Here is a 128,647-nt window from a genome sequence, read left to right as displayed (position 1 = left end):
CAACAATTATCAAAATCGTGGGAAAAACAAACTGCAAAATTAGTATAAATTCAAATGAAGAAGATGAATTAACCGAGAGAATGTAGGTACAAAAATGGAAATTGATCAATTGAGGAGAGAGAAAATATAGGGTTTAAAATCATTTATATACATAGCTTGAATAATAAGAAACAAGTAATTAAAAAATAAAATTTATATAAAAAAAAAGGATAGATTTGAAGCATGAGGTAGCTCGTGAGTACTCCCCGCAAGCTACAAAACGACGTAGCATCAGGGGGTGTAGGTAGACCATCCTACACTAGGGTGTAGGGTATAATTTTCAATGGTGGTTTAGGAAAGTTGGAGTCTGGGCTTAACTTACTATTTTCACGCAACTTTTCCTCCCTTTTGTTCTTATCTTTTTTTTTTTTTTGTTTGTTTTTTTTGTTTGTTTCTTTCTTCTTTTTCTTGCTGTCTTTGTACTTGATGGCACGTGATACTTGGAGTAGTACATCAAGTAACATGGGCTTCATTCTTCCAAGTCCAATTAATACTCCACTTATTTTCCTTCCAAAAACACACAACATAATTTTAAGTACCAATTATTCATAAAAAAGTTATAAAATAAAGGACATTTTGTAAAAAACTACCTTATAAAGAACTTTTTTTGCGAGAAACTACCTAATAAAAAAAATGTTGTAAGAAACTACCTTATAAAAGGACTTTTATTTTCGAGCATTGATCATGTCACGTGCTAATTAAGAAAAAAAGGAGGGAAAGGGTGAATTATTAGTCATGTGATTGGAACGTGATGTAGTCAACGTCGGAAAATGAAAGTTAATGGTGACTTTCCAACCAATGGTAGTCTCTTACAACATTTACCCTTTTAAAAAGTAGTTTTTTACAACATATTTTTTATTAGGTAGTTTCTCGCAAAAAAAAATGTTTTATAAAGTAGTTTTTCACAAAATGTCCTAAAATAAAATACTAACATAAAATAAGAACTATAAATATTAAATTGACTAAATTCATAAAATAAATAATAGAAAACGATTATAAGACTAATATTAGAGACTAAAAATATGGTATATTATGCACTTATCACCTATCATTCGAATTTTTACGGTGAATTGTAATATGAACGTCATTATATTGTTGTGAAAGTAGTGATGGCAAATCATTTGACCAATTAGGATCAATACTTGTTCTGTATAGTGGATTGTATTTTGATTGACTCGAGATTCCACGAAATTTTTTGTACAACTGGTAAAATGCATATGAAAAATCTCTCATTTGATCATATTCCCAAAATAAGGGAGTATGACTCACAAAATAAGACAAGTTCCTGTAAATCAGTACATATAAAACTACACTCATTTTTTATCTTTATGAATTTAATATCAAAAGAAATAGTACGTAGTAAGGATTATCATTGTTAAAAGTGAATAAGAAAAAAACTTACTGTGATTATTTCAAGTAGTTAACTGATTGACTTGGCTTTCTTCACATAAGTCTTGTGTCAATCTCACCAGACACATATCATTATCATCGGGTTTCTTACTAATCTGAGTGTTAATTAGGGTTTTGAGGATTTTGCTGCGATCTTGGACGACAATTAGGATATTGATCATAATAAGATATGAAAAATTAAATTGATAGATAATGCTAAAAAATTATGTATTAACAAATTTTGTAAATTTATATATAAATTAACAAATTACATATATATATATATATATATCTATACAAATTTTATATTGCACAAAGTTAATACATATAATTATGTGCATTCATTGATTACTCATTTACACATTACTAGTTTTGTACTCGTTCGATCCCTGGGTTATTTATTAAATTGTAAGATAAATTTTTTTATATGTCAAATTTTTAATATATCATTGATATAAAATTAATTAGAAATTGGAGTGCTTTAGTTTGTGACAATTTAAGTTATGTAGTAGACATGTAATAAGTAATAATAATATTGGTGAGAATCTTTGATTAAGAAATTATAAACCTTGAATTATAATTTTGTAAAAATTAGTAAAAAATATATAAAATAAAACAAAATTTTGTTTTAAGCCTGCTGGGTTAACCAGATACTAAAACTATGAAATAAGATTGAACATATCTTGACTCGTAATCTGATGTGACCCGACCTAAAATTACCTGTAAACCAACCCAATTGACGGGGCTACATACAATAATAAATTCATATTAGGTTGTGGGAGTATTTTATTTTCGATTAGAATATATTATAAATAAATGGTGTACGATTTGAACTATTTCTTTTACTTCAAAAAAATTAGGAAAATTTGTCAGAAAAAACCTTTTAAATGGCTCATTTTGCAAGAAAAAACCTTTTAAAGCATTCTTTGTTAAAAAAACACCACCACAACGACTTTTTTGTACAATGAAACCCGAGCCCTCTTTTCCGGCATTGACTCCCAATTTTAGGCGTTGACCCTTTATTTTTCCTAGTTGCAGCCCACATTTGGGTAATTAGGGCAAATCATCTCCCAAACCAGATTAATTGTAAGGTGAATTAGGGTTTTTGTTCCATTTCTTCAACAATTGTAGTGATGAATTCACCATTGAAGGGGTTCATTGTTTTTCTTTCTTCTTGAATTCACCATTGAAAGGGTTCATTGTTCTTCTTTCTTCTTGAATTCATCACCTGACAAACACAACAAACAAAAAAATTCGAACATTTTCAACAACTTAGCTAGGGCAACAATTCAACAATTCTATTCAACAAATTCAAGAATTTATCAAAGTTTTTGGGTGTTATTCATGCATCAAAGTTCAAATTCAACAACAACATGCAACAATTAGGTGAATTAGTTTTTTTTTTTTTTTTTTTTTTTTTTTTTTCCCGACTTAATTTGTTGAACCCTAAAAAAAATTATGCAATTGAACACGAAATTGAAGAACATACCTAGGTTTAGCGTCCAAGCGACCCCTTTCTTCTTCCTTTAGCCATTAACAACATATATAAATAAGTGAGTTTTGCTTTACTCTTAAAAAAGCCCCAATTTTTAACTATTTCCAGATAAAAAATGATGATTATAAACTTACCTTACTTAATGCTTGAGGAATTAATTAAAAGCAGCAAAGGTGAGAGAGATTGAAACCCAAATTGATTTGATGGCTTTAATTTGCAGAGTATTCATGGAGGAATGGGAGAGAGAGAGATTAAAGGGGATTAGTTTGGAGGGAAAATAAGAGGAAAAAGTAAGGGAGAGTGCAAATATCCAAATAATTGGCAGCAAGTAGGAAAAGTAAAGGGTCAACGCCTGAAATTGGAGTCAATGCCGGAAAAGAGGACCCATGTTTCATTATACAAAAAAAGTCGTCGTGGTGGTTTTTTTTGTACAAAGAATGGTTTAAAAGGTTTTTTCTTGCAAAATGAGCTATTAAAAAGGTTTTTTCTGACAAATTAAATTATGATATAAAAAATAAATTTATATGAAAATTATTGAGAGTTATATTTTTTTAAAATAATATTTTAATTTAATTTGTACATATGAAATAGTAGTATTTTATAGAAAATAAAACTCTAAAAGTTTTTTTTAAAAAAAAGTTCTAAACCAATAATTTTAATCTGAAATTCTATCCAATTTTTATTGATAATAAAATTACTAACTAACATTTATATCCTATAATATCTACCTAATTCTATCTAACTATTTTATTCAAAAATATATATTCAAATAAATCCAATTAATGGTTTGTGGAGGCGGATGTACCATACGCATGGTGCATCCGTTTAAAAAAAAAAGCGAAAAGAATATTGTATAGAGATGTAAAGAACATTTAGCTGAAATAAAAAGAACATTTAATTAAAGTGAAAAGAACATGTTATAGAATTGTAAAGATTAAAGAAATGAACATAACACTATCTTATAAAGAACATCATCTTCAACCTTTGTCACATTATTATCAAATTCAACATATATCCAAATTCATCAAATTTCAAAAAGGAAAATAAACAATGAATTTTATGATTACAAAATATTCTAATTCAAATCTAAAATAACACAATTAAAGAAAAATAAATACAAAATTTCATTCAAAATTACCTTCAATGTTTGATTAACAAATCCACATGTTCACCTTCATTAAAAATCACTCCATTAACAAAATAATGATCAGGAAAAATTGTCAGGAACTACATGCTTAATAGGGGTATTTGGAAACAACTACCCATTAAAAAATTTTATCAAAAAAACTACCCCCTAAATTTAAAAAGTTAGAGTAGCACTACCCAATTGCATTTTTCGGTGAGAAATTCCGGCGCGTGGGCCCACTTTTTCAATTTTACTTTGAAAAGACACGACGCGAATTTGTGTAGGGCATGGACAAAGTATCAAGCCCGCATAAAAGGGTTCGGGTTTGCTACATAAAGCCCGTTGGTAGGCCCGGTCTGCTACCCGTCCAAGCCCGCTAATGATCACCTCCATCCTCCATCGACCCCCAATCTGCCCTGTAGTTAATGTTATTCTTCAAATCATTCAGTTCAGAAGCTAGCCTACTCTTTTCATGCTCATTAGTCATTACATGCCAATCTTGCCTTCAGGATACTCAGATCAGTGGAAAGCCTATGCTTTTCTAGCTATACGTACATTGGCAACATTCCTCTGCCAATCGAGTATATCCTCATTAACCCATTCAAATGTATTACATCCTCTTTGCCCATTTTCGTGGTTGAAGAACTTGCATGCAACGAATCTTTTGCTTTGATTATCATAGGTCCACAACGTTCTTCTAGTAGCTGGAAACCCACATACACCCACTTCTCTTGTCTTCAAATTGATCCATATTTGGCAAGCAATTTAAATCAACCCCAAATCAATTCTAAAAATCGAAACCCTAATTTACAATTTGACATAATTCGAACAATTGGGGAGAAATTACCGACCTTAATTGCAAAGAAGATCGATCCCACAAATTCTGAGTTGACAAATACCCTTATTAAACCCTAAATTGGGGAGAATTTTTGGTTTTGGATTCAATTGAAGAAGAAAAGGGGTTTTTATGTGAAGAATTTGGAGAGAAAAGGGGTACAATTAGGAGAAGTAAGGAGCATGTGCAAGTCACGTGTGAGTCAACACCGGATTCCGGTGGTCAATGGCCTGAAAGTGGGGGTTGGTCGTTCATAACAAAATTTTTTTGTAAGGAGGTCTGACTTTGCCAAAAAAAATTTTAAAAGGTTTTTCCAGACAAAAAAAATGTGTTATAAAATGTTGTCTTAGACAAATTTTCCTTAATTTTGGGTAAATTTATACCTAGCATTTACTATATCACTTGCTTTATCATTTTTCTTTTTTCTTCTTAATATGTATTTAAAAAAAGAAAAAAATTTACAAAAAACCACCTTTTAAATCATTTTTTTGCATATAATTACCTTTCAAAAAAAATGTTGCAAAAGACCACCAATTTTAAAATTTTTGTTTCAAAATACCACTTTTTAATGGTAGTAATTTGCAACAAAAATTTTAAAATTGGTGTAAAAAAAAATGATCCATTCTTGAGGTGTAGATTAAAAAAGAAAAAGGAAAAAAAAATATATGGATTCAAATTTCATTAATAAAAAAGCCCAATTAATCGCAGAAAGTGGCAAAAAAAAAAAAAAACCTATAATACAATCTGCTCTCTCCAAGTTATCAGATTTGGGGCAAAAAGAAACCCTAAAAATACAATGGAGGTTAATAGGAAGAGGAAAAGATCGGAATCACCAGCGCCATCGGTTGGTGTAGTCCATAAAGATGTCTGCATCGGCGTTCGTCTGCTTTACGTTGCCGGTTTCGGAGAGCCAGGACCCACTCTTGTTAAATGGTTGAAGATGAAGATTCCTGGCTTACTCCTTGATAAATTCCAAAATTCTTCGTCTTCTCGTGTTTACGATGCCATCTCCATGTCTCCTTCTAGTACTCGTGCTGATATGTTTGTGAATGGTAGATCTTATCAAGTGGAAGGTCCGTTTGATTTCAAATGTCATGTTACGGCCGATGATTCATACCCTACCTCCATTCGTTGTGCTCCTATTGGATCTGTCATGTTTGCTATGGGTGGTAATCAATCTCACATTCAAGGTTATTATGATTATTTGGGTGAAGCTGAGGGAAGGCTTGCTGCCGACTATGATCTTCCTCTACCCTTAAGCACCATCACTGGTGGCAAACCTAACTTAAGGTTATGGGCGGATCTAAGTTCAAGGAAAAGGAATGCTGATAACGAGTTATCGAATTCCTTTGATTTCTGTGATTTCAGCGACCCAGCCCCGGAATGGAAGCTGGGTTCGCAACCCCTTATATGTGCTCGATACCGACCTAGGCTGGTATCGATGTTTGGGAAGCTGTTTGCTTTTGGTGGGAATCGTCGTGATTCAGATACTCCTTTTGCTGAGGTGTTTGACCCGGCTGTGGGATACTGGCAGCCACTTCCAGAACCACCATTTGAATGGGTTTCCGATTTTGAACTCGTTGTATTACCCCTTCTTAGAGTCAAAAGGATTTTACTGGTGGCTACTGAGTCGGACTTTCAGTACACCTTTGATCCATTCACATGGCATTGGCACCGCTTTGATACCTGCCCCGACCTCTCTGGGCTCCTTATATGTGCCCTCACATATGAAGATAAAGCGCGCGCTTTGGCTGTGTATAATGAGACCATCTATTGGGTTGATTCCAGTGGGATACTCTCAATGTACAATTTGCGTGAGCAGAGGTATCAGAAAGTGTACGTGACTGGTATATGCAGTCCCTGGTTTGGATATGGCAATGGCCGGTTTCACAACAGACGAGAAATGGTTTTGTATCCCTTTTCTGAAGACTTATTGGGCATCTTATGGTGTAAATACAATCCACTGGGTCAGTCCCCTCCATTCACTCAAACAGATACTAACTTGGACCTGGTTTTTTTCCGTCTTTCGCCTTTGGATGCTGCTACTTTATCATCATACTACTTAGAAGATGAAGAACTTAAAGACTATTTCGATGATAAAACTACTACAATGACTGCTTCTGTGGTGGATTTTCTCTCTGTTCCGGTTCATCACCATGTAGCTCATATATTCGATGCACACCCATTGTGAGTTTCTTTATTTAGACCGCAATGATGATAGTATTGATGATGAGTTGATTGCATTCAGTCTTTGCATTTCGTGTTATAAGAGATGATAAAGTTCGTTCATATATGATTATGATTTGCGGCACCTCTTACCTTACTGTAATTAGTTCATCCCTAACGTGTCTTTGATTTCTCTATATATGACAAAGTGATGATGAGTTGATGGATCCTGTCTTTGCATTTCGTGTTTTAACAGAATAATAGCAGCGCAATGCTCCTTAGTAATACGGCCCTAACATGTTTAGGGCCGTATTACTAGCATTCTGTGTCTAACTCTCTACCAACCTACATGAAATATACTCGAAAACTTTGTAAAACAGGATAAATAGCAAGTGTAGCATTGTGCTCTAAAATTTTCGTGTAAGATTTCCCATGAAGTAAATTTCTCGCAGAATTTAATTCCTATGTGAACCAAACTCGTACATAGTTTTTGTGTTATTTATTAAATAGTTAATCACTCAACCTTCTACTAATATTCTGAGCTCTAGCTAAAATCTAATTTTTAGCAGTCCCGCACCAAGTGTTCGAATTGATGCTCTGGAGTCAAATGAACACCATAATTTAATTTACTGACTTACTTTCTAACTGATGAATGACGCTCTTCTTGTAATGCAAAATTCGAACAACACGTTGCTGGAATTCCCAATGGTGTTTTCTGTAATAGATGTATGATACTTAAAACATGGATAAATTTTTCGAAATTGAGTGACCTGGTTCACTTCCAATGCTAAACAAAAGTGCAATTTACATTTTACTTTCTGGATTACATTTCAGGGATCATGATGAGACGAATAGCTAATACTAGTATATTATGATATGGTTAGTTAATTATATATGTAACGTGTGGTCAAAATAACCATATTAGAGAGAATAGTACTACGTACTCGTATTAGATTTTATAATGTGGGGTATCATGGAATGCTAAGTGCTGCATAATGGTGTGGTTAGTAAACTATAAACAGCTTAGTTGGTGTGATGCATGCTTTGACAGCTAGTTAAGTAGCCTACAAATCGAGTTTTTTTATTTTTATTTTTATTTTTATTTTTTTTAATCACAAAAAGCCATGTTTTGTGCAGAAAATTTTGAGAAGGATTGGTAAGGGTTACCCTTTAATATAATTTACAGATACAATAAGTTTTAATAAGATCACATAAGAGATGCTTTTTATTATTTAGTACTTATATATACGGAGTATATATATATATATATATATATATATATATATATATATATATATATATATATATATATATATATATATATATATATATATATATATATATATATATATATATATATATATATATATATATATATATATATATGGGAAGGCTCTCGTGAGAATATTTCTTATGCAGTACTATTCTCTATTACACCCAAAAATTGTCACGATTTTGATAATAACACCAAAAAAAAAAAAAAAAAAAAAAAAAAAAACTTTGATTATAACACCACATAAAAAACCAAAAAGTTGGTTTCACCACCACTTAATTTTTCCATCCAAAAAACCGTTAGTGGGTCCCACATTGTACACATGTTAATTATGCATTGGACATATTGGCCATCTTCTGGTCTAAACCCAATCAAGTCAATAAATATGTTACTAACTTGGACCTAGTAATTTTCCGTCTTTCTCCTATTACTGATGCAGATGCCTCTCCTTTATCATCACACCAAGATGTTGGAATGAAATTATTAATTATTCCACAAGGTTATTATTTATTTAATTATTACTCAATCATGACTTATAAGTATGTTGAGTAAAGATGGATTAAGCCGAATGGCTAGGTGAGTTGACTATGTTTAACAATTTTGGATAATTTAGAATTTTAATGGAATTAAAGGTCAATTTGTGATGTGATCACCATTGTCTTTAATAAGATTAAAAATGAATTGATGTATGATTGTTATGTATGGTCTTCTTGATTGAGTCGGCTATCAATTAAAATTGTAATTACGTAAAGTGAAACATGGATGATGAGTAATAAAACTCTGGAAAGCGTGCACTTCTAGAGTATTGACAATTATGGGTTGGGGTACACGGTGGTAGCCCGTGGCTTTTCGAGGCTTGTTTGATCAACATGTCCTCTTCTCTTTTGGTATTTACATTTTATTTTATAATGAAAGTTAGATGGGATCCTAGACTAACTTTATGAGAATGGAGTCGCGCCCATTCTTGCATCGCGCTAAACTTTTATTTCAAATGGTCATTTGGGACCAAAATGATTTGGTGGATTGGACAACCTCGTCTATTGCTTACTCCAAACTAAATTAATTAAATTAAATATAGAGTCAAGTGTTTGGAATTAATTAGTAAGTATGTTTGAGTCAATTGAATTGTCTAAGTGTGGAGTCTTGATTAATGAATTCGTGTTGTATGTTTATTTATTATAATTAATTGAGCATGCTAGGTTTTGTACGTTGTAGCTTGTATGTACTCAGCTTTGCTGATTGCGTGCTTTTGTGTGTGTTTTCTTTTGGTCATGGCTTTCGCCTTTCAATGACCCTGTGATGATCCAATTATTACACTTGTATTATTGGGGAGCAGTATTGCACAGGTGAGCTTGATGATGTGAAGTTCAGGGATTTCACAAACGCATTGTCAAGGGATTGGTGTGATTGAGAGTGTTCAATTCTTGTGTTGAACTTATTTATGCTTTGTTATTTCGTTTATGTTTTGGATTTTGATTATTGGTTTGGTTTTAAATAAGGGCCTTTATGCCTCCAATTTGTAAGCTTTGGCTTATTCGTTTTCTGAACTGTGTTATTTTAAAGATTTATGTTTGGTTCTCCGCTGCAATACTTTGATAAAGCCTTAACGTTTTAACACGTGGCGGTAACATGTCGATGGTTCTCCCCTATTTTATATAAAGTAAGTGGTTTAGAAAAGGGGAAATTATTGGGGTGTTACAATCCTCCCTCGAAAAACCTCCCTAACCCTAAGGGAGGTTTTTCGAGGTTGGGGAGGGCTTTTTGGGCGGCGAGGGGAAAGGAGTGTTTATCGGTGGGCGGCGAGGGGCAGCGAAGGTCGTGGAAGGGTGGTGGTGGTCGGTGGAGCTGTGGAGGTGCGACTGGGTGGTACGTGGAGGCTAGTGTGGATGTGGTGGTGGATGGGTGGCTATGGAAATGGAATGGAAAAGTCCAAGTGGGGTGGGGAATGAAATATGAAGGATTTAGGGTAATGGAGAGGATAAGGGAATGCAAAAAAGTGCTTAAGTAACAACAACAAAGGGAATCGGGACAGTTGATTCCCATTTCCCTTCCTGAATGCCAACAAACAAACGATCCTTAAAACTAAAAGGATTCAAAGTCCATTAACAAGGCCCAATTAATCCGCCTAATGATTAATAAAGAAAAAAGGGGTTATTTCTAAGGAAAATTTGTAAATTACCACCCAAAAATAGGTGCATTTTCTAAATAACCACCCACTAAAAATTTTATTTTAAAATACCACCCCTTAAATTAATTATTTACTCAGATTACCACCCTTTTTTAAATTTCCGATGGAAAAAAGGGAAGTGGGACCCACCTAACGACTATTAACGGCTAGTTGATGGTTCTAAAAAGAAAACCCCCTCGATTTTGTCTTATAAAACATAATCCCAAACCATTTGTTGCGATTTTTGCTCCAAAATCTCCCCAAATTTGACGAATTTCACTGATTGCAGAAGCTTGGCAAGAAATTTCAAAGGCTAATTCGCATCAGGAAATGTATTTAAATCTGTAAATGTATGGTTTAATTAGGGTTCTTATTGCACTTACATTGGGGAAAACTGATTGAACTGTTCATTAGGGTTTAATTATTCGCAAATTAGGGTTGTTATTGTATTTGAATTGGGGGAAATTGGGTCTTTATTTAATTAGGGTTCATGATCTACACTCAATTGTGCTTTTCTGTTTGAATTGGGGGTTCTAATTGTGGCAGAAATGGGGGTTATTTGTTTCTGACATTATGTCATTGAGTTGGTGCTAATTTTGTATATACGATGTTTGCAATTTGTCATGCTAGTGTTGATTGAAGCATGTGTTAAGCCTTTATGTTTATTTGCTGTTGTAATTATTGTGGCAGAAATGGAAGAGAATAAGAAGGTTCTCAGATTTAAGTATATGAGTATTGTAATTGACCTTGAGTATGAGATTGGGAAAAATAATTTACAAGATACGGCAATAGCATTCGAAGATCAACTTCGTGTTATGGATGACCCTATAGAAGGATCAATTGAGTATGTGTACCCCATATTCCAATACATATATAAAGGAAAGTATAGGACTTTAGAAGATGATGGAGATTTGTTCAAGATGTTTAGGAGGTTGCCTAATGAGGAATTTTACACCATACATGTTGGAAGCACAAATGACCCTGGCTTCTTGGCTGACTGTATCATTGAGTACAGGATGAAGCAAAATGGCACTTGGCCACCACCTGGTTATCCTGACTATGGTGGTCAACCACCATAATGAATAGGTGTGATTAAGTAGTTGTTGTGTACTTGGTTGTTTGTTGTTGTTGTTGTTTTATCTGACTTATTTTTTGCTCATTTCAGGTGTAATCATGTCTTGGAATAACATATCTCCCACAAACCAGAAGAAATGCAACTGTGGCTTGCCATTTGCAAAGTTGACATCTTGGACTACTACTAATCGTGGCAGGAAATTCAAGGCTTGCAAGTTCTATGACCCTAACACTGAAACAAGGGGCTGTAAGTGTTTTGAATGGGTGGACAGTGAGGGGACTGATTGGCAGAAAGATGTGATTAACCAATTGTTGCTTGACAAAAAACTGATGAAGGGTGAAGTGAACACTCTCAAAGTTCAGGTAGATGATTTAACTGCCCAAAGAAGATGCTTGCTTAATGAGGTTGATACTCTGAGGTTGAAATGCAAGGCTCTGAATGGTGACAGGAAGAAGATGATCAACAGTAATGGTGGTTCTGACAGCAGGCTCCTGGTTGTTGTAGTTGTTATGTGTCTAGTCTTTTTAGTTCTAGGTTGTGTTGTAATTAATAAGCTGGTTTAAGTGGGAGATGTAGTGATTTCCTCTGACATTTGTAGTGGATATTTTATGTAGTAATGAATGAAACTTGTTATTTTGGTATGCAACTTATTTTGGTTTCAATATTATACTTGCCATGAGTTGTGCTTGGATCATGACTTAAATGATATATACAACAAAAAAAGTGAGACATAAAATACTTAATATCTTGCCAATGCATTCCACAAGTATTCATTGAGTATTGCAAAACATTGAAACAAAGGCATTCATCATTGTTGGAGTTCAAAAAAAAAAAAAAAACTTAACATTGTTCAACTACTTAAAAGAAGTCTTCACATTTTTCAACTAGGTTTCTGTTCAAACATATCTAATCTCTAGTCATCCTAATAACATGCAACTTGCTTCTTGGTGGCTCAAATTCCCTTGAATAGGCTGTGGCAGCAGTTGTAGTTGAAGCCTGGGTCTGCTGAGTTTGCTGCTGACTCTACTGCTGAGGCTGCTGCTGACTCTGCTGCTGACTGTGCTGACTGAGCTGCTCACTCTGTTGACTTTGCTGTTGCTTCTTCCTTTGCTCTTCCTGGGGAAATTTTTTTCTCCCTATATTATGTGGTCCAGGTGTGCCTCCAAGAGCAGTCTGCAGGACATGATCAGAAATTAGGGATAGGGTTTAACTCAATGAAAATAACCAAAAATTTCAGGAATTTGTGTACTTTACCTTCCTTAAGGCCCTTTCTGCTTTCTTCTTTCTTTGGTCATTGACCCAGTCAGTGTTCAAATGAGGCCTGCCACCTTCTTTCTTGGGGGATGAAACAGCAACTGGTGTGACACTTGGGTTCTTGCAAGTCTTGGCATAGTGTTCTAGTTGGCCACAATTCTTACATGTTGCCCTTCTCTTCAATGGTTTTTCTTGTTGCTGGCTCTACCCCACCACTTCTCCCTGTTCTAACTTCCTTTTTTTGCTCTTAGGCCTCCCAGGTTGCACTCTGATGGCTGGTGATAGTGGCTCCCTTAGCTTGACTTTATCCCAATGCTTTGGACCAGGCAGAGGGGCAACCTCATACCTATATGCTAACATGTATGTGGACACAAAGTAAGCACTGTCCACATACTCTTCTGGGTTTGCCCTTTTGTCCATGATGCATGGACACAAGGGATGCCAGTTAGCTCCCAATGGTAGCAAGTGCATGTTCCTTGACTAAGGTCCACTTTCACTATGTCAGAATTCAACTCAACTTCATATGTGTCACCTCTAGAAACTTGGACAATGCAATGCCTAGCTGCTGGTTCAATTCTTTTGAATGCCTTTTTCACATATGGAACTACTTTTCCCTCCATTTTTTGATAACTTTCCCATTTTTCATTGTTTCTTTTCATCATATATCTCCTAAGCCATTCCATCTGAGTCAAAATGGGCTTATCTCTAGCTTCTTTGAAGCATTAAAAGTCTCACAAACATTGTTGAGCAACATGTTTGACTTTGGAAAAGAACTAAAAGCATGTCTAGACCAATGCTCAACAGGGATATCAGCTAAGTATTCAAATGCATCCTCAGACAAGAACCTTATTGACTCCATTGCCACTTCAAAATCGAACTAAAAAAAAAGACAGGAACACATACAGACAGATTCAGCAACATATACACAACCTATTTTAACTACTTGAGCAGCACAGAACAGTGACAGCTTCAGCACATAACAGTCACACACACTCACTCACAGCTACATACAGTCACACACACTCACTGAAATCAACTCAGACTCAGTCAATGAAATAAACTCAGGCAGACTCACATACAGCCACACATAGTCACTTAAATACACTCACACACACTGACATACAGTCACACACACCCACTCACATACACTAGCACATACAGTCACACAGTCACAGACTGTCACATACAGTCACATACATAATAACACAATCCCAAACAATGAAACCATGCACCATACAGTCACATACATAAAACACACACTCATACACGGTGAATAAGAAACTGATTCACACAGGAAAAAAAAATTCATTTGTGAGAAAGGAAAGAAAAACAAAATTAGCATACCTGTGTTGTAGCTCTTGCTGCTGCCCAGAACAGCTCTTTGAATGTTGCTCCAGAAAATTGCAGCTTGAAGTTAGCCCAAATGTGTCTGACACAGTATCTTGTGTCAGCATTTGGGACAACTTGCTTGAAAGCTTCTAACAACCCCTGTTACCAAAGAAAAATTAAATCATTTGTGAGAAAGAAAGAAAAAAAAAATTACTTAGCAAATCTGTCAAGGAAAAAGGAAATGAAAATGAAAATGAAAATAATGCTTCACCTTCTGCCTATCTGACATAAAGGTAAATCCAAGGCCTTCATTTTCATCTTTCAAAGACTTCATCAAGCTATCTAGGAACCACACCCATGTCTCAGTGTTCTCTACTTCACAGGTTGCCCATGCAATTGGAAAAATGTTGTTGTTGCCATCCTTCCCTACTGCAACAAGTATCTGCCCAGGGTATGGACCCTTAAGATGGCAACCATCTACCCCTATTAATGGTCTACAGCCAGACAAGAACCCCTTTGCCATAGGAGCTAGGCATACAAACATCCTAAGGAACAATGGGGGCTCAGGTTGCTCAACCCCATCCACTACAACATTGCATTGTGTCCCAGGGTTGTACTTTATGAGAGCCTTGCCATAGTCCCAAACTCTGGCATATTGTTGTGATGCTGAGCCATAAATCAGTAGCTTAGCTCTTGCCCTAGCCATCCAAGCCTTGCTGTAAGTGATCTCTATGCCAAGATCAACTAACACCCTCCTAATGAAACCCTTAAGCTTCCAACCTGGGTCAGTTCTTCAATCCTCAAGATACTTGTCTGCTAGGAACTCAGCAGTTAGGTTGAGGTTGCTTCTAACCCTCACACACCTATGCTTCAGATTTACACTCTTAATTTGCCAGTAATCTTGGTTGACAGATCTTCTTGCAACCACCTTAAAATGACATCTCCTCCCACCAACACAAGTACACTGTGGAAGCCTACACTTCTTAGCATTCCATTTGCACTGACATCTTCTCCTACACTGGATGGTTATCTTGTTGCTGTCATTGTGCAAATACCAATACTCATATCTGTTCTCCACTGCATGGATCCTCAATGCTCTCCTAAGCAGTTTACTGTTGATAAACTTCTGTCCTTTCAGCAAGTCAATAGGTTTCTTGAAGTCTGTTGAGGCATGAAACCATGGATGCTTGTCTTCTTCATCATCAGAACACTTAGGGCTGTCCAACTCCTCAGAATCAGAACTAAACTCCCTCTGCAAATTCACTTCTTTGGTCAGCAAGTCACTCTCAATGAAGTGCTCATTGTTCTGCCCATCATCCTCTCTCTGATCTTGAACTCCCTCCAAATCAGCATTCACTTCATTAATTATGTTCTGGACAGTGTTGTCCAGATCTTCTGCAAGGTCAGCATCCTCATCTAACCCCTTGTCTTCCCCTATATCCCAATCAGGATCAGTGTCATAGCTATCAGAGCTGGAGGAGCCAGATCCAGCTTCTTCTTCCAACTCAACCTCCCTCCCTGTCTTCTTCTTTCTACCACCCTTTGCTGCACACTTTCCCTTTCCTTTGATTGTGTTTATCCCAGAAATACCTTCCTCTTCCCCTTGCCTTTTCTTCCCTTTGTCACTCTCAGAGAACAATCTCTTCCTTGTTGATTTCTTCCCTTTCACACTCACACTCTGAGATGCACCTCCCTCTTCAGTCTGCCCTACAACCTTATCTGCATTTTCCACAATCAACTTAAACCTAGGGCTTCTTCTGAGTTCAGTGGGCTTCTCAGGTTTGGTTTTTCTATTTTGGGTGGGTTGAACATTGCTGGGTACTTGGGCAGTACAGTAAAGTACAACAAACTCACTCCTTGCTTTTGTCTCCAAAAAGCCCTTTACATCATCTACACCAAGAATTTCTTTTTTGCCATTTGACCAAGTCTTGCCCTTTTCTTTGTACCAAATTTTCCATGAGTTTGGCACATGCAGATCTAGCTTCACAAACCCCCATATACAAGATTCCCTAAGCAAATCCACTGACATGTCCTTCACTTTGCACTTATACCTCCAATATTCCCAGCCACCCTCATAGCCACACAAAGTCTTCCCCCTTATTTTTTTATTCACAAACTGTCCCCCCTAACCTAACCTTAACATCAACTAATTGAGCAGCAATCTGTGCATGTAATACCATATTTAAGACAACTAATCAAAAATGAATTCTTTACAGCAACCAATACACACAGCAGCAATAAACACATTCCCTAATTCACATCTATTCTTAAACAATTACCCAACAATTAAACAATAATTGACTTCAATTAAAGAATTCAACAAAAATTACAGAACAATTCAACCCTAAATTTCAACAAAATTGCAATTCTACCATCACCAACCAACAACATACAACATTTATGAAAAGGATCTAAATTGCTTACCTCTGATGTCGCCATTGACAGCTACCAATGTCAGGTGATGAACTCAGCACGTGGTCCCCAACAAAACGCCCTAAAGATGGCGAATTTCGCAAACAAGCTCCTCGCAAAACCCCAATTAAAATGGTGGGTTTCAAATGAACTATAACAGATTTAGGGTTTAATCTCTATTTCTCAATCCTAATCTCAATGGTGGGTGAGAATTTATGGAGCTGGGTGATTTTGCAGAAGAAAATTGAATGAGAGAATGAGAGAATTGAAAGAGGGAAGTAACTACTGTAGCTTACAATAGTGAAGTCGAGGAAAAAGAAAAAAATTGAGGGAAGTAACGACTGTGGGCCCCACTTCCCTTTTTTCCACCGGATATTTAAAAAGGGTGGTAATCTGAGTAAATAATTAATTTAAGGGGTGGTATTTTAAAATAAAATTTTTAGTGGGTGGTTATTTAGAAAATGCACCTATTTTTGGGTGGTAATTTACAAATTTTCCTATTTCTAAGGTGCAAATCGATTTGGGGGCGAAAAAGAAACCCTAAAATACAATCGTAAGTTATGAATTCAGTATTGGAGGCTGAAAGGGGTATGAAGCGTAAAAGATCGGCATCACCTCCGGATAGCGGTGGTAAAGCGCAGAAAGATGTCTGGATCGGTGTTCGTTTGGTTTACGTTGGCGATCCTGGTTTCGCTGGATGGTTGAAGATGAAGATTCCGGTTGATAAACTCCGAAATTGTTCTTCTTCTTCTTGTGTATATGATGGCATCGCTGATACTCCCGTTGGTAGTTTGTTTGTGAAAGATAAATCTTATGTAATCGAAGGTCCGTTTGAGTTCAAATGCCATGTTACGGGCGACCCTGTATACCCTTGCACGGCTCGTTGTGCGGCTATTGGATCCGTCATGTATGCCATAGGTGGTGAACAGTCTCACGTTAAAGCTTTCGATGATTATATATCTGAATCCGAGGGATATATTCCTCCCACTGATGCTCCTGCTCCCCAAAGCAATATCACTGACTCACGGCTAGTTACTGGTGGCAAGCCTACGTTTACTTATACAGGTGCGAATCCAAGAACGAATGTTGATTTTGAGATGTCTAATTCCTTTGATTATTGTGACTTTAGCGATCCCACTCCTCAATGGAAGCTGGGTTTGGAACCCCTTTTATGTCCTCGTTACCATCCTCATTTGGTTTCCTTGAATGGGAAGCTGTTTGCTTTCGGTGGGAATCGTCGTGATTCAGATACTCCTTTTGCTGAGGTGTTTGACCCGGCTGTGGGATACTGGCAGCCACTTCCAGAACCACCATTTGAATGGGTTTCCGATTATGACCTCGTTGTATTCCCCCTTGTTAGAATCAACAGGATTTTACTAGTTGCTACTTACTCTGCTTTTCAGTACACCTTTGATCCATCTACTTGGATTTGGCACCGCTTTGATTCTTGCCCTGAACTCACTCGACACCTCTATTCCTCTCGTAAAACCGGGGAACATGGTCCCGTTGTGTCTGTCTATCATGAGACCATCTATTGGGTCAACGGTGCTGGGATGCTCTCAATGTACAACTTGTCTGACCAGAGGTATCAGACAGTATATGTCACTGGTATCTGTAATCCCCACTTTGGTGGACATGGCCGCCTTTGTCGCAGAAACTATATGGTGCTGCATCCCTTATCTGAGAACTTATTGGCCTTCTTCTGGTCTAAACCCAATCCAGTCAATAAAAATGTTACTAACTTGGACCTAGTAATTTTCCGTCTTTCTCCTATTACTGATGCAGATGCCTCTCCTTTATCATCACACCAAGATGTTGGAAGTAGATTCTATTTCGATGATAAAACTACTACAATGACTGCTTGTGTGGTGGATTTTCTCTCTGTTCCGGTTCATGAGAATATAGCTCAAATAGTCGATGCACACCCAATATAATGTGAGTTTTTAGAATTTCTCTACGTATTGTTTACAATTGATCGAAATGATGATAGTATTGATGATGAGTTGATTGCATTCAGTCTTTGTATTTCGTGTTCTAAGAGATTAACACTACAAAAATGACGAGGCACAATGTTTTTGCATTCAGTCTTTGCATTTCGTGTTTTAAGAGATTAATAGCAATGCAATATTCATTTTGTTTTGTGTACGAGAAGACAGGTACAAGTACAACAAACATGTTTAAGCTAGACATACACTGGGGTAGTACTCTCTACGAAAAGTCTCATGAAATATAAACTTTAGTAAAACATGATTTAACTTATTAGTGCCATGATTAATAGCAATTGTAGCTTAGTCCATAGTTTTTGCGTATGTTATTAATCAAATAATGAAATAATCACCCAACCTCCTAGTATATTAACTCTGTAGAGTTTTAGCTTAAATCTAATATTTAACAGTCCTCATCACCAAGTGTTCGAATCGAAGGTATCATGATCTTACTCTGGAGTCAATGAACACCATAATTTACTGATTTACATTCTAAATGATGAATGATGCTAATATTGTAAGGAATGCAAAATTCGAACAATACTTTACTAGAATTTTTATTAGTTGCTTTTGTATTAATTGCAATTGCACCCTATGATTTTCGCGCTTCTTTTGCTCTTTGTAATCAACTGGTGTAGTCAGCTAGGAAGAACTGAAGAAGCTAGATGATCACTGATCAGATATGATTGATATTTATTTAATAAATGTATGATTCTTAAAATCATGGATAAATTTATCAAAACTGAGTAGCCTGGTTCATACACAATTGCTAAACAAATTGCAATTTAATTACATTTTAATTTCTGACAGTATAGATCTTTTCATTTCATGGATGGATAATATCATAATAATGAGACGAATAGCTATGAATCACAATACAATGAGATGAAGGGAATAATATGATATGGTTGGTTAATTAAATGTAACGTGTGCTCAAATTAACCATATAAGAGAATAATCTTATTAGGATTCTATAATATGGGGAATGCTAAGTTTTGCACAATGGTGTGATGATCAGGGGCGGAACAAGGAATTCTAACTAGGGGTAGCATAGAATAATAAGGAAAAAAAAAAAAAAATCTATATTATATATTAGTATTATCGTTTTATAATTAGCCTTTAAATTTTAAAAATTCATTTTGGTACATAGATTCTACTACTTTATAATTTTTATAAATGAGAGTCCTTCAAAAACGAAAAATTATGTACAAATATAAGTATAAGTAATTTGTTTCAATAAAAAAATTAAATAAGTGAGAAAATAAATTAGAAGATAAGAGACCTGTTTAATGTATAACTGGTCTCTTTTGTTTGTATGTTCAATAAAAAAGGCAGAATCTAAGAGACCTGTTTATATATAACAGGTTCTTTTGTTTTAGTATGGAAAAAAGGCGGGTTTGTTTCTACTTTTTAATACAGCCTCAAAGAGACCAGTTATTTAAGATAACAGGTCTCTTTGAACTACCTTTTTCTATTTTTTCCCCCCCAAATTTTTAGGGGTAGCACCTTGTGCCTTAGTGGATCCGCTACTGGTGATATGATGATTTGATAGCTAGTTAATTAGCTACAAACCGAGTTTTATAATCACATAAATGTTTATTTTGTCCGCCTTTTCATTTGATTCAGACTAGTTTTAAGAAGGATTAGTAAGGATTAAGCTTTAATATAATTTACAGCTACAGTAAGTTCTAATAAGATCACATAAATCAAAGATGCATTTTATTTAGTATCGATAAGATAGCAAGAGCATCATCAAACACATACATGAAACTATATATTCCATGCATAAGTACTAATTATAATATATACAATACTTAGATATGAAGAACCACCATATTTAAGTATTTAACGAGCTACTTGCTAGTTACTTGCTCCCTTTCTCACCAGCATGAAATCCAGTAAAGTAAACTCCTGGGTTACTCTCAAATGCATCCCTAGATATGTAAGCAGCTCCACCACTTCCGGGGGCCACCATGTAGCCCGAACCACCACCTCCTCCTTTCGACCCACCACCGCCTCCTTTTCCTCCTCCACTACCACCTCTCCCACCTCCACCACCACCACCACCACCACCTTTTCCTCCACCACCACCACCACCACCTCCTCCTCCACCTTTCCCTCCGCCACCACCGCCTTTGCCACCCATGTTATATAGCTAATAGAATATTTTTAATTAAAGGTAGTGCTAAATTATGTAGTAAGTTGAAATGAAAGTATTATTGGATGTGTTTTGTGAGACAAAGGGATAATTGTGTTGGGGTATTTATAGATGGAAGTGGTCAAATGGTCATACTTTGTTGTTCACAAAGATTAATTAGTGAAGGATTAACTCTGATTAAAATGCATGAATCCAGTCCATAAACTTGGTTTAATTTCATGTATACATATATACTTGTATTCTTGTACTATGTTTATGCAAAGTCATATATATTGGAAATGGCCATCTCGTAAGAGAATTAGTGTCTAATACGTAGTAAGTAATAAGGGTTTGTTGACGGTTGAAATTATTATGATATGAATTTTGACTAAAGTTATGGAAAAGGGGTATAAAATTATGAAGTTTTTATTTCCAACGATGTGCATGACCAGTGTGAAATGACTAGCAGGCCTGGTCAAGTGGTCAGCAGTCTCAGCACTTGTTAGATGTTACTTTGTTCGTTAAACACAAAGAATGAAATGCAAATTTTACCGAGTAACTTACCTACAAAATGATACATACGATTATACGAACCCTTAGAATTGCATATATGCATTTACACCATAATACGGAGTATAATTTGTATTCCGTAAGGTAGTTGATACTCCATATGTTTTTTAAATGCTCAATAAACTAATGAGTCAAAATTTTGATTTTTTTATATGACATGTTCAAATCTTTAAAGTTGTTTTTCATTTTTTTCTAAAGCACGATTTTAATTTTACCCACGTATCTTAAATAATTTTATAACAACCCTCTCAAAATAAAATAAAATTATAACTCTTTAAAAAAAAAGTTTATAAATAAGTTCTTACGTGTATGTCATTGACAATAAGATATTCTTAGCAATGTCAAGGATTTTTTATGCCAAAAACTTTGAACATTTTAATCTCAAAAATAAAAATTTCTAAGAACTCCATCTGTTGCCCTTTTTTCGCTTTCAACATGTCAATTCTCCCTAAAAAGTTCTTATACTTCATATTTGCGGCATTGAATTGTTCACTTGGCACTAAGCATCATCAAACAAACAAGCATCTACAACTCACACTTTTATTCTCATTCCCAAACAAAAACCATATTTCATTTCTCCTTCCTTAATTCTCTTCCTCAATTCAAGTCCATCTCATGGCAACCCATATCACCACCCCAACAAGGGCAGAGGTATTTTCTCTCTTCCGTGCACTCCTCCGCACAGCCCGGAAATTCCCTGACTACAACATTAGAGAATACACTAAGCGTCGCACCCTACATGGTTTTCGACAGAACAGCTCTCTTTCTGACCCGGCTCATATCACCAACGCTTATGCAGATGGTGTCTCTCAGCTGGAGGTTGCTCAACGACAATCCGTTATCTACTCTTTGTTCCACCCTAAAGTTAAGTCTATCCTTGAAATGAAGCAACAGCAGACAACGGATGGTCTTCAAGTGAAGATGAATACAGAGTATTAATGATGGTTTGAGAGTTAGAAGTCTTGCTTATCAGGTTTATCACAACCTGAAATTATAGTCAAACTATCCAAGTTTATCAGGTTATCAAATTATTATGTGAAACTATATATTCGAGGTTTTTCTTTTCTTTTGGAAGAAATACCATTGTAAAAGATCATTTGATCTATGATGATATGAAATGTTATAGGGAATCAACCAGTAATATTTGCTAGTATCAATCCAAAGTTAACCAAAATTTTCATTCATCCCAAAATGAGCATCAAGCTAACCAAACGCTACTTGTGGTTACTGTAAACACGATTCAATCCCAGGTGAAAATTGAAAAAAGTAATGATAATGCATTATGTGACCGAAAAATTGAAAATTTATTGTTTATATAATTCGCAAGCTAATGCAACATCGAATACTGATACAGTGAATATAAACAAATATCAAGGTAGTTAAAATCTCCTGTTTCTCTTCCCTAGTTTCCCAAACTCTTGACTATCACTTGCCCGAGTACCCTAAAGTCCCAACCAACAATTATAGAAGTTATAACATGTTTCTAATAATGAAGTTTAAGTAACAGTGCCATTCTTGGGTTGGGATTACCATGCTGCAGGTAGACACTCAAGATCATCATTTTCCTAGTAATCGGCGGCCACGTTGGGTCGCACCTCTAACTCTATCGTTCAAGATTTCCACATCATAATCAAGGCCATTCAATGAGGAGTTGTGCCTGAAATGGTTACAACATATCTGAGTTAGAAAGGTTTTGACAAAACAATAGGCAGCAAAAGCAACAAATGGTGCTAAACCCAAGTATTTAGTGAAGGTTGTAGCATTAGCAAGTGTCTCAAGTTCGGAAACAGGCAAGGGTTAATAAAAACAACACTAACCGCTCAATCTCAGACCCCATGTCCTGTGCCATAACCTTCAGCTCCCCTAGAAGATCGCTTAAGTCTGACAGACCGTCATCTTGTTTCATCTTTTCCACCTGTTATAGCAAAGATAGCAGAAGAGGATTAGCACAATAAGTAATGACAGGCATAAATTTTTTTAAAATTATTACGTTATCCCAATTTGCCAATATATAATTAAGAATACAAGTTTTTTAGGAAATGAAAGATAATAGTAAGACCAAATTTATCATCTCTCCATCACTTGATTAAGTGACAGGGGCGACGACTTGTATGAGATGTGGATATTGAATCTGGTTGAATAGAGCATATACGCCACAGAAACAGATACATGTTGATATAATATTAAAACAAAGTTCCTTGGTGACACTAAAAGCATTTGATAAAGCTCCCACCAAATTCAAAGAGTAATAATTTCTTACACACCTCAACTTTTTGTAACGCATTTGTGGGTTCAGGAGGTGGAGTCCGCGACTTTGAACGCCCATTAGACGCAGATGTCAATCCCAGCCTTTCCCTCTGTTCCAAGTGACTACCCTTGCTCCAAACAGGATCATCTGTTAAAAAAAAGAGATATAAGAGATTAAGAGACAAAGCTATGTCTGCAACTTCAAATACAGAGCAAGAGAAAAGGGACACAAACCTCTCAAAACGACAGGGCCTTTTACAGGAGCAGTCTTCTTTGGCTTCCAAGTCCTAGAAAATAGCCCCCCAAGACTTCCTAAAAGCTTTTCCCCCTGCAATCATTGAACAAATATTTAACCACGGGTCCTTAAACTAAAGTGAATGATATAATCCAAGATTTCAGAAAGAATAAATGACTAGAATCCTAATACATGAATATAACAACAGAAGATATTATGCAGAATTATCAAAGATACCAATCCATAGTGAAACATACATCTTGGGAAACAACACATTAATTTTACTCGTAAATTGTTATGTTATATCTTTGAAAGAGAAGGGAAGTGGTCTAACATAATGACTAATAATCACTAGCATGTGATGTGTTAGGTTCATAGGTCATAGAAAAAGAACTGTATTCATATAACAAATTTTCAATGCTTTATAACAACTCATACCCAAGCACAAAAAAGTGGCATGAATTGAGCTAGTCCTGTGTCACTCTCACTCATCCATTAACTATTACACAAAACAGAGCAGTTCATGTGACACAACTCTTGCACACATGTTCTCTATCTGTGTGCTTCAGTGAGTTGCACATATTCTCTGTCTTGTGTGTTTTAGTATGTGGAGGGAAGGCGTTTGTGAGCAAGTGCTTGTGCATTATATGTGTGTGTGTGTGTGTGTGTGTAGAGGGTGGGAGGGGAAGGGGATGAAAAACTGTTGCCTTAGCAGTTTTACGGTTTTACCTTACTCTTTCAGTTCAAAACTCCAATGAACATGTAGTTTAGATAAAGGGCATCAAAAATAATTCATGGTAAAAAGTAAATAGCAGCAAGCTTATCACAGATCTTTTATAATAAGGTTAATATTTAGATAGGAAAGAAAAAAAAATTAATTAAAAAAAAAAAAGGAAAACGACATAAAGATCAAAAGGCATATATTTCTGATTCATCCATGACAGTTCTTCAAGCTTCTAATAAAAAACAGATAGACATTATATGTTCAATGGCCTAACGAACAGGTAACAAAGATATAATGGCGTGTGAAGCATGGTAATTAGATCCAAGAGCTACAATTTAGGTGGTCATGCTAATTTAGATTGAAGGTATCTTACACACACACACACACACACACACACACACACACACACACACACACAACACACACAACACACACAATATCATTGGTAATGAACAAAAGTAAGAAAATCATACCCGACTTAAATCATAGTCAATATGTACAGCCTCGTCATGAGTTCTTCTAATTTGTTCACCTTGCTGATGGAGAGTTACTAATGTCTTAGTAGCATCATCTCTTATACCCTCAGCAATCTTCAAACAATTGTCAACAGTCTTGGTTGTCTCCTCAGATTTGTACACGGAATAATTTTCTAGTTCTTCTATATTTTGATTGTCCACACCTCCTGAGTCATAGAAATCGTTCTTGTATTTGTTCCTCTGTGCATAGGTGAAGGAGAATTTAGAGGTGGACGAACTCACTTCTTTCTCTCGATCATCAATGTCGTCATCAAAAGGGTTGGTCATTGAAGAATTTGGCAAGTTCTTCGATGCTCCAGAATTTTTCTTTGTAGAGGATCCTTGAGTCGGTGGCTTCTTATCAGACTCATCATCAGAATCAAAAGGGTTATAGCTTGCATCACTAGGAACTTTCCGACCAGCAGAGCTAGGCTTAGCAAACCTATGTAATGGCGAGTTCTTAATACCATTCATTGTCGAAAATGTATGATGCCTCAAAAAACTGCTAAATGGCACAAATCTGGTTACACAACTCCTGTACAAAATTTCTGCAAATCATCCCAATACCCCAATGAATCAGCAGCAGAAAACTTCATATGATGGAATAGCCATACAATAAACATAGCAAATCAATCACTCAACCCGAAATACAATCACAAACATCATATAACGGAATCTAGTATATTAATACTCCGTATTGCAATTTCGAAAAGGAGAATCAGTAAACCCATAAACTTGGTCAAGCAAGATCTCAATTGGGACAGAATATGAAAATATTCAAGAAAGGTAGACATAAAAGTGATCCCTTTTAACTTTAATTTGAAAATTCTCTAGATTCCATTGACTAATAAAGACCCAAGCTAACAACTTAAAACACAAGAAAAAACACAAAAAAAGAAACTTACAATTCAATTAAGGGCAAAAATCAATTCATAACATCAACAATTTCGACAATTTTCCTTATACACCCGGGTGTACTATACATCCAACGCTATATAAATTAAGAAATATTGTATAACATGTCATATACTTCCAAATCATAATTAAAATACATCCAAGAAATACCCACAAAATTGAAATGAGTTCAATTCAAATTTGAATCATGAAAACAAATCAATCCAATCAACAGCACACACTTAATCATACGATCAAACTTTCAATTAAACTTTGAATTTGAATCCGAAAATTTCAATCAATAGTTGAAAAACCATAGCAGCAAACTTCAATTACTTCCAGTATAACATCATGCTGCTTATTTACAAGTTAAGGAATCATCAACAGCAGAAAAACCCAGAAATAAAGATGAAAAATTGCAAATACCCAGAAAAAATTAAGACTTACAAAGTAAATTACATCACTTTAGGAACTCATTCAATCAACATAATCAAGAAAATATTAAATAAAATAAAAAATAATTCGTATAAAAGTACCTGAAAACTTGCAAGAAATAAAATGGGTAAGTGGAAAATTGGAGGAAAATTGATTTGGGGTTAAGAAACTAGAAAGAAGGGATTAAGGGAAGGCTTAATAATGAAGAAAAATTGGGAGGAAAGAGAAATATAGTGTGTGAAAAATGCAGGAAGTAAGGAAGAAATTGCCCGTTATTTTAAGAACACGGCTTCTTTCTTCCAAACTTACTGTGGAAATTTGGGGTTGTTTGAATTTTTGATTAAATAGTTTGGTTGAACAAATCAAATATTTGAAGATTGGGTGTTCCTTTTTTGGGCGGACTAAACTAAACTTAATCCATTTATTTTTGTTGGACAATGTCAAATTGGAGCGTGTCCATATTTATTTATCTATTATTAATTAATTAATTTATTTATTTTTTACATGTTGGTTTTAAAAATTTGGAAAATAGGCTAAAAGAAATGAAAAATGGATGGTGTGCTACAAAGAATTCACTTTTATTATGTGTTCATTTTGTTTAATGTGTAACTGTAGAAGTGTCAACAGCTAATTCGACCTGAATCGAAAGTGATGTGATCCAAATTTTGACTTAATGAATTAGTATAGCTCATATTGAAATTAAACCCAATTCAGTCACTCGAATTGACTCCTTTAGCAAATTAAATATAGTAAAAGATTAATTAAGCAAAAAAGTGTTGATAGTTTAATAGGTGGCCTTAGTATCAATTAATGATCCAATTTTCAAATTGAAAAAAAAAAAAAAAAAAAAGAAGAAAAAAAGAAGAAGAAGAAGAATTTGACACTATTTTAAGAAAAACTTAAAGGTGTTTATGTTAGAGAAAGAATTTTTCTCCTATATTCTATCCAATGTATACATTTCTTACTCGATTCTCTCCCAATCATCTTATGTCAAGATATTATTGACAAAGAATGCAAAATATTTAATGTGAACATCCTCGTCAAGGTTTGGATGTGCATGTAACATGATGTTATGAGTTTTGACTTACTACTCCGTATTTAATAACATCATTAACAAGAAAAAGTAATTATAAAGTGACCTCAATTATCTCCCAACTATTAACATATACTTGTATATACTAAGCAATTAAAAAAAAAAATTAAAAAAAAAATCCTAACATCCTTAGGTATGAATGAATGAATCCTTCATCCTTCCAAACCCAAGTTGCATGCTTATCTTTTTTTTCTTTTGTTTTTTTCCCTTGACTTTGATCATTACCAAGTCAAGCAGGATTATATTGACTTGATAAAGGTCAACGATGGCTAAGCTTCCATCTACTAGAATACAATGATTTTTTGTATTAACAGATATCATATATGATTACAAGTCACAAACTTGAAACTTCCCAGGCATCTTATTTATCCTTCCAGATAATCAACCTCGTTCCTTTTCTGCAGTGAACACAGCAAGCCATATTACTATTTTTCTGACAGTGGACTATAAGCTGCTGAGGTCAAAGGCTCGAATCATCCTGCATCTGACAAATAAAACTGCACTCATCACCCTTTCCTTCTCTGCAATGAGATCATGATGTAATATGCAGGACATAATTCACTGCAAGGCTTAATCGTATTATTCTTCAAAACGCTTGAACCAATTGGTTATGGTTTGGGCGAGAACTTTGGTGTCACTCAATGAAGCAGTTTTCAGACCTTGAGCAATAGCATCTACAGGTGTGTAGAGGTCACCCACTTGCCATTTTGGATCCTGAGAACATCAATCCAAATAAGTAGTTGAAATTCAAACCCCCAAGGAGCCTTATTGTCAGATTCAATAATCAGTAGCCAGTAACTTCAGCAAAGGTTACAGGCTTACATATAGTTATCTTTGATATCATTCCATGTTTAACTTCATCAATCTTTGCCCTTCTTAACAAGAAATTTTCAGGAAAATATTTTTAAAAGGGAATTATCCATGGTAACACTGTACTCTGGCATAGGCCATTTTCCAAAATAACCGAATTATTTGACATTCTCCAAAGTGATTCTCAACTCAAAAATTAAAGTCGGCAAAACTTTGATTTTTCGAATTCAAATGTATTCTGGAGAATGCAAACAAATTAGGGTTGATTTGGAATTTGGCCATAGTTCAGGGTCACCACTCACCATGGAAATTTCCTGAGAAGGAAATAGATGTTTATGTGCTCTTCCTGAAGTCTTTTAAATTATGAAAAAACTTGAATACTTCAATGAATATTACCTGAATGCATGGTGTAAGGTGATTACCACTTAGTTGGAGCTTCTGAAGTGTCCCACCAATGGAGTTAACACGGGGCTTCAGTGTCTCTTCGAGGAGATCAGTCTCATCAATAGTATCAAAACTAAACTTCACCTGAGATGGTCACTCTTCTGGAATGTAAAATTGTAAATGTGAAATTTGTGTGTTATAAAGAGACAAGGGAACCTTAACCTACCAGTAATGTGTGTGGGACGTTGTATGAACTTTTGCAGCGTTCACGATTTTCTGCAGGTGTTGGCTTGAACTCTGACACTCCTTGTCTAACCTGATCAGATCATGCAAATTAGGAAGCAAAATCTTAGATCTGGAATACCAAAATTTGTAATGAAATAGTATTCTGCTTTTCTGAAACCAATTTATATACATGTGAAATGGAATGGAACCTGCAAATGATTAATGATTTAAACAAAATGCATACTCCGATCATGGTGTATACCTCATTTAGCACCGAGGGCAATTGATCCACAAATTGAGTAACTGAAGAAAACAACTCGGCATCAGTTTGAGCTACTACTGCTCCAGCTCCATCTAGTAACGCTTTCCATGCGTCTCCTATATCAATAAAAAAAATAAAAAAATAAAATAAAATAAAGGAACATAAATAACAATCCTCAATAAGAAACCTCAGACTCTTGATTGACTTGTGCTAAGTGCTAACTAATTCAAAGAAACAGAATAACAGCAAAGAGCAAAAAGGATTATGGGATCAAGAGAAAAGATAGTCGTTATGGCCTGAAATACTTGTGAGAAATGTTATGAGGACGGGGCACCAAATATCTAAAACATGACTAGTACCTTAAGTGGAGAAAATCAGTCCCACAACAAAGATAATCCTAGCAGTCATGAACATACTGATAATTTTTTCAAGTGGTACTCAGTGTACTTGTACTCAATGAGGCTGATATAATGGACCAAAGATAGCTCAAAAGTTCCATGTAAAGGCTGAATCCATGACCAGGATAGTCCTTCAATCATAGTCCAAGTGGTTAAAATACTCGTTAAGGCTGATCCATAGACCATAAATACCTTAAATATTTCATGGCATAAAGGTGGCAGCAAAACACATGAAGTTAGTTAGGTCTGAGAACGATCATATTAATTAGCAACTTCTCTGACAAACATTATCAGAAAGTGCTACAGGAGCACCCCATGCAATAAGTTTTTTAATGCTTTTCCCAGCTTTACAGTATTTCTACAATTCTACATACAAGCCAAATCGAATTGTGATTATGCCTACAGTGTCACATTTCTAGTATCCAACTAGTCAAATTGAGGGTTGATCACTATGTTCAGTAGTCTGAACTGTCCTGCTCAAAGTTGATTAGGCATGAAATTCCAAGACAAATTGGACAAGATATAAGTACACTTTTGTTTTGCCAAAAGCAGGCAAACTTTGTAACACCCTAAATCATAAAGGTGTTCATGTAAGCTGTCACGTTACAACTGAAATATTGACCTAGTTCCAATCCTGTTTCATAATTTAAACCGCCAGTATTAAATTGAACCTATCACGATAACATACAGACAGTAGTAGTAAACAAAATATACAGATTATTTAGCTAAACGGAAATTCCTATATACCATATTATTTAAATCTTGTTAATGTACTAAGAAGTACAGTCCATAAGGTGCAAATGCAAGATCAAATCCTAGTTTGCTGTCATATATAGATGATCAGAGACAGAGCCTGGGAGGATATCGCTATCACTTACAGAATACAAAAGTTGAACTAGCATGTTTACAAATCTACAAAAATATTGCAAATGAAGTCCAGATGCAATTATTAATACTACCTGATACACTAGTAGCCATTGAATACATTGGACTTGTTTCCACCATTGGCATAACCTGACTCATCAAAGGGCCCAACTGCAAAATAATTACCACAATTACCATCAAGAGAGCATATTAATTACCTACGGTGGAAAGCTCGTGTTATTCCCCACTATGTCATGCATGCAAGTATGCAACACTACACCAGATTGTGAGACATACAAGGACAATCAGGTACAGTTCCATGAAAGTAAAAAAAAAATAAATAAATAAATAAATAAAGGCAGAAATCTGCATGTCCACAATATACAACATCTGAGGTCAAATAGAGCAGACTTCCAGTCATGAGCTTGATATTGGTCATCAATAATCACTGAATTCCATAACATGAGTAATTTTCCATTGACATAGAAGGCCAAATGCTAATTCTTTATTTCAAATGCTGCTGCATCGTCAGAAGTCACAAATAATAATTCACTAGATTCTAAGTCATAATGATCATCATTGGAATAATATGGTAACGACAAGAAAAACAAAATGAAAGGGAAAAATCGAGTGTAAACCACCAACACATCAAACAATAGTAACCGAGTACCCAATAGGCTTAACATCCATGGTTTTGCACTATAACAGAATCCCATTTGGTTTTAGATCTGCAGTTTAGTGATGTGACCAGTAGCATAAGCTCAGTTTAGTGAGGATCACTTAGCCAAATGACCCTGGAAGCAACGAAGAAGCCTAATCCAAAGACCTAGAGTCCGGTTACAAATATAGAAAGCATTCAAGCACAAGAGATTGCATAGCAGATTTTGACTTGATTATTATTAGCATAGATAATACTATAGGAAAACCAGAGTGCTTTACGTAAGTACATGGTGCCCCTAAGAGCAGCTGACACTCTAGCTAGACAAAAGCAATTGGAAACTAAGAATATTCAGGTGTATTATGAATTTTAAATGATACTGAGATACGAAGTACAGAATATGAGTAAGCAAAACTATTACCTGTTCAAAGTATGGCACTGCCTCTGTTGCTGACCGGTTGTTGAACGAAACTATGGCATTAGCCTTCCACAAGAGATACACTCTTCGTCACATTGTGCAAAATGCTAAAGTTAATACAGATTATAATTTACAATTTTCTTTTCCCTACAAGCTACAAGTTCGTGAAATCAAAATTCCTGCTTAACCTGCAGAAAATAAGAAGGTAAGAAAGGAAGTAACCTTTGGTAGTTTGTCAAAAAAGTAGCTTCCTGTCAGAACTTGGAGAAGTGCTCCATTGCTGCAGGGCATTCAAAGAAAATAAGTGATCAGTGGAGAAGAAAATGGTTTTTTCTTACCGGCAGCAAGTCAAGCAGCCACCAATTCAACTATGGTCAACAATCTCTGGAAATGTAGTGAAAATAAAATAGCATTATTATCCAACAAGTGTCTCATTCAACCTAATTTTCTGGCACAGGCTTCATTTAATTAACTGGCAAAGTCAATGATTGAAACATTTGCAGTCTCCAATAGGTTGAGTATACTGATTAAAGTTATCAGCACATAGCTTTCAAGTCTAATGGTAAAAAGTTGTATGTTCATCAGATTGAAGCCAAAACTCTCGATTAACCACAGAAACATTGCATAATCCTATATTTACGAACAGTTACAGAACAAGAAACCAAAGGATGAGTGTGGTGAGTGTGGACATAATGATATAAAAGTACACCACATTTCACCATTATCTAGGAAACCATATATCCATGTTTGGTAACAAGCTGAAACTAGATTCAATTTGCTCAAAATTTTGTTGAGATCACAATTCCAGAATCACAAATTGTTACTTAACCGAGGACTAGTGGTATGTTCCTATCATTCTATTCCAGAAGCAGTAACTTTGCAAATGACAATCAATAAGCAAAGCATGAGAGCAAAGCTGAAGAACTGTAAAAACTAAAACCAACCTGTGGCCGACAGAGAAAACAGGAAGGCCAACTAGCTGGGAAGCTTCAAGTTTTGCTTCAGACAATCCAGAAGTGAGAAGGATATCCAAGCAGGCATTAAACCTCTCATAAACCTGCCTAGCTGCATCTTCATGATTGAATGTCACATTATAAGGAACTAGCACAACAAGATACCCTTCCTTCGCCAATAACTCAATTAGATAGCTGAAACAAAAACATAAACAGTAACACTCAGTATCCAAGCTTTCTTTCTTAGCAACAAAAACTATACATTCACAAAATTAAATCCGAAAATCTAAGTCCCAAATGCCTATTACACACATGTATAACACAAACAAATCCTTATATAGCTCAATTAAACATCTGAAATTAAGGTCAAACACCCCCCCTCTCCCCAAACACCCAACCATACACAAGAATATGAGCAATCATACTAAAGGAGCGAATGTCAACTAGTTTAGTTCGTTAAAGTCTTAGGCACAAAACCCGAGCTTTCGAATCAAATCCCATCTACATCACTACCTTAGTGGGCTGCCTTCTTTAAAGCTAAAAACTTTATTCCAAATTACTGATCTATTAAAACACCTTAAATAACATAAATTACCATCACATGCCCAAATGCTAATTTCCAATTAAATTGAATTTGATGATGAAAACTCCAAAAATAAAATACATAGCAACCCAAATCAAACCTGTAAGTGACATGAGAAACCTTCCCAATAAAAGCTCCACCAAGAAACTTAATAATTGCACGAGGCTTCTTATTATTTGGAGGAGGAATTACCAAGCAAGTATCAACCATGATATTCCCATTTTTCTTATCAAAATTACCAAATGATGTAGATGAAGAAGAAGAATAAGAGTTGGTTCTTAAGCTGATTTTGGTTCTCTCTCTCTTCAAAAACCCACCACCAGAAATCAACTTAGGTGCAGAAAATTTGTGGGGTTGATTATAAATTGGGTTTAATTTCCAAGAAAAGGGGGTTGATGATTTTTCTGGTGTTGTAAAAATTGGGGGTAAGGTTGATTTTAAGGGAGAGATTAATTGTGTTGCCATTGATGGGATTTGAAAGAGTTTCTTGAAAATTTGAGCTGTTAATCAAATTATACTAGGAGACTAGTAGTGTATTAGTTAGTTATCTGGGTGCAAGTGATAACAGTAAATTGTTGTAAATAAGACACGATGAGCTCCTCAAAACCAATCGTGTATCCCTATAATAGGAGTATATACAAGACTATATGAGTATACTATAAATATTAGTGTCAATTTGGATAATCGCATCAGGTCGAGTCGGGGCTGGTTAATTTTTAAAGTTGAGTCCTGCTAAATTAATTGTTTCCATCCATGTGATTTCAAATATGAATTGGATATTTTCCGAATCGGTTTTGGATTGGGTCGGATATGGTTTTGACACTTCTAAGCATAATTCACAAAAATCAGTTATATGGTGTGGTGAGTTGGTGACAATGGAAATATAATTGGGTGAATTTAACAAGAGTACAATGAACGCGCTCAAGTTTCTTTCCGTGAGAAACAAAATTGTTTATCTCATAATGTCACATTATTTATTTTGATTAAACAAAACTGGAAAAACAAGAAGAATGGAAAATATTTTGCCTGTTATAATGTTGGATTAATCTTTGAGTGTTACATGAGAGTACTTGAACGTATTATTGCCAACAAATAGAACAAATTTATCATAAAATTCATAACAAATTTATCTCTGTTGAATTCCAAAGCTTCGCCTGTAGATGAGAAGGTTCAAAACTCGAGATCGAGCTGCTTAAGCTATCTCAGTGAAGTATCCTTTTGTGTGCGGACCAAACACAATGCTTTATCTCAATCAAATGATACTTTCACATTATATATATGTACAAAAAAACAAGTTCACAGTCTTTACACAAGACTGGTAATGTTACAAAACATAACAGTACTGAACTCAACGAAACTATTATGCCTCACATATTCTTTGACCAGGGCCAACAGATTTTCTTTGCTCCATCTGAAGCTGTACTTCTAACTTGGATATTCTTTGTAAAGAGGCTTGTTCGATGCAAGAACGTCGTTTACGTTCTTCTTCCAGCAACTCTGTCATTTGGTATCTCAACTCTGCCATTTCTTGAGTGAGGTCCTCTGCCTCTTCTTTCGCTTTTAATTTCTCTTTCTTCAGTTCTTCCTTAAGCTGGTTAACTAGTTCTTTATACTTATGAAGTTCATGGGACATTTTCTCTCCACTATCACTACCTTTAAGATCTTTAACTGATGTACCTATCTTGAGGAGTTTTGAGAGCAGTGGTCCTAGGATATCGCCACATGAACTAACTTCTCCCACAGCAACATTGGACAATCCACAAGAATTTAAACCTTTACTACCATCCATCCATCCTTTGAAGTGCTCTTCAACTCTCTGGCAAAATAATCTTGCTTCCTTTTCGTGTGCATTAAGCACGTCATTCACTCGTTCATTTTCATTTTCCAACTTTCTAATATTTTGTTGTGCTTCCTCGAACTGGATCTGAATTTCATGAAGTGACTTAGTCAATCCGGCAATTTCTTGACAGTACTCCTCGGATTTCTTAGGCTCAAAGCAGCTCTGCTCCAAGGACATCATTTCCAGCCTCAAGCTCTCTATTTCACATTGGTACTCCAATGCAGCAGAGGCAATAGACTCTTCTAGTTTTTCTATATGCAATCTTGACTGCTGTAGTTGTGTTTCTTTAGTCCCCAGTTCCTGAATATAAAAATTACACTCCGAGTCCGATTTTTCTAATTCTTCTCTTAGACTGACAACTTCCTCCTGCAGAAGTTCAAAGTCAACCAATTTCATCTCAACGCTCCCAACACACTCTTCGAGATACTTCACATCAGCATTTCTTGCATTTAATTGATCCTGCAAATAGTCTGGAGTTGACACAATAATGCATTAAATGACTAATCATACTATGAACAATCAGCATAGCAAAGTATCCACTTATAAGCATAAGCACCCACTAAACAATCATGAAACTGAAGAAAGAAAACTAGGCACCAATCTCACAGCATTTATGCTTTTTTTTTTTTTTTTTTTTTTTTTTTTTGGCAGACAGGCTCTTGGCATTGCTGGGGGCAGTTTTTCACCAGTGCATTTAACGAGGTCCTTAATAGAGCCACTAGTAGCATATGCTAGTAAAGTAAATGAGAACAGATTTGGCAAATTAGGATACGAAGTTGAGTGGCATCTTATAATATCTATCAAATCTAAAGCTGAGCCAAGAAAAACAGCAGGAGGAGGGGGTCAAAACCAGCCAATTTTACTCTTAAGTTTCCACTTTAAAGAAAACCCCAACCACACAAGCCAAAATATAAAGAAGAAACCTTAATCCCACAAAGCAAAGACGGAAACAGTGAATTTTAGCATGCAAATTAAATGAAAGATATAAAATATAATTATATTACCTATTTCCTGATGGCAGTTATTCAGCTCTTTTTCTAACTCTTGTATTTTCCTCTTATCTCCCAAGCGGGCCTCATTCAATTTCCATACATGCAGCTCCAGTCTCTGCAATGCATGAAACCTAGTAAGAAGATCACCAAGCATAATAGTAACATGCAGAGTCTGCAATAGATCTGACTTCTAATGACCTTTGGACAGCCGAAAACAGAGTTCTTTTTGTAGAAAATTGCAGAAAAGAACATATCAACTGACTATATATCCTTCCTGAAGTTAAGTGCGGCCAAAATAAAGTCATACATCAATACATCATTGAATCTATAGTGTACTTTTAGTTTGGAAACTCCAGAACTATGCGTCATTTGTTATTGTTTGTTATTGTTGTAATGGTTGAACCATCAACAGGTTTGTATCTCTATCTAGTACAGCTTAGAAGGCATATTGGAAACTGAATATAGATGCAAAACTGATAATAGATCAGTTCAGTAACGAAAGGAGTCAAATACTACATTCATAACTATCATCTTGGATTCCAAGATAGATTACGATTGAGTATGTCAACGAATTATTATATTACCTCCACAGCACTCGTATTTCCTTTTTAGGTTTGTAGGTGTAGGGGAGGTTGGAGAATGAAGATTACTGATGTCTAGCTAAGCAAATGGTGAAAATAAACAATAACAGCTGTATAACAGTAAATAAATAGACCAAATGGAATTACAATATTACTTTTATCAAGTCGAAGCTTTGGGATTGTGTTTCTTTAAGCAAATCCTTCTCTCTTCTTAACTGCAACCAAAAATGAGAAACAAAGTAAGAAATCCGCATATAATTCCTTTCGTGCAAAAGTAAATTCATTAAAGCAACGTACTTCGTAAATGATACAGTGATATTACAAATGCAGAGCAATATCATGTCTTTAAGGACCAGACAAATACTGAAATACCAATCAAGCGAATTAACAGGTGCCAGCAATGCTGACACCCCCAAATGTTCTCATGGAATACATATTGAGAATTTTCATGACCAGAGTGCACTTATCGTTATTGGAGTTGCATCAAGCTCAACAGAAAAAAGCTTTATTGTTGGAAATGAGTAACCAGACTGTCTACTGTGGTGCTTCAAAAATGACATTCACAAGTATAAATGCATCTCATATAATTACGCTTAAAAGGAAGGTCATATTACCTCTAATTCCTTCCAGTCAGAAGGAATAGCTGTGACTACTTCACACTTTCAAATAAGTTTCAATATAAAGTATAGTGCAAAAAGGGTGGCCTATAAGAGGATAGCTAAAAAGCGGAAGGTATTTGTGTGTAACAGTTACTAAGTTTGGGATGTGAAATATAAAAAACACAGGTTGATTTTGAATTATCAATTATGAAACAAGATAACAAAATAATTTTGCTATTCTATTGTTAATTAAACATACCCCCTTGTGAACTTTCAATAGAAATTAACAGATGATAATGAACATTTTTCCCTTTTTTTCAGTTAATTTTTTTATCAGCGGGTGGGGGTGTTATTAAATCCTCTCCATCAATCACAACAAAATTGAAATCAGATTGAACATTTTTCCCCTTTTTTTTCAGATTGAACATTTTTCCCTTTTTTTCAGATTGAACATTTTTCCCTTTTTGCTATTCTATTGAAGTATTGGTCCATATCCAAATTCTTATTCCCTGTCCGAATTGAAGAGTAATTTATTTTATCCATTGTACAGCTTAAATAAATAAATTAGGGTGGTTTCAATAAACAAGCCTGAAGAATGGCAAAATCAACGCTATCTTGCTATTCAATACACCAAAGACAAAGGAAAATATCTCCTGTGCCTCATAACCTATGCAACACTTTTGTAAATTATGTCATGCAAAAACAGCCCAGAAGAACAAAATAGTGTAAATTACCTCTCTACATCTTGCTTCAATCTGTAATAGCTCCTCTATGTCAAAAATGGAGTCATCGGTAGTATCACTCCTGGAGCTAGTGGACATCTAGAAAACAAACACCACAAACAGTAAATATTTGTCTGGTTCAGCAACTTTAAAAATCACAAAATATATTTTTATTAAGTTCCCATCAGCTGCTCACAAATTCATGAAGATACATCTACATGAGTTATGCCATTTGATGTATGGAAATAAGTCAATTATATCAAGCTCTAAGAACTTAATTTAATCATCTTATATATCAGCACGGACATGTTAGTATAAGAGACTAACTAGTTACTCTCCAGTGGTCTCCACTCTCTTAATTAATAGTACTCCCTCCGTCCCTTTATTACATGCATGTATTCCTTTTTGGGGTGATCAAAATTAAATGCCTGTTTCTATTTATAGGTTGTACTTTTTGCCAATATTATTCTTGTTTTGAAGATTTGTCATCATTTTTCTTTTTCTTTTTTTGTACTTTACATCAATTCCCAATACTTTCTCTCTCCTAATTCTCAACCACCCTTTTCTTTCTCTCTATCTCTCTCTAACCCCACATGCATATTTGTACTCCCAATTTTTAGTTTTAAGTTATCTTTAACTTTCTTAATTCCCGTGCAAAATGAGAAATAGGCATGTAATAAAGGGACGGAGGGAGTAACAACTAAAGATTTCTTTTTTCTACAAGATTTTATGATATCCTTGAAAAGTATGCTGAGATTTCTTTTACATATGGGTATCTTGATTTCTAGATTTCAGTTGAATAAAAAAAGTAGTTCAATGAGTCAACGATCATGCTACATTTGTTTACATAGGTAACACATTCCTTAAGGTTTATGACTATACATAAGACAGCTCAGCCACCACACAGCAACTCAATATGCATCATGGCATCGGAAGGCTTGGGATGCCGAACACAAATTCTTATGCTTGACAAATTTTAAGAAATGATGTTTCCAGAAGACTCAAAGTAACATTTTTCAAACGAATTAATGCTTTTTCTAAAATGAAATAAAATAAAACCTTCAAAGTACTTTCAACAAACTTGATTACATGAAGTCAAAATTTCATCAATTTGTAAAGAAAACTCAATAACTAAATGATTAGTAGAAGACAGGATAAGGAATTTGGATATGGACCAATAAATTCTGTAAGAATTTTAGCTGTATAAATAAGTCACAAGAAAAGTTCTTAGATCAAACTCAATCAGCAAGAGTGCAAGACGATTCATAGAGGAACAATTCAAAAAAAAAAAAATTATCAAATTTGTGATGCAAACAGTTGACTCTCTAGCAAGAGTGTTGAATCATAAAGACAGAATGACCCTCCAAAGACCTCTATCTTAACAGATTTGAAATCCGTGCATAAGTGCATTATGTAGAGAGTTATGAGGTGGAGAATAAGAAAAATCACTATTTACTCCCTACAAAACCTACTTATATGCCATTTCATCCTCAAAAGTCAAAACTTGATCAAGGGAATAAGAGGAGATGCCCAAGGAATGAATTTACAATTACTTGTAAGGGACACTCATCACCATAGCTAAATCATTGAAGAATCAGCTCTTATCGCTGAACTCTTGATCACTATAGATAAGGTTCCATGGGTAACAGCTAACAGTCAATCCATTTCCTACCTAGGAAAAGTTAATGGTTATCAAGCTCCTAAAGAATTAGCTCAAGTTCCCCAATTACTTGGGCCTAAAAACATTCACATTATTCTCTCCAAATTTTGATTAATATACAAAAACATGTCCGTTCTTTCTGTATTATTGTTGCATTGTCATAAACCACATAGCTAAGGATAATCATGATTGATAATCTAAAGCAATCCCCTTCTTGCTACTTTATTGATAATTGATGCATTGTCCTAACCCTCATTATTAAGAATAATACACGATTTCACTAAAAAAGCCCTCTATAAACCGATTCATTCCCATTACTTTCCATAGTCCCTAATTCCCTATCACTCAATTTAACTAGAGGCATCTCGGGTCATCCAAATATAAAACTACCAATACTATTTTAAGATACATGGAAACTTTCTCAAAGCATCAAATTATACTGTGTATAAGAATACGTAGTATACTAGTATCATTATCAGAGACAAAGCTAATTACAAATAGAGGAGAAGAGCAAAGTGCTGCACATTGCTCGTTCACAAGGTACGCCTTGAATACCTTCAATTGGCACATAAATAATCAGATACATACACCTCCTGCAGAGAATGTACATTGAATTCACCAACATAGCACCCACCAGCCACCGGCCGCCCCCGGCAACACCCAAATGGAGGGGTAGTGATGAAGAACCTTATCCATTTCACCTCATACAAAAACAAATCATTGTTCTACAATAGATTTATCCCAAAAACAAGCTAACCCTAGCAGCATACACTTTAAAATATACTCTAAATTAATATCAAGAATTGCACAAACAATTAATTATGGCTTATTATCTGAGTATACTAAAAGAAAAAACATGATAATGCCATCCAATTCATGAAAATGAACAACATAAACCCAGCAATCATACAATTGATCCAAAAAAAAACCCAAAATTCAGAAAATAAAATGAAACTATTCCTAACTTTTTTGCATTACAAATTCAAGAAATTAAATGGGTATAACAAATAATTCGAAATTACCTTAAAAAGTAGATGATTTCCCCAGCTTAGAAGAGGGAATTACTGGAAATACCCAGAAATGAAAAAAAGGTTCAAGATTGAATTTTTGAGAAAATTGAAGAGTATAATTTGTATAATTGTACAGCTTAAACAATTAATTCAAGGTGATTTCAATAAACAAGCCTGAAGAATGACGAATGAATGATTCGAATGTGAGGAGAGAGAAAGTTGTAAAACGAGTTTCAAAGAATTTGAAATGCGCAACCAAGAAGAAACAGTAGTCAAAGGGTGAAGGGGAAATAATCATGCTCAATAAAGTATTTTTTCATTATTTGATTTGATAAATAAATTTTTTTTTTGTGTACCAAAAATCTCAACAAAATAAAACAAACAAATGAATGTGATGTCACTTAACCCACTTAGGTGTATAATTGTGTCGCGTAACTAATTTACAATTGTTTTGTCATCTGGTGATTTAATTACGTGTTTTTAAGTTAAAAATTCTACCCATGTAATTAAAGGTAATGCTTTAATTTACATTTTCATTGTTGTGAATGAATCTGAGTCATATGAATTGATGATCGATATTGATGCTTCATATGAAATGATAGGTATCTTAAAACTTGAACAACGTTTTTAGTTGATTCCAGGTGTGTCAATATCAAACATGCTAAAAAAATGTCAAGAATACCAATTGATTATTGGTGTAGTGGTAACTGATCTCCAGATCTAGATTAGTCCAAAGGGTGAACCGGGTGGAACACCAAAAAAAAAAAAAAAAAAGTGGTCAAGGATCTATGTCCAAATTGGTCAAATAGAATGGGATAGCTAGGAAAAAATTGATAAAAAAAAACAAATAAAGCTAGGAAAGTGATAGTTACAAAGTTCCTAAGTTATTCTTTTTTTAGTAGAGTTTTATATAATAGCATACTCAAGTTTTAAAAAATTAAAAATGTATAATCAAGATGAAATTTGATTAGATAACCACAACTTTGATGCAATACTTTGAGCAATTTATATCTTTAATTATGTACATTCTTTTTTTGGTGCTCATCTTTAATTGACAGAAGGCCAAAAGGAGACTAAGCACTCCAATTAATAGCTGTAACTTTCCTTGTTCTATCCTGCAAACAAAACTAGACATGAACACAAGATTAACACAGTGCATCATTTGCAGTTGACACTTGACCCTTTGTATCATGCTCTTGCAATTCACAGGCCCTTCCTATTCCTCTGTAAGCCACCCATGCAACCTCTTGTCGTGTGTGGAGATATCTATGTCGCTATGTGGAGCAGCTTCCTCTTCAGGGCTTCTTGAATTGCTCTGTGCAGAGCTGTAATCGTGTTCTAATCTCAGCTTGTGCACTTGCTCGTTCGTTCCTTTCCTTGCCAAATGGTGTTAAGCTCTTCCTTGATGGTCCCTGAGAGTGTGTCATGTGTCCTATGTTCCCACTCTTCCAACTCCCCATGACTTTGACTGTATCTTTCCTGCATTCATGACCCCCACAAATGAGCTCGTGCCAATCTTCTAAGTCCTCCCCTACCTGGTAAATTTGGTTGTTGAGCGCTGCATCATGCCTTACAGGAGTCTTCCTTGTACAATATTCAAAAAGATAAAGCATCTCACAAGACACAGGTCATACCTAAATGTTTTTCTCAAAGTCTACCAGAATTACAACTTACCAAACAAAAAACTAATATTTGACCTCAAGTGACAACTTAAGCAGTGACAATTAAAACTATCCCCAAACTGCCCCATTATTGGCATAGATGCCGCAATTAATTTTAAAAAGCCATAAAAACAGAAAAACAAATGAAAAAGACAGGGTGCAGCAGTTTAGAGTATAACTGTATTCCTCAAGAATACATCTGTGTGTTCCAACTGGATAACTCATGTTCGAAACAAGAATAGCCAAATTAGTTTTTTTAATGCAAGGAGCTTCTAAGTGGCAAATAACTTCAAACTGACTTATCCAGTCTTCAAACGCAGCCATGATACTGACCACCTCATTTTACAATTTAATATACTTCAAAGAATTGGACATTACCTGCTATAACCTTTGGCATCAGGTAATTGATATAAGTACATCGCCAATGGTACCAATAATTTCCTTGGCAAGAGCTTCATTATCTAATTCCAACCCACGGAGGAAATTACCCGTTCCATCATAAACTTCGAGTGTTTTTAACAAATTTGGATCTCGATAGGACAATATGTGAAAACCCCTGGGAACATGACAGATGTAAGAAGTGAAAACAGCAAGAACCTAAAACTTATAGATGTTACTCAAGCTCACAGGATATACTAGTGACCTGAATGAGTATCAATGTCACAAAAGCCTCCATAAGCACCACCACTCACTCGTACACAGTCCCACAGCCATGTATTACTGATATATTTCGAAATGACATAGGCACTTCCATTGAGCTTATAACCATCCCCATATACATTCGCAGCTTTTCCAACATAATTGACCTAATGAGGAACAAAAGGAATCATTCATCACTTGCAATAAAACATAAACCAAAAACCAAAAATATATGTACTAGCAGACACATGTTGGATAAAAAAATAAATAAATAACATTGGAAATTACTTGACTGGGTATCACAATGGTTCATTATGAGAAGATAGTTTGAATATTCCACTTATTTGGTTCAGAGGAGAAGTCTGGAAGTCAGTCAAGAAATTTGCCAATATACTTTTCTGAGTTTGTAATATTTTTCCCATCAGCAGTCAAATTTACCAAACATTGCTTCTTTGTAAGGGTCGACCTAAGAAAACTTGGAAGAGGTCTTTGCGAATCTCTTTCATCCTCCCACAAGCAAAATTCTTCTGATCAGCTATGTGCCTATATGCCCAATATCCACAAGGATGCTAGCAGGAGTAACTTCATGGTCTTTATAAATTTTGTAAAATTTAATATGTTTAAAGAAACCAAATCTAACAGTAGCTCACATAATAATGTACTCTGTATTTTCTTTTATAAATAAAACAAAAGTAAATGAGTAGATGAAGTTAGGAAACAAAGTTACTTCTCATAAAACTCCTTTTTTTTCATTCTCCAAAGGTACCTTTCAAAGAAAAGGTGATTAATATGTACAAGTTCACAAGGACAGAGAGTCAGAGAGTTCCAAATTGAAGTGATGTTACAACATTTCATGTTACAGGGTAGACAGCTTGTAGACCACTAATCGCCTTTGCAGCTTCAGCCTGTTTCACCATAGCCATGTGCTTTTGGCCAGCAAGATGAGAATTGAACACCATCTCACTGTTACAAACCACACCGCATATAGTACATGTTCTCACAGCATTAGCAGCTGCACCACATTCTAGAATATTTCGCTTCTTAGTCTCTATAGACAGACCTTTCTTCTTCACCTGCTGTGGTTTGGACACAGTCATTTTGGCAGCAGCTGTGGTTGGATTTTCAGACGGCAGTGGTGCAGCAGTTGAAACAGGAGTAATGGGATTGATATTTGGGTTCTGGAGCTTTCGTAGGTTCTTTTGGTGTTTCTTTCCTACTAAGTGCATATTAAGACCATCATTGCTTGTGCAGCTGATTTTACAAACATCACACCACGCTGGAGCAGGTTCATCAATTTTCCTTTTCTTGGACAGGTCATGTTGGGTGGTTTCTGTGGTACTCACTGACGCAGGGTTTGAAATTAACACAATTGCGCTGGCACGTTCCTGATGCAACATCACCGGAAGTTAGAGCTGATACATGGATGAAAACAAATTATCCAAATAGAATTTTCATACCAAGCTTAGACTGTACACACACAGTAACAACTAACAAAGCATAGTTGGTAGAAGGTAGTAGATTAAAACAAGTTTACATTGAGCCTTGAAACCAACTAAAAAAATCATAAGAAGAATTAGTACATTCTTAAACTTCTCAAAAGCAAAAAAACAACCACCAAAACCCTTTGAAGATTAAAGTGAAGATTGTGCAGAATGAAATCACCTTAAAATAAAAAAAAAAAAAAGCAAATCAATAGTAATATAACAATAAAGAAAAGGGACTGAAGTAACAATACCTACCATCATAAGTTAGCAAGTCGTTAATCACATGTTAGCATGCGGTGACACAAGGATAAAAACCGGAACCCCTATTTTCAATTACGGCACTGTGTGGTAACCACATAATTCAGCTCTATGAACTAGTGAATTTAAAATTAATGAGAAACCATGATCCTTAGTATTATACTGCACATAGCAAGGAGTGAATGGAAAAGAGAATTTTATGAAAGCAAAGGCCAGCTGCAGCCGATTTCTTGGAAAAAAAAATAATAAAATCACCAATTCAAAACCATGTTATTGAAAGGATTTACTAGGCATGTGTTGGCTCATGTAATGATGTTGCAACTGAATTAATACCTTGGTTTTTTCCTGAACTAATACTATGGAATAGCTATCTAAGAGAATGACAATAGGAAGTACTTCCTTGTTAAAATGCTTGTAAATGGATATTAATAATTCACTTTTGACAAAACTATGAATGCCTATATAGCAAGATAAAGTCACTTTGTAACCTTAAGACTTGTAACTTAGAAAGTGTAACCTGCATATTCAAAAATATAATTTTCCTGTGTCCAACTCTTAGACTAGACCCATACACTCAATTTTGATCCCAAGTACAAGAATAACTTCCAAGTAACCCACTCCATATTACTCCGTATTATTGTATACTAAAAAATTATGTGAGCTAGATCAACTAAATTTTCAAGGGTAAAATTTTGTTGTGTCCGACTCTTAGACTCAATTTTGATCCTTACACCCAAGTCCAAGCATAGCTTCCAAGTTACCTATTATTACTGTATACATTAAAAGTATGTATAAATGACCAATGGGTGACAATTAAAGCATACCCAAACAACCCTTTCCCTCCCCCCCCCCCCCCAAACAAAAATAAAAATAAATAAATAAATAAATAAACCCTTCTGAATCTAACAAAGATAGGGAACGGGCTGAAATTCTAATTTTGCATGCAGATTTAACTCCAAAATACCTAAGAGACTTAGATTAAATGCTATTCACAAAAAAGGTAGTTACAAGACATAACTATAACCAAACAAAAGTCAATAATAACAGAAGGCTCCAAAATTCAGATTTCCTTTTTTAAAATCATACTAGAACTCTAGAAGTAATATCTACAAGTCTACAACCATATTAAGAGGCCCAAATCAAAACTACATGAGTTCAAACACGAAGCACAAGAAGCAAGACACATTAAAATGTTAAGATATTAAAAAAAAATTATCCAGAACACAAAATTTATAATGAGAGAAGATACATATTAAAAATTTATCCAGAAAGCAAATATTATAATGAGAAAAGATACACTTATTGTGTCTTGCAAATTTATTTCCATTTAATTGATTGATTGATTACATACTCCTAGAGTGTTTTTCTTAATACCCACACAAAAACCAAACGTAGCCATGGAAAATTGATAGCGGGAGTAATGTTCAAAGAAAATTACCTGAGTAGCATGCTTCTTCCCAGCAAGATGATCATTGAATGCTACGTCCCCATTACATGCTACATTGCATATTGCGCATACCCTCACAGACTGAACTGTAGCTCCACCTTCCATAAGCTTTTGCTTCTTGACCTCCAAATTAGCAGGCTTACTTTTGGCTACTTGCATGCTTTGTGCACCAGGAGCAGTGACTTGACTAGACTGAGATGTCTGGCTTGTCTGCATAGTTGCAGACTGTAAAGCAGGAGCATAAAGTTTCAAGAGACCTTTTTCATGCTTTTTTCCAGATAAGTGTTTTTCATACATTTGAACATTGTTGCACTCAATATCACAAAGTTGGCATCGAACCCTTTGGCTTGTTGGGAGTATTTTAGGAATCAACTTAGGTCCCTTTAGTTTTTTCTTTTTCTTAGGAGCGTTAATAGACGAGATTTGATGTATTAAGTTGTAGTTCGGTGGGGGGTCATGACTTAATGAAGCATTGGCTTCGTTCCTTAACGGTTGAATAGCCTGCAGATTAATAACATCCAAGAGTAAATTTCTAGAAATCACACTCAATTCAATCACATATCAGATTAATCACATAACTTACAACTTCTTCACAAGTAAAGATGAATAACAAGAACGCACACCCAACAACACTATCCCTTAGCACTGTAAACAACAAAATCATTAGCACCCCATAATAACTAGACAAATCTAAAGATTCCTTCTATTGTTCTTACATTAAAACACAATCCAAAAACTAGTTTTATAGTTCTTTTAATGCACATTGATCATCAAGTACACGTATACATTTATTTGGACATCAAATTCACATTGTACGTCACACAATATCTTGCGTTGAGGTCAAAATTAAGGGTTTTGCTATACCTAACCCTACAGCTTGAATTAAAATTATAAATGCATTTCTCAAAACAATAATAATTGCCAAATTTACGACAAAATCATTTGTCAATCAATGCTATTGATGCTTCTTGTATACAAATCCATACTACTACACATAGTTTTTCCAAAAAAACTTGTCAACAAGCAAACATATATTCAACCAAAATTACAAATTTAACAAGACTTTATAATGCATAATTACTAAACTTATGACAAAATCACACATTGATCATTGTTATTGATGCTTCTAATATACAAATCCCTACTACTCACATACCAGTTTTTTCAAAAACCTGTCAACAAGCAAACATAAATTCAACCAAAATCACAAATTCTAACAAGACTTTATAATGCATAATCACTAAATTTATGACAAAATCACATATTGATAATTGTTATTAATGCTTCTAATATACAAATTCCTACTACTACACATCATTTGTTCCTAAAATTAAAACTTGTCATCATGTAAACATAAATTCAATCAAAAACCATACATTCAACATAAAATCACACTCAAAAATAGCATAAAAATTTTCAACAACTACCCATTATCAAGAAAACATAAATTCAATCAACAAACACACACTCAACACAAAATCACACTCAAAACAGCAAATGAAACTTCAACAACTACACATTTTCAAGAAAGCATAAATTCAATCAACAATCCTACATTTTACATAAAATTACACTCAAAACAGCAAATAAAATTTCAGATTTTCAACTACCCATTTTCCAGAGAAAAGAATAACATACTGGAGAATATTTAACAGGGGCAGATTGTTTGACAACCCAATTAGCAGAAGAAGCAGAAGGGTCCGAATAATTAACGGGTTGAGCTCCAAAACCCGGAAAATTTGATGGGTATTGCCCAAAACCCGGAAATGGGGTGAACCCAGAAGAATTAGAAGGAAGAGATTGAAATTGAGGGTATGAAAATGAAGGGTTTTGGATTGAAGGGGTCAAAGATTGTGCAGGAAAATAGGGATTGTTAGTATATGATGCTTGATTAATTGGTTCATTCATTTTTATTTTCCAAATTTTGAGAAATGAAAAATGGGGTTTTAGAAGAAAGGAATAATGGAGGAACTGTAGATCTCAAAAGGGAAGGAGAGGATTTATGTAATGATGAGTCGAACAAACAAAGGGTGATTATGGAATAATAAAGTTAATTTAGATTAAGAAATTCTACATTAGTTAGTACTTATAAGAATCAGTGAACCACTGAATCTAGATAAATACAAGTATTCGATTAAACGTTCTTGTCAAAAAAAAAAAAAAAAAAAAAAAGTATTCGATTAAACGTTTGAATTACCAATGTCATTTTTCATTTTGACTTCTTGTTTTTTTACATTTTTTTTTTTTTTGAGGGTCCTTGTTTTTTTACATTAGAGTGAACCCAACAACAAATAAAAACATGTTATTCTAAAAAAAAAAATAAATAAATAAATTCTGTTTCAGTTCAATTGCCAATGCAAAACTTTGAATAATACTCATAAGTAATACTACCTCCGTCCCCGAAAGAACGACTCATTTGGTCTAATTTTAGTCCCAAAAAGAATGACCCATTTGCATTAAAATACCCACTAATTTGCAACAATATCGTCAATATTTGTGCAAAAATAGTTTTCCTATATAAAAATTTGATTTTTCATGTTTTATTACTTTCTCTCTCTATTTTTTTACAAACTCCATGTTATTTATCTTTCCAATATACTTTTACTTATTTTTATTTAACTTTCTTATTACCCGCGTAATCAACCCAAATGGGTCGTTCTTTCGTAGACGGAGGGAGTAGAATACTACATACTTCGTACGGAGTATCTTTTATACTCCGTAACAAGTACTCAACCAACAAGAAAAGTGATAAGTATAAAGTAAATATTGACATTTCTCGTCAAAAAAAATTAAAAAAAAATATTGACATTCAAAAGTTTTATGTTGAGACAATCCTAATAAATATGTGTATGACTATATTTTTTTAACTAGATTAATCTCGTGCGATGCACGATATTAAAATTTTTTTTTGATAGGTAGAGTTTATATTTTATGTATTCATATAAGAAACATAGAGTATATGCTATTCAAATAAAAAAAATAAAAAATAAATAAATAAATAAAAAAAAAAACATAGAGTGTATATTTTATGAAGCATAAGAGAAAGATGCATTAGATACAGAGAGTTGGTGATAGTCCGAAAATAAATTAATAAGTGTATAGATAAATTAGAAGGAGATGAAATTAAATTTGAATTTTGAAACTAAAGAAAAATATAATGACATCATATTTTATTTCGGCGGGAAATTTTTTCTTATAAAGCCGCCACATGGACAATATGATGTCAGCGGTTGCTACTTTAGTTATATTTATAGATAGATAGATAGATTTACAGTACTTTGTAATGTATAAATCACCTACAAGTATTATATATGAGTAGAGGTGGGCAGCGTGTCGTGTTTGGTGGTGGCTCGTGCCGTGCCGTTCTATGTCGTGCCGTATCGTACCGTGTCGGGCCATCATCTAGCATACCCTAGCTCATGGCACGACATGAGCACATGACCCACGTGCCTGCCGGGCCGCAGGGCACCGGACCGTCCATAATATTTTTAATTTTTTTTTTGTACTCCCTCCGTGTTTTTTTAAGTGATACATATTGAACGGCACATAGTTTTAGGCAATTTAATTGACTTAAATAAAATAAGAGGTAAGTGGGGTAGTGGAGTATTAAAAAATTGTTAAAGAAAGATAGTGGGGTTATTAGTTTATTGAAAAGTAATGAATGTGAGAGGAAAGATATAATAAAAAAAGTAGTAGTGGGTTTGGGTGGGGACCATGAGAGGAGAGAGATATAATTTTTTAATGTATTGTTTTGCCAAAAAAGGAAATGTATCACTTAAAAAAACACGGCCGGAAATGGAATATGTATCACATAAAAAAAACACGGAGGGAGTAAAAAAAATCAATATATATATATTTTTTAACAACTTTTAAAATATTGGTTTAAGTTATATTTTAGGTTTAAAAGTTGAAAAGACTATTTTATTATTTATGTAATGTGCACTAATTTGTTTAACACTAATTTATTATATTGGAAATGAAACACTTTATTTTCTTACTTTTATTTATTTATTTGCAATGCATAAAAACTTAAACATTTTTTTTAAAAAAGTATAGATATAGATTAATTATTATAGATTGTGTATTGACTATTGAGTTTGTGTTCTAAAGCCCAACAATATCACTTTTTGGCAGCCCTTAATGAGTGGACCAACAGGCGAAAACCATATTTATGTAGATTGCTCCATACATTGGACCCATTTCTTTGTTAATGATAAAGATGCATGCCTTAAACTTGATTATAAAGTGTACCCAAGTAATAAGATTTGAGCCCAAAAAGCCTATTTCTAGTTCTGCATATGATATCCAAAACATTATTGTAGTATTGTACATGTACATAGCAACAAACAATTATACAACTATACAAATAGTTAATGTTCTTGAAAAAAAATAGTTAGATTATAAGAGACATTTAAAACTTAGCTTGGGTGTGGCGATATATAGGTGAATCCAGACATACAATAGTCATGTTGTCCGATCAAGTATGTATACAAAGACAACTATAAGCGTTGTCCGATCAAGTATACAAACTTCAAAGACAACAATGAGCATGATCATGTATCGTAATCCGGTGACTGATTATCTACATGAAAGTTTTGTACATAAGAAGTTAATATAGGCAATAATACTGATTATAATTGCCATAGATGAAAATGAGCTATATGTTACTGATTATCATGCAATTTTAGAATAACTATTGAGCTAATATAAGTAGTTAATATAGGCGATACTGATTTATCATAAGCATACAAAGACAATCATAATGTACTAGTCCTGTCAATTTTTAACCAAAATATCGAAATTCGAACTGTAATGATAATGATCCAACAAATTAAATCATCCAATTACTGAAATTGAACATTGGCTTTAACAAAAAAATTGCTACATTATTGTATGACTAAGCTTACTAAAGTTGATATATTCTCATAATAATTATGAACAAATTACATTAGTACAATACACCTAATGTGATATGACCAAATTAATTAAACAAAACATTGTGTATGTGAGTACAATCTAATCTAGATTGATCGACTTAGAACAAACTTGAATCAAATAGCTCATCATAATGTATGTCAATCTCAATATAACCCAATACAAATAATAATTAACTCGGACAAATAACTTGATCAGAGTAACTCATTTAGTCATTTGTCACAATTTTGTTATAGACTTATATAGTATATATCTTGCTTTATAAGGGAAAACAATGCGAATCTAGATCGAGTAATAGCTGATTAGAATTTGAGTAAACTTGATGCTCAACTTATCATGATTAGGAAACTAGTATTAATCCTATCATACTATAATTTTTTGTTGAGTCAATGGTGGATTAGTTAATAATTCACACAAATAAGTTGGTGGGTTTGAATTGGTCGAACTCTTACTTTGCTTCTAGTTGAGAAAATGTAACCCTTGCCAAAGTAAAAGGACCAATTGATATATGAAAGCTATGCATATATACTATATACTTTTCTTCTTTGATGCCCACATGATTGTAGACAAGGAATGCAACAATCTAAGGAATATTTTCCTTAATTAACTAACTCAAAATCAAGCAATTAACCACTATGCTCTTAATTAATATTAAGTGCATGCATAAGTTGGCTATACACTACAATTAGTGCATGATATATGCCTAATTAGTGCCATTGTGTGCTCATTCCTCACCCAAACCACCATCCTCCTCTCCAACAACATTGCACAACTTAGGGATCATATCGGATTGCCCCATTAAATTATATATATATAAATGCTTTAGTACGTGTTCTTTTTAAATACTTCTTACTTGTAAATTAAACTGATTAATAAAGTTAAAGCTATACTGACTTTATTCATGTTGCAATAATAAAAAAAAACAGAGAAAATGTCAACTAGCTTAACTGTATTGCGAGCATGTATTGACTTTTCAGACGAGTATGCATTTAAATGTTAGTTCCTCTAATTATTGTTGGCGAGAGAATAGCTAGGTCACTCAAACATGATCCATTATTACGCATAAGAGGGAAACACATGCAACATTATAATTAGAACCTAAAATGGAGTATATAAGAGAGAAGGTGGAATTATAGTTGCTTCCTTTGTCCATTTATATATATAGTACAAATTTAATTGTATGCTGCCACAAATAAAAGCTGTAATGTAAGTGGTCACTCAACTCATCAGCCTTTTCTTTTTACCAATTTCGATTAAGATATGGTGCTGATTCCAATTAAATCTAACCGATCCCATGAAAACCATTATAAAGTAGTCCCCCTCACTTGTGAGTGTCCTTAGAATTAAAGCACACCAGAAGGTACAATATAAATCCTCTTTGGGAATGAACATCCAATAGAGGTCCCTTAACCAGTGGCTTGACAAATACCCAGTTATAAACGACCCAACAAACCTGGGCTCTAATACCATGTTAAATTTCGAAACAATATGAAATGGGCCTGGGTAACCCGAACAAGGAGGAGGAGAGTTAGGTCCACAAACAAGGCTTTGGAGCTTCCATACTAAAACCAATTGGCAATAGTATGAGTTACTCCTCTACCTTATAAAGTGGAACCACCTCTCCTCTTTCTCCAATTTGGGACACTCACAAGTGATACACATTGGGTTCCAACAGTTGTACTTAGCGGTAAGTGAAAAGATCATATCAACCAAGCTTAGCCTAGAAATTAAGGTAAATGTTGTTTGATAAAGTCTCAATTTATATTTTCACTAAAATTATTTATGCGATCATGGATATGCCATGAATTTACAAAAAAACTAAAAAATTATTCTATACAATTCATAATCGTTCTATTTATATTTCTATATTACTACTAACTAATTATTTATGTATATATGTTAAACAAGGTTAGGAATATTCATCATATTAATATCAATATGTATTCCATATATATTATAAAGAAAGTGACAAAGTTTACCAGACATTTTAAAAATGTAGACGTAAATAGAATAGTAATTTCAAAACAGGACAGTCTCGAAAACTACTAAAATGTGAAGAGAAGGGAACAAGAGTATGTGACAAGATCTAAAATTAGTTGCTGGTCAGGGTCTTTACTATGTAGTTGAGCAAGATCTAGTCCAACTACCACAGCTAAGACATCCAAGTCGATCTAAGTGTTGAGTAAAGCTTATGATTTAATATATCGAGAGCATGCTTTATTATTAATGCAAACTCACTAATCATTTGACTTTAATCCTAGCTTATTTTACCTGCTTCCTAAAGCCTAACCAACTAATCAAGTAATTCAAAGTTGTTTGGAATTCTTTATTAAATTACTAGTTAAATTTAATTATACCTATGTTTAAATTATCTGAGATATTTAATTTAGTTTGTGTGTGTATACAATTAATTTTGTAGGGTTTGTTACATATATAAATAAAAATTATGGGTGTCAGCAAAATAATGCACTTTTTGCTCAAATAAAGCCGGTGAAGAGGGTTCTGTCTTCACATGGCAAAAGTCACTTCGGCATTCATCCATATATTAGCTAGTAGCAACTGACAGTTCAACTATATATTCTATACATATTTAGATTATCTTCTTCTTCTATAGTAGTTGGTGAACTTTTATGTAACTGTTGATCCTTAAGTGTTAATAAATATTTGTGTTTAATTTATGCTTTCTAATTAAGCGCGGGACTAGAATGAGAAATGAGAAAATCCCGAATAAATTAATAAAACTATGACGTCATCTGATATTTGTACTTTGTCAAAATAATTAACGGTTAGTTGTTGTATGGTTCAGAAGTGCGTATGGTTTTAATTCTACAATATCTAATTGACATCATTTTATTTGATTCTCTAACAAGTATAAGTGAGTCTTTAATTGGAGCATCTTTTTGCTTGCGACGTAACCACCTACAACCTTTACTCATAAGTGAAGTATCTAGCCAATTGATGGACCAACTTTGCCATGTTATCATGCACATTTTCATCCAACTTTTTATTTGCACCATTTTAACATGTGCAAATGATACATGTAGTATGAAATAGGAATTTGAGAGATACTTGCTAAGCTAGTAGCTACTTGCTACTATGTTTAGTAAAGACGTATAGAGATTGGCGGAGTAGTATGTATATGTACATAATCTGGATTCGTATCTTTAGATTAACATATATAATAGCAACCTAGTATTTAGACTTATAATTTGGTTTTTTAGTTGAATTCACTTCAATTTTGTTCAGATTCATTCATTGAAAAAAATAGCACCTAAATCTCATGATCGAGATATATATTTAAGAGGTGAAGACTACTTTCAATTCCTTCTTTCCCTCGCTACTAAAGGGCATGATCGACTAACCAAATCTCACTTAATTAATGATTTCAATATGAAAGTAAAATTAAATGGAGTTATATATAACTAGTGACATATGTAGCCATAGAGCGATCTCAAGAACTTAAAAAGGGCAACATTAAGAATTAATAACATTGATTAAAGCATGATTTTATCATGAATTCACAACAGCAATATCTTTTTAAAACACTATATTATAGCTTACATCAGTATGAAACGGAAAAAGTTACTCATCATTTCATTCTAGAAAATAACTTAATATTCACGATCAGTCAGTTAGCTCGATTTAGGGTTTCATGCATATATCATAACTGATATAAAACAATGGAGGATTCTAATTACCAATTCTCATAAAGATCATTGATGAGGGTGTTATAATAATATGGTAAGAATCTAATGAAATGATTAATTTAACAAACTTGTTATTTACTATACATATTAGTCACACATATATAATCCACTAAATTAATTTACTTATAACTTAAAATTTGGATAATCAGTCACCGGCCATTAAGCTAGCTTAGACATGAATGCACATTTGCACATGTAATTTAGAGAACATGTTGGCTTTAACACCAATTACATGTAACATGTTCTTCTCTCTAATCACCTTGATGCTATATATCTTTAATTTATTAATTCATTTAATTAATTACATTTTTGAAGGGCACCTTGATGGTTCTTGCTGTTCCCTCCTTTGCATCAATACTCAAAAGTAACAACAAAATTGGATTGGAAAATATTTATAAATGGATAAAATACAAATCAACGTCCTACTAATTAAGCTGCCGACGGCTGAATTTTTTAGCACCCATCAGTCGTGGTAGCAATAGTCAATTAATCAATACATCAACCAGTGATTGAAAATATACGCAAAATACTATCTAACTATGTTTTTTTTTTATTTTTTTTGAAGGGATCTAACTATGTTTAAGAATTAAGATAATATGTAATACAATTTTGTAAGAGAATATATTTATATTCACTTACAAGTTTTTCAGGCAAGGTGATGTATATTAATTATTATTATTATTATTAAGTAGAGAGTAGATTAGGACAGAGCATAGTAGAGCAAAGCAGATTTAAGCAGAGCAGAGCAGCTCAAAAGAACATGGCCTTGGACCAAGAGTATAGTTCCATCATATCATATACCCTTTCAACATCTTAGAGGATAGATGTTATGTAGGGATATTCATAATTAATAATTACTTTAGTAAAGTTCTAGTAAGTGTTAGATACTTACGTGAGGTCATTTTCGTTATGGACAATATATCGTACACATACTTCATCCTAAATGTTTGAAGTAACTCAAATTAATTTTGTTAATGTAGGAGGGACAATGTATGGTTGGTAAGTGGTTACCAATTTAGAACACGAAAATGTCACATTTCTATTTAGAGTCCTTTCAATAAAGAATAAAAAATTAAAAACTAAAAATAAAAAAATCTCCTCAAATTATTATTGAAACAACACTATGAGTAATATTTGGTGTTGATGGTAGAAACGGATATAAATATAAATTATACAAATGAGGTATATACATAGATAGCGAAGAACATCAATACTTTTAAAATATTTTTGTACTTTACATCATAAACTTTAGAAAAAAAAATACCAATTAATTAATTTGAATTAATTAGTTTTTGAAAAATAGAAGAAAAAAAAGGGTGGTGGAAGAATTTATTTGTGATCAATAATAATTAGAGGCTACATTCAATTAGGGAGACTATGTGAATATTACACATATGCTTTATCCAATCAGAGAGCTCTAACACGTAGACGTACATTGTTACATTTGTATCCTTTATATAATTAGCTTGTTCCTCAAAGTTTGACTCATTTACAATTTATGTAATCAAAATAACATAAATTTGACCTTTCTTATGAATTATATAAAAGAAAGATAGTAGATTGTGAGATCTAGCTTGTTAGATTTGTTTCAACATATATTTTTATAATTTTAACTTTATACGTACTATGTTCACTTACGTACATAATTTAAGACAATAATGGTCAAATAAACTTGCACGTGAAAGACCATTCATGCAAAGGTAATTAAGTGAGTCGAGCTTTTAAAAACTGGGGAATCGGGAGCATGTATGATGCATGTTGTATCAAATAATATATGGTTAATTTAAAGGCATATAACAGTATAATGATGCTGAGGGAGTATAAATTAGTTGAATGAAAAAAGTTTGACAAAGGAAGTGGACCAGAGTATAGAGAGAGGGCAGCAGCTTTGGCTAAGTAAGGTTGGTGGACAAGGGTGACAAGTTCGTACAGTGAAAATGAGCTAACATGCATGTGTTCATGTCTATTTCTATTTCTTAAAGTATCTTATATATTAAACCCCTTACCTTACCTATTAGACAGCTTTTATACTCATATCATATTGTAACTCTCTACTTGATTTTTTCTGTTTAGAAGATGTTAATCATCAGATTCACTTCTCAACAAGCAAATAATATCAATTCAATGAGTTTTTTTATTGAATATATAGATATCACTGGATATTGTACTGTGTACGTACTAGAGTAAGTTGTGCATAAATGGGTTATAATATTTATAATGAAACCTGTTAGTCGGTGACTATATATATGTGTTGGGGTTAGAGTAAGTTTAAAGGTTATGAGGTGACTTTCAACTATTTAAGGAGTGAATCGAACTATCCTATTGCATATACATGCTTTACAAAAGTATTTCTAATTGATGATACCATGATTAATTTGAGTGAAACAAGGTTTTGATAGTAATTAGATGGATCATGTTGCCTTGAATTGAAGTTAAAGAGTGTATATTACTACAAACATTTTAATTGAAGATATTTACCACATCTAATTCAGTGAAATCATCAAATAGACTTGTCCAATGTAGTAAGAGATTCAAATTGAAGAGGCTATATAGCCTATCCTTGAGCTATCTATAATCTTTGTAATGATGACAAGAATAAGTGTTTAGCAAGAGTTCGAGCTACCTTAATTATTCCTTGCAAGTTAAGGAGCTTATTTCAGTACGTAAAGCCGCATATTCTTTCAAGTTTAGAGTTTAGGAAGATTCTGATGTATACAACCTTATGTGTATATTCTCAAAAAAATAATTAATAATTCATTTATTCGTTGAAACAATCAAGTTGAGCTGTAAGGGCAATGAGAATCGGTTATAAGATAACTACTTTTATAGAGGAACTAATCCCATTTTTTTAATTGGACATTAGAAACACACTACTTAATAAGGTGTTGAATTTTGAAACCAAACTATTCTTATTTAGATCCGTATTTCATATTTGTTGTTAAACATACACGTTGAGCAAATAGGTTAGGGTGATTTTAAGCCACACTTTAATTTTAATGCTACTATAGGGAGTTTGGGACAGATACTCACCAATTTAATTAGATAAGATAGATCAAACTAGAATTACAACTTTCAATATTCCAACCAATACCATTAACTTCATATAGTTACGACCACTTCCTATTAAAAGTACTCCATACTTCAATTTATTCTAATATATACTTGATAAATTGTTTATGTTCCATATTAATTTTCTTTTTACCGACTAGACTAATGACCTCGTGTTTTTACTTCTTCCGTTCCTAAAAGATTATTACACTATTTGAAATCTCTCAATTAAAGATCCAAGACCATGCATACGTAGTTATAAGACTTATAGCTATTAATAATCATGCATAATTAATTATTCTACTCAAATATGTAAATTGATATTATAAAAAAGCAACTGGAATAACATTTTACATATGAACCGATCATGGAGTAATATTTTAAGTGATTGAGTATATGATACTCATGTGTAGAAAAAATTATTACTTAGAAATATAATATGAACCGAGATACAATGATTTAAAATCAATAATAGTTCTTAAAAAGGAAAAAAAAAAAAAAAAATCCATCACTAAATCACCTAGGGCTACTATATACTAAATCACAAATATTCATATAAAAATTGCAAATTTGTGAATGTCATCGTAACAAACACAAAATTAATTGGCTGACACCTATAAATCTATTGACCACTCAACCAAGTCCAAATAAAATAAGTATGAAATAAAACTAAAATTCAACTTCTTGATATTCTAAAGAAGACATAAATGCAAATGATGAAATGATAATGTTTTTCTTAATTTTATTTCCCTTTTCCTATTGGTACAATAAATGCAAATAAAAATAGTTAAATAGTAAGCTTGCTTAGTTGCAAATCAAAGTGTTAAAAATTGGTATAGCCGTTAGTTTTTGAGTAGCAACCTAGTAAGCTAGGTTCCCCAACCATATGGGATCAATCCATATACACTCTCAAGTCTCAACTATACTCATTACTCAACTCGCTTTAAAATTCTCTCCATCTCAACCCAAATCTCAACATACAGATTACGATAGTCAACACATAACCTAGTAAAAATAAATCAAGCCTATATTATTTTTCCAATTTGATACTAGTAAATATTACATTGTACGAGTATAAAAACGGGAATGGATTGGATCCGTTAACCCGATCCGTTCCCAAACTTTTGGATCAATATACACTTGAGAAAAATGGCGAAGGATGGTGAGGGGAGAACACGTGGAGCTTCCATAACACTCCTTCCCGCTTTTCTCTTTTTATCTTTGCTTCCATGCATGGATTTCTCCCTCCCACCAAATTTAGTACTACTTATTTAGTACTAGTAGAGCTACAAACTAGCTTAATTTTTTAGAGAGGAAAAAAAAAAATTAGAAGAGTAGAAATTCTTGCTCAGCAACTAAAACCACACAATAAAGTAAAAACTAAAACTACCCTTTTTTTGCTCTTTCAATTTTTGATTTGTTTCCTCAATTTTCAACAACCCAATAGCTAATTAGTGAGAGAAAGTTCATAATCTAGTGAGAGAAATAACAAAAAAAAAAAAAAAATGGTGAAAAAATATGTGTAATTTTTTCTACTCAAAACAAAAAAAAAAAGCTCCTCTTTTTTTGCATCAGTAGTTCAGATCTTAAACTTGCTCAAAAACAGCAACTTCCCTCTCCTACTTTCACCTCCTTCTCCTAACTCCAACTAAATAAAAATCCCATCTTTTTTAAGCTCAAATTTCATCAAAGATTCAAACTTTCCTCTGTTTTCTCACTAAAAAACTTCTAAATTCACTTTTTTGATCATTTTTTGTTATGGAAGAGCAAAAAAATAAGCATATTTGCAAGTTTTGTAAGAAGAGTTTTCCTTGTGGAAGATCATTAGGGGGTCATATAAGGTCTCATTTACCAAAACCAGGGTATGAACTTAGAGAGAATCCAAAGAAAACATGGAGATCAGTAGCAGCAGCTGATCATGAGGATCATCACACTATGAATTCATCCTTTTCTTTGTCTTCGAACGAGACCGGAAACCCGAAATCAAGCAAGATTAGTAGTCAGAATCAGGGGAAAAGATCAAGTTTTGGAAGAAATAATTCTCAGTCCTCTGTTTCTGAAGTGGTTGAAGCAGAGCAAGAAGAACAAGAAGAGGTTGTTGTTGCAATGTGTTTGATCATGTTGTCTAGAGATGTAGGATCTTGGGGTGATGTTTCTTCATCTTTTGCCGCGGCTGCGACTGCTGCTGCTGCTGCTACTGCTACTGCTACTGATCAAGAGAAAATCAGCAAGAATAGAAGGAGAAGAAGAGAGAAAGTTCAGGGGAATGTCTCTGTTTCTGCTGACAAAAAATCTGAATCTGCAGTTTCTGGGTATCAGCAAAAAGGGCTGAAATTGAAGGAAATTGAAGTTAATATAAATGGGTTTGGATCAAATGATCAAAACAGCAAGTCTTCCGAGAGTAAGAAGAAGAGAGAAAAGATTGATCATGTCGGTAAAAGTATAAAGATGGAATCTTTAGCTTCTGGGTTTGTTAAAGATAGTGTAAAAATGAAGGAATTTGATGTTATGGAAAATGGGTTTTTGTCAAATGATCAAAACAAGCAATCTTCTGAGAGTAAGAGGAAGATTAATGCTCAATCTACAGCTTCTGGGTTTGTTAAAAAATCGTCGAAAATCGTGGAATTTGAGGTTTCTGAACATGGGATTTCCTCATATGATCAAAAGAGCGGTGATCATGAGATATTTGATTCAGAATTTTACAGTAGTATGAGTAAAAGAAGCAAATTTGAGTGTACTACTTGTAACAAAGTATTTCATTCTTATCAAGCTTTAGGAGGTCATAGAGCTAGTCACAAGAAGCATGGTGTAGGAGGTAAATGTTCTCCATCCTTTCCAAAGCTCGAGCCTGAGACCGACATCGGTGGCAACGACGTCGTTTTATCTCCTGATCCTAGACAACAACCCCAACCCCAACAACAGCACGAGCTAGTTCCCGAGGTTGGGGCTATTATTGGATCATCGCCGTCTAAAAAAGTTGTGCATAAACATGAGTGTCCGATATGTTATCGAGTTTTTCCATCAGGACAAGCACTAGGAGGGCACAAAAGGTCACATTTACTAGTAACATCTAATGGTGATATAAATGGCAAAATTACTGAGGCAAAAATCAAAAATCACATTCATCAGACTAGTAGAATTGCTGATGTTGTTGAAAGATTATCAAGCAAAGAAAGTACTAGAGAGTTGCTTGATCTTAATTTTCCTCCTGCACCAGCACAAGACGAAACGACTATGACCACTACTACAACCACGACTACTACCTTTACTACTACTACTACTACTAGTAGTAGTACTTCACTAGTTGGGTTCATCAAGCCATATTGGTGTGTTGAAAGCTCTCAAAAGCACGAGTCTTTATTGGGATTAATCTCAAATTGATTTATGATTATGATTCATATAGTTTATAGTATAATGTTTAAGGATTTCAATTATTCAAGAGTGTACAGATTTATGGCATACTTTTGCCATTGATTCATTCATTATTCGAGTTTGTATTAAAGAAAAGAATTTCAAAAATGGCCAAGTGTTACACTCTTTTTTCATTTCTTTTCTTAGAATCAATATAGACCTTGTGTACTTTTGTTGATCAAGTGAAAAAAGACAAAAGGTGAATTGCAATTAATGATAATATCATCTAACTTGTGAGTGTCATACTATATAACAATACTCGAATACAAATCTTGCTATTTTAATACCAAGACAACTTTTTTTAAAAAAAAATCAGATCAAAGGTGAGTAATTTGTACTTTTTTCGAAAGCAGCCTGTACTGTAAAATTATACTGATAAGAGACAGTTTCGCCTAAAACTTACTAAAATAAGTATATCCGTACAGACTTGGAGATCCGTCAAGCTATGAGGTGGTGATAATAATAATACTTCCTTGCTATGGAAGATAAATAAGTGTGGTGTTAAAAGTTGTATAAAAAAGAAAGAAGTAACCATATAAAGTAGTAGCAATAGTAATAGTAGAAGTAGAAGAAGTAGAAAAAGAGAAGTAAAGCAAATAAAATGAAATAGTTAAGTAGTGTACATAAAGATAGCATGTGAGCATAGGGGTGGTTGTGTAGTCATCACCTACCTTATACATGACAACCCATCTCACTTCTCTCCTTTGCTCACTTATACTTTTAGCTAGCATGCAACTTGTGCTAGGTGTTTTCTTAGTAATCACCAAGCTCATTGGAAACATTATTTCTACTTTTTATTATTATTTGGACCACCCATTGTTTTAAATTACGAGCTCTAATTACTTACTAATGAGGTTGACAAGCTAACACCTAATTACTCAAACTTAAGTAAGTAACTCATCATTATTAATTGATTACTCTCCTTATCTAAGTTACATTACTAATTACTATTTGTACTAGGTTGGGTGAGAATGAAGCTTTGGGTTTAATCTTTAAGGATTAGTTTCGAGTTGGGCCGAGATTAGCTACTCTTTGCTTCAAATTTAGTACTTGTAATTACTTGTTAAAATTAGTGTTTCATATTAGTATAGTTTAATTATGTCAATGTTTCAAGGATTAGCAAATGGTAGATTTTTTAACCAAAGTTTGATGGCATTTGTAGGCAAAGTGGTTGCTTCACTTGCTCTACTTGTTTAGTTGCTTGTGGACGGTGGTAGTTACTTTCAGTATTTATTTATGGCGTTATCTATGCTAGTTTCTTTTGTATTTTTTTATATGGAAAAAAAAAAAAAAACCAACTAAACTTTAATGGCTTGATAAAGGGGAGTAAGGACTAAGCTTCAAAGTATAGACATTATGATTCGAAAACTTAGCTACTTTATGTGAACATAAGGAAATATGTGCTCATTTAGTTGGCGAAGTCATTAGAAAAGTGTATCTCATTAGACATTGTTCGGTAAAAGTAGTTGTAATAGTAGCTGTTAACTGTTATAGATGACAAAAAACTGATTGACAAAATTAGTTGTTGTGGAGCACAGAACTTGAAAAATTGGTTGTCAAACAAGTCCTTAGATTCGAAATTATCTATGACCCAAGTAAGAAGAAAAATAGGGAAGAAGTTACATAAAGATGGCGGTATAATTAGGCAAACATAGATAATTAGTTGAATGGTTAGGCATAATCATAGGTTAAGTTGAGAAGTTTAGATCTTAGTGGTCAAAAAGGGATTGAAGTTGGAGATCCAACAACTTTGGTTCTTGTCCAAAAAATTGCCGAAAATGTAGAAAAGATTGGTCGTTGATGGGTTTGATAAATGCACTTGAGAAGTCAGTACTTTGTTAAATGGTTAATAGAAAACATGAAGTTTCTGTGAAAAAACCAATACACCTACAATTTGGTATGTGACATCAAATTCGGCTCCATTCTTCTTAGATTACGTTCCTAGAATAATGTCCATTCTTTTGAATTTTAAATTATGAAGATAGTATAAGAGTTTGCTAGGAAGTCACCCCAAACAACCTATATTCTTTATTGTTTTACGAGTAAGGGCCTGTTCATATTTACTTAATTTCAGTTCAGTTCAGTTCAGCTCTTAATTTCCCTTTCTTATAAAATATTCATTTCAGCTCCAATCAGTTCAGTTCAGCTCCAATCAGTTCAGTTCAGCTCAATTCAGTAAATGTGAACAGGCCCTAAGTCTCGTACATAACATAACGAGTTTATAGTACACGATAGAGCTATATCAATCTATCTTAAGTCATATAAAAATTACCCTTTTGAAAATTGTATATTAATTTACATATCGAAACACTTTGATTAGCAACACACATTAATCATTCAAAAACTATTTAAATAATGAAAATACTCTTAAAACATGAGAACTTTTATTATGTACTCGGGTATACATTGAGGTAGATGCGCTCTATGCACATGTAAAGTGTAGATCGTAGCTGGTTAAACCAACCCATATCACATTGAGCGTCATGTGGATAGTGATTTGCCAATTAGTATTCCTTTCTGTGGATTAATTAAAGTTAGCAGTTAGTCTTTAGAAGAAGTGTTAATTGCAAAGTACTTATCATCTTTGTCTTCATTGATTAAGTTAATAGTGCTAATAATTTGCTCCATGTCTCAAAGTTCCTGCTCACAATAAACAATACACAGTTTGGTTGGTTGAAGAGCTTTTAGCGGATTGGAGCACTTATTGAGGTTCACCACTGCAAGTCTGCAATCCGCTAATTCTTGAATTTGATTGTGATCTGTTTCAAACGGGTTAGCACCGTTTTCAATTAGCTAGTCAAGCCGACAATTACAAGCACTTTAAAGCTAATTGCCATACACGGCCAATGAAAGTATACAGTTTACTTCAAAGATGCTGTCATAGATGCAAAGAAGGCCAATAGAGCTTGTATAAACACTTAGAAAAACAAGCAATTCGTAAACTCAATATATCAAACTTCCTGTGGTTGCAAGTTCAATGTAGCAATTTGCAAGGGAACTCTTTCTCTATATACACACCTGCACAATATAAAGCTTCCAGCTTCGGGAAACCAGAACAAAATTACCCGAAAAAAATTATCATATACAGAGGCCATTTCACCATTTTGACTGAGTTTAAATGGGCAGCAAGATGACTGAACACGACTGGATAGATCAGCTGGAGAAATACAATCTGAGGGGTTCATCTTTGCCTCAGATGTTCACAGCTCAAATATGTTTGACAACCTTGAACAGAAAAAATTGCACAATCAGGAAAAAGATTGAATCATTGATTGAGGAAAAAGATGAGATACTAAAGGCATGACTAAAAGCTAAAGAACCAAAGCCTAACCGCACATTTCAAGTGTATATTCATTCTAATCTACAGAAAGTATATATTCAAGCCTAATAGTTGACAACATGGGGCAAGATGTCAATTGTCAATAGTGCATATACTAGTTTAACTAAATTTTACCCAGTAGAGGAATTTCAGGGCATTTTCCTCGTTAGCTAACAAACTAAATAGACAGTATAAAAGCACAGAATCTATCTACCTTCCAAGGAATAATTTTACGTATAAAATTTTGAATTTTTGCAGCTTGCACACTAATTCGCACTTCTAGAAGTCATAACACAACTCTCAGTAAAAAGAAGTCAACTCAAGATAGTCATAAATTACACTAAAATGATAATTAGTATTGTATATATATTAGTGCTATTGTGCTACAGATAAGTTAGAATTCAAACCAGTCTTACAACCGGAAAGAAAATTGCAGCTAGTAATTCAACTTATGCGTAAACAGTAAAGCTTACCAAGATTTCATCAAAATTGGTATAGGATGCACAGAATCACGAATCAACACCCTGATCTAGGCCCTTTGAATTTATCATCACATTCGAGTCTATTTGTTTGTCAAACTTCTTTCTCCTTCGTTGCTCAAATTCTTCGTAACCTTCCATCTAATTAACATGCAACATCATTGAATACAAGGTAAAATAAAAATATATAAATAAATAAAAACCGGAAAAATCGACATAACTTGAATGTAGAATCCACTAGACTATGTTACAGAAGAGACAAATTTGCAGTGAGGAAGTGACATGCCTGTTGGAAATGATCCATGGAAATTGGATTGTTGTGCAAGGAAATACTCTGCAGAATTTTGCAGTCTCTGAGTATAGTTGCAGGCATCTAAGAAAAACAGATGAAAAGCTTCAAAAATTAAAATCTGATAATAGTTTCCAAGAGGACAATTCACCAACCCACATATATAATTCTAACTGAAATGATCAAGAATATGATTCTCGTATACTCAAACTTATTGGGTAACTATAAGAAGCTAAAAGTAGAAAGACTAATCATCAAAGAAACATCAATAACACAATTGACGTGAATTCGTCATATGTTCTTATAATTCTTTTAGTAAATATATATAATGTTAAAAATTAGCAATAACGGCAGTGTATATCAAAACTAATTATTGATGTACTTAACCAAGGCCTACAAGAGTCCACAGCTCCACACTGGTTAATGCACACCCAGAAGAAAAACAATTGACCAATCACTGATCACTTAGTACCTAAGCTAACTTTAACAAATTAGCCACCGTCAAAACGGTTTTGGGTAGTCATTTCAAATAGGAAAACAAGGTATTCAATAGGCATTAGCAGGTGACCCTCCTCACACTCTTAACTAGGTGACATTTCCTAGAAGCCAAACTATTGTAGCTCGGACGGCATGAAACTTGTAATTTTGCTCACAATAGGAGGGAGCAAAAAGTATGGGCATCTAGTACCATAACCAAGATCGATCTGGACTTGGTTGGTTTCAAATAGGTCAGGAGTTAGCAATGCAAATTACCCACTCAAAATCTTTAATTCAGTTCCAACACAGGTTGAGAAATGAAATACAAGTTTCTCAATGCTTTGATAGATAACTTATGTGCAATAACAACCAACAAATCTTACAGCATAAAGAACAAAGTTACCTAATAACATAAGAGTAACAGCAGGACAAAACTCAAAAGAAAGGGTTCAGCCAAAGAGCAATAAGATATTCTAGCCTAATAAGCAACAGAAACATTTACCTCTTTTATATTGTTGTTGTTCAGAGAAAGTGATTTCAGGTGAACGAGATTACATATTGAAGGAGGAAGGTCGTCAATGGAATTATCTGCAAGTAAAAGCATGAATCTTTAACTTACAATTGTATACACTAAAAGAAAAAATGAAAAGGAGGCCAAGGTAAGAAGAAAAGACCATGGCTTTGACAGCAGTAAGAGTCAATGACATTAATCATCATAGGTTGTCCATCAATGTTGAAATAACATATAGGAAATACATAAACAAACTTATCAAATAATCCATATATATAGCACCATAGAAAGAATAAAATTCAGATAACAACCTAAAAAACTTCTTGATTGTGTTAAAAAAAACTGCTAAGTTGCAACATGCCAGTTAACCATAAGACATAATGTCGAACTACAATCGCTATATATATAGCCAGAATAAGACAATCATTACCAAAAAGGATCATTGTAATTTACAGTGTAGATTATCCTCTTTACTATATACGTCTCAAACTGAAAGTTGTAAGTGACCTCCAAGAAGAGACTTCAAGAACTGCAGTGCATTCACAAAGAGCAAGAATGGCTTACCAAAAAAAATGCTTTATACTCATCGTGTTCTAGTAAACATGAAAAGAATACTTTGAACAAGAAACCTATAAACTCGGCTACACTCTAGCAGATTATGATAACAATGAATTATACGAAATATAATACGAATAGCACATCTAACAGTACTGAGAATGAGAAAAAGTTACACCTGTTAAGTGTCGCAATAACATGAACTTAATGTGACTTAACACTTCACTGCATCATAAGATTCTATAGACATTGAAGGTATATACTTTGACACATTAATCATAAACAGTGCAGTCAAAGTAAAAAAAAAAAAAAAAAAGGGAGGTAATGGATACCATTTGCTTGAAGCTCCTCAAGTGAAAAGCAACTCCCAATTGATTCAGGAAGATATTTTAATTGGTTATTTGATGCATTTAAGAGCTTCAACTGCATCACAAAATCACAAGTCACACAATAAATAAGATTAAGTAAAATAAAAGGGTCAAAAGATCAAACAATTTGCTGAGGACCTTTTATTTTATTTAATTTTTGGGTAGCAAACCAAACAGTGTACATTTCTCTATATTACTTGACATTTAAAAATTGCAAGTTGGATTATTACAGGACTTGAACTCATGTCAAATACTCCAATCATCAGACTAATTTTATTAATGTTAGCTTATTTACTTTTACTTGTATCGAGGAGTGCATTTAATAAGGACAAGTTAACAAGTACCACATATGTTACTACACCGAAAATTGAGAACATTGATTGAATAACTAACATTTAAAAATATATAGACAGTGTTTTGGGACAATTCAGAATATACAGGTGGGGAGATGATGGGACGGAAAGAGTATGAAAAACCACAGGAGATTAGTTACTTACATTCCTAAGACTCCCTAAAGTCTCTGGTAAGTATGTCAACACATTCCGAGATACTGACAACTGCTCAAGCCGTACCAGTTGACCCACTAACAAGACAGACTTTGTCAGAGACAATCACCATGATTTCACAAGAAGTGAGAATATGACACTTAGAATGATAGAGAGAGGTAAATTACATTCATCAGGCAAGCCAGAAAGTCGATTCCCGTCAAGTGTCATTACTTTTAGTGATTGAAGTTTCCCCAGGTTCATTGGAAGACATTCAATAAGATTTTCTGCCAAAATCTGACAAGAGAGTCATATGTTAATTGAAATAAATGTATACTATTTTACAAAAATCAGCATTACAATATTTACAAAGCACTGCCCCTCATTCAGAGGATCAAGCATTCACATAGGTAATCAAAGAATAAGGTTGTGATGTGATATTTTAAGCAGCCCTCAGAAAGCAAGTATAAAGCATAACTCAGGTTTACAAAGAAAAATACTTTTCTCTTACCAGGCGCTGCATGTTAATCAATTTGTTGATTTCTACTGGAACGTCAACTGTAAAAAGCATACAAGAAAGGAGGAGGTTCAACTGTTAGAAATTGAGTTCAATAGCACAAGGCATGAAAATTAGTTAACACAGAGAACCCTACCAAGTTAAGGCTGTTCATACAAAAAATTATATCATCCATGCGATAATAAACATAATGCACATAGTCTGGACACTCCAAAAAAATCCATATAGACAAAACCACTTCAACTAGACAGCAGCCTTATGACTTATCTAAGGGTCAATTTTTAAACAATCTAGCGAGCCTCATACTCCCTTCACCCCAAGCAACAAGACACAATTTCCCTTTTTGGATGTCCCAACTTACTTGCCCATTTCCTTTATAGTAAGCTCTTTATATCAACTTTTTACTCCACAGTTGGGTTCCATCTCACCAACCCACTAATTTCTCACTAACTTTTTTCACTTATCGATAAGTGTGCACATAAGAATTGTGACAAGTAAACGACACATTAATAACTTGGAAATGAATATGTCACCCAAACTCTGGAGTGTTATATTGATTCCATCAAAATGTACGACTCAAATTTCTTAAATTCTTTAGTAAACTTAAAACCACTCTCTAATGCAACTACTATTATTGACAACATACAAACATTCCCAATTACATAGTGTACCTATTTTGTTGTGCGTTAAGTCCACAGTGCGTACAGCTCTGTCAAGGGTAAGAACTTCATCAGGAAATGTCTGTTCATGGAGAAAATGCTCATTAGATATTGAATATTAGCAAAGCCTATATAGATAAGTAAAGAGCTGCACACTGAGAATCTAAATAAGAATTCAAAACAATGCTACGAAGTACGAAGTAACAAAATGCAGAAAATGCAAAAGAAAACATGCGTAAGTATATTTCAAAATAAAATACAACACTTGAGCCTATGATCATGCCCACACATAATAAATTGCTATATTCAACTGATAACAAGGACGACACAAAAAGAAGTGATTAAAGATAAAATATAAACTGTAGGAAGTAAATGGCTGAAAAGGGTCAAATATTCCCAATAACCAATAGGGTACAAGAGAACAAAGCCTCTGGCAAACCCCTACCCTATAAACCCTAAACAACTCCAAGTGGCCTTATATATCAGCAACAATAATTTATTGCCTAAGAATCCTAATAGTCATAATTATACAGGTCAGTAATACACTAATACAAGCAGAAAAACATTTACATTAATAAAAAACAAATAAAATTTATTTCAGGTCAAGCACAAATATTAAAAAGGCACATAATACCCTGAACAGAATAGTTCTAAACCTAAGACTTCAGCACTTAACATAGTTCAGCTGCGGCCAGATATAGGCATAAGTCTTACAGCAAATCCTCAGCAGATAATACTCTTATGTGTAGTTACACAAACTGAAAGCCTACAAAAGGACATGATTCAGTTTTCTGTTGCTGCACCCAAGGAAAAAAGACGCCAACTTATTTATCCAAACGCAAGTAACCTTCTCCAGCCAATTCAATGTTTAATACTACATATGACAAAGGTAAGTACTCAATAAGGAGACATCCAATTGTTTCCAACTTGCTCCTCATTCTGAATGCTTATACTACCTCCCATTCTCAACATACTATCTTAGCCAAGAATCAATAGTCACATTACACACATACATTTTAGGAGGTCCGGAAAAATTGTCAAATTTCAAATTTCCTAAAATAGTAATAATTTATATTGAAATTCTTAATATACCCTAACTTCAATTAAAAGATGGGAGAGAATTAAAATAACACAGCTACTATGAAGGGTATATATATGTAAAACCATGTCATACTTTAACTATGTGAAATCATTTTTTGAATGGTTGGAGCTTAATCGTATATTAATGTTTATGTAGTTATTATTCTATCTCCTCTAGCTTAGTAAACAATAAACATAGCAAAACTATACAAGTTCACAAGACTCGAACACCATACCATCATAGACATTGTTGACCAAAATCAACATTTCCTCAGTAACAACAACTTGAAGTTGATCATAAAGTCATAGTTTCAAAATTGAACCAAACCATCATTTCTTAATCCTAGGAGAACAACCCACTCAATCTAGAGAGTCTAATCAACTAATATATGCAACCTTTCTACATTCCACGCCACAAATTCGACACGAAAAAAAACAGTCCTCGTAATTCATAAATTTCAGCTTCTTATAATGTCTCTAACTAATGTTATTAACCAAAACAAACAAATAATCAAACAGAAACAACAAGAATAGTACCTCCCAACAAGTGAACAACCAATATAACATATATACAAATGAACCAACATAAACCATAACAATAATAACAATCCATTTAATCGTAACATAGACATAATCAAAGCAAATATTCCCAGAAAAGCATGCATCCCATATCAAAAAAATTGGAAATTTTCAATAAATTTCTTCAATCAATATAAAAATTAGACCTTTAATTTGGAATCTCGAAGAGCAACAATGCCAGTGGAACGCCATCGAGCAACTCTATTAGCTTTAGAATCCGCTGTTTTACTGGAAACACACCCCATTTTCTCTCTCTTCTTTTCCTCTTTTCTATCGCATTAATCAATCAAATGAGCAAATTTGCAGCATAAATTCAAAATACCCAGATGATAAAATCAATAGAAAAATTCAGATGCTGATTAATTTGCAGCAAAATTGAATGAATTAAACGTTGAATTTCTGAAAAATGGTGGGTTTTTGGAGAAAAACAAAGTCTTTTTTTCTTTTTTTTTTTTTTTTTTTGGGATGATTTAATAATGCGAAATACCGCGTCTTTTGGGGATGTATTGTACTGTACAACATCACTTGTTGATTGATCCGTTAGTTGACTGACTATTCCTATGTAATTCACTTTAAACTTTAATTAATGTCATGGTTTGATTTCTTGTACGACTTAAAGAGTTGACTCTCCATTGAAAAAAGAGACATCATACGTGCAAGTTGTGAGTTCGTGTATGTATCGAGTAATGGCAAGTTGTATATGGTTTGATTTCTTGTACGAGTCTTAAAGACGAACTCTCCACAGAAAAAAGAGATATCGTATGTCCAAGGTGTACGTTCGTGTATGTATCGAGTAATTACAATGTCGTATGTGGTTATTATTTAAGTACATTATTCGGCTTTTGAAATGAAACTCACACGGATAGTGATGTAAACGAATTTGATTTTGAATTTCATATGAAACCCCTTCAACTCTAATCAAATCAATAGCCATACATTCATTAAACACGTTAGACGAGCATATAAAGGCATGTTGCTTATGATTTGTCACTCTCAAACGATTTGGGTATAACTTCCACGCTCATGAGGAATGACCTATTATTGAGATAGGATAAATTCGATGGCGAGGAATTTCGTAACGTGATGAAGTTCAAAAGAATTAGAAGGCGGATGATTACATATTGCGGCTTGATGATGACAGATGCAGATTTTATTTTATTGTCCAAGTCGGACGTTCGAGATCTACACCTCCGACTTGAGGGAGGGTATTGAGATAGGAATGTAAATTGTGATATGATATTATGAGAATAATATCATATGAGATATTATTGTGAAAAGATATATGATATATATATTGTGAATAGATTTAGGAAGTTAAGATAATAAGGAATATTAGGGTTAGTTATTCCTATTGTCTATATATATTGTAATGTGGTCGAATATTATGAATGGGAAAATACAATGAAAATACAGTTAACTATTTTCCCCAATATTTAACACCTATGTTGCTCGACCTTACACATGGGCTCTCCAGTCTCCACTTTCAATCATCAACAAGTTCATCTATATGAATGTTTTTTTAACATAGTTCTAATGAAATTTTCACAACTAGTAAGGTAATATCAAAAGAGAGGTTGATAACGACGATGAACTTCATTTTTTTTTTTTTAAAAAAAAAAAATTGTATTTATTTACAATCTTGTCACTTGATTGGCAAAATTTATCAATCATAAAGATTAACCGGGTTTGACTCCATAGGATCCTCTAATAAGTGCATTGATAATTTTGGATAATATTTGGTTGACTTTTAAGGTTGACATTATCTTATCCTAACAAGTTCATAACACTTGTGACTTTTATTTTGTTCATTCTTAATGTGCACTTCTTTGAAGAGCAAGAAAATGAATGGCTATATTTTGATTAGATCGAAAGTTTCATACAGTGGATGAAAGATATAGATGGTTATGAACAAAACATTCATGTCAATTGTGAACTTGTTATTTCTCAAAATTTGATAACTTGATTATCACATTATATCAATAAAAAAAAAAAAAAAAAAAGGGCACTTAACTTATATAGCTCAAATAAAAACAATATAATCATTCAAATGCTGGACATGCATAGAGAATAGTACAAGATCTCTATGGTTTATGCAAAAAAGTTTGTAAATTAGATTTCAATGATAATCCAAAAGCCAAAATGACAAATAATAATAACTTGATAACAAATTAAATGAATAACAATGTCTCTTCCTTCACTTGGAGGAGCTAGCTAGCCCTCCAATGATGCAACCGGAATTAGCAAAGGCGCTATGCCAAAGCAGGCATATCCTTAAGCCATGGATCCAAAGGCTTACCAATCGAGTACACGATGAATCCGATTTCCCTCAACTTATCAACATCAACAACATTCCTACCATCAAACACAAATGCAGGCTTCCTCATACCATCAAAAATCTTCTTGTAGTCCAAATTCTTAAACTCTTCCCACTCAGTCAAAATACAAACAGCATGAGCATCTTTAGTAGCCTCATAAGCATCCCAACACACGGACACTTCCTTTGTCGCGGTAGGGCTCATAGGCTGAAGATGAGCTGGGTGATCCCAATCAAACTTCCTCATAGCCAAGTCCCTCATAACTTGCTCCTCTGTCACTTGAGGATCGAAAATGCTCAACAACGCCTTATCACCTACTAACCCTTTGCACACGTCGATAGCAGGGGTTTCCCTTGTATCCCCTGTATCTTTTTTGAAAGCAAAACCAAGTACTGCAACCTTTTTGCCGGATACAGTGTTAAACATAGATGAAACAACACGGTTCACAAACCGGCTCTTCTGGTAATCATTAATCTTTATCACTTGCTTCCAATAATTCGCGACCTCATGTAACCCATTACATTCACAAATGTACACTAAGTTAAGTATGTCCTTTTGGAAACATGACCCTCCAAAACCAACACTAGCATTTAAAAACTTTGGCCCAATTCTTGTGTCCTTACCAACCGCGTGGGCTACTTGTGACACATTAGCACCCGTGGCCTCACATAGCGCGGACATAGCATTTACAGATGAAATTCTTTGGGCTAAAAATGCATTAGCCGCGAGCTTAGACAGCTCGGCTGACCATAGATTGGTGGTTAGGATCCGGTCCTCAGGCACCCATTGCGCGTACACATTTTTGAGCTCTTGTACAGCCTTTTGGCCTCCAGGGGTTTCTCTGCCTCCAATGAGGACTCTGTCTGGGTTAAACAGGTCTTGGATTGCAGTTCCTTCAGCTAAAAACTCAGGGTTTGATAGAATCTGAAACTTAATTCCTGTTACCATAATAAATAATTTTCACTATGTGGTTCCGTTTACATGTGTCCATAATCTAATTTGCATAAATTAACATAACGAGTATCAAAATTGCAAGACAACTTCTCTTTATTTTCGGGCTACATTATTTTGTATCATAAAAATATATATACACTACGCATATAATTTATATTAATTCAACCACTTACCTTAGAACACATGTAATCCAATCTCAAATATTAAGTATCATCTCCTAAAATTTTACCAACTAAAACCTTTATTCTTCCGTGATGTATAATTATTTAATACGATGGACATATATATCAACCTCAAATGTCCTGTTTTATTTAATGTTATTCATGCCATGGGACCATGGGTAAGGTTAGGTTTGCAGAAAGACATAGGACAATAATGCTAGTATAGTAGCCTAATATACCACAAAAACTACCTAATTCAATTGTTCAAATCAGCTGATTTTAATTCTTTTTACTATACTAGAATGTAACCGTAAAAACCGACTTTTGTTAATTCGTCCGAAATAAACATGACTTTTACTAATGAAAGCTATATCTATTGTTTTACTAGTGTTTTTGTCACATATAATAAATACTTCACTATTTTGTACCTAATACCGATTAAAATTGAATTTTAATGATCGAAACTAAGTAAAACTAACACGGCTTGAAAATTCTAACTAATTTACAAGGAAAAAAACATACCTTTACTATTATGAGTTAGGATCTTTTCAATAGCCTCAGCAGTCTTCACCGGAACAGTAGACTTCTCCACCACAATCTTATCAGACACCGCGACATCAGCAATCATCCTAGCCGCGCTCTCCCAATAGGTCAAGTCAGCAGCCTTACCAGCCCCGAGCCCTCGGGTTTTGGTAGGAGTGTTAACAGAAACAAACACAATATCAGCCTCCCTTACATGCTTCTCCACATCAGTGCTAAAAAACAGATTCTTTCCCCTGCATTGCTTAACCACTTCATCAAGCCCAGGCTCATAGATAGGCAATTGATCACTATTCCAAGCATTAATCCTCGAAACCGCGATATCCACCACAACCACCTTAACTGATGGGCATTTCAGGGCTATCACTGCCATTGTTGGCCCCCCTACATACCCTGCTCCAATGCAGCATATATTCACCATTTTCCTTAATCCTGTATCAACACATGAAAAAACGCGTTAGTAATCAAATATAACAACACCCCCTTCCATTTAGAATAAATTGTCACGCCAACTATTTAATCTGAACTAGTAACGTGACAACATAATACAGACTAACAGCCTAACAAGGTATCGGTATGAATATCGTGGTATGATGAAGAAAACATAAAATGCGACGAAATTTGATCAAAGTACGTACCTAAGATTTTTTGAGAGAAAAAGAGAGAAAGAAGAATTGTTGGTGTAAAGAAAAGAGCAAGAAAACCAACTTAAATACTAAAAACACACATTGAATTTTTTTTACCATCCAAGAAACAAGATCTACCCAATAATAAAAATAAGTGTAAAGATATTAAAAAGAAAAAAGCTGGCAAAAATTGGTAGGTTCAGAGTAGAGCACGTTGAAAACCTTTCAGTAACAGACAAGTGAGCAACTTTTATTGGTAAAGGGCCAAAAACAAATTAACAGAATGTTCTATGTATCACAGTTTCCATCATATGATCATACCCTTTTTTTTTTTTTTTTTTTTTTTTTTGAATTTTTTTAGTCCTTTTGACTAATTATTAAATTGGTGGATTTTCATTGCTTTTACACCAAACTTGGAAATCTTAGTATGCACATGAGGAGGTGTGTAATATGTACACTTTGTTTCAATTTTTATTATTTTTTTTTTCTTTTTAAAGTGTAACAAATGCATTCTATTCGATCTATTGATTTTTACTCGTTCGAACTGAACTAATCAAATACACATGAATTTATTATAGTTCATTTCAGATATAAGTTGAAGTTGGATAACTCTTGTTGATCTTTACCAAAACTTATTGGACTTATTTTTACTGAAATTATCTTATTTAAATTTATCCAGACTTAGGCCCCGTTTCTTCACCTTAATTTTGCTGAACTGAAATTATTTTACAGAACTGAATTTTTTTTTTTTTTTTTTTTTTTTGAAATAAACCGAAATTATTTTTGCTGAACTTAAATTATTTTTACTGAACTGAAGTTATTTTTACTGATTTTCAATTATAATCCTTCTTTAAGAAAAATGAATTTTATTGATTTGAACTTATTTTTACTGAGCTGAAATTAATTTTACTGAAGTGAAATTATTTTTACTGAACTGAAATTATTTTTACTTAATATTATTTTTTTTAAGGTGAAGAGAACATAGCCTTATTTTCGAGTAAAAACCCATTTCGTAGTCCTGGTAAAGGGTAATATTTGTGACAAGGGGTGGATTCAAAGACTAAAATTAATGTGACATCATTTTAACTCGGATTATCATATTTGGACTTTAATTAACCATTGTGATAGAATATCTTGAAATCAGTTTTGATTTTGTAAATTAATCATTGTGATAGAATATCTAGTCAATCAGTTTTGATTTTGTAAATTAACCACTGTGATAGAATTTCTTGTCAATCAGTTTTAATTATGTAAATCTTGTATATTAGGCTTAGTAACACAATTTACATAATCAAAATTGATTAACAAAATATTCTATCGATACAAGATTTACATAATCAAAACTGATTTACTACATACAAGATACTCTATCACATATTCACATTGATCTTATCTATCATTTTCTATGTATTAACATATAAATTGTCCAAAAAAGAGGATTTTTTTTAACCATAAATAACAAGGCATTATGCATTTAAATTTTTATACATAAAGTTGTAAAAACTTATATTAAAAGAGTAATTAAGAATCTCCATATAAATTCCATGGTTACAAGTCTACAAGACAACTCTACACGTACCAAAAATGCACCCCAAACAAATAAATTAAGGGAAAAAAAAAATTATATGTGCAATGTGAACCAAAAATTGATAATTATTTGTTTCTAAAAAGTATTTGCAATTTGATGGAAGTAAGCAATCAACTATAAAAAATGATTATAGCTTAGAAGAAATTAGAAATATGGTGTCCAAGAATGGAAAACTGTTTGTTTGAACTCCACAACTGTTTTCTATAGTGGCTTTATTTATTAATTTTGGCAAACACCCAATTCACCCAATATATTTTGTATGTGCACTTAATCGCTTATTGTGTTTATTATGATGGTATAGTGTGTTAGCTTGACTTATCTAAACTTAAAACTTATAATATTAGAAATTATATTTTCAGCATGTAAAATTAAAGTGAACAAAACAAGCCCGTAGTATAAGGAAAAACTTTTATCCGAACATAAAATTGGAAAAATAACCTATCCCAACTTCTTGCGTGGGATTTTTTGACCAACAACTATCCCCTCTTGAGACTAGAGAGCTTTCACCACAATTTCTCTATCACAGTGGCTTTTCCCCTCGCATCAAGTCTCTTCCCTCTACCTCATTTATCTCAAATCCTCTCATAATAAGACCCACAAAAGAACCAACAGAAATGCAAGTCCTCCACCTTTAATCTCATCAATGGCAAAACCAACGCAAGAACAAACAACCACGCTTAGCCATCAGATACCAATTTTGAAGCCCCAAGTTTCCTATGCAACACAAACGTTAAGTGAGAACCAACCAACTCCAATACTCCATGCTTATATAGTTCAGCTCCATTCAGTTCAGTTCAGCTCTAATCAGTTCAGTTCAGTTTAGCTCCTAATTTCCTTCTCTCATAAAATATTTATTTCAGCTCAGTTCAGTTCAGTTCAGCTCCAATCTGTTCAGTTCAGCTCTGTTCAATAAATTTGAACAGGCCCTAAGTCCCATAACTTGTTAATTTTGTGGGTGCATTGTTAAAGAAAATATAAATTAAAACTTTTTTTTTTTTTTGAAAGAAATTTAAAACTTAAATTGGCAAAGATTTATTAGGGAACGAAGAAACTGACTCATGAAGGTCAAACAAAATATTAAGATTTTCACACACACAAAAAATGGTAAGGTAAATATTCAAATAGGGGATAAAAATTAAGGAGTTTCACACAATGTCCTGTTGTTAGTTAGTAGCTTAGTACACAGTTTGGTAAGGGCTTCAAAAGTAAGCAATATCATTTAATTGCTACACCTACAACATATACATTTTTAAATTTTTTACATTGACATATATAAAGATCAAGTAGTCATGCGTTTCATGAACAGGTGACGAAATTAAAGGTATGCAATCACGTACCTAACACATGTGACCAATATGACATTCAAAACACGTTGTTATACAATACCAAGAATTGTACTTGAACAAATCTATTGCGTACAATTGATTGATTAGATTGTATGAGTCGATCACGCCTATATTCCTCCTTATAAAGGAGGATTTTGATCAATATAAGCCACCACAAAATCTCGTGAACATGTAAAGTTATGGAATAAAAGCAAAGAAAAACATTAATAGTAGCACTGTCAAAACGGTTTGACAGTTCGGTTTCGGTTCGGTTTGAAATCGGTTCGGTAGTTAATCGGGTCGGTTTGGAATCGGTTTAATTGTCTCGCGGGTCGGTTTTGGTTCGGTTTAAATAGTTATCGGTTCGATTCGGTTTCGGTTTATTCTTAAGCGGTTTTAATTCGGTTCGGGTTGTAAACAGTCCGGGTAGTAAACGGTTCGGTGCAGGCGGGTTGCGGTTTGTTAACGGTGCGGTGTAAACGGTTTTTATCCCGGTTCAAACAGTTTCGGGTTAGAAACGGTTTCGGGTTAGAAACAGTTCGGTTCTTTTTTGGTTCGGTTTATAACTGGTTCGGATCTTTTTCAGTTCGGTTTTTTACTGGTTCGGTTCTTTTTCGGTTCAATTTATAATTGGTTCGGTTCTTCGATGGTTTAACCACTTTAACGTTATTCATATCGGTTCCATTTCAAGTTTACTAAATTACGGTTCGGGTCGGTTTTCGGTTTCAAAAAATAAATTGTTTATCGAGTTGTTTGGATTCGGGCAGTTAAATGGCTTTGGTTTGAAATTTGATAGTACTTGCTAACCTTTTGCGTTCACAAGTTTTAAATAAAGTCGGCAAGTCGCGAATCATTTCATATTTAGGCAACATATTATAAACAAATTCTCATTTATTTTATAAATACATATTATGTTCTGTTTCAAGTTTAGTCATACTGATTTTACTAGTTTATTACGAAGTAGATTATAAGAGTTAGTGTATTAATGTATTATTGTTATACAATTAGGTTATTATATGCTTCTTATTTTATCATTTATATACTACGCATACAATCATAATCTTGACTTGATGAGTTCTTGACTTCTTGTGAAATGGAAATTTGCAATTTGGTAATTCAATACTTGATTAGTCAACAAGACTGATAATTATGACTCGTTTATCATTATATATTTTCATGAAATTATGAAGATATTACAAAGTGCTTTGATTTGTATAATGAAAGAAGACACTAATGACTAATTAACAAGGTCATATTGATCAGTTCAATCGATCATATGTACTACACATTATTAACACGTGGTATCTAAACATCTCAATATCTCATAGATAAATATTCGTATCATGGTTATTCGTATGTATTAGTACAAACTACAAAGTTATACGAAGTAGCTCATTAGTGATCTTTTTAAATTAATCTATTTATACATTTTATTAATATAACGTTTTTATAATTTTTACGTGTATGAAAATAAAGATATACTAGTTGATATTTTAATACGTGTCTTGGACACTGATCCCGATCAAATGGGGCAAAAAAATACTAAAGAATTGAAGGAATAATATTTTTGTAGATGAATGTACAACACACAAACACACACGGATCACCACTCTCAACCGTAGATTAAAAAATCAATGGTTAGATTCTTTCTCCCACAACACACATGGATCACCATTCTCAACCATAGATTAAAAAAATCAATGGTTAGATTCTTTCTCCCACAACACACATGGATCACCAATCTGAACCATAGATTAAAAAAATCAATGGTTAGATTGACATGAAACCATTCTCACCCTTTTGAAACCCTTTCACTCTCACTCTCACTTTACCACTCTCACCTTACCACTCATCCTCACGGCGCCTCTTCTTCTCACGGCTAAGCGCCTCTCCGTCTTATCACCTCTCCTTCTCATCCTCACGGCGCCTCTCGAGTCATTGGTGTTTGCTGCCCTAATTGCTCCAAATTCAGGTATGATATATACACGGCGTCTCTCTCTCTCTAGATTTTAATTGATATGTGTTGTTGGTATCATGGTATGAATTGGTGTTGTTTATTTTAATTTGTTACTGTATATAGTTTAAATTGTTTTTTCTTGTATAATTATAACTCAATTATATATCTGAATACAAAAATTGAATCTTGTTTTGTCTGGATTATTGTTAACAATTTGATATAACTATTAATTATGCAAATTAGTGTTAGTGTGATTTTATTTGCTGCTATTTGTTTAATTGTTGAATTTGTTGTCGTTGGCATAGACTTCTGAAGAATATATTGATAATTTGATATATAATGAGCACTAGGACATTAATTACTTTGTAAAATAAGAAAATAAGGTAGAATACAGTGATTATTTACTTTGATAATTTGATCATCATTGTCCATGGGTGGGTCAGCGTATTGGACTAGTAAGTTAACACTTTAATATGGTATTGTCTGAAGTCTCTGCATCAAAAAAAGGTTTTATCAAAAAATTGTTATTTCATTTTCAGCATATAAATTTCCTATAAATTTTGAGAAATGATACTACTTATTCATCTTGCTTTCTTGTATTCTCTCTGTGTTTTTGGTAATAACTTTACTGCAATCAAAAGGGTAAGTTTGCTCATTCGAATGCTCTATTGCATCTGCAGTTGTCTTTATAAAGTTTTTTACAATTGAGCTTCCTGTAACCATTGGAAACACTGTCATCAAAATCCTTCCCTGAATGATAGGACATCTAACTACTAAGACTTGATAAAGTATCTTTCACGGACTTGAAATGAATTTATTCTAAATAACTTAGACCATTACTATACAAGACTCCATGAGCTCTTTTGCATTGTCTTATTTTCCAGGACCAAGTATGTAACATACAGACATACTGCTCTTTTGCTGTTCTACTGTTCTGCTTGTCTGCTGTTCTGCCATGTCTGCTGCTGGCCCTGCTGCTGTGTCTCTGCTGTTCTGCTGCTGCTGTTCTGCTGTTCTGCTTGTCTCTGCTGTTCTGCTGTTGCTGCTGTCTTTGCTGTGTCTACTGTCTGTTCTGCTGTTCTGCTGCTGCTGTTCTGCTGACTTGCTGCTTGTCTCTGCTGTTGCTGCTGTTCTGCTGTTGCTGTTGGTCAATGCACTTTGTGATTGTATTATTTGCTTGGGGTAAATTTGAGTACATTGTTACTGTGTTTCATGTAGATGAAAACTTGATGAATTTAGAAGTTGGAAGTATAAAACCTTGGTATTTTGAAGGTAGCTCTCCTCTTACATTTGAAGTTCATTCAAAACAATTGAGAAAAATATAGCAAGCCTTTGAATTGACTCTAAGGGATCCTAACCTTTATGATTTTTCAAACTATTCAGGATATGCAATTAACTGTGATATTCAATGGCCTATGGAGTTAGAATCTTCCTATTGATTTAATGAAAAGCTTTTTTTCCATTGAATCCATGTCTAACAGTTTGAGACACTTGAATTTGTCCTGTCCAAGTTCCAAAATTTCCATCTTTGACTGTTCTAGAGAAACCGGTAGTCTGCAGATTCAGTGATAAGTTTGGAATATTGGGTGTGGCTCTTTAAAAAAATTGATAAATTTGGAATATATGCTAAATATATTATAAGATTTCTAATATTCAATCCATTTAATTATATAAAAAAGTTTGTACTATTCAAAATAAAAAAAAATAAATAAGTTTGTAAACGGTTCGATTTATAAGCGGTTTGGTTCATAGACGGTTCGGTTTATAACCAGTTCGGTTTACAATCAGTTCGGTTTTTAAATGGTTCGGTGCAAACGGGTAGCAGTTTGCTAACGGTTCGGTGTAAACGGTTTTTATGCCAGTTTAAACGGTTTCGGGTTGGAACCGGTTTCGGTTTAGATACGGTTCGGTTCTCTTTCGGTTCGTTTTTCATTCAGTTCGGTTTATATTCGGTTCGGTTTGTTAACAGGTTCGGTTCTTAAACAGTTTACCATTACTCGGGTCGATTCGGTTTCGGGTTTACTAAAATACGGTTCGGGTCGGTTTTCGGTTCCAAAAAATTCGGTTTTTAATCGGTTCGGTTCTCATTTGGGTCGGTCGGTTTCGGACAGTTAAACGGTTTCGGTTTGAAATTTGACAGCACTAATTAATAGTTATCAATTTTCTATGTTTAGTCGTTTGTACCTTATGCATAGTGCATGCTCACTTGCCAATACCTTATAAGCAAATTAAATGAGTAAAAATAAAAAATCAATGATGTACATTAAAAAGTATTAGTAATTGTGTGGTGAAAATTCTGGTAAAAAAAATAGGACAATAATAAAAACAATTGCATAACAAATAAGGGAAATAAATCATAATGGCACTCAATTAGTAATTAGTGTAATAACAATAAAATAAGGTAAAAGAAAGAAAACTTGAAAGGACAGAAACAAAGTTCATAATAATGTTGGGGTTGGAAAGGTGTTATAGAGTGTGATCAAAGCCATTACATTTAATTAGTTAGTTATACAAAATTATTTAAAGAAAGTGACGGTTTTGTTAAGAAACCCACATTAATTAATAATAATCATGAATTTAATTTGACTCAATAAATTACAAAAATAACGTGATTGGACCTTACTATGTGCCATAGATCTGCACCAAATGACAAATGTTGACGTTCAAGCATAAAAATTGTTGTACAAATTCTATTTTATTTTAATTTTGTACAAATTTTTAAAAGAGAGTATTATAAGGAAAACTAGTTGGTAAATTTTAATAATTTTTTCCCCCTTCAATTTAGAAGTTTAAAATTCCTGTAAGAATTTCATGAAATGAATTTGTAATGACTCCCTAGATGGGCTAGATGCCCTAGATCCCACCTCAATCACAATTATTTAGTTATCTTTACAAAAGTGAATACATTTTATAAACTAAAATTGGACTGATTTTTTTTTTTTTTTTTTTTTTTTTTTGAAACAATTTTTGGACTGAATTTTTAGTTTTACATATACCATTTTAGAAATTAATTATAACATTAGAAAAAATCTATAGTGCACCATGGTAGGTTCATTGATGAACATTTTGGTATCTTACAACATTTTTACATAATCATTTCGTTCTAAATTGATAGCACATTACCTACAAAATAATAAGTGGTAAATTGTTATTGGTATTATTAATTGATGTTTCATTGAAAAGATAGATCTAATAAGAAATAGACGAGTATTAGCTTAGAACCCTTGGGGAGCTATATATTCTTGTCAATTTGGTAATAATTTGAAGCTAGTTAGATAGGAAGACTTATGTTTATATTAATATACTACGTACTTTAAAAAAAATGTTCATATTAATATACTACGTACTTCATTTGGTTTTAAATAATGGTTACACTTTATTTTTCACGTTTTAGAATCAAGTAAATCATTAGAAAGTCCGAGGAAAGCACCTACATGAGAGCTGAGTTAGAACCAGTGTTCTCTTTTTTAAAAAAAAATAGGGAAGAATGACCGACACATAAAGTTAGTGGACGACTATTATTAGTATGAAAGAAACTCATTTGTGCTTGTTTGTGTTCCGCCTAGTGAAGTTGATCATCAATAGACAATACCAGCCCGTTTATTGACAATTGACACCCAAAAAGTAAAGGCCAATAATTTGAAGAATGCAAGATGTTAAGGGTTTCAAGATATGTTTAAAGCAAGCAGCCCAACAGAACTATGAAATTCCAAGTAGGGTTCAATTCTCATTTGACCTCATATTTAAAGTCTAAAGCAGGATCCAACATGGAAGTTTTTGGAGAAAGACCTTGACCGTAGCTCAACCCTCACGTTTTTTTTGGTCCGGTATTTGCGGGTCAGACATTTTGAGAGTGAGGGGCAAGGGTTAGGGATCCTCATGGTTAGAATGTGACAATCTTACCACTAAACCAAGCTTAGCTTGGTGTCTCACAAGGAAGTTTGTAATTATTTGTGAGCAATGTTGAAATGATAATCCGTATGTAACGAGTTGTCCTTCAAAAAAATAAAGAGAGTTATTGTTACTTCATGTATAAGATTATTGGAAATCAACTAAGCTTATATGTAGTTAGTTGCTTCTTCGGCATGGGGTTATGCTCGGCCTAGCAAAGTTTGTCAAAACAACTCAAGACATTTTGCTTAAGTCAAGCACTAATTTGCTCATTTTGTCTTTTTTTTGTTTTATTATTATTTTTTTTCCAAAAATGTAAATTAAAATAGCTCCTACTTTGTAAAATTAAGGCAAAGAAACCATCTTTTTCGTTGGAATTTATGTCAAAATGACTAATTCCGTTACTTTATCACTCAGAGGCTACTCAAAGTCTCCAACCTTTCACTTTCAATCAACTCCTTTATTAAGCAATAAGTGTAATATTCAAAGTCAATAAGAAAATCAATTCTCAATCTCAATTTTCTTACTCAGAAAAGGCGTCAACTTATACAGTGTTACTTTTACATTAGTCAACGATATTATCTATAAAGTAAAATATAGTCCTAGACTTCAAGTTTTAGGCAAAATTAGGGCGCAAACATATGAACCTTATGGAAGTTTACATACACAAAGGCAGCTTAAATGACAAATAACAGCTAATTGGTATCATGTAAGAGCCTAAGAGGTACCACTTTACTCCAAATACAGAAAGTAATAGAGATGATCTCCAGGCCGAAATAGAAAGTACTCATAATAGAGATGATCTCCAAGCCAAAATTTGCATTGGGGTATAAAGTTTCTACTAAGCTGTGACATTTCTTTGTTCATAATCTCTTTCGAAGAATCTACAATGAGAACCATTTTTGTGTAAATAAGAGATATACTGTACATACCAGATAATGCATTCAGCAATCAAGGGAAAAGAAAAACAAAAATTCCCCTTAAAACACAACAGGGAAAGGATTCCTGAGAGAAAAGTAAACCTTACATCAACAATCTACAACAGAAAATAAGCCAGCTATACACCAAAAATTTCATAATACAGGTTACCGGTCACTGGAATCATGAAAGACTATGTGGACAAACGTAATGCCATTTCTTGTAGAAGAGCTCGCTTTTGTGCAGCATTGATAACATGACTGGATTCGGCATTTTCTAATACATCTGTAAGTATCGAAGCAGCATGACCAAGGGGTTCTTCACCTGCCCTCTTCAACATGAACGCCTGCAAAATTATATTATGCACATAGAGGTTAAGAATTGTCTTAGCATAGCAGTAAAAATTCAGTGAAGGGACTCTTATGAAAGCCAAAAAATTAAGTCTTGCTTAAAGCAATCACATAACAATATATCATACTCCCTCCGTCCCCTTTTGATAGTCCCTTATGGACATTTTTCACGGGAATTAATAAACACAAAAAAGAATAGTTAAAGTACATTGAAAAAGTAAATTGACATTGGGTATGCAAAAAAGTAGAGAGAGAAAGTAATAAAAGTATATGGGAAAACAAAATTTACATGGGAAAGTTAAATTTACACAAATATTGTTGCAAATTGGAGGGAATTTTGGTAAAAAATTAATATTTATAGTTGTTGAAAAAACCAAATGGGGTGAACATTTTGGGACTAAAATTTGTCCATAAGGGACTATCAAAAGAGGACGGAGGTAGTATTATGCAACAAAAACTGGTCATGTAAGAGAATAGTAAAATAAATTTAAATTAAAAAAAAAAAAGAGAGAGAGAGAGAGAATGCCCTTTCAGGGGAAAACAATTTTAGGAACAAGAGAGTGACGGAAGCAGTTACACAAGAGGTAAGAGAAGTAACAATCTAAGTAAAACAGGAAACCAGATGTAAAAGGAGAGTACAGTTGCGAAGATATCAATTTCTGGAAATGGCAATATTTCTTTCTGAGACAGAATTATTGGCTATTACGCTTCCTTATTCTAATACTTTTCCCAATAAGAAAGGGTTGACAGGAGTTACCTTCTAATTCCTATTTTCTTTCTTTCAAAAAGAGAAAAACCATATCTTCTCAATATAAGACGGAAGATCATTTGGTACCTTTTCAGTGTAAAGCTGTTTGCCCTTTTTTTTCCTATGCATATCTTAAGATTCTTAATTAGCCTGTGCCACATGATCAAAAAAGGGTTTCTTATCTCCCTTCCCATCGTAGGGAACACTTTATTTTCTTTTTTTTTTTTTTCTTTTCCTTCTTCAGGATATTCAATGATCAGCTCAGGTCACACATTACATAGCAGGCAAAGTTCTTCATCCTATCAGAGATCTAGGATCTCTTTAGCGCATTAGTTCTATTGGCTCTGTTCAAATTTTCAAACCATTCATAACATGGGCCAATATATTCAGTCTTGCAAGGACTACACTCAGTCATTTAGAAGTCTCTATTTTGCAAACATTGAACCCCCATTGTATCAACCATTACTCTTTAATCCCAACAAGGGTCTTGGCCAAAGCTTGACAACAGGAAAGTCGGACCCTTAAGCCCAAACAACCCAAGATCTTTGATCATCATTGGATCAATTACTTCTACTATATAGAAGTAGGACCTTAGTCTTCTAATTTAATAAAGGTCACGAATCTCACATTCTGAGCAAACCAGGTCTTCAAAGATTCAAGCAACCTGGATACTTATAAGAAACTTTAGAAAGGACTTTTAATAAAGTTCACCTCCAAGGTCACAAATTACCCAAATAAAAGAATGTTCCAAAGGACAACAAATTTACTAAGAGCATCAAGAAGTATATGCTTTGCATGCAATCACAAATGCACAATAGAGTAAATCGGGGGTTGGGTCTTGGAGAGGCTACCCAAACATGTAGAAAAGGGGTTACCTGGCCGTGATGAGAGATTTGTAATGTACAAGGTTGCTGAAACCATGGCTCCCCATCTATCTGCACAGGCAATGCAGCAAATAACTGGATCTTGATGGTTTGCCCTTGTGCAAGCCTCTGTGCTCGGGACAGCCCTACCTGCAACCCAATTGTTTAAACACTTTTTTTTAATTAAAGCTACTAAGAATACATTAAGACCAATCCAAAGTAACATGCAAAAATTTCAAGTCATTCATAGAATTACTATCAAGGAAAATCACTAAAGTTATTCAAATTATTAGAAATCACCAGACAATGCAAGACAAATTACTCAAATAAAATAATTAGACAAAATCAATATTTTTACTTATGTTAAAATAGATAAAAAGAGCCAACATAAGACAGATGAAAGGAAGCTTATATTTGGAAAAGAATAAGAAAAAAATAATGCCTACTGAATTGCAGAGGGGCATTTCTCAACCTGTGGACCAGAAAACCTTGCAATTGACCATCATTTGCTAAATCATTGATATAAAAATTGTATCAAGTTGATCTGGAGTAAATATGCATGAATAGAACAAATCTGTTGTTTTTGGTGTTCACAACTACTTGTTACCTGAATAGGAAATCACTACTATCTGATTAGTTATCTTAAATTAGAGATAGAATATCTGAATCTCCTATCATATCTATCCCTTCTGAGTCTTCTTCTACATACAGCAGAAGAGATTGGAGACCTAAATCCTCATGGAGTTAAAAATTGAACATCTAAACCAAGAAAAATATAACCCAGGAAGCAGGCCTGTGGTAAGTAATTCCCTTCTCATAATTCTTCCCATTCTAAAGAGCGGCATCAAACTGAATCTGAAAGACAACAATACAATATGAAAGAAAATGCTACTTTACCTGAAGCTTTCCCAAATGCCATGTCCCTGATATGCTCACAACTTCCAAAACCTTATCATGCATTGATTGAGGATCAAATTTTCCAAAGTTTTCATCCTCATTATGCCACAAGTCCACACCTCCCATGTAACTTCCAATATTTGCTACAAGAACACCTTCGGCGTCCTAGAAACAGCAATGTATTAATGCATGAACATATGTAGACTTGTTGAGGCAATCAAAGTGTTAAAAAGAGATCTGATGATATTCGCAAAGGATACCAGATGCAACTGAATTGGAATAATTTAAGTAACTTCCAGAATACGAAAAGTTGTCTACAATTAAAATAATTTTTTTACAAAAAAATAAAAGGCAAATAACTGGTCAAGTAATATATGGACCTACATCTGCCAATTTAATATTCCAGCTGAATTCAAGTAAAAAGAAGCAGAGTCAGGCAAAGTTATTCCCAGAAACTATTACTATGGAGTGTGGAACCTGTACTCTCAAAAACTGATAGGTTAGGCCAAGTGGCCCCACAAAATATAGGAAATGCAGTTGGGAAGTCTCCCACCAAAATTTGAGCACTCAATTTGTAATGTAATAGTAACTAAATCTCAGTATTAATGTAAAGTTGTAAAGCTTTTGTTAATACTTCCCGCATGGTTCATGAAATTCCAATGATCACCATATGCATTCTAGCTAGAGTTATTCTAAAATATGGAAAATTGCAGACACAAAATATGTAGTTGCAAAACCAAAAACCAACAGTGTCCAATCAAAGCACCAACGATCCCCTTAGACCCTGAGAGAAGACCAGGAAAATAGAGGAAGCCAATGAGGGAATAGATACCCAATTCCTATAATGACAGCATAATATCAAACCATTGCTTAATATATGAGATGACCTGTTTGATTTACAATTCTTCTGAGACTTTTGGTAACCAATCTAAAATCCAAAGAAAGAAATCTATAATTTTTAATCCACGTGGCTCATCATGGTTAAAACAGCACAAGTCACCCAATCAATCATCTTAGCAATTACAAGTGGAAGGTTGAAGAGGATGATGCTGCTCTTAACATGATGGCTGACAACTCATAGAGATTCAGGTCAGCCATTCAATTTAAAGAGTAAGACTGTTTTATGACTGAACAAATGCTGGAGCAAGTAAACCATCATGTTCTATCTCCTTCCATCAATTCTCAAGTACTTAAAGCATGCCAAAATCTACATGGTACCCTACAACCCAATAGAGCAGTTATAAATTGTGTAGATTAGAAAGTGTAGAGCACCCTTCCAATGAGGTAGGACACAAAGCTTACATATAGGGATGCAAAGCTCATCAAAGGTATCCCAAAACAATAATGTGGCACACGTACCCCAAAATGGACTTAGCCCTAATTGCCCATATCACTGCATTGCTTGGAACAAAGAAGGAACCCATCAAACTCTTTGTAACAACTAAGACTTAGAATAAGTCAATCCATGGATGAAAAAAGATCCATCACTCAAGTTACTAAACGGCGAGGGATTCAACTATTCAAGTAGGACTACAGCAAGTTATAAGTAATAAGCAGTTTAAGTGAATAGGGTTAATCTTAGGCCCCATGAAGTAAATAAAATGTCCTCTACTCATATCTAACCTCCCTCTACTGGTACATAATTATTTCATTCCTATTACTTCTATACATTAGAATTATTATGAATACAACAGACTGTTGGACCATTGGATCCTACTAAGAACCACTTAGAAAGCTACAAAACCTTATAAAGGAGCAGATAATAGTAGCCCTCCAAATCAAGTTCAATCACCATACTCACCTCAGGGACTTCAATCTCAACACCATCTACCTCTACACGAACTTGCCAAGGGAAATCTTCAAATATCCTGTCCATGATAATCTTGGCTCCTTCTTTAGCATAAAGGACTTTGTTCATAAACTGCAAAAAAAACAATTAACAGCTATTAGCCAAATAGATTATAGTCATAATCTGAATGTAGGGCTCACGTACCAATGGCATCAAAATAATAAACTATCATGATTTTAAGGTTACATAAAAAGTCGTCCAGAATCTCAATATTTTTTCAGGGGATGGGAAGAATTTACGGAGAGAGAGAGAGAGAGAGATGAACCCTTCCATAGATTAGCATCATAAGCCATTCTTATGAAAAGAAACCTGCTTGCAATGAGTCAGTGCCAAAGTTACATTCAAGAAGAAATACTGATACCATTTAACATCCCAGATAATATCTTGGATATTAAAGAGTCATTCTTTTCACCTAAAGAACACTGACATAACTTATCTAAACTTGTTTATCCTTATAAGCCTATTGCCCTTTATATGACCCATTTTTGTTGTGAATTGAATTTGTGTAGCCCTTACTTAAACTTATTGGCCAATATCTGAACTTTATTCCTTACTTTTTTTTGAAGGTGAAAAAATCCTAACCTTCCCTTTTCAATACTTATCCAACTTATTGGCCTTTACCTAAACTGAATTTAATTCTATGCTGTACATGGTACCTGTTCTTAACTTATTGGTTGCAGTCTAAACTTTGGCCCCCAGCCATAAATACTGCCACTGATCACATTCATTCAACAATCAACAATCAATATCTCTGACAACATAAATAGTTTCAACAGCGACAGTTTCATAATATTGCAGAAGTACCTGCACCCAGATGTGAAAGCATTCTTGCTTTATTATTGCAACATGTAGGGAAAGCACGGTATTTTAGGAGCTAGCGTGATGAGGAGATTGCAACATGTAGGAAAAGCACAGTGTTTTAGGAGCTAGTGGAGAGAGAGAGAGAGAGATAAAAGAGCCGTGTGATGAAGAGGGAGTAGAGAGAAATATGTGCAAATGAGAAAACATTGCATTGAATATGAAACTATCATAGAAGAAAACTACTGCAATATGAGGAAGTATAGCAAAAAGGTTGCTTACCTGGCTGTAGAACTTCTCAGGATTTTCTTCCCTCATATTATGTATATCTAAAGCAACTTTCGCATCACAACCAACCCCTGTGATGCAACAAATACATCAATAAGCAATTATAACTATATATTATACAGCACAACAATCAGATCAACAGATAACATCATCAAAAGACCACTAGCCACAGCATATGAAGAATTACTTGTATCAGCTTACTGAACTTTTTAGGGTTCACATTGGCGTCCCAAGGAACAATGTAAAAAGAAGTATAATTTAAAATTTACAAATGAATCTTTGGTTCTTGCAATAAAAAAGGTTATAATTTAGAAGAAATAGCACACAGAACTAGATCAGCAGCATACCACACATGTCTAGCAAATAAAATATCTGTAAACTCAAATTTTTCAAGCTTGGGCTCTTTTCTCTTCACCTAAAAAACAAACTATAATAGGGGGAAAAAAAAAGAAAAAGTTCAACGAAGCTCCCCTATGGGTATCCCAAGTTCAATTTATAACTACCATAAGTTCAGATCAGTCAAATTCAGCGCATGGAAATACACCCTTAGTGTAAAGTTTGAAGCCACATTAAGAGAGATAGAAGTCTTAAAATAAATTTTAAAATAATATTAAAGAATTGCAAAGGTATTGTATCCCAGAACAAAGTAAATCCATAGAAACTTATTGCTTTTCCAAAGCAGTGAAGTGCAAGAAGCTACAGCATGACCACTAGGAGGAAATATATATGAGATTCAGCTTTGACCAACCTAGATAATTGTTCATAAATTTGGGGGGTTGAAGTTGTTTCCCCTGCTGATTCAAAATTGTTATCTTCCATCGGTCAAGAATGGTCACTGCAGCATGCTCTATGTCATGCAATACTCTGCAGAGACCTCCCTGCTTCTCTATTGAACCAAGTCCACCGCCCCAAGAAAGAACTCTTGCAAGATCATTTCCTGTCCCTGCTGGAAGAATTGCAACTGGGGGAGGAGAAATAAAATTATGTTTATCTATAGCATCTAAAACCCAGCCAACAGTTCCATCTCCACCACATACAAGAATTCTGAAGTGTGGCACCTTTCTGAACATGTACAAACCAACCTCAGGTCCTTGATTTGGGCCCAACTCAATAACCTGCAAGCAGGCAACAAAATCAGAATATTAAATGAGAGATCCAGATCAGCACAATAAAAAGGAAGAAATTACAAAGATTTAAAGAGCAGAATAGTGGTATTGCTATTAATTTCTCATCTCTTCTACCCACATGGCATTGTTTAAACCCGTGGAATGTTGTATACTATTATTTACAAAAAAAAAAAAAAAAAAAAAAAAAAGGTAACTATCATGACAAAATAAAAAAATCAGAAAGATTAGGCAGCTTATTGGAATTGTGAAGACACACCAATTGGAACTAAAATTCCACCCAACCACTCCAAATGAGGCCACTCAGACAGAAATCAAGCTTCATCACTCGCAACACTTCCTTATGTCTTCTATGCTACTCCCAATGTTCCACAACAAACTTTTGAATTGACCTTTCAGTGTTATCACAAATTTTAGGAAGTATCTAATTAAGTTATGACCATACTTTGTCAGCTTAGTGATAATATTAAAAGATTATCAAATAAAACTCACCAATTATCTCTTAGTAAAAATTGTAAAACATTATTATTTGAAAATATAAAATAAAGATAAAGCCAACATCATCTTACATACTAACATCTGCTCTCATACATTAGGAAAAAAAAAAAAAAAAAACCGGGTTGTCAAAGTGGAGTAGCACCATTACAGATTATCCAGGATTCCAGGCATAAGTAAAAAAATCTTACACACAACTACTCTCTGGAAAAGGAGATAAAGGGCTTCTCCAAGTCCAAGCTAAGCAAACCACTTTATTTTAGAAGAAAATGACAATCAATCGGAAAAAATGAATAAATAAATAAATAAATAAATAATAAAAAAATTAAAAAAAAAATAATCTAGATTTGAAACATGATGTAACAACTAACCTGAACTGGATTCAGTAGCATATTCAAGCGCACACGAAGGGAGTCTCCTTGCTGTGCCCCACTCTTCTTATTGAGAAACACCAAGAGAGGTCTTGAATCAGCTGGCAGATCAAGAATAACATATCTCTGTTTATGAACAACCTGGTCATCTTTCTGGGTAATTGATGCACTTCTCTTAAGATCAGGCTTTAGATCTGCATGTTTATCTAAATCTCCATTACAATTATGATCTCCTGTGCTGCCACTACCATTACAATTGTCCTCCATAGTATGTGATCCATTTACTGTTACACTAGTACCTGAAGTATTATCCGTTGATGTATCACATGCAATGCTTCCACCTCCCAAATCAACAGAGGAACCGTTTTTATATTTATGCTTTTTGCTTTGACTTCTAATGCGTCCACGTACAGTGGAAGCAATTTCATTTGCACCTTGAGTAATTGAGCTCAAAATTCCACCAGAAGATGGCTGGCTTAATTCCCTGACAAAGAGTGGAGATAATATCAACCTTCTCAAAGAACCGAGATCACAAACATCACCAAATTCATTAGACATGCTGGTGTGGCAGTCAACATGCACTAGCCTTTGGCACCATAGGCAGCACCATATAGGAGAACCACTGAGAAAAGAAGCACTACATGGCTCTTCACAATAACTACAGAAAGAAGTTTCATCAGTTTGATCTGTAATCTCTATCCAGCGAACAGCCCATTGGTGAACAACATGCTCATATCCTAGCATTGATACACGCTTGCAATCCTTGTGTGCGTTTGAGGAACAGCCTAGGTGAGAAGCTGCTCCGCAAATGCTACATCGGTTATAAAAACTGTCTGTAGCCACCATTGGTCCGAGAGTTTGTGAAGGAGTAAAGGATTTTAAGCAGACACAACAATTCCCATTTTTTGCACGTGTTACAGATTCCAAATTCCATGAATGTGGAGCTTCAGGCGCTTTGTTCCTTGTCTTCGGATTTTTTTTGGATCTTGCTATAGCTTTCATCCAAGTCAAATTGATGTTTCTTCTCCATTGAAAAGCAGTGAATGCTATAGTCAAGATTCCAACCAGACCAGCAAGAAAGCAAGAAAGGATAAAAAAGTGTGAATCGGACACTTCACTTGCAGTCATGCCAACCAACCATTCAGACAAATCATCCATTCTTCTTCAACAAATAAACTTTTGCAACATATAAAGGCCAACAAATACAAAACTAACTTCTACAAAGAGCGAATAGATTCAGCTACAGCTCTCAATCACATTTCATCAATCGCCTTTAATAACTTACTACCGAATTCCAAACTAAAACCAAGGGAACAACCAACATCACATATTCAGTCACCACTCAGCCCACATCAAACCCATCACAAAGTAACACTAATCTGAAAATCTCCGTCCCATCAGATCTTTTCACAAAGGATAGTCTCTCTATGTTGTTGCTCTTTAACTTTCCTAGAGTTCCAACAATCTCTTACTTACACACAACCCAAAAAACAACTGGTAATCCTTAAAACACCCACCGGACCTAAATTACCACGACAGCAAAGATCAATGGATAAACAGATAATCCTGCAATACAAATAATTAACTTATCACCAATTGTTTATAACCTTATAGTGTGTACGAGTGCCATCCAAAACAACATTAAATAAACTCAACGAAACTAACTATGATTCATAGAAACGGAGAACAAAGAAAACTACCAGAACTCAGAAACACGCAATGCCGATTCTAGTATACTTGACAATACAAGTCACAACCCCAATGCTCATATGAAATTTTAACATCATAACATCATCTAGTAATTCGACAGCCTCCTCGGCCACTAGTCTACTACTACATCATCTAGTAATGGGTCATATTGAATCAATAATGTAGGATTGTAGGGTATGTAGCATCAAAAATTCAAAATTCTAGTCACAAACTCACAATACACCAACTTCATTGCAATCACTACAATCAGTAAGTAACACAAAGATAACTTCCAAGTCCAATTTCTGCCAAAAATTAAAAACTCTTAACCAACTTACATCAATAAAACTCAAATTAATTGTTCGCCCTACCATATTAGTACAAAAATCATACAAATGCTGCCATTTTAACATCAATATTTCATGAAAACTAGTAATAATTAACACATGAACCAGAAAATATAGAAAATTAAACCCTCGATCATTCAAACAAACGGCAAAATCATAACAAAAAAAAAAATGTTTCTAATTAATACATAATCATAAAGAAGAAGAAAAACTTACCACAAATTGGGAGCAATCAGAAACCCTAATAAACGCTGAAGATCGCAAAATCGAAAATTCGAGCAAACTTTTGAGAAAATGGAATCAAATTAAAGCAAAGAAGTATGAACTAAAGCAAGAAAAAAGGGGGAAATATAGATCAAATAAACCTAGTAAAAAAATAATCAAAGGAGGTTTATTTTATTCAGCGAATTTCAAAGCTTTTTCTTTTTCGTATTTTTCGAATAATTCGTTTTGTAATTTAAATTTTTTTTTGATTTATTCGATTAAATTTAGTTATTTGTTTGAGCAAAAGAGGAGAGAGAGAATCTGAGAGTTTGTCTGGAAAAATGATGAGGTGGGGTTGGGTTAACAGATACGAATCTCGGCTAATTCGAGACACGTGGCTGTCGGTAAATGTGGCTTTTTCGAGAAGGGGGTCCTACATTTCGAGAGTTAAATGCTAAATTCCAATTTGTTTGACACGTTAGAATTTGCTCATCAGGTGTGTAAGTGTGTTAAAAATCTTTAATTCCAGGAGATCCTGAGATCGATTCTCACCCTCACCCTTGTGGCTCTCTAAACACCAAAAACAAAGAAATAAATCTTTAATTACAAAATTATAAAAGTACAAAATTATAAAAGTAAAATTATAAAATTACAAACCCTTCAAAAAAAAAAAGCTAACGAACGTTTCAAATTATAGTTCAAAGTAAAAAATTAAATCAAAATTAATAGGAAAATTTGTCAGAAACAACCTTTTAAAGTGTCCACTTTATTTAAAACAACCTTTTAAAATTTTTTTTGCAATTTCAGACCACATTATAAAATTTTTTTATCAAAAACAACCAAATGTTACTTTTCGGCGTTGACTCTATTTTTCCCGATGTTGACCACGAGTGTGCGAGTCACGTGACCTCCTATATTGCTTAATACACCCCTTTTCCCCTCCAATTAACTCCTATTAAAATCCCTGCTTCTCTTTCATCCCTCTTTTTGTACGAGTGAATTGGAGGAAAATTGGTGTATTAAGCAATATACGAGGTCATGTGCGTTGCACACTAATGGTCAACATCGGGAAAAATAGAGTCAACGCCGGAAAGTAGCATTTGGTTGTCTTTGATAAAAAAAATTTATAATGTGGTCTGAAGTTGCAAAAAAAAATTTAAAAGGTTGTTTTTAGTAAAGTGGACACTTTAAAAGGTTGTTTCTGACAAATTTTCCAAATTAATATTAATTATGCCGATCGATGAGTGACTATGGCATATATTCATAAATTATATTCATAAAGTGGAGTACCACTTTAGCAAATATTTTTAATGTATCTACTGAGACATTCATTAAGAAGATCCAATTATAATTGATGAAGAGTTGATGGTTCGGTTTTGGATTGAGCTTAACAATCTTTGATATAAACTTATTAAGGTTATGAAAGAAGTTAGTTTGTATATTGTGGTGAGGGAGGTCATTTTTAATTTGGGTAAGGTTATTGTGACTTTTGAGTCCGAATTCATATTAAGTTGGATCACAATTAAACAGTTGATGGAAACAGGGTCAATTGGATGGCTAAACAATTATGAAAACTAAGGGATCGATCGATTTTGTTTGTTTTTTAATCTAGTTATGCCCAATCAAATCATACTTGATTTCAATTGACATGCATTAATGCGTTCGGTTATAAGAGCAACTTCAATGGCAAGCTAATTTGACAATTAGCTTATCATGGCACACAAGCTTTTAAGCTAATTATCATTTTAGCTACTTTTTTCTCCAATGGCTAGCTATTAGCTTAGGTACTAGTTGTTGGATTTGTTGGATAGAAAATACATATAAAGAGCTTAATTGGTGCAATGAGCATTTTCATTTTGGCAAGTTTAATTCCCAAGCAAATTAGCTTGGCAAAGCTAATTTGCTTAGCCAAGCTAATTAAGTTTTCTAGCTCCAATGGTCAAGCTAATAGCTAGGGAATTATTGTAATTGCAAGCAAGTCCCTAGCTACAATCATTGAAGTTGCTCTAAACAAGTTTAGTCTAAGACGCATCAAATCAACTTTGGTCCATTATTGACTTTTTTTCCATTTTGTTTTATTCATCTTAATATAGTACAACGAATTAATTTTTGATGGATTTTACCAAGTTTATTGGTTTCTTGTTAAGCAAAATATCAAATATGACATTCGCCATTACTACTTATAGACATAATATATTTTGTATGTGCACTTAATCGCTTATTGTGTTTATTATGATGGTATAGTGTGTTAGCTTGACTTATCTAAACTTAAAACTTATAATATTAGAAATTATATTTTCAGCATGTAAAATTAAAGTGAACAAAACAAGCCCGTAGTATAAGGAAAAACTTTTATCCGAACATAAAATTGGAAAAATAACCTATCCCAACTTCTTGCGTGGGATTTTTTGACCAACAACTATCCCCTCTTGAGACTAGAGAGCTTTCACCACAATTTCTCTATCACGGTGGCTTTTCCCCTCGCATCAAGTCTCTTCCCTCTACCTCATTTAACTCAAATCCTCTCATAATAAGACCCACAAAAGAACCAACAGAAATGCAAGTCCTCCACCTTTAATCTCATCAATGGCAAAACCAACGCAAGAACAAACAACCACGCTTAGCCATCAGATACCAATTTTGAAGCCCCAAGTTTCCTATGCAACACAAACGTTAAGTGAGAACCAACCAACTCCAATACTCCATGCTTATATAGTTATATCCCTAATTGTAACACATGTAACTTGCATGGAGAGAACAACTATCTGATGACTGATGTATTCATATTCTAACCTAGCAACTAACTCCTATTTTCCTTGCATGTAATGATGAACACTTAAACAGCATGCAAGAAATTGATACGCATTAATTCTACATACAATTAACTCTAATTCAAGCTGAGTATCAAGGCTGAGAGAATTTGATGTTCACTTGTATTATCAGGTACAGAATTGGTTTGCAAACACGTCATTGTTAATAGTGAAGATGGTTTGTGTCACAGAAGTAGTATGAACAATTCACCTACTGCTGTAACTATCAGCAAGACAGGCAAAGTAATACAGAATAGACTTGCAAACACGTCATTGTTAGTAACGAAGATGAGTGTCACAGAAGTAGCATGAACACAAGACACAAAGACAAAATTTAAGTTTATATATTTCTTAAAATTAACCCTGTGTCTTTCGACCATTATAGCAAAATTGACTCAGACAACTAGCACAGCATCACAAAACTAAAAAATTAAACATAGGCAATCAAAGGTAGAAATCTGATTTACGTCCCTCTACACCTAAATTCCATTTGACTGGAAAGTAATAAAAAGATTCCGAATTGATTGATGCATTTGTAGGATCACAGACCAGCTTTCCTACACCTCAACACCAATTCTACCAGCCACTTGATCAAGATCACGCTGGCCGCTTGATGTGATTTTCCTTCCTCTGCAAGATACACACATAATTATCAGTACACTCTCCACTAGCTTTTTAGCAAATTGCTACTTGCAAGCAACATATACTACATCTTAACATCCTTATTCGATGTCAAAACACAATTTAAAGTAGCGTCAAGCTGTAAATGCATAGCTTCTACGGGTAATGTCATGATCAAGAAAACTAACTCCAGTTCAGAATTTCAACTAGAAACAGCTGATATTGCTCCTCAATTTGTAACTAATTATGTCAGAATGCAGTCATGGTGCTCAATTACTCATAGCTATCAAACGTACATAAAATAGCTATGAACAAACATAACTTACCCTTTGGGGTCAATTTCAACAATGTTCACTTGCTCCAATTGCTGCAAAATGTGACGGGCAACAGATCCACTGCTCTTGCAGAAATGGGGAGGGCGGCTACCATTTCTCTTGCTTCCTCCATAAATCCTCCTAAAGCCACCAACTCCAAGTCCACCCCTCAAGTAAATCTTCCTTGCCATTGAGGCTGTCAAAAAAAAGTTGATTTTCATTAACTTAAAAGTAATAAATATAAGCATCATAAGCACAATTAGACAGTGCAAGCAATGTGTTCACAATATTTAGAAGATGTGAAATATTAGCAGGCACGTGTATCTCAGTAATTACACTATCCTGCTATGAAAACGCTTTACATCAGCAACCAATACCCATAGAACTACCATCCAGTACAGAAGGAAATTCAATAATCAACGAGAATGACATAGCAATAGCATTGTGCAAGCCAGATTCTCACTCCAGAAAGTATCTATAGTGGTCAATCACAACACGGAGCATCGAGCAACATACTTCTTCACAACTACTCTTAAAATCCACCTGACTTTCGTGACTTAGCAAGAACATCATCTTGAAATTATGAGTACTTCTTTGGATTAACAATAAAATGTGAACACCTAAAATGCTCTACAATTTTTTTTTTTGCAAAAGTCAGACAACAAAGTAGAGAGCGGCTACCTCTTTGGATTAATGGTTTGTGTTTAGTACTGAACAAGAATATAGCAGAATACTTGACTTCATATATAGATTGGTGCTGAAATGAAAAGGACACAAAATAACGATCAACAAATGCACTTACCAGCTCTAATGTAATACCAGTCAGGGTCATATGGTGCGAGTTCCTTGAGCTTTCCGGTCTTGACGATGTCAGTCCAGTGAGGCAACTCCATCTACACAGCACAAATTAGAAACATAAGCACCATATCACAACGTAGCTTCATCAAATAAATTCCAACTCATAAGCAATACTCTCATATTAACAGAGAAATGCAGCCACAAAAAAACATAACCCGCGCCTCGATTGAAATATCTCTACCTCAATTTATTCAAATTTTGGGTATAATTTATTCAATTTTTGGCACATTCATATTACCCAGCTCTTCATTTACAGCACAATACTCGTTTCTAATCCAATGTAGCTCGAATTAAACAAAATAAACTCAACCTATAGCAACTAAAACCTTTAAAGCAGAAATCTTTACTACGTAGTAAAATTTAAAATTATCAAATTTGTTCTTTCATATACTCTACCACATAAATCAAACAAGAAATTTTCAATATGAAATCACAATAACAGCTCTTCAACATATACCATTAAACCCTAAAAATCTATAAACCCTAAAATCATAAACAAACAGGGGCAAAAATCAAGCTTTAATCTTCAATTAATATTAAAAAAAAAAAAAAAAATCTCAAATCTAAATCACTTAATCATAAATAATGACAAACAAAACAAGAATCTAAAATCATAAAACAGAATCAAATCATACAATCCGAAATCAAAAAAGAAGAAAAGAGAAAGAGAAAGAGGTCACCTTTCCAGAGCGCTTAAGATGAGCAGCATAAGCTTTGACGAAATCATGAGGAGAAACATCCTTGACAGTTTTCCCAGCCTCCATTGTTGCTGATGTACTTCTTCTTCACTCTCTCTCTTACTCTTTCTCTTTCTCTCTCCTCACCCAGGAAAACGAGCGGCTGCTGCAGACGAAATGAAAGGGCGAGTTTTGTTGGCAAAAGAGAGGAATTTAGGGTTTTGGTTTTGGTTTTATGACTTGTTTATATGGTCTTACCCGTATTCGCTTCATTCATTCGGGTCTTTTTTATGGACCACTCCATAGGGGTTGGGTCCATGAAGTATTTGTGTGAACTCGGCAAATTAGGGCTTGTTTGTGTCTCTACTTTTCTGTTGTCGGTTTTCAAATTTAAGCATGATTTTAAAAAGTTTGATAAATTTCTTATTTATTAATCCATCCGTTTTTAAATACTTGCTCCCTTTTTTATTTTCGGTCATTATTAAATACTTGCTCCACAAGAAAGCTTTTACAATATTTAATTCATTTTTTTCAACTAATGGGCCCAACATCAATCTCTCCTTCAATTCTCTCAACTATTTTTGTTTTTTATAATTTTTTTATTTTTCCACTTACCTCACTATCTTCATACTCCCTCCAACCCCTTTTGATAGTCCCTTATGGACAAATTTTAGTCCCAAAATGTTCATCCCATTTGCTTTTTCCAACAACCATTAATATTAATTTTTACTAAAATTCCCTCCAATTTGCAACAATACTTGTGCAAAGTTATATTCCCCATGTAAATTTTGTTTTCCCAATACTTTTATTACTTTCTCTTTCTACTTTTTTGCATACTCAATGTCAATTTACTTTTTCAATGTACTTTAACTATTCTTATTTGTGTTTATTAATTCCCGTGAAAAATGCCCATAAGGGACTATCAAAAGAGGACGGAGGGAGTAGTTTTTACTTTCTCCAATTTATCCTAAAATTCTGCGTATGAAGAGATGGAGCAAGTACTTAAAAACGAAGGGTGTATATGATATATATCATATGATTTTTGAAATACAAAAACTCGAAAACCATAATACATACCACTGTCAAATGATCCCTAGTTGTTCAATTTTAGGTGGTTAGATTTCAGGCTCCTTTCAATTGTTATTGCGGGGGATCGAACTCGCTGTTTTTCCTACCACCACTGCACCAACATCCAATTGTCGATATTATTTGACTTGTAGTGTCATACTCGTGACCATTAGCTAAATGATTACAATTCTCTTTATATAAATTTCTATCAATAATGGTGCAAATTCATCTTACTATGTTATGAAATACATATTTATACCCAAAAAAAAAAAAAAAAAAAAAAAAAAAAAAAAAAAAAAAAAACTAACTATTGTAGTCAAACATATGCAATTATAATAATATATATTTAGAACAACATACGATGAACTATGCATCAAAATTGCCTACTTCCTTTCTAAAACTCCATTTCCTTTCTCTCTCCCTTTACTTCTAGCTTGAAGTCATTCTAAAAGCTTAAAGTGTCTTTCAAGTACAAAATGTTTATGTGAAACTGTGTTCACTCAATTATACCATCTGCTTCTCTCCTTGCTTCCTAATTCCCAGGGTTTGACTCCACCTGTTCAAGGTGTTTGTTAAAATGTTGAAACTTTCATTCACCTTTTTAGAGATTGCCATACTTATGGAATTCTTTGGAAGATGATTTCTCAAATGATAAAGCCACCTCCCACTTTCAATTACTCCATTTTTATGAATTCAGAATAAAATGATTGGTAGATGTATAACTTCTCTTAAACTCCAAAGATGGAAGTCTATATTTATCAAAGGTTTATGGCATCTTTGGAAGCTGAGAAATGGATTTATTTTTAACGTTGAGGTTTATCATTGTAACTCTGTTTTTAACAAATTCATGATAGATTATCAAATCAACTCCTTTGTTTTACAGGGTACTGGAGGATGCAAATGAAATAATTTAGATGGTGCAGTCCCTTCAATTGTCAAGCCTTCTTGTTGGCGGCCACCAAGAGGTGGATGACTTAAGCTAAACACAGATGGTGCTTGGATTTCCCCAGATGAAAGTGGTGGTGGAGGAGTTTTCAGAAATGAAAAGGAAGAAAGGTACTTTGGCTATTACAGTAAGTACAATGCTATGCCTTGGGTGCATAGTTGTATGCTTTAAGGGAAGGACTTAACTTTGCTCAAGCGATACCTTTGCAATATATCTTGAGGTGGAAATTAAACAATTGCACAAGCTATAAGGGGGTTGCTCTACAGGGAAGGAGATCATATGCACCATGAGACCATGAGTTAGCTGCAGTCATCATTGATGTTGCCAGAGCTCTTAATAACAAGAAAATGGTCCTAATTTTCAACACTATCCCAAGAGAGCTTAATGCTTTGGCTCATTACTTGGGGAAGTACACTATGAGTATGGGTGTGGGCCATACTCCTCACTATTACTAGTGTCGTTGTTGCATATGAGGAAGATCTCAATGCTTTACGAGCTCCACCAGCTCCCTAGTCTTTTTTACTCTGAATATTTATCTCCTGCTTTGTTTATGAACTACTTTACTGCTTATGTTCTAAGATACTTTAGTTACTATGGGGTTTGAAGAGTGCATTTTGCTTTACGCACTCCTGTGAATGTTAAGTTGTATTAATAGGGCAATGCCCAGTTAATATATTTGCTTCCTTTTGTGTTAAAAAAAAATATGATGACTATACATTTACCTACTATCTAGTTTCTACACATGCACATGAATGTACATAAGACTCAAATATGCACTTTAGTTCCAAGAACTTATTGTGACAATTTTAACTATGTCGACATCAAAATAAACATATAATTCAAGCTAAGTTCTCTTGTAGAGAATATTTCAAGCATCCCAAGCTTGAACCCCACTGTGATCATACACTTAAGCATGGTGGCGTCCAAAGGGAAAGAAGCCAGATTAAAAGAGTCGCCAACAAGTTTAAGAACTTGTAAACCGTTCACAGGGTGAAGGTTACACCCCTTCACGATCCATGAGATCGCTAACTCCATATGTAATCCCCCATATGTTTAAGTATTTTATAAATAAAATTTTATTTTATTTATAATATTTATTTGTATTTTTCCGTAATTTAATTTTAAAAGTTTTAAATTATTAATTTGGGTCAAAAAAAAATTATTTTAGCACAAATTATTTTATGAACCTATATCCTACAATCCATGATCATAAAAACAAAGCCTAACCCATTTGTTTATTTAATTGGCCCATTATTTTCACGAGGCCTAATTCTACCCTACAATTCTCTCCTATCAATACCCCATGAATCCCCAAAATTTCCACACAAAAAGGTTAGTCTTATTTTCTTTCTCCTTTGTTTTATTAATTTGTGTAATTATAATTATTGATTTATGGGTTTTGATTTTATTGTTTGAAATTAATTTAATTAGTATCAAATTGTATTTTGATGATTAAAATTTATAATTTCATATTTTATAAATGTCATAATTTTCAGATTTTGTAAATTTTATAACTCGGGGTTTTTAATTATTGAAATTCATAATTTTAGGGTTTTTATGAACAATTGATTTAGGGCTTTTATAGTAATGATGTTTTGAAATTTTGGTGATTATAATTACTAATTAGTTTAACATAATTCCATATTATTTTGAACAAGTGAATTCGTATTTTAATTTTTAGATTTTCGTTTGTTAATATTAATCCCGTTTTAATCCCCATTAGGTTCTGAACTCAACCGATTTTGATAAAAAAAAAAAAAAAGTAGTGGTTTCCATGTGAAAACAACGTTTTAAGAAAGGCTCACTACCTTTGGTAGCACCACCCTCTCGTGGCCAAATTCAGCCTCTAAATATGATTTTCGGGCAGTTTTTGATTTTTAACGAAGTTTTTTTTTATATTTAAAATTTTATCCTTGAGTTTGATTAATAAAATTAATCAAGTTTAAATTTAATTGAGCATACATATATGTTTTATTGAAGTTTTAAGAGGTTTATCATCATACTATATTGTTGGAAATTACTTGGGTTAGTAATATTAATTGTTGGTTGTTTTTTTAGGAAGTGATTATTTCCTATGAGACTTTTAATTGAGTATAAAAGTGATGTGTTGATAAAGTTTTGAAAGGTTTTTAATTAATCTAATGTGCTGGAAATAGTTAAGTACTACTTTTGATGTTTTATAAAGAGGGTTTAATCACCCATTAAAAAGGGAGATTATTAAGGGTTTTTAAATAATTTTCAGATTTTTATTAAACTTTAAACTTACTGTAATTTCATGTATAAGAGTGTATTTTAAGGTTTTTATGAAGAAAATTTATAGAACTATATATAAGCCTTTAATTTTAACTAAAGGGAAGGTTTTAAAGTGTTGTTTAATTAGATTTTGAAGGTTTTTAAGTAAGTTAGTATTGCTGTAAATTTAATTGCTTGGGTATTGATTGAATTATTGTTGTTTGGTTTAAGAGAGGACTTTATAAAAGGTGATCTCTAGTTAGTAAAGTGGCATACCAATTCGTTTACTCGAGGTACGTAATAGTTACGAAACCTTGCCTTTAGAAGCATGTTTAAGGATGTATCGAGAAACTAGTATCATGTATAGAGAAGACTAGACATAATTGTTTGGTTATACATTGTGATTTCTGTATGTTGTGCACTATGTTGCTTTGCAAGTATTATTTATGCATTAATTTTGCAAAATGTGCTTAAAGGCAAAGGTATGTGAATATGTGGAATGACTTATTTATGACATTGCTAAACCACGTCCGGTATTTACCAGGTAACGCCCGTATTTTAACATAACATGTCCCCATATAAAATTGACCCTATTCCACTTTCACTTTCACTTTCTTTAACCACTCTCTAACTTGTTATCCCACCAAACACCAAACAACCATCACCTACGAACAACCATCGTCATATATTTTTTTATAAATATTTGTTTTACACCAATTAGCACAAACGGTGAATGAACGAGTTTAAGGAAGCAATGATGCCACTAGAAAGATCGTCAGAGCATACGGAGTCGGTGAGTGCTATGAATTTTTTTTTTTCGTAATCATAGAAGGAACACATGAAATTTTAGAATCACCCTTGGAACATTCTAACATTTTAGGCGTTCAAGGGGACACCTTAAATTTTAGAATTTTATAGGGGGAAACGCCTGAAATTTTAGAATGTTCCAAGGGAGATTCTAAAATTTCAGGTGTTCCTTCCATGGAACATTCTAAAATTTCAAGTGTTCGTCTGGAACGACTGAAATAAAAAAAAAAACATAAAAAACAAATACCTTACGCCAACCCCCTTACCTTTTCGATTGATATCGTCCCTTGTAGCCGGTCGCAACCCTTGGTGGCGACGGAATTATGGTGGCTTTGTTTGGTGGTGACAGAATTGTGGTGGTTTGCTCGGTGGTGGTGGTTTGATTGGTGGTGTTTGTGGATGAAATTTTTAAGGTGAAGAGAGAGAAAAGTGAAAGTGAAAGTGAGGGAGAGAAGATTGAAGAGTTATTTAAGAAAGGGTTACTTAAGGGAGTTCATATAAAAATACGGGCATTACCCGATAAATACCAGACGCGGTTTAGTACCCCCTTTATTTATTACTCATTCATGATTATTGAAATAGAAAGAGTAAAGGAAGAATCCAAGTCTTATAAGGCGAGGTTAAGATTTTGGGGTGCCTTATGCATTCAAGGTGTTTATACATCGAGGTAGTTAATGGAATTAATAATAAATGTTGCTTGTCACTAATAAATCAAGAAATGGAATTGGAAACTTGTTTTACCTAATTGAATTGATATTGGATTGATTGTTTTGTTTGCATGTGAGTCATCACTAAGTCTAAACTTATAAATCACGTAAAGTGCAAGATGGATGAGCAATAAAACTCTGGATTGGTGCACATCTGGAGTAATGACAATCAGGGGTTGGGGTACACAAGGTATTAACCGTGCACTTTTCTCGAGGCCGTTTGATCTACGAGTCTCTTATTTCAAATACTTTTCAAAACTAGGAGTTAGATGAGATCTCATACTAAGTACGGTCACAGAGTCGTGCCCGTGGTCGTTGGAATGTTTATTAATGTTTCCGAAAGGAGGCATGGGGTTTTTCTTTTATTGATGTTCCAAATGGAGCATGGGTTGGACAATCTTGTCTAATGCTTAATCCAATGAATAATATAAAATGAGTTAGCTACTATCAACTAGTGAAGTCTTAATAAAATTGATAGTTGAGTCGTGTGTTGAGTCTATAATTTAATGATGCGTGATGATTGATTATTAGTAGCATGTTAGGGATTTTTTATTTTATTTTGTAGCTTGTATGTACTCAGCGTTGCTGATTGCGTTTTTTTTGTGTCTTTCTTTGGTCATGGCCTTCGCCTTCCAATGACCCTGTGACGATCCAATTTTTACACTTGTAATATTGGGGAGCAGATTATTAACCACAGGTTCTTACACATGCAGCATTCACATCAGGGTTGTGGGATTTTGATTAGAGAGTTGGTTATTGTTCGCAGTTTATTTCTTTTGCAAGTTTGAATTTATTTAACCTGGTTTTATTTTTATACTACTTCTTCTAGTTTGGATTTTGAAAATGGCCTTAATGGTTCCAGCATGTAACACTTAATTTTGGTTTTATTCGTTGGTTTTGAAATTTACTTTTAACTGACTTAGTTTTTCCGCTGCTAATTTCTGATATAGCCTTTACGTTTGAACACGTGACGGTAGCACGTTAATAATTCTCTTGGATTTTGTTCAGGGTACTTACAGGTTTGAAGAGAGAATTATTGGGGTGTTACAAGCGGTCTGAAACCATGACTGGATATTCGGGGATGAAGGTACGAATCCAACCTAAAAAGATTGAACCCGCCCTAAAATAGGCCTCTACTTTATTCTTCTCATATTCATGTGCGCTTTCTGACTAACATGTAATCATTAGATTAACCCTAAACTTGTTTAATCTATGTTGGTTGAATATTAATGCACAGATAAAACTATTATTGGCGATCACTTGAATTAAAATCACATTAGCCTAAGCCAAATTATTAATTATCTTATTTAGTGTGATTTCAAGTACAAATTCCTTTTAAATCTGCATAAAAGGTGCGATCAAGCAATAACAACAATACACATCAAGAAACATGATAATAATTATAACAATCATAACAATAATTATAGCAATCATCATAATCATAATAATAACAATCATGTTAACAATAAAGTTTAATAATAATATCAAGATCCTAGGCATGATACTTAGGCCTGTACAAAACTATCTGAGAATCCGAAAATCCGATCCGCAACCGATCCGAATTTAGGATATCCGATCCGAGTTTTCATTTCGGATCGGATATCCGATCCGAAAAATCGGATATCGGATACAATTTCGGATATTGATTTCTAAATTTTCGGATATCCGATATCCGAACTGATATCCGATATTTTACAGGGTAAATATTGAAATTAAATATATTTTTATTTAAAAAAAATAAATATTATTAAAAAAAATTAATAATCAGTACTCAGTACTTCAGTAGACAATAGACAACCTATTCACTTGTTCACTTTCTCTCACTAAAAACCCTAAATTCTTCCTTTTCCCTCTCTACGCTCAGCCGCTCTAGGCCTCAAGCTGCCACGAGTCACGACCACCCCACCCCACTGCCACGGCGCCACCCCACCCCACCACCACGCTCCAGATCTCCTTCATTCCACTCGCCCAGATCTCCTTCTACTCGTATTTGCTCGGCCTCAAACAAGGTATGTAGTTCAAATTCATTGTTTTGATGTTTTTGGTGGTTTTCCTATCAATTTTATTTTAATATGTGTTGTGAATTTCGTTTTGTTATCTAAATTTTGTTCTATTTGTTGGGAAAATTGGTTGTTTGTTAGATTTTCGATCTACTAGTATTTGTTTGGAATATCGATTTTTATCTTACTTTTTTCTATCTAGTTGTGTTAATTTTTTGTCAAATTATTGTTTGTAGTTTTCTGCTAGTTTATTTGTCATCTTACTCATCTAGTTTTCTAGCTATTTGTGTTAATTTTGTTGAATTTTTATTGCTTATTTTCTGAATTTCGTGCTTATTTTTTGTTGCTTATTTTTTGAATTTCTTGCTTCTTTGTTAATTTTTGTTCAAATTCTTATTTTCTGTTACTGCTTTAGTGCTATACTCAACATAATTATGTGAGTTTAAGTTTTTGTTGGAGAATTCAGATTCTTATATTGTAATTGTATATGAATAATTGTAGGTAAATGGATGAAACCGTTGATATGACGAGTGAGAGTGCCACTCCTTTGAATGAGGAAGGTACACAAATTCCAGAAAATCCAACTCCACAATCTGAACCAGAAGTTCAAGATGTTCCTAATTCAAATAAAAGACCAAACGAAGAAGCTGCTCCAAGTAAAGGTAAAAAAAAACGATCTTGGCTTTGGGAACATTTTGAGAAAATCAATAAAAATGGGGTTGAAAGATCAAAATGCTTGTATTGTAAAATTGATGTTTCTGGTAGCTCTAGACTTGGCACAACTCCTATGAAAAATCACCTTCAAATTTGTAAAGAATACCCCCCAACATTGATAAGTCACAAAGACGTCTTTCTTTACAAAGTGAACAAACTACCAGAGATGATAGTGTTGGTGAAAATGTGGTGGGGGAAAAGAAAGGAAAGTTAGAGTTGTGGAAGTTTAAGCAAGATGATGGTCGTAAAGCTTTTGCAAGAATGATAATAATGGATGAATTGCCATTTAGGTTTTCCGAGCGTGAGGGTTTTCGTTACTTTATGTCGGTTGTCCAACCAAACTTTCTCATTCCCTCTCGTATTACTGTGGCTAGGGATTGTTATCGTGTCTATGTAGATGAAAAGAAAAATCTAAAATTTTTTTTTAGTAAGTGTTCTTCACGTATTTGTCTCACCACCGACACATGGACATCTTGTCAAAATTTGAGTTATATGTGTTTAACAGCCCACTTCATTGATCAGAATTGGAAATTACATAAAAAAATTTTGAACTTTTGTCCAATTAGTGGTCACTCTGGAGAAGTTATTGGTAAAGAAGTTGAGAAAAGATTGCTTGAGTGGGGCATTACTAGAGTCTTAACCATAACAGTAGACAATGCAAGCTCAAATGATGTAGGACTTCAATATTTAAAAAGGAGGTTTCAAAGGTGGAAAGATGGTACTGTTTTGAATGGTAGGTTTGTGCATATGCGTTGTTCAGCTCATATTCTCAATCTTACTGTGAAGGAGGGTTTGAAAGAAACAGATAACTCAATAAAAAGAATTCGTAATGGTGTGAGGTTTGTAAGATCCTCTCCGGCAAGAATGCAAAAATTTAAAAATTGTGTAAATCAAGAGCAAATCGAGTCAAAACGTCAACTTTGTCTAGATGTTGATACTAGATGGAACATCACTTACTTGATGTTAGATTATGCCTTGATTTATCATAAAGCATTTGATTTGCTTGAAACTTGTGATGGTGGTAAATTTAGAACCGAGTTGTCTAAGACTTGTGGTGTTCTCGAAGATGAAGATTGGGACCGTGTTGCTTCTTTGATACCTTTTCTTAAAATTTTCTATGATGCCACTCTTAGACTTTCTGGTTCTTTATTTGTTACCTCTAATATGTACTTGCAAGAGCTTGTGACAATCAATAGAATGATTAAGAGAAGGTGTGATTCTCATGATCATAATGAGAAAATGATGGCTTATGGGATGAAGGCAAAGCATGATAAGTATTGGGAAAATATAGATAATATCAATTTGATGTTGTATATTGCTGTTGTGCTTGATGCTAGGCGTAAGTTGGATTATGTTAAGTGGGCAATTGATGATCAATATGATTCGGATAAAGCTAGGGAGTTGTATGGTAGGATTAAGGAGACTTTGACTTCTTTATATGAGCATTATGCCACACAACAATCTGAAAATCAGTCCACCACTTCTGAGTTAGATGATTTGTCTTCACAAGATTTGGAAAACTATGATGAGCATGATATGGCAGTTTATGAATTTGAGAGAGATGTTGGTGCACAAAGTGTTGTTCAAAAGAAGAGTGATTTAGACAAGTACTTAGAAGATGAAAGAGAACCACATGTCATTGGAAAGAATTTTAATGCATTAGAGTGGTGGAAAAAACGTGAGGAAAGCTATCCCATAGTCTCTCTTATGGCTAGAGATGTATTAGCCATTCCCGTGTCCACCGTAGCTTCGGAGTCCGCATTTAGCACCGGTGGTCGCGTGCTTGATCCATTTCGTAGTTCTCTCTCACCAACAATGGTAGAAGCTTTAATTTGTGCACAAGATTGGTTGCAAATGACAAATGAACCACTTGTGGTGGAAGAGCGTATTGAAGATCTTGAGAAGATTGAAGAAGGTAATATATTTTTTCTTTGTATGATTTCAAGTATAATTTATTTTCTTTATTTTAGCCTTGAGTTAAATGACAACTATTAACTTTTTTTTTTTTTTTTGGTATAGAACTGTCCACTTTGGTTGAGCAGGTTTTGGTTGTTGATGACTACATTTGAGGCATGCATTTGAGGAGTATTGCTACTGTTTTTTTTTTTTTTTTTTTTTTTTTGCTACTGTTTTTATTATTTAGTAAAATGTAATATTAAGACTTTGGTAAACTTTGTAATATTGAGACTTTATTAAGCTTTGTATTTTTTATCTGAGGAGTTGGATTTGTAATGCACTAAGATTGCTAGTATGCTACTGCAGTTCTGCTTGTGTTTGTGGAGTTTATTTAATGGTTTTTTTTAATTAATTTAATTTGCAAAAAAGACTACTACAATTATTGTACAGGTTTTTCAAAAAAAAAAAAAAAAAAGTACAGGATTAACAAGTACAACCGTACAGGATTACAAGAATACAACCATAAAATTTTGAGTTTTCATTAAACATTGGATAATGGATATCCGAAATATCCGATCCGAATGATTTCGGATATCGGATATTGGATATCCGAAATTTTCGGATCAGATTCGGATTTCAATTTCTGACATCCGATGAATCGGATATCCGATCCGAAATCACATTTCGGATCGGATATCCGATCCGTGAACAGGCCTAAATTGATACTAACAAGATTAATAACAAACTCTAGCATGTCACTAAACAATAAAGATCAAAGCTTTAGCCCTAACATGGTACTAACATGATATTAGAATGAATAGGAAGCACCCTAAACATGATACTAGAAAGCAATAAAAACATCCTAACATGATATTAAAAATTAATAAAACCATCTAAGCATGTTTTCTACATCGAAATAATAGATAAGCAATTAAATTACTTACTTTCTAATAACAAAATACACGCATTAGTAAACTTCAATAAAATATAAAATCAAACAATTAAATTAAAGAATTGAAAAGAGTTTAGAAATTGGATTTGGGGTCCAAACCCTTAGAAAGTATCAACCTTTTACGTCTAGGGCGAAGGCAATTTCGAACTTGGTTAGGTGTGTCTAGAACTAATGTATGCGGTATGGTGTATTTGAGAAAACGCTAGAAGGAGAAAGAATAAGCTATATTACTTAAGAGAGAGAAGAGAAGAATTAGAGAATTCTGGGTTCCTTGAAAACCGAGGTCTAGGACCTTATTTATAAGAAAATAGTCCGAAACCTGATAGAAAAGAGATCAAGTCCCATTCGGAATAATATACCTCCTGTCGCCAGACGACAGAGGTTAGCGCCAAACGACAGGCTTAGCGCCAGGCGACAGCCATTAGCGCCAGACATTCATTAAGAGTTTAAACACGTTTTGTACGCATAATCCTCTCCTTAATATGATTAAGTCGTAAATTCCGTGTTTATCAAATTAAAATCAGATTTATGATAAAAAAACACTTATTTTTAACATTCTACTTTAAAGTGTTTTTAACCTCCTCAAATGGAGGGTTTTAGACACATTGAGTCCTAGAAGGTTCTACACCACCATTTTAAGTATACGACTTTTATATACAAGATTCCGGAGAGTTCTTTACAATTCTAACACATACCTAGAGTAGGTACAAGATTACCCTAGAAAGCTCATTTCATTCAGGCCCCATATCCAATCCGATCCAAAATCCCACTCCACCATGATGATCATTAACCCAAAAAACAATGAACCTTAAAGTTTGAGCCTATTTGGACTTCATTTGGGCCCTCAATCGACCCACTATTATGTTATCGCCAATGTAATATGTGTTCATTAAAAATATTACCTTAGAGCAGAATAAAGCTTTATAAGGGTAAGGGGCTATTTGACACCCGGACATCTCCCTTGGCCTCGATTGTTACCTACCATCCATATACGACTACGTTGACACTGTAAAGGGCGTAGGGCGTGGGACTTGAATCGTGACATGAGCTACACAATCTATCTATCTATAATATTATTAAAGTTTAAAGAGATAACATGTTATTGACATGTGTCATTCTTTCTTTATTATGACTTGGCACCACATGAGTAATGACATGAAACAACGATAATTTTTTTTTTTTTTTTGAAAAACCTAAATAACTAACCATCTAAGCTCTACAAGTATTATCACTGTATCTATTCAATCACCTTTTTTTGTTACATGTATTACATGTCTATATATTTTTTTTTTGGTGAGAGCATTAATTAAGTAATACTTCGTACGCACTATAATACTTAATCATTATTTTTTGTCACATGTTACTCCCTCCGTTTCACAATGATGTTCCTGTTTCATAAATCGATGCAAATTTTTACCCAACTTTGACCGCAAATATCTTTAATTTCACACTAGCAAAAATTACAAAAGTTAGATATTAATAATCTACTCATCAAAACGATCAAGCTAGATCCCACATGACTATATTTATTCTTATAAATTAAGAGAAATTTAGAAGATTTTTTCTTTTTTAAAATAGTCAAAGATTCCAATCAGGAACATCATTATGGAACGGAGGGAGTACATATTACGGAGTATTTCTTAACATTTTATTTACTAGCCATATACGAAGTACAAAGTATCTTAATCAACCTTGATGAAAACAAAAGCCCAAAGCCCAAAACCTCTCTTCTCTCTCCTCAAAAAAGTTCCCCCAAAAACCTAGAGCCTCACCGGGGTTTCGGCGCCGCGGCCGTAGCTTCGGTGAGAAACCCCCTTTTTCGTTAGTTGCGTTTTTCAAGGCGACGCTTCTCCTGTGCGAGAGGTTGTTGTTGCTTCGCCGGTTTATTCATTGCAAAGGAGGTTCGTGGGTTTCATCTACCTTGGGGATCCTCTTTCAAAGCTTTCCCAACCGCCGCCGTTGATAATTTCTTCGGTAAAGGGAAAGGTTAGGGTTAGGGTTTCTTGTTTTGACTGAGGATTTGGTTGTTGTGGGGTGGGCTTTAATTCCAAAGCTAACTACGTCGCCGCCGAGTGTGGTTTCGGATCTTTAATCAAAAGTATACGATAAAGGTAAAGGCTTTGTTAGGGTTTCTAGTTTGGTTTTTTAGTCTTTCTTATACTCTGCCTTTTGCCATGTTATGCTCCTTTTTGTTTAGTATTTCTATTTTCAGTTTAATGGAGGTCGGTTCGTGTTTTAGTAAGTCTTGTGGTTTCCTTTCTTTTTTGGTTCTCTGTCGAAAGTTTGAGAATTTTGATGTTTTTCGATGCTCTTGTCGTTGTGCTGTTTGGGTTTGGTTGTGTTACTTCAATTGGTTTCACTCGTGTTTAAAGGAGCTAGGGGGTGTGTTAGCCTCCTCCTACAGTGTATTGGTGGTCGGGTTCGAGTAATTTTAGGGATTTCCCTATATTGTGGTATGTTTAGGTTCCTAGGATTGGTCTTGGCTTGTTGTTTGTGTTGTGTTATTACCTCTTTTGATCTCTAAAGTTGAGAGAGTCTTCGAAAGTTATCTTTCAGCTTAGCAGTGGATTTTCAATTTATTGATTTGAAAAACCTTTATCTCAACCCTGCTCTCCAACATGGGGGCTCCCACAAGTTTCTATTGGGGGTTTTTAGTATGGTAATGGTCTATTTCTTCGAAAAATGGTCAAAGTTACCCATAGATAAGGGTACCGAGTCACTTGTTCAAGTGACTTTTAGTGTGTTGTCGAGTCTGGGTCGTCTGTTGTTCCTACCCCTGTTGCCTAATGTTAAGGGCTATTAGTGTCCTTTTGAGCTCGTGTTTTTGGTTTTTATTAACCAGTAGTTGTGTGTTCTATGCTCTTCTTCCCATTCTCCAAGATCAACGGTATATGGGATACGAAGATAACAATGGTATTTTTGGGTATCTCCTGAGGCATGTTCGAAGGCAAATACTTGAGTTTTCAAACCTACTGTTTCTTGCAAGGACGATGTTATGTAGGTTTATTTGTAATGTTTGTGTCATTGAAGCTACTAAAGCTTCTTTGGGTAGTTTACCGAACTTACTCCATATTGTGTAAATTTTAAAGTTGATTAAGCACATGTCAAAATATATACACACATACACACACAAAGTATCTTTGTTGCTTGATTTTATTAGTCAAAGTATCTATTTTGTTGCTTGATTTTATTAGTCAAAGTATCTATTTTGTTGCTTGATTTAGTCTTAGGGCCTGTTCTCATTGACTGAACTCATCTGAACTGAACTGAACTTAACTTATTAGAGCTGAACTGAACTGAACTGAAATGAATATTTTATAAGAGAAGTAAATTAGGAGTTTAACTGAACTAAAAATAATCATATGAGAACATGCCCTTAGTTAGTTTAATCAAACTACTATTTTATATTTTCAACCCATATAAAATTAAATAATACTTACTAGCTATTGAAATATTTTATTACAATGTCCTGGGACATCGTTTGGGCCAAAAGTTAGTTTCATCCTCTAAAACTTGGACATACTCAACATTCTAGAATAATTTTTTTTTTAAAAAAAAAAAGAAATTAATGTAAGATAATTAAATCTCTTTTAACAATCATGTCTGGCACCGAACCATCACAAACTTACCATAAATCTAGCTAATTATAAAAAAAGGAAATTTTCCCTAAGGAAATAATTTACAAATCTTGGAAAATCGTACGCATCCTCATACTTAAAGGCAAATTATTATCTTTCCTTTTTTTTTTTGTCTTATTTAAATGTTCATATTTTATATACCAAATTTTCCGATAGTATGTCTGGTTATATATATACTATAATTTTTTTTTTTATTTATTATTTATTTATTTTTTTACATTGAATATATTATTGTAATGCATTATAATTGAATCATTGGATTATTGTAATGGTGAAACCAATTTATGCTTGAAGAACTTAGGTACAATTTCTTTATAATAATAATAATTATTATTTAAATTTGTGGATGAGTTAAAGTTGCAATCTTTATGGGTCTTTTCCAATTAGCGAATTCTTCTAATTTATGGTTTAAAGCTTAAAAGTCTATTTTGTATTAATTGTCCCATAATTAATTGTACTCACCTAATGAAATATATGATATCAATCCATCTGATTTTTATAATACTCATCCAAAAGATTTTGGTAAGTTTTTTTTAAAAAAAATTTAATTTTAGTTACTATGTTTCTTTTTAGTTACAACACGTGATAGAGATGAAGAGTGAAAAAAAATAGACTCATGTGATAGGAGATATAGAGAAAGTTTATTAAATAAAAAGAAAGTGATCAATCATCTAAATTAAAACTTTCTTTACTTAATCTAAAAATTAAAACTTTTTTTTTTTTTAAATAAATGGAGATCAAATCAGGTCAGATTTCTATTTATCCGTGTTTATTTATTGTTAATATCTTTATCATATATTTTTGTTTTGAAGGAATTTCATGACTAATTACCGAACCATCCTTTTAATAATCATAAAAACTAATTAAATTTATTCTCTTTTAACAATCATGTCTGTCACCGAACCATCCTCAAACTTACCATAAATCAACCTAATTAGAAATTTCCCATCTTTATTTAAACCCAAGACCATTTGACAAGATATTTTCAATTAGTATGTTTATTCTTTGGGTTATTGTAATGGTGAAACCAAAAGTTTTATGCTTTGGAGAACTTTTGTACAATTTCTTTATTTTTTTATTTTTAATTTGTGTGTGAGTTAAAGTTGCAATCTGTATGAGTCTTTTCAATTAGCGAATTCTTCTAATTTATGATTTAAAGTTTAAAATTCTATTTTGTATTAATTTGACCCATAATTAGTTTTCTCCAAATTCCTCAAAAGAACCCTCAAAATTTTCAATTAGTACGTTTTATTTTTTTGTACTAAAAGACTCCTTATTTATAGACATCCTTACGACCGAGAAAATACTTCTCTAGAGTGTTCTTAACTTTTTCTAAAGAAAGATTCTCTACTACATAAACAAGTCCTAAAAGATTCTACAGCATTGTAAGTAACTAAGTACATACCTCTTATATACTTTTGAAACCCTGAGGAGATAGAAATGATATACGGCGCGGCAAGTAGGGTTTACATACCTCTTATATACATGTATAAGCTTTTGGAAAGTTCTATACAAATCTCAACGACATTTTTAGGCCCATATTTAAAATCTAATTTCACTTAACCCTCAAATTTGGCTATAATTTTGGGTCTATTTGGACTATATTTGGGCCCCAAACGACCCATTAATATTGTGTTAATGTTGTCATTGTGGTTTTCGAATTTAGAATTTAGAAACATTACCTCGATTGACACAATCATGACAATAATCTACTCTAGAGTAACTTTTGTATATATTTGGTGTTATAGCAATTTACTGTATATCGGGAGCACTTTTATCAAATTTAATGTCACTTTTGCAATTTTTTAAGTATTTTTTTTATCAATTTAGTATAATTATTTCGTAACTTTTTAATTTATATTAGGGTAATTTTTGCTCATTTTAGGGTAACTTTATAACAAATGTACAATAATATTTCATTATTCATCCGATTTATTTAAAAGTTTGTCTCTACACAATCACAAGTTCTTAAATGAACCTGGTTAACACTAATTTTCTGTGGACCACTAATATAAGAGAAACTATGGTTATTTTATTAATAAAAAAAAAAGTTACTGTAATAAAAATAAGGTCATTATGTTGAAATAAAAGTCATTTTGGTAATATATAGGATATAAGAGGCTAATTTTTTAATGAAATATTTTATATAGTGGTCAATATAAATAATAAAGGTCACTATGTTAAAATTAGGGTCATAACGTTGTATTCAAGTTCACAATAATATTAAAGTTTTAATAAAGGTTACTATATTAAAAACAAGGGTCATTATATTCAATATAATGTCAATTGCGTGTGTATAAAGGGTCACTATATTCAATTTATTGTGCGCAAGTCTTTCTGCTCAATTTGCTAAAAGTCAATATACTCAACCCTCAACGTTGTTAAAATTCAAGAAATAGATCTATTTAAGCTAATTTTATCGCATTAACAATCATGCCGGCCCATAAATCATATTAATCGTTATCAACGGACTTTTAGCTCTTTACCAATTTCATTTTAATGGTAGCCATCTTTCCTATAATTGTATTCTCATTATTGGTAAGTTACATTTTCTTTCCTTTATTTTTTGTCTGAATTAAATGTTCTTATTACACATACCAAATTTGGGTATGTCTGATTCTATATATATATTAGTTTCATTACATTGAATAAATAAATGTATTGCAATTTAATCCCATTGAATTATTGTAATGGTGAAATCAATTGGAAAATTCTGGTATGATTACTTTGTTTTATTATTATTATTTTTTTTTTTATTATTAATGTTTTGTTGTTGTTTGTTTGTGCGTGTGTCTGAGAATTAAAGTTGCAATCTTTATCAATAAGTTTTATTTATTTATTTATTTATTTTTCAATCAGCAAATTATTCTAATATTTTTATTTATTTATTTATTTATTTATTTTTTTTTTTTGGTGTTCAACTCGGTTCACCCTTTGGGCTAATCCGGATTCGGATCAAATCTGAGTGGTTAAGTCCTAGTCCCCTCCCAATTGTTATTGCTAAAGTTATTAATTAATTTATTTATTTTTTAAAACCAGAGTTATTAATTTATCCTATTAATATAAGATTTAAAATTAGGGTTTGGATTAATTTATCTTATATTAAGTACGGTATGATAAACATGTTTTGTTTAAACCTTTCCCAGTAATTACCTACACTAACAGTAACTATGAAACAGTCCGTAAAAATAAAAACACTATGAATGTTAAGTACAGTAGCAATAATAGAATATTAATAATTATGATAAACCACTTTCATATGGATATGGATTTTAAGAATAGTAATTGAATTTAAATAAAATTTTCAGAAAACATAAAACTATAAAACTCTATTGTAATTTAATATATATGCATGCATAACAAACTTTTTTTTAGATAATTGCTACAAAAAAACTAATTCAATTACCAAATTTCGATCCATTCAAAAAAAAAAAAAATTTACCAAATTTCGAGATTTTCGGTAACACCAATTGATTTAGTCAACTGTTAAAGCCCAAAACATTTTTGTTGTGATTCTTTATCTTAAAACCCCTAATTTATATATTGTAAATATGTTAAGCATAATATTATTTGTATATATGATGTTACCTAGTAGTTCAAAAAATGACGACGGACACTCAAGTTCAGAAATTCAAGTGGATGAAGAGCAACAACGCAACTATACCACAGAAATTCCAATCGGTTTTAAGTTTAAACCTACGGATGTCGAAATTATATGCGAATATCTTGTAAAGAAAGCAACATCGAAACCGGTTCCACCGAGTGAAATTTACGATATAAGTTCCTCCGATTTCTATAATACTCATCCTAAAAATCTTGGTAAGTTTTTTTTTTATTTTTTTTTTATTTTTTTAAATTTAATTTAATTTTATTCATATTTTTGTTTTGTTGATTATTGTACAATGTGTTGTTTATGTTTTAGGATTTAATTCTTAAACCGATTTTTGATTTTATTGCAGTTATAAGGTTTCCTAATGATAGGAGTGAGTGGTATTTTTACGTTTCACAAAATCCAAACGAATTTAAAGAAAAGATCCAACAAGGGGTGGAAGGTGTAGGGTATTGGCAATTTAAATTTAATGTTTTGATATATGATCGAGAGAGCAAACCAATCGGCAACAAGTTTGAATACAAGTTTTTGAGAACGAAACTTGACCACAAACCAAAGGGAACAATGTGGAAGATTGATTTATATGAACTACTCCAACAAGTAAGTAAATCATATACACCGTATAATATAACTTTTATTGGTATATTTTAACTTATTTATTTATTTTTTATTTATTTCAGAGTGTCGAGTGGATATTGGTGAAATTGATAAAAGGAACAAATTATGATGGGGTTTGAGATGCTAGCTATTTAAGTTTGTTTTTTCTATTACTAAAATAATTTCTCCATCAGTTATATTATTACCTCCGATAACTTTTAGTTGCAACAAAGGGTATTACTTTCTTGTAACTAAAAATTATGTGGAGGTAGTATAAGTTATATTTGATCAGACTATTTATTTTCATGGGTAAAAACCCTTATTATATGTGTGCGAGTACTCCAATGTACTCGCACCATTTCTAAATTTCCTGATATCTTGTTTGAGATTTTTATCGAGTAACTCAATTCTTGAGTTAAATCTACCCATAATTGGGCTTAATCTCTCTCCTTGTGAGAGTTTAAAGCTATACTTTACAAATCTATATGAATAATGTGAAAGATGTCAAGCGAACACATTGGATCGGAGGATTGACTTATATAAACAAGTAAGAATTCTTTTTTTTGACAAGTAAGAATTCTTATACGTAGTAACTTTATTTATACCTTTATTTCAACAAATACAATAATGTAAGTAAGATTTGATATATTTCTTTTTTTCTGTTGATTACATAATATCTCTGGGAAGTGATATAGGATCTCAAGGGATATTGAGTGATAGATATTATATTTAGGATAATATTTGATCAATGGTACACACTTTAGATTGAGGAGTTTTTTCGAAATCTAACATGATATCGGAGCCAACGTGACATAGAGGTCACGGGTTCGAATCTCATCCACCCTCCTTCAAAGTGGAATTAATTCACGCCGGGTATGAGAGGGCATGTGCTGCATCCACATTTCAAGTTCAAAGGGCCTTTTATGTGAGAGGGAGTGATAGAGTATAAAAACATATTTCTGGGCTTTAACCATTAGCTTAAACTTTTGGTTGAGATGGTCCGTTAACATGGTATCGAGAAAAGGTTGCTTTGGGGGAAGTACGGGTTCTGCATGTTCCTACTAGATATCAGTTTGGGGACATTTTCACTAAAGGCCTACCACGAGAATTATTTCTGGAATTTAGGTCCGGTCTTAGCGTACGACCTCCTCCCGCTACGACTGCGGGGGTGTGATAGATATTATATTTAGGATAATATTTGTCGCAGATTAGGATATACTAAATGTATATTTTGTATGTTTATCGTATATAGGATTCCTAACGTAATTAGGCCTAGCGTTGTAAACTCTATATATTTGATCAATGATACACACTCCAGGCTTCGTCTTGTTCAATATTTAGCAAGGCAAGGGAAAGAAAGTATGTCATCCAATGTTTAGTTTGACGCAAAAGGAAGAGAAAGCAAGAAAAAACAAATTTTAATTTAATATATTTATTTTTTCTCAAAAAAATAAATTGAATATTTTGTGATGGATCCTTTTGCTTCCCTCCAAATCCTATCAAATTCTATGTAATTGTTTTTTTTTTTTTTTTGACGGGAAATTCTATGTAATTGTTGAAGTTAGGCGAGAGTATAAGATCTCAAAGGAAATTGAATTATGCTAGAGACTCTATTCCTATACAAAGTCGATCTTATTACCCCTAAATAAAATCCTATTTCATGCAAAATTATTATTGTCCTTTTGTTCCTCAATAAAAGTAACATAAAATCTTGGCTTACGGATTTATATTATTCACATTTTACCTATATTTTGTACGAAGTATTCAAGCAGCCTCTCAAAAAAAAAAAATTAAAAAAATAAAAATAAAAATAAAAAAAATTACAAGCGGAGTGTATGCTCAAAAGAAAACTCCTAGTTTAAAGGGGTTTATTTTGACTAAGAAATTATGTTTCCAACTAATTCTCTACCAAGTTGAATTTTTAAAATTAACGTGCATCAATTATTATGAAATAATCGTTATGAAATAACAAAAAAAAAGATTTCGTAATTAAAATCTTTTTAGAGTTTATTTTAGTGAGTTTTTTATTTGATGTAAGTGTTTTCATGGAAACTAATTAATCTTAACTTTCCATATTCAATTAACAGTGTGGAGTACATTACATAATTGTTTTTTTTTTTTTGGTTTTGGATTTATATTTACAAATTCAATATTACATAATTCACGATTCAATATTTTTAAAAAAAATTATTATAAAAGTAATAACATGCTGCATGCAATAAGTAATCTGTATAAAACTAATCTTTAATGTCCAATGTTTTTTTAGGCGAAGATAAAAGCAAGCTATTAAGTATTAAAAAATGATTAGATGTTTCTTTTATTAATTTTGTTGTCCGATCCCCTATGTACTCATGGTCTCTATGTCTCTTTGATTAATACGAGCTAGCTTGTTTTCAAAAAAAAAAAAAAAAAAGAAAGATGAAACTGTAGAAAGATAACATTTGTTGTAAATTTAGGATATAGTTTCTATCCTTATCGCATTAGGTTTCTTAACAGGATTATGACTACTCCGGTAAATGTTATATAAATTGAGACTTCAAATAATAAACTAGAAGAAATACTCATGTACGTTATTGAGTAATGGATTATATAATTGAATTTGTAACGAGCTTCATTTGATCTTACCAAATTGTCATAGTGACTAGACAAAATTGTTGATTTGTTACTAAATTGCCATAATGGTTAGACAAAATAACAAGATTACAGAAAGAAACATAGATAAAACTTAAAACCTAGTCGTTTTCAAGAGATCTTGGCCACATAATCACTTAACCTTTTGAGCTAAGCGAAATTCTAAAAGCACTACAAAATTTTTAGATGGTAACTTAGTAAGCTGCAAATCGTCAAATGAGTGTTAATTTGGGAATAAAAGTAAAATAATATCCACAATAAGGTTCTTTAGGGACATTATTGTTCCTAGTAGTCCTCGAGCACCCCATAGGCAATGATGCCCACATGCCCAAACTCCAAAGGAGGGAAAGACCCATTTGACGCCCGCTTGTGGTGTGGGAGACGATCCGTGACATCTAAATCGGTTTCGTTGCCATAGTGTATAATGTAGATGGCATAATGTTAAGTCATTATAATGATCATATTGAATTTTCAATATGTCTGTATTAGATCTGTCTCGGAGTATACTTTTGAAATAGAATTTTTTTTATAAACATTGTTTACATGTTTAAAAATCAAGTTTAATGGTTGAAGTCATGTAGTATATAAAGAGTATAAAGAGTAATGTAATCAAATAATACGGATAAAATTGTATAATGTCTCCCCTGGTTTGGTTTGGTTTGTTTTTTTTTTTTTTTTTTTTTTCTACATACACATGCATTTTGCTTGATCTTCAACACATCTGTTTGATCAATTATAATTTTATTTACATAATATTGTATGTAAATTATGAAATTGTATACTCTTTATTTGGATACCACACTTTGAAACGATTTTAACATGATCATATGTGATAACTATGTGCCACATTTGAATTTTGCACTGTTTACATACACCACTTTAACCAATATTTGTACTTCCCTACCTTATGAATAGTATAAAATTACTCTTATGAATAGTGTGATACCAATTATACCCTTCAAAATGTGCATTGACATATATGACCTCATTAATATAAGTATAAGCTTCTTTAATAAATTGTGTTTGACAATTATACCCTAAAAGATGTTTATTTACTTATTTTCTCTCATTAATGTTAGTTGTCTTAAACATTTATACCTCTAAACATAGTTGTTTACATATCAACAACTATATTTGTGATTTAAGGCTAAACCAAAAGAACTTTCAAAGTGGCTAGCTATTACGCGCGCGTTAACTGCTCTAGTTATAAGTAAGATTGAATATAGTCATATATGTACTTGTTAGCTAAATTCGTCTCAATGTATAATTTTTATATCTTATGATTTATTATATATTTTTTGATAAATAGCGATACCATTAGTCAAGTTCCGTCTTGACAGCTTTGCCGATCAACTTAAGGCCCCTAATGAAAAAAGGGAGCATAAGACAATCATTTTTTTTAATTTTTTTTTAACGTTTGACCACATGAATAGTAAGTAATATAAAGTGGAGAAAACTTGTGTGGACCTTATTCACAATAATATTATTGTGGACCTGAGGTTCATACGCGCGCAACTGATATTATGTTGAAGTTTTGAATATAGTGATCTTAAATATTATTGTAAACCTCTTGTCAAAAAAAAAAATTATTGTAAACCTAAAGTATACATGTGGCCGACGTAATGTTGAACATAGCGACCTTAATTTTAACATACTTGTATTAAACTAGACCAATATATTAAAACTTTCATTAAAAAAAAATCTCTTACGACCTTTATAATAACATGACTTTTATTTTAAGCATAATAACCTCTATTTTAACATATTGACCCCCTTTTTTTATTATTAATATCAACAATTGTAGTGTCTCTAATATTAGTGGTCCGCAATTAATTAATGTGCATGTGAAACGGTTTATTTAAGAGTTTATTTGTATATAAAATGAAATAAAATTAAATGGAAAAAAAAAACCATCTTAACCAATAGTAATATGCAGTTGAAAGTGATTAATTGTGTTTACATGCAAAAAGGCAATGGGACAAAAAAGAAATTAAAATAAAATCCATATTCACCAATGGAAATCAAGCAATATAGAAAAAATATCATATATTAATGGTAACAAATCCATGCATATCCCTTGTATCCAATTAACTTTCTATTACATTTCATACATCCTATTTTCTACCATAAATATATGCTCTATGAGCTTGACCATGATTTAATTTAATGCCAATTTAAAATTTTTGCACAATCAAATAATTTTTTTAATATTTATTGTGTTGCTATAAATATCACTCACTTCCTCATGTATAAAATACAACTTGATATTACAATTTCACTCAAAAGAAAATTGATATTAAAGAAAATTGTCTTTCTCTCAAAATGCTTTTGTTTTTCTTGCTATCATGGCTTTAGTGACCATGGTACATTGTCAAGATTGGAGCGATGCTCATGCAACGTTCTATGGTGATGCTAAGGGTGGTGATACCGAAAGTGAGCTTTCTTTACATTATTAATTCGTACTTCGTATATATTTGTTTTAAAAATAAATTTTAATTTCACCCTTTTAATTTAAAATTTTTGCACAATCAAATAATTTAATGATTTTTTTAAAAAAAAAAATTGGGTAAAGTCGCGGCTCCCATCCATACTAGGGAAGTTTTACTTAATTTAAATATCGATTTGAGTTAATTATTAGTAGTTCGGTTAAATTATGTCATAGTCTTGTTTATGATCGATATGGCATAATTTTGACAGTTTTTAAAACTTTTTTTTCATTCTGTCTATATCGTTTGCCCTTATTCACGAATCATGAGTATGTGACGGCTAATGTGAAATTGTGGATACCTACGTGCATAATTTTTTTTTCCTAACATAATTTTTGGTTGTTGGTGCCATGCAGAGGGTGCTTGTGGTTATAGCACATTAACTCAAGGATATGGACTACAAACAACAGCTCTTAGCACAGCACTTTATTTAGATGGTGCAACTTGTGGAGCATGTTATGAAATCAAATGTACCAACTCAAAATGGTGCAAAGACGGTGCTGGCACGATCAAGGTCACGGCCACCAACTTGTGTCCACCTTCAAGTGGTCCTGAGGCATGGTGCAATCCTCCGTTGCAACATTTTGACTTGACACAACCCATGTTTGTTACAATTGCTGAGTACAAAGCCGGTATTGTACCCGTACAATACAGGAGAGTACCTTGTACTAAGCAAGGAGGTGTCAAATTTCTTATTAATGGGAACCCTAATTTTCTTTTGGTACTAGTCTTTAATGTTGGATGTGCCGGAGATGTTAAAGAATTGAAGATCAAGGGTTCGAGTGATTTTGTTCAAATGTCGCGAAATTGGGGCATGAATTGGCAAATTGGTGGTTCGGGTTGGACCAACCAAGAGTTATCATTCCAAGTGACTACTAGTGATGGAAAAACCCTAGAGTTTGAAGGTGTTGTGCCATCTAATTGGCAATTTAGTGAGACATTTGAGGGAAAGTCTAATTTTTAAGAGCTTTGTTATTGTAATTGAGGAATTTATTTTACAAGAGGTTATGTCCAATTAATTATAATTATCGTTTTCCTTGTAAAATGATACCTCAAATTTTATTTTATTTTTTTTTTTTTTAAAAAAAGAGTTTAATAATAATGTTCATTTGCCTGCTTTTTTTCTTCATCATTATAAATAACTAGGTGTTAAGCCTGTGCGATGCACGGGTTCATTTTAAAAATTTTGAGTCAATTTTTTTTTTAATTTTATTTTAAATTTTCATACTTTATATTTTATAAAATTCTCCTTTAGCTACTGCCCTTTAATTTTTTAAAACTTTATTATTAAACGGTTGAAGAGAGTAAAATTAACAATCAAATGGTTGAATTATTAATTATCTTAAGTATAAATCTTTTTAAAAAAATTTTTTAAAAAAAAGGAAGAAAGAAAGTAAAACTTTTACTCGTGGCTGCCTGACATTCACAAATATTCCTATATAGAGATGAGTTAGGATTATATGACATACTTATACTATTATAATTATTATATTTTTTAAAAGTGTATTTCACTATCTAAATTGTTAAATTTATTAAAATTATAATGATTATTAAAATTTATCATTTCAATTAATTAATAATATAAATTTAGGTAACTCATGAAAACTCTATACGGTGCTAAGATTGCTTACATATTTTTTTTTTTTTTTTTTTTTTTTTTTTTTTTTGGTGAAGCATACATAGGTATTTAAAATAGTCTTGTATACAAATTACTATATGTTTTCTTTATCACCACTATAATTAAACTTGAATACAATTACAAAGTACAGTATATTCATTTTATATTTCATAGCTATCATTTTTTGTGTCACCTTTTTTTTATTATTTTTTTATATTTGTGTCACTCTAATTTTAAAACAATTATTGAAATATTGCTTCAAAATTATTTTATTACCTTATCCTATAATTGTCAGGTCAACAATGATGAAAGAATTTATTAGATAATAATTTTTTATTTAATAGTAATAGATTAGGTAATAATAATTAAAGAAACATCTAAATAAATAAATAACAACATAGTTCAAAAGGCTACAAATATGATTCCATACAAAAAAAATATGAAAAAAAAATCCTCACGAATAAATTATTGGCATAAATCTAAAATTTCTAATAACTATCTAATGAATTTAATTACTAAACTATGGATGATACTTATGAAGTTTAAATATCCTTTCGCCCCATTAAACTTATTTGATCTTTATATAAGAAGTTTTGATCGTGGAAATTAAGCCTGCAATATATATACATATATAAATGGTTAGTAAATTCAATAGTATTTTATTTATCTAGCAAAATTTTTGTCAAAAAAAAAAAAGAAAATATCTAGCAAAGCAACAAATATCTGAAAGAGTATATACCTTCAATTTTTTAAGGGGACGTTTGGTTCAAACAATGGTATGAGTTTGGAATGAGGAATGAAACCTGGGTGGTATGGGGTTGGAACTTGATACTTGATTTCATGTGTTTGGTTTTTATCTATGAATGATAGTTTTCCTTTTAATTTTAAAACTAAAGGTATGGGTATGAGCCATACCCACCTCCCCCCTTGGGTTTCAAAAACCCATACCTTGGGGGTTTGAGGTATGGGTTTGAAAAATGAAATTTCAAGAAACAAACACAAGGTATGAGTTTTGGTCATTCCAAACCCATACCTTATACCTAATATGCTTGAAGCAAACACCCCCTTTTTAGGGGTTGTTGGTGGAATCGTTGTCATCTTCCTTATAATTATCAGTTTCATCATGAGAACGTTTTCCATCTTCCTTAACTATGTGACTTGTATGATTTTCTTTCATTGTTGCATCTTCCTTGTCCTTTCTAAAGAATAATAAATAATTATATTTTTAAGAATTTTTTTTCAAAACTTTAAATGAAAAACATATGTTAATTAAGAACACTTGTTTCAATAATTTTCATCAAAACTTACCTTAAGTACACTTGGTTCAATAATTTTCGTCACAGTGAATGTTTGTCGTGAAACAGCCGAGAAACTCGTACTTTGATTTTCCAATTATTTTTGCTCGAATTTAATTCTCTGATCAAATTAAATCTGTAGGAAAAAAATAGCACATAAAATCATAAGCGAATAATCATAAAGTATTTCAAATAAAAACACGATGTAAGTAACAATTATATAATGTAAGTAACAATTATATATATAAGTTAAATTATGAATTACCCAACCATGTATGATTTAAATTTGACACGAATTACTAACACGAAATTGTTTGGTGTCGATTGATTTTGCATTATACGTCAATTTATAATAGTAGGGTATTACCATAAGATTATGAAATATTTTTAATTTTTTATTATTAAAATCTATCTTTGAAGCTTATACAAAAAATTTGTCATTATCTATTATCTTTTATACTATTATATTTTGATGATATAATAATTAAGAAAAATTATTAGATTAAAAAAAAACGAAAACTTCAATAATAATCCAACTTGGTGAACCCAAAAAATGGGTATTAAAAAGACTAAGCTAGGAAAATAAAAATGAAAGAAAATTAAAGAAAAAGAAAATAAAAGAACTAACTTACTAAAAAGGAAAATATAAAGAAAACCAGAAAAAGGAAAAAGAAATTGAAAAAGAAAAGAAAAGGCAAAGAAATAAAAATAAAATAAAAAGAAAAAGAAAATTAGAATTAAAGAAAAAGATATAAAGATCCTCAAAGTCAGACCCCCTTTCTTCTTCACGGTTTCGTTGCTCCTCAATTGGGAAATAATCCCACGCATCTTATCAACAACCAATGATCATAGGCTCATAGCTATCTTTACTTAAAATTAACTTGCTAAAATATTTTTTCATATACATGTATTTTTATATAAAAAACCACATAGTAATGATAAAGTAATTTTATTTTAATGAAGCAAAATTATCATTATCATATACTTCTTATGTTTATCGTACATAAGGTAGTTTTTTTTTTTTTTTTTTTTTTTTTTTTTTTTTTTTTTTTTTTTTTTTTTTTAAGTAAAGCAAATTTACGTTCATACTTATTATGTTTATCATAAATAAGGTAATTTAATTTTAATTTTTTAATTCTAATTTTTGATAATGTATAATACTATAATATATAATTATTTAAACTTTAAAATTTCATTTGTCAATTTTTCCTATGTGGCATTTGAATTATTTAATTCTAAAAGAAAATTATTTGATTGGCTATAACAAAAATTTATAATCCTACATGGCGCTCTAAGAAAATTAAATCCTACGTGGCTCTCTAAAAACTCGGGAAAAAACTCCCCTTTATATATATATATATATTAGATTATTTTAGATGTTTAATTAATAATCGATGAGTGACATAATAACCTAACTGAAGTTGATTTTTGGTAGAAAAACCAACAAAGGACATTATTGTTGTAGATTTAAATAATGTTGAAATATAATCCAATGTCTAGACTCTAGATGAGTATCAACTATTTTAAATTAGCAGAAATGGGATTGATTTAATTAAGCTTAAGCTTGATCTCTTCGGGATTTATGGACTCATATATTATTGCGTGTTATT

The 128,647-nt window shown here is 33.2% G+C and overlaps 11 protein-coding genes across 12 annotated transcripts; 2 read left to right on the top strand and 9 right to left on the bottom strand.

The window, feature by feature from the left end:
* Positions 1-13,507: 13,507 nt before the first annotated feature.
* LOC145597084 (uncharacterized) lies at positions 13,508-14,854 on the bottom strand. The gene is made up of 6 exons (XM_081653260.1): positions 14,420-14,854; positions 14,164-14,307; positions 13,963-13,967; positions 13,847-13,913; positions 13,763-13,786; positions 13,508-13,696 (listed from the first exon to the last, which is right to left on the bottom strand). Exons 1-6 carry the CDS (start codon positions 14,852-14,854, stop codon positions 13,508-13,510), a joined length of 864 nt encoding a protein of 287 aa, XP_081509386.1.
* Positions 14,855-22,503: 7,649 nt separating this feature from the next.
* LOC145597705 (SNAP25 homologous protein SNAP33-like) lies at positions 22,504-26,713 on the bottom strand. The gene is made up of 6 exons (XM_081653939.1): positions 26,404-26,713; positions 24,932-25,521; positions 23,734-23,827; positions 23,517-23,647; positions 23,070-23,167; positions 22,504-22,909 (listed from the first exon to the last, which is right to left on the bottom strand). The coding sequence occupies exons 2-6, from the start codon at positions 25,445-25,447 to the stop codon at positions 22,810-22,812; spliced, it is 939 nt and encodes a 312-aa protein (XP_081510065.1). The 5' UTR covers positions 25,448-25,521; positions 26,404-26,713; the 3' UTR covers positions 22,504-22,809.
* A 659-nt stretch (positions 26,714-27,372) lies between these two features.
* LOC145597927 (uncharacterized) lies at positions 27,373-33,546 on the bottom strand. The gene is made up of 9 exons (XM_081654199.1): positions 33,051-33,546; positions 32,359-32,562; positions 31,637-31,694; positions 31,418-31,480; positions 30,434-30,509; positions 29,077-29,192; positions 28,816-28,905; positions 28,602-28,733; positions 27,373-28,109 (listed from the first exon to the last, which is right to left on the bottom strand). The coding sequence occupies exons 1-9, from the start codon at positions 33,413-33,415 to the stop codon at positions 27,975-27,977; spliced, it is 1,239 nt and encodes a 412-aa protein (XP_081510325.1). The 5' UTR covers positions 33,416-33,546; the 3' UTR covers positions 27,373-27,974.
* A 434-nt stretch (positions 33,547-33,980) lies between these two features.
* LOC145598724 (uncharacterized) lies at positions 33,981-40,665 on the bottom strand. 2 transcript variants are annotated; one of them, XM_081655110.1, is made up of 5 exons: positions 40,367-40,665; positions 37,697-37,783; positions 36,519-36,578; positions 35,795-35,897; positions 33,981-35,260 (listed from the first exon to the last, which is right to left on the bottom strand). In XM_081655110.1, the coding sequence occupies exons 2-5, from the start codon at positions 37,781-37,783 to the stop codon at positions 34,311-34,313; spliced, it is 1,200 nt and encodes a 399-aa protein (XP_081511236.1). In that variant the 5' UTR covers positions 40,367-40,665; the 3' UTR covers positions 33,981-34,310. The 2 variants fall into 2 exon arrangements, with proteins under 2 accessions (XP_081511236.1, XP_081511235.1); XM_081655109.1 differs by lacking the exon at positions 40,367-40,665 and adding an exon at positions 39,900-40,333.
* A 2,643-nt stretch (positions 40,666-43,308) lies between these two features.
* On the bottom strand, positions 43,309-47,898 carry LOC145598581 (uncharacterized). The gene is made up of 3 exons (XM_081654951.1): positions 47,482-47,898; positions 45,835-46,344; positions 43,309-44,039 (listed from the first exon to the last, which is right to left on the bottom strand). Exons 1-3 carry the CDS (start codon positions 47,749-47,751, stop codon positions 43,506-43,508), a joined length of 1,314 nt encoding a protein of 437 aa, XP_081511077.1. The 5' UTR covers positions 47,752-47,898; the 3' UTR covers positions 43,309-43,505.
* Positions 47,899-58,875: 10,977 nt separating this feature from the next.
* LOC145599027 (uncharacterized) lies at positions 58,876-61,042 on the top strand. The gene has a single exon (XM_081655438.1). It carries the CDS (start codon positions 59,292-59,294, stop codon positions 60,912-60,914), a length of 1,623 nt encoding a protein of 540 aa, XP_081511564.1. The 5' UTR covers positions 58,876-59,291; the 3' UTR covers positions 60,915-61,042.
* A 2,601-nt stretch (positions 61,043-63,643) lies between these two features.
* LOC145598493 (plant intracellular Ras-group-related LRR protein 7-like) lies at positions 63,644-70,719 on the bottom strand. The gene is made up of 10 exons (XM_081654854.1): positions 70,409-70,719; positions 68,616-68,685; positions 67,939-67,985; positions 67,616-67,724; positions 67,440-67,525; positions 66,907-66,997; positions 66,011-66,096; positions 65,029-65,115; positions 64,737-64,883; positions 63,644-64,169 (listed from the first exon to the last, which is right to left on the bottom strand). The coding sequence occupies exons 1-9, from the start codon at positions 70,505-70,507 to the stop codon at positions 64,773-64,775; spliced, it is 786 nt and encodes a 261-aa protein (XP_081510980.1). The 5' UTR covers positions 70,508-70,719; the 3' UTR covers positions 63,644-64,169; positions 64,737-64,772.
* Positions 70,720-72,268: 1,549 nt separating this feature from the next.
* On the bottom strand, positions 72,269-75,009 carry LOC145597704 (UDP-glucose 6-dehydrogenase 3-like). Its single transcript, XM_081653938.1, has 3 exons — positions 74,871-75,009; positions 74,215-74,664; positions 72,269-73,515 (listed from the first exon to the last, which is right to left on the bottom strand). The coding sequence occupies exons 2-3, from the start codon at positions 74,651-74,653 to the stop codon at positions 72,512-72,514; spliced, it is 1,443 nt and encodes a 480-aa protein (XP_081510064.1). The 5' UTR covers positions 74,654-74,664; positions 74,871-75,009; the 3' UTR covers positions 72,269-72,511.
* A 9,409-nt stretch (positions 75,010-84,418) lies between these two features.
* Positions 84,419-94,871, bottom strand: LOC145597482 (diacylglycerol kinase 1-like). The gene is made up of 8 exons (XM_081653663.1): positions 94,573-94,871; positions 92,321-93,886; positions 91,079-91,445; positions 90,325-90,401; positions 89,197-89,316; positions 87,396-87,560; positions 86,511-86,648; positions 84,419-84,883 (listed from the first exon to the last, which is right to left on the bottom strand). The coding sequence occupies exons 2-8, from the start codon at positions 93,476-93,478 to the stop codon at positions 84,731-84,733; spliced, it is 2,178 nt and encodes a 725-aa protein (XP_081509789.1). The 5' UTR covers positions 93,479-93,886; positions 94,573-94,871; the 3' UTR covers positions 84,419-84,730.
* A 2,823-nt stretch (positions 94,872-97,694) lies between these two features.
* On the bottom strand, positions 97,695-100,010 carry LOC145597864 (small ribosomal subunit protein eS19z). Its single transcript, XM_081654120.1, has 4 exons — positions 99,844-100,010; positions 99,108-99,198; positions 98,318-98,501; positions 97,695-98,000 (listed from the first exon to the last, which is right to left on the bottom strand). The coding sequence occupies exons 1-4, from the start codon at positions 99,925-99,927 to the stop codon at positions 97,928-97,930; spliced, it is 432 nt and encodes a 143-aa protein (XP_081510246.1). The 5' UTR covers positions 99,928-100,010; the 3' UTR covers positions 97,695-97,927.
* An 18,368-nt stretch (positions 100,011-118,378) lies between these two features.
* Positions 118,379-125,367, top strand: LOC145597083 (expansin-A8-like). The gene is made up of 5 exons (XM_081653258.1): positions 118,379-118,619; positions 118,760-119,010; positions 121,794-121,860; positions 124,015-124,071; positions 124,481-125,367. Exons 1-5 carry the CDS (start codon positions 118,379-118,381, stop codon positions 125,086-125,088), a joined length of 1,224 nt encoding a protein of 407 aa, XP_081509384.1. The 3' UTR covers positions 125,089-125,367.
* Positions 125,368-128,647: the final 3,280 nt, after the last annotated feature.

Source organism: Chenopodium album, chromosome 20 (assembly GCF_948465745.1).
Source record: "Chenopodium album chromosome 20, dcCheAlbu1.1, whole genome shotgun sequence".
NCBI lineage: Eukaryota > Viridiplantae > Streptophyta > Magnoliopsida > Caryophyllales > Amaranthaceae > Chenopodium > Chenopodium album.
Note: the sequence above shows the minus strand (reverse complement) of the source record. Positions and strands in the feature narration are given on the sequence as shown.

Bases quoted from the DNA above. Each gene is read 5' to 3' on its own strand.
- LOC145598581 (XM_081654951.1), bottom strand. From the start codon at position 47,751: ATGAATGAACCAATTAATCAAGCATCATATACTAACAATCCCTATTTT. The intron at 46,345-47,481 runs GTATGTTATTCT...ATTAATCTGCAG, and splicing joins CCCCTGTTAAATATTCTCCA to GCTATTCAACCGTTAAGGAA. The intron at 44,040-45,834 runs GTAATTTTCTTT...ATGTTGCATCAG, and splicing joins GGAAGAAGCATGCTACTCAG to GAACGTGCCAGCGCAATTGT.
- LOC145597864 (XM_081654120.1), bottom strand. From the start codon at position 99,927: ATGGAGGCTGGGAAAACTGTCAAGGATGTTTCTCCTCATGATTTCGTC. The intron at 99,199-99,843 runs GTGACCTCTTTC...TGTGCTGTGTAG, and splicing joins ATCTTAAGCGCTCTGGAAAG to ATGGAGTTGCCTCACTGGAC. The intron at 98,502-99,107 runs GTAAGTGCATTT...TTTTTTTGACAG, and splicing joins CTGGTATTACATTAGAGCTG to CCTCAATGGCAAGGAAGATT.
- LOC145597704 (XM_081653938.1), bottom strand. From the start codon at position 74,653: ATGGTGAATATATGCTGCATTGGAGCAGGGTATGTAGGGGGGCCAACA. The intron at 73,516-74,214 runs GTATGTTTTTTT...TTATGGTAACAG, and splicing joins CCTAACTCATAATAGTAAAG to GAATTAAGTTTCAGATTCTA.
- LOC145597083 (XM_081653258.1), top strand. From the start codon at position 118,379: ATGATGTTACCTAGTAGTTCAAAAAATGACGACGGACACTCAAGTTCA. The intron at 118,620-118,759 runs GTAAGTTTTTTT...ATTTTATTGCAG, and splicing joins TACTCATCCTAAAAATCTTG to TTATAAGGTTTCCTAATGAT. The intron at 121,861-124,014 runs GTTAATTTGGGA...TACATTGTCAAG, and splicing joins CTGCAAATCGTCAAATGAGT to ATTGGAGCGATGCTCATGCA.
- LOC145597084 (XM_081653260.1), bottom strand. From the start codon at position 14,854: ATGGCTAGGGCAAGAGCTAAGCTACTGATTTATGGCTCAGCATCACAA. The intron at 14,308-14,419 runs GTGAAGCATTAT...CTTTGGTAACAG, and splicing joins TTATGTCAGATAGGCAGAAG to GGGTTGTTAGAAGCTTTCAA. The intron at 13,697-13,762 runs GTAGTTAAAATA...CTTTTTTTTTAG, and splicing joins CACTGTTCTGTGCTGCTCAA to TTCGATTTTGAAGTGGCAAT.
- LOC145599027 (XM_081655438.1), top strand. From the start codon at position 59,292: ATGGAAGAGCAAAAAAATAAGCATATTTGCAAGTTTTGTAAGAAGAGT.
- LOC145597927 (XM_081654199.1), bottom strand. From the start codon at position 33,415: ATGGCAACACAATTAATCTCTCCCTTAAAATCAACCTTACCCCCAATT. The intron at 31,695-32,358 runs GTTGGTTTTAGT...AATGCCCTGCAG, and splicing joins GTTTTCTCTGTCGGCCACAG to CAATGGAGCACTTCTCCAAG. The intron at 30,510-31,417 runs GTAATAGTTTTG...ATTATTTTGCAG, and splicing joins CAGTGCCATACTTTGAACAG to TTGGGCCCTTTGATGAGTCA.
- LOC145597705 (XM_081653939.1), bottom strand. From the start codon at position 25,447: ATGAATGGTATTAAGAACTCGCCATTACATAGGTTTGCTAAGCCTAGC. The intron at 23,648-23,733 runs GTTTGTGTCCCT...TTTTTTTAACAG, and splicing joins AGGCCCTGTCGTTTTGAGAG to ATGATCCTGTTTGGAGCAAG. The intron at 22,910-23,069 runs GTTAGTGTTGTT...TAACCATTTCAG, and splicing joins ATGGGGTCTGAGATTGAGCG to GCACAACTCCTCATTGAATG.
- LOC145598493 (XM_081654854.1), bottom strand. From the start codon at position 70,507: ATGGGGTGTGTTTCCAGTAAAACAGCGGATTCTAAAGCTAATAGAGTT. The intron at 67,986-68,615 runs GTACACTATGTA...TGCTTTTTACAG, and splicing joins CTTAACGCACAACAAAATAG to TTGACGTTCCAGTAGAAATC. The intron at 67,526-67,615 runs GTAATTTACCTC...CTGTCTTGTTAG, and splicing joins TTCTGGCTTGCCTGATGAAT to TGGGTCAACTGGTACGGCTT.
- LOC145598724 (XM_081655109.1), bottom strand. The intron at 35,898-36,518 runs GTAATATTGTAA...CATGCATTGCAG, and splicing joins AAAGCTTCGACTTGATAAAA to AGACTGGAGCTGCATGTATG. The intron at 35,261-35,794 runs GTAATATAATTA...TGTCAACTCCAG, and splicing joins TAACTGCCATCAGGAAATAG to ACTATTTGCAGGATCAATTA.
- LOC145597482 (XM_081653663.1), bottom strand. From the start codon at position 93,478: ATGGATGATTTGTCTGAATGGTTGGTTGGCATGACTGCAAGTGAAGTG. The intron at 87,561-89,196 runs GTGAGTATGGTG...TGCTGTTTCTAG, and splicing joins TTGAGATTGAAGTCCCTGAG to GACGCCGAAGGTGTTCTTGT. The intron at 84,884-86,510 runs GTAACCCCTTTT...ATAATTTTGCAG, and splicing joins AAATCTCTCATCACGGCCAG to GCGTTCATGTTGAAGAGGGC.